The sequence below is a fragment of the Heterocephalus glaber genome, unplaced genomic scaffold, assembly GCF_053883595.1.
Source record: "Heterocephalus glaber isolate CG9 unplaced genomic scaffold, H.glaber_assembly_v1.0 deba00001447, whole genome shotgun sequence".
Taxonomy (NCBI): domain Eukaryota; kingdom Metazoa; phylum Chordata; class Mammalia; order Rodentia; family Bathyergidae; genus Heterocephalus; species Heterocephalus glaber.
Window position 1 is genome coordinate 12,243,326 of NW_028258299.1, and position 143,196 is coordinate 12,386,521.

Below are 143,196 nucleotides of genomic sequence, written 5' to 3' on the forward strand. Positions count from 1 at the left end.
ACTCAGGGAAACAGAGGCACGGCTGCATTCAAACCCCGGGGACCTGGCTCTCGGGTCCCACAGTCCTGTTCGCCTCAGTTCTTCTGAATCTAGTACACCACCCGTGAGGAGCACTTAGATCTTAAAATAACTAACGGGTATCCCTTAAAACTTGCATTTTTAGAATAGTCCAACTCAAATCAAATAAAGATTCGTAAGCTCCAAATTTGTAAATGAGGAGAAAAAGCACGGTCGTACAGCTCTAAACTTCTGCCTGACCCAAGGCAGGCCAGAAAATGTTTCTTGTATTTAAATACATAATTTTTCCTTTCGGGACAATTTGGTCTTTCTGAACGCTAGGGGCTCCCGGATTCTCTGGTTCGAGAATAACTTTTCCTTTTAGGAGTTTTTTTTTTTTTTTTTTTTTTGGAAGGGGGTGGGGGAAATGTGACCTTAATTATCCTACGTTTTAGGCAGCTTAAGAAAGGGGCTGTACTTTCGGAATCTCATTCGAGCCAAGGAAGGAGGCCCTCTCTCTCTCTCCTTCGCTCTTTTTAAAGGAGCTCGTGAAATAAAAGTGCAGAAAACAAACCGAACGATCGCAGCGGCAGCAGGAGGAGGAGGCGGAGGTGGAGGCGTAGCTGGAGTCCGGCCGGCGCTGCGGGGCTGCGGAGCTCTGCGCTGCTCCCATTCATTAAGCGACCAGAGGCGGAGGAAGGTGGCCGGGAGCGCGCGTCGCCCACTCGCTCTCGCGCACAGACGCCTGCCAGCCCCCCGCGTCCCGGGCAGCAGCGCGCTGCAAAAGTTTCTGCTGGGGTCCGGCGCTCTTCCCCTTGGACTTTCGAAGGATCTGGGGTTGCGAGAGGAGAGAAGGCGCCCACAGGGAGCAAAGTCAGCGCCGGCTGCAGCTGTACGCGGGCGGCCGAGTGTGAGGCTGCTGTCTCGGCGGGAGGCACGGGCCGCAGCCAGCGCCATGCAAAACTACAAGTACGACAAGGCGATCGTGCCCGAGAGTAAGAACGGCGGCGGCCCGGCGCTCAGTAGCAGCCCGCGGAAGAGCTGCAGCAAGCGCGTGCTGCTCATCTGCCTCGACCTCTTCTGCCTGTTCATGGGTGAGCCGCCCCTGCCCGGCCCCGCAGCCCCTGCCCGGCCCCGCTCGCGCCCGGGGCCCGGCGCTCCGCCCCTGGGGAGCCGGGCAGGGCGCGCGGAAGCGCCGGGGTAGATCTTCAGCGGAGGCGAAGGGGCTGAGCCGCGATCGCAGCCGACGCGTAGCTCGTAGCCTGCACCCGAGTCCCGGGCGCTCTGGGGGCCTCGCCTGGCTGTGTGTAAACAGCAGCCCTTCCGCCGCCGCAGCCCTTCTCTCTCGCGCCCCGCGCGCCCCTGCAGTGCTCAGTCCCGGTCCCGGCTCGGTGCTCGGTGCCGGTCCGCAACCCCCCGAGTGCCTACTGTGCGCCAGGTGGTGGGCGGTTTCGCGGAATGTTTTAATTAGCTCTCTGCCCGAGTCGGTGCCAGAGGGGTTAGGTGACCCATTTCACCAAATACCCCGAGGAGAACCAAGCCAAGGTCTTGCTCAGAGACCCTGATTGGATTGCGCTCCTGGAAAGTTGAGGCGCCGCGTGTGATGTTTTCCAAAGTAGCTGGAAGCTCCAGCTAGCAGGGTGGTGGGAGTGAAGGAGGGGGAGGGGAGGAGAATTTATGGACTCAGTGGGGGCTGGGAGAGGCGACTGCCGCATCCTCGAGAGTTCCAAGGTTGAAGTCAGCGTAGGGTTTTTTGTTTGGGTTTTTTGGTGTTGTTACTGTTGTTTTTAAGCGAATCATGGTGTAATGGAAAGCGCCCGGGACTTGTCAGGGAACGCTGCCACTCTGCCACTCGCTGAGTGTACCACCGACCGGTCTCCAGGCCTCAGTTTCCTCCGCAGTTGGTTGGGTGGGTTGAAGTAGATGCTCTCCAAGGCTCCTCCCTGCATTAAGAACTCGGATTGGGTCCAGGAGCTGTTCTGCCAACTCTGCTAACTGAAGAAACATCAGTGTTCCCAGTTCAGTTCCCTTAAAATAGAAGTCCTGCGCGGAGACGTGAGTCCCTTTGAAATAGGCTTGTCCGCGCGGATTGGGCCAACCTGGGACGCCTGGGGCCGTGGTGAGCTTCCTTGGTGTTCAGGATTCTTTGTGTAGTCCTGATCTTAGTGTCCAGTACCCTCTTGCCCTTGGCCTGACTGAACCATGGGAAGGTGAAAGCCGAAGGAAGATGGGATTCATAGAGTCTTAACAGCAGAGTGGCCCCCTCTGATAAGGAGAGACCGCTGGAGAACAGTTGTGTTGTGCGGGAGGAAGAGAGGTCGCCGCAATTCAGGTGGCATGTCCCATTCCCAGCTCTCTTAAAATCAGTTCAATTTTAGGATGCTATGTGAAGGAATTGTCACTGGAGGGCCCACCTTCCTGGTGGCAGCTGGCTTATTGTCATGCAGAGTGGGACAGATTAGTACTTCAGGTCTCGTGACCGAGCTGTAGAACTTTTAAAAGACCCTCCCAGGGCCTGGGGGCACTACAGGGAAACTCTGAAGGCACGGACACTGCGGTAAACTTGCCTGCCACTTCCCAGTGTTGAGTGCTGTGTTTTGTTGTGGGTAGGCAAGTTTTTCTAGGCTGGCTGTGAGAGGTACCCTCTGGCCTCTTGCTTGTGTGATAAAGAATTGTACAATTTCATTGTTCTCCTCCTTCTTTGCACTCCTGATTTCAGAAGGCAGACCTAAGAGATGATGCATTCTTATTAAAGGAAAGAAACGTGAAGGAATTTGCAAAATGATGACGTTCCTGACAGCTGTGGTAGTTTAGCTAGAAAGGGGTGTGTGTGCTTTCACTCTGTAAGTAAGGTGCGCCGACTATACCTACGTCCTCTTCCCCAGCCGCAGCTGTTACTGTAAACCTTTCTGCTTACTATGCTTATTCAGTTGGTGTTATGTTCCAGCAAACGGCTGTAGTTCCAAAAGCAACCTGATGTCAGGACCATGCATTTTATTATGAGAGGCATCTGCTGGCCTTTTTAAAGGTCTGTGTGTCTTGCCATTAAAACCATGACAACACTAACATTTTGAGTCATTTGTTGATCGGTGCCTTCCCTAAGCACAGATCAGGTTCCAGTGGCGCCAATTAAGTCCCCCTCTAACATCTTTAATGGGAAAAACTGTCAGATAAACATTGTGAGATACTCCTGCAAGAGAACTCTGTATGTGGCTTCCAAAAGAAAAATTAATACACAGCATATGACTTTAATATTCCACACACTGCACACCTAAAAAAATTGTTTCTACTTAGTTCACTCTCTGCCTAAACTGTCAGTGTGATTTAATTTTTGTAGTTTATTGATCATATGGCCTGGATTATAAGGTACTAATATATTAAGAAGAGAGACTGTTTTCTGTTTATTCTCCCACAGGAATATATACCAAGCCTCAGCTCCTAATATCTGGAAAAAATAAAAGTTAATGTGCTCTGTAAGTGTTATGTAAGTGGAAATATGCAAGTAGTTTAACTTGCTTCACATACCTTTTTGGAATGTTTTATTCTGGATGAAAAAACAAAAGGCAGAAAGAACTTAGTGTCAGAGAACCGCAATGGGAGCTATCTTTGAATAGCTGTCTTTGCCAACTGGTTCTTTCTAAATATGATTATGAGTCTTCTCGTGGTAGTTCTTAGGAAGTTCATTGTATTTTTGTTTCCATTAAGTAACCTTTATCACCTGTTTTTTGCACATTGATTCTGGTGTCTGGGGTTCTATGAGAGCAGAGAGAAGATTCCCAGGCAGAAATAGAGTTCCACCTACTTGTCTCTCTAAGTGCTATTAGCCTCTTTTTAAAAATATAAGTTAATTATATACTTGTCCCTGGAAGACATGTCCATCTTTGAGACCAGAAAACCAAGTCTCAAGGAAGAGAAGGACAGATTCTCGCACTGAAGTCAGTTTGAATTCCTTCTGACTACTCAGGTTAGCAAGGGCAGCCCTCATGTGGAAAATGCTGAAGCTCAGTTTGTAGCAAGTCCTTCTGTTCCACATTTCCCAGTTACACATGGGCTCCAAAACTGGCCCCAAAGAGGGCCAACTGTTCTGCCAGTGATACAGAATTCAGGTGATCAGCACCATTTTAATTAATTTGGTTGTTTCAGAATGTTTTCGGATATTTTGCAATTAATTGGTTGAGGTAAAATTTTAGACCTGGTTCCATATATAGGATACATGGAATCATCATGTATTACTCTATTTAAATTTATTGTACTGTTTAAATATTACACTGTTTAATAGTGAGAAGAGGAAGGCTTGGTGTAAGAAGGAATGGGAGTCTTGGAGGAAGAAGCTTCAGATTCCAGGCTGTCTCATGGCCCCAGTCTGGTTCTGTGGTTGTGGACAGGAAGGTTTTCTCTGGGTTTTAATTTTTTCCATCAGCAAAATGACTGGTTGATTGGGCTTATGTCTGATGTTAGACATGCTGGGACCAATGTCCAGCAGAGCAGAAGGACACATTTGCTGAATGTCTTCCTTACCTGTACATTCTGCTGAGCTTGTCACTGTCCAGTGTCTTGTATTGCCATTATGTTGCTATGTGATTTGGGAAAAATTCACTTGACCATTCTTGCTTTGATTTCTTTATCACTGCAGCGAAGGACAGAGACTAGACCATTGCTCAGACTCCTTCTAACTATCCCCTTTAAATCTATCCTAGTAGATACTCATTGCTCCTCGAAGACTATAACTTCAATCAAATTGTGCTATGTTTGGCCAAAGAATCAGTGTTGGAAGATTAGCCTAAATGGGTGTTGATTCTGGAGAGAAAGTAAGCATTGCTTTTATGAGAGTTAATCCACTATGCTAAAGAACTGGCTAGATTTTTTTTTTCTTTGCCCATTGTGCCCCTTTACCTGCTCCTTGAAATTTATAGCAATCACAGGCTAACAAATAAGCACAACATGTGGCTTTCCCCATCTTTTTGCTCAGTACATTCACTACCTGTTTCCGATTACGAATAGGCTTTTTTTTTTTATTAAATTCTTTTATTGGTACATTGTAGGTATACAACACAATTACATTTCTCATTGGGAATTGTACCTTTACATAATGCATCTTGGTTCTTATTTTTTCCCCATTCCTAGCCCTCCCTTCACCCCCTCCACCCTTCCCTATTTACAAAGACTTTATTTCCATTTTTTCCATTGATCATCATTTTTCCTTTCCCTTCTTTCCTTTCCCGTGCCCCTCCCACTACCCCTACCCCTTTGGACCTTTTCTTCCTATTTTGCCTTATCAATTAACGAATAGGCTTTGATAAATTAATCTATCATTGAGTCACAGAATATAGAAACAAATTTTCACCAACCAGCTGTTGCACTGTCTAGCAAAACATTCTACATGGATTGAAAAAAAAAAAACCAAGAAGGGAACTCAATTCAGTAGATCTACGTTGTAGATCAATTTAGTAGATCTGTTGAGTTTTCTAGGACGGTGGAAAACCTCTGTTGCCTTCTTGTCCAAAACTACTAGTTATTTTTTCTCTCCTAGCTGCTTTCTTCCATAACATTTTCTTATTTTAAGAGATATACCATGAGGATAGCTGCCTTTGTGGGAGACTTTGGTGGCCTTTTCCATTTTTAGCCCTTTTGATTGCCTGTCAATTTTAGATTCTTCCTTTACCCCTTCCTGTGCAGTTGTTTGGGCTGGCAGACCCAGTTGGTCACAGCATGCCGCTAATGAGACCTCAGTGAAGGCTTCTTCACCATGTGGGCAGTGGTATTTAGGGAGAATCCTACTTTATGCATCAGCTCATCTTAGTACAAATTATTTAAGGAGTAATGAGTAATTGGGGGTGGGTATTATATAGCTCATAAACTCACCTAATAAGAGAACCAGCTGGGATAAAATATAGGTGCTGAGCCTGTCCCAGGCCCCGGATTCTGTATTTTATAAAATCCTTGGCTAATTCTTATCAGGCCGATTTTAAAGTCAGTATATAACCACGATTGTCTTAAGGGCAACTGAATTAGGTTGTGGGCTTTTTGTTCCTACCCTGAATGTGCTAGCACTTTCTGCACTGATAGGTTGTTTCTTTGTGGGCGGTAGATCTGTCTTTTTCAGGTAAGACAATCACACTTGTTAGAATTCTTTCTGAAAAGAAACTCTACCTCTGGGTACAGGGCTGAAGGTGCCCAGTGACTTTTAGTTCAAGGTCTTGGTGTTCTTGCTAACTGCTGAAAGGCTAGAATCTTTATTTTCTGGCTTTAAGCTGAGTCGTATATAGTTCATGTAACCAGTCAATTGACTACACTCAGGATAAAAGAGACATTTTTTCAGATATTGAAGTTCGGATGTGAGGGAAAGGTGAAAGAGGAAAAAATTTGATGATTCTTAAATACAGCCTTTAAAAGATCAAAGTTAGCTTGGCAAAGTATTGTAAAAACAACACAGCCTTCGGGCCGGGGATTTAGCTCAGTGGTTCCGCCACCTGCCTGGCAAGCACAAGGTCCCGAGTTGGATCCCTGGTACCAAAAACAAACAAACAACACACCCTTTGAATTTACCTTGCTCTGGATTTGAATTCTGACATAAAGGTAATACCCACAGGTGTGATTAGGCAAAAATAATTTGAGTTCTCCAGGAAGAGTTCTTTCTTAAATCCTTGTTTATTTTTGGCAGCACAGTTTCCTAAAATATATTAAGGGGAAAACTTATGAGGAGAACCCTATGAAAAAAACCAGGCAGAGTGGACACAAATGTTTTCCATTAGCTGAAGGAAACAGGCCCAGGTTTTCTGACCCTGTCTGAGGAGGTCAGGGTGCGGGAACCTTGGTCACCTTTGGTGGCTGCATTCCTCCCCTTTGAAAGGAAGGTGGCCAGATATTCTTGAGAGGAAGACAGAGCTCTTAGGAAGAGGCCAGGGGTGGACCTGTCTAAAGAGAACAGAGAACAGCACCAATTGGAAAGGATCTAAAAGCTTTGTTATCCTGGCCCTCTGTGTATTTGTTAAGGCAGAACGATACTGTGTTATTTATATGTGAAATAGATAGCAGATGCCTTTTATGAAGGAAGAAGGTACAGCTCAGAGAAGTCAAGTAACTTGGACAAGGGTACCCAGCCAGGAAGTAGGCACCACATTTTCCATAGCTTTGTCAGTTTATTCTGCTACTTGCTTTCCTACCCAATGAATACAATGGAGGCTGGTCCTTTCTAGTTCATTCCATTTCACTTACTTAGTTTTATTGAGTCTAAATATTGAGTGCCGTACATTCTACAGGGCCCAACATACCAGACACAGCTAGAAGTCTTAACTCAGGGGCTGTGTTGGCAGTGGAGTAGACAGAGTTATATAAAAAAATTGTCAAATAATTTAAAGCATGATGAATAATTCTCCTTGTGGACATCACAAAGAAAATGCCATTGGAGCAATTTGCATTGTGCAGATTCATGGAATCTTTAGAATTTCATTATCAACAATACCAACGTTATCTTTTATGTCAGAAGAGCAGGCCTCTTTGAGGGAGTGGCGAAGGTGGGAGTACTCTGACGGACTGGCCTTGTGCTCACAATCACCAGCTGTGAAAGCTTAGTCATGTCACCTGATCCCTCCAGGCTCAGTGTTCTCATTTATAAAATGGGGTACTGTGAACTTGGTGATGCTGTGAGGGTGAGCTTGGTACCATGCCTGGCACCAAGGTGCTTCCTGCTGCCATTGTCCTGCGTCCTGGCATCCTGGCCTGTGCCCTGGTGCACACGTGGAGACTGAGGTCTGGACTGGCTAGAAATTGTCAACGCAGAATGAAAGAACAGGACCTGGAGCCAAATGAGATCTCGCCTGAAGGCCGTTTTGCTGTTTCGATGTCAACTTGTTGGTTTGAAATTAGATATATCTCTTCAGAGAGCCGCCTTCTGTTCTTTCTCTTGCTTTTGTCTATGAAGAGAGAAGCAAGACAAACAGGTTTTGCTTCAGTCCAAATCAGTGAGATATCAGTTAAGGGAGGCCAGAGATGCATGGGGCAGATTTGAAGGACTGGGCGGTTTTTGATCTATTCTTTTTCTTCAGACTACTTCCTACCTGTTCCAGAAAATGCTTATTACTAAGATCATTGCTGATTGGTTGGCGCTTCCGCGGGCACCACCTTCTTAGGGTGCATCCCTGGAGGGAAGAAAGAGCACCCGTGTTGTCAAAGTTTTCGCTTTGCAAGAGTGTCCCAACAACTCTAGAAATGACTCTCCTTGGCTGAGAATGAAGCCGACTCTCTGATGAAATAATTTTCCCCAAGCCATGCATTAGTTGGCAGTGCTTACAATCAAAGAAGGCAAGGCCAGCTCGTGTGCATTCCTGTGAAACAGTTCTTCCTTCAGGTCCAGATGAAGTTAAAAATTAGGATCTGCGCTCTGGGGATTTAGCTCAGTGGCACCACGCCTGCCTCATATGCGCAAGGTCCTGGGTTCGATCCCCAGTACCACAAAAAAAAAAAAAAATTAGGATCTGCATTAAAACAAACCCCTCAGTTTAAAACCAAACCAGACTACACATATCAGATTCAATTGGAAACTTTTGAAAGGAACTTGTTGATTTCTGTGTGCTTTGAAAGTATATATTGCAATCAGGGTATTGGTGGTAAGTATGTTTCTGAGGTTTGTCACAAATTAACAAAATTACATGTCTAGAGAGTTTTGCAGAGAAATGCAAATCAGGGGAAGTGCCTTGTCATAATAAGCAGTATACTTTGTTCCTGTTTATGTACCTCTAAAGCACGTAATACACATGATTACATTGACACGAAGGAAGCCCTTCTCCTTGATGTTTTTCTTTATATCTGGCCCCCAAATTAGTTTGTTGTATCAATCGGTATAATTTCTAGAGTCTATTTAATTAAATTTGTGTTTGTACCTGTCTTTCAAGTGTAAGCCTTAGTCTTCTGCAGATGTTCTGGGGCACCTACTATGTGCTAGACCCCCAAGTTTGCCTGTAAGGAATTCTGTGTCTCTCTCCCCTCTCTCTCCAGGGTCTCCCTATGTAGTTCAGGCTGGCCTTGAACTCACTAGTAGCCCAAGCTGATGTCCAACTTGTGGCGATTCTCCTGCGTCAGTCTCCCAAGTGCTGGGATTACCGGGGTGAACCACCACCCTGTCTCCCATCTCAGGGTAGTGAAAGGGGAGCAGACTTTTGCTAGTGAGCCTTCAAGGAGGGTCCATAGCTGCACAGAGAGGAGTGATGGTGGGAGGACAGGATCTTGCAAGATAAATAATAGCTCTGAAGCCAGGAGAGGGACAAGGTATGGCAGGGGAGGGAGCCACCTGAGCTGAGAGAAGGAAACAGGGACATGTGTGGGGAAGGTGAGTGGCTGAGACTGGAGTGAAAATATGGAGCATTTGTGTTGTGTCTGGGAGAAGAGAGGGTGTAAGAGATGAGTTGGAGACGTAGGTTGGCTCTGGGCTGTGAAAGGGGGCTGACAATGCTAGGAAATTGAGCTCTGTTCTGGAGGATAGACAGAGCAAATGGAATTTTATCTTTCATTTGTCTTCTTTATTATGAGAAATTTCGTATGGAGAGAAACCACAGTATATGCATAAGAGTGGAATTGCTGGGCCTATGGTAACTCCACGTTTACTGTTTTGAGGAATTGCTACACTTTTTATTGTGGCGACTTCAGTATCCTAAAACTATGGGTAAGTTTTGTTAAAATTTATAAGGAAAAATTACAAGAATTCTACAGATTTTGGAATTAACACATTTTAAAGAAGTTTTGAAGGGGGCATTGATCTAATCTGATGTAGGTTTGGAGGAGATCACTGGATTTGAGGGCAGGGAAGGTGGAGAAAGGCAGGTGAGGAGGAATCTAGGGCCCTGGGGCCAGAGAGGACAGGATGTGTGGGAAAGACACCAAAGGTACTTCCTGGTCCTGGTGGGGGCCTGGGAATAGTGAGGTCACCCCTCTACAAACACTGTAATGGGGTGTTTATAGAGGATTTAGGAAACCCGGGAGATAAGATTTGCACATGCTTCTTTATGGGTCTCCCCTTATTGTAATGATGAGGCTATTCATTATCTCCGTTTTGCTCTGGAATTTTTAAATTTTCCAAATGCCCTGTAAAATAAGTGGGCTAGAATCCCTCTTGGTCTAGAGAGAGGGTTTGGGGGAAAGTTGTAATGGTATTTATTATTGAGATATAAGTCAGATGTCTAACAATCCATTTATTTAAAGTATACAGTTCACTGCTTTTTAGTGTATCCTCAGAATTGGGTAACTATTGCCACAATCAATTTTAGAATATTTTTATCACTACACTCATTAGCAATCATTCCCCTTCCCCTCTACTGCCTCCCATCCCATGGCAGCCACTAATCGCCTTTCCCTGTAGATTTGTCTGTCCTGGGCATTTCATACACAGGTAATCATGATCTGTGCTCTTCGGTGATTGCTTCTCCGACTTGCCATAATGGATTTAAGGTTCATCCATATTGTATCATGTATAAGTACTTCATTTCTTTTTATTGCCAAGTAATATTCCATTTGGATGTTTATAATCATACATTTATCACTTAATGGGCATTTGGTTATTTCCAATATTGGGGTATTATAAGTAGTTCTGCTGTGAACATTCATGTATATATGTTTGCAGTTCTCTTGGTCCTATGTATTTAGAGGTGGAGTTGCTGGGTGAGAAGATAATTCTATGCTTAACTTTTTGAGGAACTGTCAAACTTCCATAGTGGCTGTACCATTTTAGAAATATCTTCAGATTAATTAAAATATGTAAGAAACAAATACTAAAATTTTACCAAAGATCTTAGGAATTAATATATTCATGAAACCACTACTACGGTGTCACTTTGTCCTTAAAGACATTTTCCACAAAGAAACAACATTTTTAATGAATTTAGTAGTGTCCCTGGGCTTAAGATAAGGGTGCAAGAAACAATAAGTTGTCTGAGCTGGGTGGTCAGCTGGCCCTTCTCACCCACCAAGTTTCACGTCTACAGAGCCACGGGCGACAGGCAGACTCTTGTCTCAGCAAAAAGAACAAACGGTACCTCAAAGCACCTTGGACACTAGCAAGTGCAAATATTAAATCTTTTATATTCCTAAGGTCTGCCATAGGAGAATTTAAGCGCCAATAGAAGAAATCTGTCTATTCAGTTCTTGCCACATGATTATCATCTCAGAAGTTCAGATTTGTTGAGTATCTTTTAAACTCTTGTGCTGGATGCCAGGAGTATAAAAACATAGCACAAAGCTTTAGGAACTGAAGCATCAAGCTAGAAGTATGTGAAATATTAAACCACAAATGTTCCAAGACCGTGAGGAAAGGTGTTCACCTTTATTGTCAGACGCTTTATGTGATATCTCACTCAACTTTTCCACTAGCAGAGTAAGGAAAATTGTAGTAATTTGCTTTTGCTGTTCAGAGAAGGTAAATGACTAGCCCAAGTTCTCACAGCTGACATGAATGGGGGCTGGGACTCAGACCCAGGCCAGGCTAAATAATGACAGCTGCTTTCATTCACTGAATGCTAGCCATGTACCTCTCACCAGGTTGAGCACTGTACGAGCATTCTCTTGTCCAGTCCTCCAAAGAGCCCATGACTTGTGAATGGACTACTGATAATCTCCATTTTACAGAGCTGAGGTTCAGAGAGGTCACACAGGCTGCCGCAGTTAAGTTGGAGAACGGGGCTCAGGCGCCTGGCTTCTGCTTGTGCTGTCTGTTTCTGAAGCCCGGGCTTTCCCTCGAACCTCCCATCAGCAGTATGGGAAAAGTTCCTCCAAGTGTGTTAGATTTGGGACTCCTAACCTGGGTCCTCCAGGCCCTTGAAGCTCAATCTGCCAGGGCAGTCTTGGGACACCCTATACGATTTTCAGTACTTCAGAAATATCTCATGTCCACCATATTTTACTAATGATGAAAGACTAAAGTTAGTTTGGAAGACTAACTCAAAGCATTGGGCTCTACCCGGACTGGTCAAAGTGACAGCATTCTGTGTTTTCCAGTGGAATGGTACTTGGCCATTCTCTCTGGGCTTGCTCCTTACTTCTGGCTGACCGGAAGATGCAATTGATACTTTCTATGCTTTAATCAACAGGAGAGGAGAAATGATTTAAAGTAGAGTTTACCTTGCAAGTAGAGGTGCTTTCCAGGTGTCCCAGAGAGGCAAGAAGGGACAGCGGGGGCTCTTCCCCTAGGATGGAGCTGAAGCTCTGTGAATTGATAGCACAGGAAGCCCACTGGGTCCGGGAGTCCCTGGGGAAGGCTTCCTAAGGGGAGGAGGCCCTTGAAGGAGGACTTTTGTTACTTCCACCAGGCAGCAGAGCGATGGGTCACTCTCAGCGACCCTTTCTGTACGCTAGTGTGTGGTTTGGGGTAAACCCTGGGTCACATTGGGAAGCTTTGCCCTTCTCTGGTTAGTGGCTGTGGATGCAGCTCATTTATTAAAATGCACTAAATAGAACTTGCACCGGTAGGCTCTTCCCCACAAACGACCCGCATTGTTGTAGAGTTTGCAACCACTGGCAGGAAGTGGCAGAAATGCTTCTTAGCCACATAGCAGATTTCATTAGATACTTGCCCAGAGTAGCTCTCTGGGTCATTTGGCCGCCATAGGTTTCTAGGGAGCAGCGGCCTCGTACATCAGTTCTCCTCTCTGCATTTGCTGTCACTTTGGCACCGATGGCTGTTTTGATGAAACCCATGGCCCCTTTTGAAACAGGGGCACATACTGTGCTCTGAAGGAGGAACTTGCAGAGAACTGGGATGGTTAGCATATTTCCAAAGGTGTCTTTTGTTTAGCAGGCTTCTCATTGAAGTCTGTTTAGAGCACGTGCCACTGGCACGGCAGGAGGCAGGGTGGTTCCCCTCACCTTTTGTGGGATCGCTTTGAGAGGTCTGTGCTCCAGGCATTGTAGCAACACAGGGCTCCCTGGAACTGGCTGGGAAATTAAAATATACTTCCTGAGTCAAAGCATTCAAAGTACAGGGCTTTTAATCTCAGGGGAAAGTAAGCTGTTGTGATTTTTAGGTTTAATTTTCCTGAGGCCACTGATGGAGTTGAGGAACCTTCAATTATGATCTTGCCTAAAACTGGATGTTTGCAGCTGTGCCTGACCCAGCTGTGCAATCTAAGAAGTTATTACTATTAATAATCTCTCTCCCTGAACAGCTCTACCACATGATAATGTGCGCATCTGAGAATTTGAATTTGAATATTCTTTCTTGCTTCAATTGATTTTTCTCACTGTAGCTCTCCTCAGTCCCAAAAGCAAACAAAACACTGAAACCACCGCAACCAGCTGGAAATCAACTGGAAAAAGGCTTGGAAGTGAACAGTTTTGAACACTGAACACACTGTAGTCAGGCACACTCAGGAGTCTTCAACTCTTACAACCCTGGGCCCTTAGGAGGCTGCAGCAGGAGGATAGAAGCAAGTTCAAGGCTAGGCTGGGCTACAGAGTGAGTTCAAGGTCAGCCTGGATGAATATGTAACTAGATCCTGCCTCAGAAAACCAACCCCACTCGCAACCGTGAAGAGGTTATATTCCTCAAACTGGTGTTACAGATGACAGCAGTGGCTGCAGTCGCTGTTCAAAGAGGGCGATGGCCTCAGGATGGAAAATGGTGGCTCTCTTGAATAGGAACCAACCAACCTCTGTGTACTTTCCTCCAAGAGTTATGATTGGGTTTGAATTTTTCACTGAAACCAGCAAGCCGGAATGTTCTAAAATGAAGTTATCAGGCCTCGCAAAGTATTTAAGCTTGATGAAGTTTAAAGCCTTTTTGTCCATTTCAGTATTTCCTGTCTCTTCATAAATTCTCAGAGGATAGGGGTTAGCCCTTTGGGTTGAAAGGGAAGGGCAGACTTCACTGAATATTAATTATATGGCAGGGAGAGAGCTAAGGCATTTCATGCATTATTAACTTACTTGAATTTCACAACAACCTGTGAAAGAGAAGGTTGGAGTTCATTTCACTTGTCTCTGGAGCTGGTCAGCAATGCCAATCTCAACTCTCACTGGTGGGTGGTGACACATGGCATTAATAATTCAACGAGTTAATTTCTTGCAGAGACCCTTTACTAAGGTTCCAGGGAAAGTGCTTTTCTAGAAAATGCTTTGAGCTGCCTACGAATCCTGCGTCCACTTTATTGCACATGGGTCAGCTGGAGCCTTACAAGCAAAGGTCGGGAGCACATGTTGCCTGCTCATCCAGAAACAGGATTTTTCTTTCTGCACAGAAATAGCAACTTCAGATTGTACTGCTAATTTTCATCAGTCTTCTCCCAAGGAGTTAAAAAGCCAGGGGAATGAAACAGTTCCGAGTGAGGGAGCTGGCACTTTGGAAAAGCCCTGTGTGTTTCCCAGGCCATTGTGGGGCTCCTATTCAGCTGGGGTTTCAATGGTGGTGTGATTAGCGTGAGGCCGAGTGCATAAAGTAGGCCTTTTTCCTCTCTCTTAAAAGAAGTTTTGTGGCATTTCTTTTTCTGACAGAGTTGGCATGAAGCTTTGACAAACACAGACCCATGGAAAAGTTAAATAGGACTTAGAGCGGGCCGCTTTGTACAGACCCTTTCCACTTAGAATGCAGAGCCGCGAAGCTGCTGGTGAAGGGGACTGTAGGGATCCTAGCTAGGCTCTTCCTGGATGAATAGGAAATGCTCCCCAGGACACTGGGAAAGGGGATCCCCAGCCGCCGACCTTTCTCTGTTGTCCGAAAGCCCCAGAGAACATCCCTGAGAGTCTGCTGTCTATCTTATCTCTCCTTCAGTGTGATTGAGATAAATTCAAAATGCTGCAGAGATGTAAAGGAGGGAGGTGGATTGTGCCCTCCAGAAGCAAGCAGGAAGATGGTAGGATAGACACACAGATGCTGGCTGGGAAGGAAACACAGCCAGGTGTCTTGAGACAACAGTCAAATGAAATGACAAATACATCCTCTAAGAGGCTGCTTGCTGTGGATTTGGGTGGAGGCCCCAGCTCTGCTGCATTAGCTGGGTGTCTCTGGACAACTTGCTGCACTTCATGGGCGATAAAAGGGGTGGTGATTTCCCTGCCTGCAGCCCAGAGCTGAGGAGGCCAGAGGGTTTGCTCTCATCCATGATAGGAAGATATTTGCAACTGTAAACTGCATTTATACAATGCATGTTTTTATTTATTTATTATTTGTTTATTTTTGTCTTTGGAATTTGCTCTCTGATTCACCCTCCCTTATTTCTTCTCCAGTGTGCCCATGCAGTTCTTCACCCATACCTGTGCATTTCTTTACAGATTAACTAGAGTGATAATCTCTCTTCCCCTATACAGAGTAAATCCCGTCTGCAGTAAATAGGCATTTTGTAAAACTGCAGTTCTGAGCCCGTAAGCCCTTCTCTTCAGAACAGAACTTTTATGACCCCTCGTTCACTACACAGTTCATTTCCGGTTGGATTTGAGACCCTTCAGAATCTGCCGCCAGCCCACCTTTGTATCCTCTACCCTTTTGGCTCCCCCTTCCTTCCATCCTGTTCCACCCCAATTCCACACCCTTGCCTGGTGGCCATTCCCATCTTGTCATTCTTCCCGTGCTTGGTATGTGCTGCTCAATGTGTTTTCTTCCTTCTGTGCTGGGGCCTGAGCCCAGGACCTCATTCCTGGCTGGCAGGTGCTCTACCGCTGAACCACATACATCCCCAGCCCCTGTGTTGCCCCACTTCTGCCAGTTGCTGTAAGTGCCACCTGCCCTCTTTCCCATTTCCCCAGGGCTAAATTAGTTCTGCCATGTGCTCTATACCCCATTGTACTGACTTTTGTCATGGAACCATTTGGGTTTTGTATTACAGTTGGTACAGTTCTTTTTGCTAGTAGTTGCCCAAAAATTTTAATTGAAAAAAATATGTAAATAAGAAGGTGTTTTGGAGAGAATAGATGAAAAGCAAGGACTAAAATAAAATATTTATTGCTTGTAATCCCACAATTTTGAGTAGCCATTGGTGCAAGATTTCTTCTTTCTATAAATAACTGAATTATTATTAAGCATAATTATAAGGCTAAATAGTGGTTGCTTAGTGTCCACTTCCTGTAAATCAGTATGATGAAATGGAAAAAACCTTCTCTAGCGAGAGTTTGTAACAGCCCATAATAAAGTATTAATGAACCTGAGAAAATTGGGTGTATGCAACTAACTTGAGAGCAGCTAGATATTTTAAATTCAGTTGTGCATTTGTATGGTGTTTTGAACTTGGTAACAAACTGAATCTGTGCTAATCACAATGGCTTCTATTTTTAAAAAGTTTGACCTGCCCTCAAAGTTAGGGCTGGTTTTTCGCATCTTAGTCTTGCCTTGGAAACCAGGAGAAGAAACTACGAGTGGACTCACACGTGCCAGACAGGCACTCTACCACTGAGCTAAAGCCCCAGACCAGGAAAACTCCCAATAGAGGGAAGATAGTCAAGCTGGGGGACATGGCATCTGGGTTTCCACCCTAACTATTGGTAATTTACTGGGCCCCGCGGGTCAGGTAACTTTCCCTGGCTAGGAAATGTGACAGTCACATCTTCCTGCATGAGAATTGTCTTGCCTAGCTGGGTGATCCTTCCGTGATCTGTCCCTTAAAATACTGTGAGGTTCATAGTAGCAGGAGGGAGGCGATTCTGTCCTCAGCCTTTTCTGTTGGAGTACATTGTCACACTCTACATGTTCTCATTTGTAGCGCCTCAGAAGTGTTTGGTTTATTGTTTTACCCTGTTGGAAAGCCCTTTAATAATGATGCTGTGGTATGGTCCTTTATTATGTTTGCCTTTTTAGATATTTATTTGGATCAAACTTGCCCCACACAGTTCTGAGACTAGAACACCAAAGTGTCTGACTCAGAAGAGAATAAGACCAAAAACTGTGAGCATCAACTGTGTTCCCAAGGGCCATGTGTTTTATTTAATCTTCACGATACCCTCGTGGAATGGGTACATCACTCCAGATCTACAAGAGGTAACATTGAGGCATAAGATCTTAAGTGTTAGAAATTAATCTCAGACCTGTGTTTCTTGAATGGAAACTAAGGTGTCACGAACCTTTAACCACCTCCGCCCCATTCAAGGGCACAACCCCTCCAAACCATCTTTTTCTAGCTAATATAAAAACTCTGCTTAATGCTTCCAGCGAGAGTGAGTTTATTCCTTGCAGGCAGATCTAGTTGTTCAAAAGGCATGGATGTAAAATCAGCCTTTCTATAATTTTATCCCAGCATCATTTGTTTGGCTATAGTGTTAGTGAATAATTATTAGTGATAATATTATTAATCAATTTATAATTAAAAGTACCTGAGCCAGGCATGGTGGCACACCTGTCTGTAATCCTAGCACTCTGAGGCTGAGACTGGAGAATCGAAAGTTCAAACCCAGCCTGGGCAACTTAGTGACTTAACAAGACCTTGTCTCAAAATTAAGAGCAAAATAAAGGTCTGGGGATGTAAGTCAATGTGAAGACCCAGGGTTCAGTCCCAAGTACTGTAGGAAAATGAAGTACCAGAACAAGTGAGTAAGTGGTAGTGAGCCATTTCGACGTCCATGAACTGAGTACCTTTGATGTTCTGACAACTGTGCTGGGGGTTGAGACCAACAAGGAGTGGAATGTGGTCCTTGCCCTGAGTCTCCTGGAGTAAGATGTAGGGCAGTTGTAGAAATACAAGGTGTACCCTGTACGGAAGTAGCAGAGTTGAGGGCGGGATTAACCCTATGCCAGGTGGGGCGATGGAGGAAAGCTTCAAAGGCAGTAGCATCAACATCACCTGAACAGGTAAATTAGGAGCTTGCCCTTGTCACGAAGGGGGCCTCACCGATGAAAAGGCTTGAGTGGAGTGGTCCCTCTGCCCCTGATTGTCCTTTAGAATAATCTGAGAATGCAGGAGGCGGAGGGTCCAAGCACCAAGAATTCTTCCCTCTCTACCCTTATTTTATAGGTGGGAAAACCAGGCTCAATGAAACTAATTGTCTTAAAACATGGGTGGGATCCAAAGGAAATGAACCCTTGTATTGTACAGATTCAACTTCAAATCCAGAAAAAACAGTTTAAAGCATCCACTTACACTACAGAGTTGGTTATTCTGTAAGTCAGATGTTGGCCCCATGTGTCAGGAGTCTTCAGAGCTTTTTAAACCTTAACATTCCTTGCCAAGCATAGTAATATATTATTGTAAGAAAACATTGCCCAAATAAGATTATTTGAAGAGGGAGTGATCCTAGCTCTCCATCCCTTTGCATTCCGCTCTCCAGACACATCTACTCCTACGAGTCAGCAGCTCTCGCCAGCCTCCTTTGGGTGCATGGGTGTCCTCATGGACGCCCACCTTCTGCACTGGTCTCATTGCTTCCTGGAAACAACATAGAAATCTGCATTCTGGCTTTTGTTGTTTGGCCATCTCTGTCTATAGGAAGAAAATCCATACTGAAAGTTGGTTCTGTTCTTCCTACCCACGCACTCCTCCAACACAGTGCCTTCACCTCCTGATCGCAAGCTATTCGAGTTCTGGTGCTCCTTAGTGACTTGAACTCTGTTGGTCTAGATTTCCACACCTGAATAAGGGGCAGCTGAATTGCACATCTTTAAGACCTGCCTTGGGGGAAGTCTTGACTGTGTTGAATTGCTGAATGCTGTCAGCGCCACCCAGAAGAACCCATGGGATTCCCCACCATAAATCCCCTCCACATCATCCACTTGGGAAGTTTTAAACTCTAAGAGGCAGTGTACCACAAAGGAGAAAAGTGTCTTAGAGTCAGATGGTTCTGGGTTCAAATCTTCACCCTATGATTTGGTATTTTACAGTCTGAGGCCAGTCAAGTGTTGTGACTTTTTGGAATTTGTTTGTGCATCTGTACTTTCTGCTTTACAGGTGGCTGCAGAATGAAAGGGGCCAAGCAGACAGTAGTCTCTTTGACATGATTGCAGCCTCACCCCTAAGGGTTTGGAAACCATTATGTGGCATAAGTAGTCGGCGAGCTTTGGACACATAAGTACATAAAAGAGTGCTACCCAGACGTAAGCATGTGCAGTGTACAAAGTATGTATTAGACACGGTTTATCGGATCTTGGAAAAGTGACTCTGGAGTCCTTCCAGAAAATTGTGTGGCAGCTGCACGGATGTAGCTACCTTTCCATCTGGACTTGCTGAAGGTGCTTTCCGATCGGGAGGGAACATGTTGGAAATTTGTCTTTAATGCATTCCAGTGTTCTGAGGCAAAACCTGCCAGGGAGACTGAGCAGACCATATTAACTAATATCATTTAAAGTTGATTAAAACTATCATCTTAATTAAATACAAGAGAACAAGAAATGCTTAGTCTGCTGGTAGCAATTAAAGACTAAAGATTCAATCTGAAGTTGTTTTTGCAATTCTTAAAATAATACTCTCTGCCTTCCCTCCCATGAAGAGTTTCTTAGCTATAGACATGCCCTCACATTGAGGCTTGGGAAAGCTGTTAAGGACCACAAACCTGCTGGCAAAGTCTTCTGCTGCCAAGGCACTGGAGTTCTCAAAAGCGAGGGGTTCAAGCTCAGGATATGCTGATTGGGAAAGAGGACCCAAACAAAGGGCCTTTTGAGGCAGGAAACCGGCTTTGGCTTCAGCACAGAGCAATGTGGGATTGGAAAAGCGCCCTGGGACTTGCCAAGGAGAAGAGGGGTTTGTACGATTGATGGAGGAAGTATAAAGTTTCCCTGTACATTTGAGGGGTTATGTGTCGAAACCCTCAAGTTGGTTTCTGAAGCTCTTATCTTTCCTCTGTCAGCCTCATCAGGCTGCCTATAGAATATGGGCTTGACAACGTTGTATGTCTTTGTGCAGAAAAGGGAAATGATCCAGGAAGATAGGTAGACATTACCTTTCTAGGAAGGATGTCTGACTTGAAGACCAGTGGTTTGGTTTGGTTTTGGTTTGTTTTGTTTTTGAAACAAGGTCTTGCTCTGTAGTTCAGGCTGCCCTTGAACTCACTATGTAGCCCGGGCTGGCCTCAAACTCATGGCGATCTTCCTGCCTCAGTCTCCCCAGTGTGGATTACAGGTCTGTAACACCACACTTGGCACCAGTGGTTTTCTTACAAGATCCAAAGCAGCTACAGTAATCAAATGTATCCATCTACCCTCTTCATCCTGCAACAAGTACTGATCACCTGGTGGGTGCTAAATTGCTGTAGCTACTGTAGAGTCAAAAGATAAATTTCCTACCAAGGAGCTCCAAGTCCAGGTGACCGAAAGCTGGGAACTGGAAGTGCAGGAGCTGGCTTATCTGGATCAGCACTTCCCAGGCATCCACACACATGACCCGCCTCCCTCCATTGCTCCTACTGGTTCATCACCCTCATGGCCATCATGCAGTCATCTTCACAGGTGGTCTGAACAGCAGCAAACTGACAGAAGGGTCCAGCAGGAACAGCAAGCTAAGGGCAGTCATCCTGGAGGAAGACTCAAATTATATAACTCAAGGGAGAGAAAACAATTTAAATTCTGAGGGATTCCACTCTTTGTTTTTTCTGCTCTTCATTTTTTATATACCTAAACTTGACTAATTAAGCAAAGTCTTCCATGACCAGAAAAGACCCACTTCTTGTGAATTGCTTGGTAGGGTGAGAGGGAGACAAACCATAGAGAAGATGGAAAAGGGCGTATGTAGCAGAACCACTGACAGCAAACAGGACTTTGGGAGCTTCTGTGTCAACTCATACTGTCACCAAAGAGGAGCAGTAGAGGCTTTGGGCCTTGAAAACTGATGCCTTTGAACAGATGGGGCTCAGAGATGTAAAGCAAGAAGGAACAACTTTTCCTAAATGAGTGATCTCATACATTATTAGCTCTACGCCCCAGTGTGCACCACCCAGTGACCAGCAAATTAAATCACCTGAATTCAGAGGCACCGGGACCTTGATTCTGTAGACCCATGGCCTGACATGAGTCGGATGTCATGAGATGTAGGGATAGCTCTGTCTCCTGTTTGGACAACTGTACCTCATCAGGGAAGCTACAATGGCTAATTGGTTATCGAACAACATTTATTAAAAAAACCTTCTGGTGTGTTTATAGGCTATACATACAACCTTTCTCTCTCTTTTTGAATTAAAGTATTTGTGTGGTAAAGTTTGGAGAAAGTGCTATAGTTCTATGCCTTTTTGGAGAGGCACACATGATAAGTACAGGTTTATAGAGGAGCTTGACATTGAAATCTGAGGCAGGGACCTCATCCTTTTCCTGTATTTCTGGCACTAGCACAAGGCCACATACATAGAAGTTATTCAATGAAGTCTGAAAAACCCAAGTCAGTTTTGATACTACCATATATTTTTTAGCCCTTTTTTATGAAAGACAAATTTGTTTTTCATTCCCAGGATTTAGGAAAGATGGGGGAAATCCCCATAATCTACCACTTAATGTGAATACTGTTCCATGTTGGCATATTTCCTTTTAGTCATTTTTATTTTATTTCCTTTAAAATATGTATGTATGCTTTTTAAAAAGTTGCTAATAGCCTCCATTATTAAAATTCCCCTTACCTGACCAGATAACCCTTTAACATCACTTAGAATTGGGCATTGCCTTCCATCATACACACATCTCTTTTTCACTGCATGTTGCTTTCCCTCCCTGAACTCTCCCATACCCAGGCTCTGGAGTAGATCCTGTTGCCCTCTGGGTTCCATAGCTAGGGCTGCTGAAGCACAGGGCAAATGAGGCTGCCCATGTGGCAGAAAGGTGTCTTCTCACAGCCCAGAGGGTAGACATTCCAAGCCAAGCCAAGTGACTCCCTCTGAAGGCTGGGAGGGAGGGAACTTTTTGTTCCAGGCTTCTGGCCTGGGCTTGTGGGTGCTGTGTCCATGTCCATGTGAGGTCCTCCCCCTGCACCCCCTTATGTATGCTTGTGCCCGTGTCCACCCTTCCCATTTATGCAGACACCAGTCATAATCAAGTAGGACTCACCCTAATGATGTCAGTTTAACCCAATTGTCTCCGTAAGACCCCATCTCCAAATAAGTGCATACTCTGAGCTATGGGAGTCAGGACTTCAACATATGAATTAGGGGTCCTGAGATGCAATTCAACCCATAACTCCCCTACCCCATTTATATGTGGGAAAATTGAGGCTCACAACCAGTAGCTTGAGATTCAGTTAGTTTGGGACAATGGTTGGTGGTCATTAACTGCTCAATTTAACTGACTTTAACCACTTGAACTCTACATATATCATTATTATGTAGATTTATTTAAAAACCAGATTAAAAAAATAAAAACCAGATTAAGTATGGCATACTAGGCTTACCTGAAACTTTCTATTTCTGTAAAGCATTTTTTCAGTCTGTTGGTACAGATTGTTCTCTTCTTATTTTAATGTTCCGGGAATACAGGCCATTTTATTCCAACAATTCCCAGGTAATAGATCACACTCCATAGTGAAATTACTCAATATTAGATATTGGTCATTAATTTTTCAATCTCTCCATCTTTTTGAGGGGGAGAGTATTTCTTCTAGTTGTTGGTTTCCTTCCCCTGCCAGTGACTGAGGTGTAGTGTGTATAGGCAACACCCTCTCCTCTACAGCCCCAGGGAAGGATGGAATCAAGGAACTGTAACAGCAAACGTAGCCAGACAGCCCCTGGGCAGCTGCTGGGTAGAAGGTGTTAGACCATCCTGCTTAGCCTGCTCTGTTAGGGAGGAGCACAAGTTTTAGCCCTAGATGAACCAGAAGCCTCTGAGTGGCGCCCCCTGGAGTTGTGCAGTGCATGGCTACCCGTGTGCCTTTTCCATTGAATACCTTTGGGCAAATCACCAATTCTTCTCTTAATTTCCTCACATGAATAAAACATGGAGGGTTTAAACTGTGGTGCATATTCTGATGCATATCCCCCTCATTGCTCTTGAATCAGTGCTTTGTTCCTTGTAGGTGCTTAGTAAACATTTATTGGAAAAAAAATGAATGAAGATAGAATGAACTAATTCATCAAGGGACAGAGATGGAGACTTATCAGTTTGAAGTGAACCAGGGAAGTTCCAAAAGGACATTCCATTCAAACCAGCCTGACCTGCTAAGAAATCCCCATTTTGCTTTGGCTGGGAATAACCGAACACTGAACAGACTTTAGCTCAACAGTTCTGCATATACTGTTGATCCTGACTCTTTTAAGGGTTCTGTATATCTCTCATAGTGGGACAAAGAGAGATCCTACATATCGTTCTCGGTTCTAATACATTTTGTAGCAATGCAACCGTTTCACAAACAACAGCACCAGTTTCCAAGAAGTGTGTGCACTTTATACGTAGTTACTGTTTCTTTATACGTAATACTGTTTCTAACCCTTCAAGACTGGTTGTACTAGCCTTGATCTACAGGTGGCTGGAGGTGAGCAGCTTGCTCAAAGGCCACAGGGCTACAAAGGCAGGTTGAAGCATCAGGCCCTATTTCTGTGCTATTTCTGATACTTCTATTTTCAATCACTCAAGTTTTATTTAAAAAGCCAAAGGCTTGTGGACGTTCATAATACACCCTCAGTATCTATTTGTGAAATAAAGAATGGATTTCTTTGTGGGCTGAGACAGCACTTGTCTCTTTCCTTCTTAGAGGGGGCATAGCATTCCACAGTTACAAAAGTAAGTTTCTGAGCTTTTTCCTGTGCCAGGCATTGTACAAAAACATCTTTATACACTCTTACTCTTCCCGGGCACCAACACCGTGAGAGGTTAAGTGATCATGTAAGGCGGAGACTAGGACCCAGGTGTGTCTGATTCCAAAATCCTCAGGCCCAGAGGTAAACGTGTCACTGTTTGCCTCTGTATCTCAGTTGCCAACAGATGGACTACCACCTCTTCACAGGCTTCTAATCTAGACCTCCAGGTGGTGCACTGGGGAATGGTGCATTACGGTGACCCAGGGAGCCTGTGGCGGGAGACTTTGCAGTCAGCCCAGGCCACTCCTGAAAAGCCGGCGGTGTTTATTTGAGTAGTGCAGTCCAGGACCTGGTGTGGCGTCATGGCTGGGAGAGGCCTTAATGTATCTTATTCAGGGCGAATGGGGACCTGTGTCTGAAGAATGCAGGAGGCTGTTCCTGGGGAATGCGGCTGGTCACACCTCAGTTAGCAGGAGCTGCAGGGCCACCAGAATGTCCTTCCCAAACATAGCCTGCAGGGCCACTCCCTTCTTTGCCATGTTTGTGTTTTGAGTGCCTGCTGAGTATCTAGCAATGTAGGAAGATAAATGTTAATCATTGGCCCTGCCAGCTGGGAAATCAATCTTGTTTGAAAACTGCACATGCAAAAAAAAATTTTAGAACTGATTAAAGATCACTGAAGCCAGCGTTTCTTTTATTCTGGATAACCAGTTCTCTTGGGCTGTCCAACCCCCCGGGTGAAATTCGACAGTGAACTTGGACCAGGGCTTCAGGGTGAGATGTTCGCACTGAACTTGCTGTGGGCTGTGACCGCCTAGTCCAGTCTCCTCTCTTCACCAGATAAAGGGGATCAGTGAAGAGAAAGGGGTGTTTGCAAGTCACTAAAACACCTGACGTTGGGCTCCTAGCCCCAAGGAGGCCCTTCCTGCTGCTCAGTGGCCCCTGGGTTACACGGCCACCTTGTCATGTCTGTAACTCGGGCACTGCTCAGGCACCGGTTTCCTCCTCTTCTGAGAGGCTCTGAAGTCTGGCATCTAAAATCATCCTGTTTCTTTCTTGAGCTGATCTGGCAGAGATTAGAAAGCTTAGTTCACAACTAGGGAGCAGAGAGAGGGTGGGGAGAGCTGCAAGTCAGAGCCCTGGCCAGCCTCCTGCAGGTTTCTCCTGAGGCTGTGGCTCACATCTCCTGGAGTGAGCCCCCCAGGGTGCACTCATCTTAGTATTTTCTGTCCATAGCACACAATAGGTGCTTATTAAACACTTGATATTCAGTGTAGTTTTTAAATTCTATTTATTTAATGGATGAGTATGTCAATTACCTGATATATATGTTATATCAATTTTTAAACTACCCTTTCCGTTCAAGAATGAAGTTTTTGCTTCTCAGAGTAGTGGTTTCCAAATCATCTTAAGGTAGAATCACCTGAATGTCTTCCTAAAAATAATTCTAAGCTGGGCATGGTGGCATGCACCTGCAATCCCAGCACTCTGAAAGGCTGAGACAGGAGGATCACAAGTTTGAATCCAACCAGGGGAACTTAGAAACTTAGTGAGAACCTGTCTCAATATTTCTTTTAAAAAGGTCTGGGAACATAGGTCAGTGCCGAGGCCCTGGGTTCAATCTTCAGTACTGGGGAAAAAAATGAGGGGGGTGGGGCTAGAAGTGTATGTCAGTGGTAGCAGAATACTTTTCTAGCATGTGCAAGGCCCAGAATTTGATTGCACTGAAGAAAAAAATTCTCAGGTCCTCATTCCTGAAAATTCTGATCAGGTGTTTGAGTAGGCCTGAATGGGGCCTGGAAACATTTTTTAAAAGTGCCCTTGAAATGATTGGCTGGATCTGAGAATCACTGACCAGAGAAGCACCTTATTGAGTCCCCTGTTTTACCCTTTTCGGCAGACCTGAAAATAGGCAGTAACATTCAGATCTGAAATCTTAACACAAACAAACACAAAACAGTGTGCACGGGACCCTACCCAGGACAATTGGTCAGTATACCTTGCATCGGGTTGTGGGGGGCGATGGAGAGAAATAATTTGCAAGCCTAATTAGCCCTGCTGCCCAGTTCTCAAACCTACAGGTCCCAGCCTCCTGCTAATTGGCAGTCCCTTAATAGATTAGGACTTGGCATCAGGTTTGCATGTTATTATAAACCACACACAGAAAACCCAGTGGCTGAGGAACTCTTGCCAAACCAGGCCTGGGTTTTTGTGAGGCTTTTGAAGTGTACTGGTCTTTCAGGGTTTTGTATAGCTGGTGTACTGAAAAGCATCAAACCATTCCTTTAGATGGGATTTGTGAAGGGCAAGTTTACTGAATAATTAATTCCCCAAGACCCTTTTTGTCATCTAGATGGATGCACTGCAGCCCACATAGGCAGCCTGCGTTTGGCGGTCCTTGGAGCCTGACAGATTACTTCTCACGGTTACTGGGCTCTTCCTCGGAATCGCTCCCTTTTCCCTTGTGCTGTGAGGGAAAGGGAAGAAGGAAACATTAGCCCACACCTATTGTGTGATAGGATGTTTAACACGTATCCCCAGAAATCCCCACGAGAGCCTCTCAAAACCAGAGGACCTATTTTGCAGATGAAGAACCCAAGGTTCCAAGAATTCAGTAGTCTGTGGTCACACTGCTGTGACTTGGCAGAAGTGGGAGGGGCTTGCCTGCTGATTTCACCCGACCTCAAAACCAAACCAAACCTGGAAAACTATTCTGATTTCTCTGAATGTTCAGTTGATTGATATTGGCTAACATTTTCGGTGAGCCGCATCACACACTGTGCCTGTGGGTATCATGTATATACTATGAGCTCTCCCTCTCCCCCTCACATGACATGGTGCAGTCCCTGTGCTGAGGGTTAGGCATGACAGAATGTGGCATCATGCACAGGGCTTCGAGGAGCTGGAGAACGTGGCTTTGCACATGATTGCAGGGGCCTCAAATTGTCTGTCTTCAAGCAGTCCAGTCTTGCTCTTCCCTCTTGTCCCTCCAGTTAGGTTCTACTTGGGGATCCTCCCCTTGAAGGGAGGAGCTATAGTTGGAGGTTGAGATTTCCATGAAAATCTTCCATTTCTTAGGCACACATACCAGGGAGCTCTCATGGCAATGCCATAGTGAAGGGGAATAATGTTATTTGGCATTTTGCCCTTTAAAAAAAATGTGTGTGTGCCTGCAGGGGAATGTGTTGGAGGGAGGAGAAGGATGGGCAGAGAAAACACTAGGGCTTTGTCACGTACTGCAGTTAGAGGTCAGGTGGGCAGACCATGGGGGGAAGCCGAGGGGAGAAGGCCTGGTACCCCCACACCCACTTCCCCACCCTCTCACCCCCGCCTGATTCATACGCTGTGAGACGTTTGATTTGGAAGAAGGAATCTAGACACACTGTCCCTCTAAGGGAAGCCAGCTCCTCGCTGCTCCATAAGGGCCTGGCTTCCAGAACCGCTGAAGACATATCCCAGGAAATACTCTTTTCTCTCAGCAGCTGAACAAGAGCTTCCTCTGGAACAATAGGCTTCCAATAGCCAGCCGCCTAGGAGCCACTGACTGTGCCAGCTCTCCCCCATGCATCTGAAGGCCTGGCCTGTGTTTTGTTGTCCCTGTCCTGCCTGGAGAAGGGTGGCACTGCCGGGGCTACCAAGGGTGGCACAGGACCTGCGAGGACAGGCACCCTCTCCTCCAGTCCAAGACATCTACAGATGGAGAATGTGGTGGCCCCGTTCTGTGCGAAGTCGGCCTGAGCTGGTGGCATTCCCTGTTCTGCTCTAGGGCTGCGCCCCCACTCTGGCCCTTGTGATGTAGAGCTGGCGCTGCTCACCTGGTTGGAAGAAAGGGGTGCTGCTCTAAGGTGCCTAGAGTAGCATGATGCCTGCTAATTTGGCAGAGCGGGGGCTGCAGACATTCAGCTTTTGTCTGAAAGTCTGCAGAGTTGGGTTGTTTTCTGGAGCTGCTGTGAGCATCTGTGAACTCTGGAGATCTTGGCTCAGTGTCCCCTCACAAACTGAGAAGACAGCTGTGTGTTCTCAGTCACCTCAGCTGGAATTCGGGCAGGTGGTAGAGCCCATCTGTTATAAAGACGTCCTGGGAGCGAAGTCTTCTTGTTTGTAAAATCTTCCACACCCCTTGGATAAAGATGAAAATCCCCCTAGAGAAGTCTGAGAGACACCCGGTCAGACCTCCACCTTGCATTTTGCACATGAAGAAGGGAGTCTGACAGCGGAAGTGAGAGTGGTTCCTTTGACCACATGGGCGGTTGGTTCTCAGCAGAACCGAGACCCACAAGTGTGAGTTATTGTCAGAGACTGTTGAGGACCGCTTGCTTTTTAACATCATGTTGGCAACAGAACTTAACAGACACTCCCAGACTCACTTGTGCGATAATGTGGATGTCAGACATTGCTTCCACTGGAGCAAAATCTCCAGTCCTCCAGAGGACAGGAGAGCCGACCCCCTCAGACCACTGCAGACTCCAGTGCTCAGTAGGCAAAAGGCTCACATCGCACGACTCCACTAGATCCGTTCGGCTGTAATTTATTGCTATTTACTGCAGTCCTGGTGACAATTCCGGTAGAAACCTTTTCACCGGGCATTCTGGATGTAAGAAGGTCTTAGAACTGCCGGTTTGTTACCTTATTAACATGCATCTATGTTTTAGGAACTGACTTCCTTCAAGTTACTTCTCTCTGTTTTTTTTTCAGGAATAAAATTTGAGTAGGAGATTAGAATGAAACAGCAATTTGTTAACTTCCTGGGAAGCATACCTTTCCAGCTGTAGATGGAGATACACATATATATTCTTAAGCACATCACTAGCATGCAGATGGCAAGCAGGAATCTCTGAACTCTGTCTGTTGAGCTTCTCAGGACACAGGCCCTGGAGGTACAGTTCGAGCCTTTGATATCTGGGAAAGGAGCGGGACTTGCACTTGGACCAGGTGTTCTGCAGTGCCATTCACTCCCTGGACACTTTTAACATGGAAACATGACCTGGAAGGACAGCACATAGGGAGGAAATCAACTACAAATTAAAAAGTGATTAGTGAGCATTTAGGCAGAAGGTCAGAGGGATTATTTTGGACTTCAGACTTTTCAGCTTTCAGGGCTTGTATTCAGTTACAAAATTACATCCCTGAATTATTTGTGCAGGTGGCAGCTGTCAGATTTGAAGAAAGTTTCTGTACTTTACAAAAGGAACATTGACCGGCCAGGACTGGGGAGTGTGGTCCCTGGGTGAGGTTGTCTTATCCGCAGTACTCTGGAACATCTCCATTCTTGCTCAATGCAAATGACAGTGTCTGTCTGCATGACAGGGTCCTGTCCAAGTTAGCCCAGCCACCTACTGAGGAAACCAGTTAAGCCGGCTGATTGGCATCTGTAAACAGAGGGTAGCAGATGTACAAGACAGGCAGGGAGGAGAAAGGGCCTTTGTTAATACTGCCATAGGATGTTGCATCTTCGTAGCTCTTCACAGTGAGGATTGGTGTCTTTTCACTGGGGCTCAGAGAAGTTAAGCAACTTGCTGAAAATCACAGTAGATTCTAAGTGGCCAAACTGGTTTTCGAAGCCACATCTGAGTTACTTCCTTGAGGCCTGTGATCCCCCTCTGACTTGCAGCTTTCTTGAGGACAGTGATTCCCAAGAGGATCTTGGCAAAGGGATGAGGTCTCCTTGGTGTCTGAAATCAATGCCTGAGCCTTGCGAGGTTGGGCAGGTTGAGGCTTGGGTGGCAGCCGAGTCACTGCTAAGCTTGCTTCCGAGAGCTCCACAGCCTTCTGATAGTTTCACTACGTGGAAGAGGCTGGGAAGAGTAAGGATCTAAAAGGCTATCTCTCCTCGCTCTCCATCCGAAATGCGAAGCTGGTTAGGTTCCCCGTAAGTAATTCACTGGGGTGACATGTTAGGGGTGGGGAGTTGCATTAGGAAACAGGATTTGGAATGTGAGAATATTAGATTAAAATTCAGAAGGGAAAAAAATTCACAAGACACAGAGTGTGTTTGGTGAGGAGTCAGGTCTTTTGAATTTAGATTTGTTTCCTAAACATTTATTCAGCGTTCATTTTACTCTTGTTTTGAGACAGGGTCTCACTATATTGTTCAGGCTGACCTCGAACTCACTGTGTGTAGCCCAAACTGACCCTCTTGCTTGGCGATCCTCTTGCTTCAGCCTCCTGAGTGCTGGAATTACAGAACCATGCCAGGGTGAATACTCATTTTTTGAGCACCTGCTCACTGCTAGGAATTATTGTGTGTGCTGGAGATGCAAATGAACATATGAACCAACCCTTTTTCTGAAGAGACTCTGAGCTAATACAGAAGACTGATAGGAGAGGAACAATTACAAGCCTACTGAGGTAGGTCTTAGTCTTCTGATCTATTACACGAAGTAATGACAGTTAAGTTCTCTTGCGGGTCCAGCATTTTACCATCACGTTACTGGTATGTGCCTAACTCCATTTTGAGCAAGAATCGTGATACCAACAGATCTCTGATGGACTTGAACTCTTAAGTCCCTTCTCACCTGCTTTTACTCTTTGGGATTAGTGTGCTAGTTAGTCTCTGAAGGAGGATGGTTTTGTTTTTACCTTAGATAACTATTGCCTATAAAAGTAGAACTTTTAACTCCACTGATAACTCCACTTAGTAATGCATAGAGTAGTGTAAGTTGGGTCCACTGTTTTCCCTTTATGTGTGACCATGTAATTTATCAAGACACAGTTTTACCTGGACAGGAAAGCAGGTAGGTGTTCATACAGTAAACTTGCTAAGGGTTTTAGCTTCAGATCCTTGTTCCTTTTAATAACTGTGTGACCTTTGGCAAATCACTTCACTTCCTCTATATCTGAACCTCACTTCCCCTATCTCTAAAATTTAAAATTTAACTTCCTTGCACTAGTGACATGACATAATGCTTCAGTGGGAAACATAGATCAGAGGTTCAAGCTTGGGTCAAGATTAACACAGACAAATAAACACATGTGCACACCTTCCATTAAACATTCATGTCTCATGCAGCCATTACTGAGGAAGAAAGACATTGTTGAATCAAAAGTTATTTCTACAGAGAACTCCTCTAGTCTCTAGTTCAGCGATAGAAAAGACAAGTGTGTACACAGCTAGTTAATAGAAATGACTGAAGTGACTGGATGTAGGGAAATAGACAGAACAAGCTCAGTGAGGATGGTAACCTACACACAGCCTGAGTGTCCAGGAGACATGCAGACCCACAGCCCCCGGAGAACACGTACTCCATCTATGGAAGGTAGCTACACCATCATTGCTGCATTGCCACACACGTGACAGCTGACTTCAGAAGCTGGAAATCTGGATGTTATATGAGACTGCTTGCTATTAAATGTTAACTACTAATTAAAATTTTTTTAGATCTTGGGTGGGCAAACAGAACATCTCTGCAGGCCAGATTTGGCCATGGGCTGCCAGTTGGTGACTATGTCTATAACTGGGGCCGTATGCTGGATGGGATACCATGGAGTGCCCTTGGACTGCCTGCTGGCGTGATTTTGTGCTTACAGAGCCTCAGAGATGCTCCATTGCTTCATTTCTGGCACTGGCTCCAGTCTGGCTTTTGACTATCTCGAACTTTGACCCTCCCAGGTGTCTGATAACCTGCCAGTCCACATGGTGTTTATTCTACTGCCACAGGAGCACTGTGCTCTGCATACACCTGGGCAGCATGGCTTGGGTGTGAGTGCACATGCTGATGAATGCATGTTTAATCATTGGAAAAATAAAAAGAAATGTTTTTTCCTCCACCTTCATTAATAGACATGCCTCCTATGTAGCCTGTGTGATCTTTTGAGAAAGTATGGCAGAATTCCTGCTGTGATATTTCTTCCCTGTGTCAGGGTGGCAAGTCTTGCAAACCACTGTCAAAGGCCTATCTGTTTGCTCAACCCTAAAACGTCCCTGGAATTATAGGATTTTATGAGCATGCCTTTTTTGGGGGATCGGATTGCATTTGGGAAGTGGCCAGTGGGCCCACAGCTAGTTGAATGAACTCTAGAAAGAACTCTGATCACATCTTAACACTGTTTCAAGCTTCAAGTGGCTCCCTATCTCATACTGGAGCAAGAACTAATATATCTTGAGCCAGGCAAGTTCAGGATATTTTATAAACTGTATTTCAACTCCATACATTGAGAAGTGTTGTACAAAATCCTATTGTATGAAGATAAAGAAAAAGTAAAGTTCAGAGAAGCAACGTGACCTTCCCAAGCTCATACAACAAGCATGACAGGTGGGAGAGGTAGAATATGAAATCCATGTGTCTGACTCAAAGTTCATGAATATGCTGGGAAGAAAAGGAGCAACCCATGCTGTCAGAGGCATGGCGTGGCTAAATGAAGCCTTTGCAAAAGTGATTACTTAAGTCACGAAGAATAAATAGGAGTTTGCAAGTGATACTTAACAAGATGCTAAAACATCCTTCACAAAGTTGTTAGGAAGATCAAATGAGATTATGTAAGAGCTGTGAGCCACAGCACACACGTGATTCTTGCAGTGGCCCAGCTCTGGGCAGCCGTGCTGCCATTGGACACTCTTGTGCCCTACAGGAGACTGAGGCAGAGAGAGTAGCTGGATCTGATAACTTCACCTCAACACCCAAAGAACAGCCTTGGTGTCTGTTCTTGTTCAAGATCAGTGATGCTTTCAAGAGCATTATGGCTGACTGTCTAGGTTGTGAATATCTGTGTAGACACTGTTCATGTGCATTAGCAAGAAAGCCGGGCTGTCCGCAAGTCCAAAGGGACTTTAGAGTTGGACGGTTCTGGTACAAATCATGGTTGCTCTTCTTAGCAGCAGAGTGGACCTAGACAAATTATAGCTTCTCCGACCTTCAGCTATGTACTAAGGATTAATTTAGAGGAGAGTTAAATAGCTAATATATACAAAGCTCCCGACCAAGTGAATGGAAATTTATTACCATCCTTGTTTAAAAGAGGAGTTGAAGGAGATGAAAGCGATCTTGGCAGTCATTCATCTTCACCTCAAGTGAAGGTCTAAGTCTTGTTGGTTCTGGGAGTTTTACTGGAAATAAAGTTCTCATTTGTGAAATGTGTAATGGTGACAAAAGAGGCCTGGGGCTCTCAGTGAAAGGCACAAACAAGGCGTTGCTGGTCGGTTTGTTTCATTTCCAGGTTCCAGGTGAATGTGGCAAGCTTTTAAAAATCAAACTGAAAATGGCCAAAACAACCAGAGTTAGAGGTTTGCAGGAGGCTGATATGAGTTACTTTAAAGAATTAAATGTTTTCACTGTAGGCCTTTTCAAGTGAGAAAGGCCATGATTGAACTAAAGACAGGTTTCTTTGCTGGGGAACAGAACTTCCTGAAGGTGAGGAATTCAGAACACTGGGGACTTCCTCGCTTATCTTTATGTCTTCTCTGCCCAACACAAGGGCCGATATTCAGGAACTGTCTGTACATGATTATTGATCTGAAATAGATCTTGGACTTGGTGTGGGAAACCCACACCCCAAGACTGGTTTCTCTGTTTCTCCCATGTAGCTGGTTTTGGTTCTGGCAGTCTTCTTTTGATGAAGATAGGCTTGAACGTTCTAGCACCAAAGAATGAGCGTTTGTCAGGGGAAACCTCTAGCCCCAGAATATTGCGTGTTCTCCCGGCCAACAGTAAGTGTTTTTCATGGCAGCCTCTTCCAAAGGTGAAGAAACGCCTTCATAGTAAACTGAGTTGTGGCCATCTGGATCGTGTCCAGTCTAAAAATCTGGACAAATATCGTAAACCAAAGAAAGTTTGCACACTTCTAAGACCAGTAGCAATTAATTACTTTAAATAGAAATGCTGTCACTTACAAGCAACATAAATATTTGTATTTTGAACCTCTAAGTAGTAGTTGGGTTGACCATTCTGACCTTAAGTGATTTTTTTAAAAAGTCAGTTGGTCATATTTTAACAGGGAGTACATTTATAAAGAAAGGGGAGGGTCAGGTGCGGGGGCAGGAAATCATGCACCAACAGAATGACAGACATGGGTTCAAATCCCAGTCACTCATTTATTCACTGAGGGACCCCGGAAACATTATAAAAGTTCTGTCCTCAGTTTTTTGTTGGTTACAGGTGAAAAGAATGACCCACAACTTCTCATAGCTATTATGGAGATTAAATTAATTCCTAACTAGACTCTAAGGCCCTTGAAAGTAGAACCCTGGTGTCTTCTACTTGTATTTCTGATAACTAGCCCAAATCAGTCCCATTTGCTGGTTCTGCACGTTAGGCGAGCTGCTTGACGTTTCTTGCCTCCATTTTTTTTCATTTGTGAAGTGGACAGAACAGAACCTACTCATAGCTTTTCACTGTAGGTAAGATATAGGAAGTCCCTGCCACAAGTCCTAGTAGCCGCCCACTCTGAGCCATTGTGTTACACCAGATGTCTGCTCCTGCATCCTGGGTAGAATGTGGGTAGGTACAGAGGCATTCTGCAGATGCTAGTGTGATTATTACTCTCGCAGGTCCTAGGGTTTGCTTATTTATTTTAGGGTAAGTACAGACTGGTTAGGTGGAAGACTGGACAGTGCTTGGAAAAGGCCCCTGAGGGACTGGGGGTAAAGCAAAGATGAAATCCTTTCTCACATGGTTGCTCATCCAAAAGGGGCAACCATTTCTCCTTCACCTTCCCACCCCACCCCCACTCTCCAAGGGCTTTCTAAAAAAGCACTTTCAGAGAAGGAGGCTGGGTTTAATTTTGTGCAAATGTGAAGTTGAGGGTGCAGGGAGCGGGGCTTTGGGGCCGGGTCACTCTGGTAACACTTCCCACATGACTTTATCAATGGGTGGGCTACGAAAACTTCTCCTCTGTGTTTTTACACCCCACCCCTAAACCACCCAACCTGCCCAAGTGTTAGTTTTTCAAAGCCAGAGAAGTTTCAAAGGCCTGAACCCAACACAGGGGCCTTTCTTCATGCTTTGATTTTCTGCCCATTAAGTGTTTGTCAGTGAGTTCGTATTTCGCCACCTCTGCAGCCTACACATCCCAAGAAGTCCCCAGAGATATAGAAAGTTAATTGATCCTTGATTAAAAAGAGGGAGAAATGCTTGAGTCTGGCTCTGCAATCATCCTCAGATGATGATGATTATTATTTTTTTGGCTCTGCTTTCTGAAAAGCTTGTAATGCACATTTTATTATCAATAAGTTAAATTCCAGGATATTGGCTTCAGAGTTTTGATTAAATTAGGTATGTGTGTGATAATTAGCACATGTGTGGTACATGGTGAATATTCAATGAACATTAGCTAGTGCTCTTGCCTTGACTCTTCCAAAATTTATTCATTTATTTTGCAACAGTCATGAGAGTTACTGAGCTTCGTTTAATTTATTAATACTCATAGGTGCTTCCTTCTCTGTGTTTTAAATGACTCATTTCAGAAAGCACCTGAGATTTAGAATCAGATCGCTGGAATCCCATCCAGCTTTGTTGCCTACTTGCTGAGTGACTCTGGTAACACTTTAATCTCTCCGAACCTTAAAGTGGCTTGACGTATTAGTTTTATGACTGTTTCTCCTATTAGCCTTTGGGCCACTTGAAGGTTGGGATTTAACTTCTTTCGTGTCCATACCCCAGACAGTTCCTAAAGATGGTAGGTAGCTAGGTTTGTCAGACCGAGTAGTATATGTGGCACATCCTAAGTTTGGGTACATAATAGTTGTTCAGTAAACATTAGCTGTTATTAGTCTTTGTGCTATTTTTCTCTTTCTCCCCTTTATCTACTTGTATTTCTTTTCCAGCTCTGTAGCAAAATTTAAAATTATGTTCTTGTAATTACCAACTGTCTTAGTTACTTTCTCGTTGCTGAGACAAAATACCCAACACCCACAAGTGAAGGGAGGAAACGTTTATTTAGCTCACAGTTTGTAGAGATTTCAGTCCATAATCGGGTGACTCCAAGGCCGGGTGGCTTGGCAGAGGGGAATTGCAGAGGAGAAGTTCATAGCAAGCAGAAGACAGCAAAAGCAAGCAAGCAAGCCAGGGGCCTGACATGCCTTTTTCTGCCCCTTATATTGTATCCAGGCTACTGGGATTAGGGTGATGCCAAACCAATCAGTGGACTGATTTATTAACCACCCATCCTTAATCCTAGCACTGCACCATGAATCAGCCACACGTTCTAGATTCAGCCACATCTGAAAAAGCAGCATCTACAACTGCAGGAGGTTTTGAGGGGACATTTAACAACCATAACACCGATATTTTGTGACTGCCAGTATTGGTATCTCTATAAACTATACTGATTTTTTTTCATGAATGTGCTTCATCTGTGGGTCTTACAAACCTCTCTTACTTGTCGAAGGATCAAGTCAGGCCTTGAGCCCTGTGTGACCCTGGCAGAGTGGTCTTTTGTGCCCTCACTGCAACCTGCACAGACATCAGTGATCGCACTAGAAATACCTTAGTGCATTTGTGTTTGTGACTTTCTTACAACATCAAGTTCTCCAGGAAAATTGCTGTGATAGGTTTACTTTTAGCATCCCACTATCTAGCACTGGGAATTTTCTTGAAGTGAAGTGATGAGGGGGTGTGGGAATCAAGATGGTACCATTGTTGAAAATGGCCACACTGCTTTGGAAAGGCACAGCCTCTTCCCTGTGTCTTGCAGAGGCCAACCATGCTCTGGTGTCTCATGGGGAACCCGCTCCCCAGTTGGGGGTGTTTGTGAATCGCCCATCAACTGAAGGGTGTCTGAGGTTACCCTCGTCCTGGAGCAAAGCCAAGATTTGACGGGCATCACCCCAGTAATGCCACAAGTTTGTAAGAGAGACAGAAAAAGGCTTTGGGTTTCCTAAATGCTATCTCCATGCCTTTCAAGAAAATAAACAATATGTTCAGATCCGGCTTCGTGTCTGTTTGCGGTAATCATTCACATAATCACAACCGGAAACCACCCCCAAGCCATAGGCAAATAAAGAAGAAAAGGGATTTGGATGGAACCCAGTCTAAGAGAGGGCAGAGGAACTGGCCGGAGAGTTCTCTTTCCTAGCCATCTCTGTGGGCCTTTTTTGTCTCTTCCTCACTGTTAGCATTGAGTGTTTATAGTGTGTCTCAGACTTTATGCTGATGTTGCCCGGTGTTGTTGCCTTGAATTTGTCCAATGGAAGTTTCCTGGACTCATTTTTATTCTCTGTGTCTTCTGACCCAACTGTAAGCTCCCCGAAGTCAGGGTCTGGGCCATCTTGTATTATGATTACACATAATAAAAACAAAGTTAAGAGTCAACGAATATTTGTTGAATAAATGAATGAACTCCTAAACACATCGACTTACAGCATCCCAGCCGTCCTTAAGTTGCATTCATTCCTTCCGCTGACCAGATGAGAAAGGGAGTTTTGGAAATGTGAAGTCACTTGCTCGAGTAGCAGGGAACAGAACCAAGGTCATTAACTGAGTTCTAACTCCAAAGCTCTTTTATATGTGTTTTATTGTCCTTAGAAACACAAGTTTTACAGGCCCATCATGGGAACACTATTAAAAATAGAAGCTGGAGGCCTAAGAATATAGCACAAATGCAAGGCCCTCGGAGTCCATTCCCTTCCTGAGTTTATTAGCAACGCCTTGACTTCCAGGCACCTCAGAGGCTGCGGCCAGGCTTGGACTTGCAGCTAAACATTTTTATCACGATGTGTGGAACTTTAAAAGCAGACTATTAATATAATAGTGCTGGGTTCTTGGCTACTTTTCATAGCCAGCTTGGTCACATTTCAAAATGTTTAGGCTGTAGATTGAAGATGGTTCTGATCTAGAAGATATCTTTCCCAGGTCCCCCACCCAAAAGATCAGCTGACTTCTGTCACTTCTAAGCAAAACATTTATCCCGCTGCCTCCCCTTCTCCCCTACTCCAAGGCAGAGACAGAGTTTCAAAAGTTAATGGTTATTGCCTTTCAGGGCCCCTCTGTGTTTACTTTGAGAAGGTCAGGCACAATACTGTGGTGTGTTGCTGCTCTTTCTTTTCAAAGCAGCAGTATGAATTTGATAAAGTAAATTGTTGTTCTAGCAGGAAGCAGTTAGGGGTCACAAAATAAATAACCGTAGAATTCAAATAAATCCCAAAGAATAAAACCAAATAAATCCATGTGCATATGCACAGTGATTCATAAATATACTTTTTAGAAAGTGACCATTTTTATCACTGTCCGTCTGGACCAAAGTAATTGAAAAATTGTGGCATTCATGGTACCTTTTTTTTTTTTGGATGTGGTCTAGGGGTTTGAGCAATGTGACATAAATTTAATTCTTTTTGAAAAACATGAAAATGGAACTTTATCTTTTGAGTAACTGCTTATCTTGGTATTTTTTAGCTAATGAATTTCACATTTGGATGAGAGCAATTTGCAAAGTTAAATTAGAGATTTAGGCATGGAAAGCATAGACTAAGAGGCCATAAATGAACTAAATAGTCCATCTTCATTTGACAATGAGTCATGCTTAAATGATCCTTTGAAATGACCACTCAGGCTTATCAAAAGATTTAATATAGAAACACGGGGCTGGGGATTTAGTTCAGTGGTTCCAGCACCTGCCTCACAAGTGCAAGGTCCCAAGTTCGATTCCTATGTGTGTATATGTGTGTGTGTATATATATACACACACACACACACACACACACACACGTACATACAAATACCTAATATATTGTTTGGGCACAGTCAGTAATGGTTATCATCAAGATTTTTTTTATAGTCTTCCCTAGTCTTGACATTCAGTAAAAGTCTTGGCCCTCTCACTTTGTGAGGTGTCACTGGAGTCTGGTATTGAGCTTGCATAAAGGACAGCAAGAAGTATCTCAGTCCAGGAGAACAGCAGGAGCAAAGCAAGACATAGTCCCTGTGGACTCTTTTCTTGGCGGCAGACAGGGGCGGGCAGTGAAGAGGGGCAACAGAGCAGGAGGCTGGGGAGGAGAGTTCTGGAGTATACACTTTATCTCATCCTGTACAATGGCGACCCATTGCTGATGCTTTAGGGAGGCAGTGCCATGCCCACAGTCAGGGCCTTCAGCACACAAGCGGTAGATACATGCAGGAGACACCAAGGGCCAGGAAACCTGTCAGAAGGCTATGGTAGTGTCTGGATAGGAGTCCTTATGGACATTTGCTTTTCAATTCAGATTTTTGAGAGACTTTTCTGGGCAGATGATGGAATCCCTGACCTTTGAGAGAATGGCACTGATAGCTAGGAGCAGCTGCTACAGCCACCTGGTGCCTGCAGTGCCCTTGAGCGCCTGTCCAGGTCTGCGGGCAGCTGGGCTGAGCTCAATGCTGCTCGACTCCTTGGTGACCCTGAACAGTGAAAGCAAAGGCTTCCACATGGCATTCATTGAGCAGTTCCTACACATTGCTAGAGGTTTTATAGGTGTCAGTCTCCTTTATCATCACTGCAGCTCATTTGACTGTGGGAAACTGAGGCTTACAGAGATGGGGTGAGGTCACAGGACTAGAAAGTGGAGGATCTAGGACTCATTCCAGGTTCTGGCTCCTTGACCTGCACTACTTCATGCAGCATGGCCTTAGGCTGAGCCTCCCAAAGGGGAGCTGGGGGACCCTAGGAAACGAATGCCCTTGGAGGCAAAAATGGGCCGTGATTAACTTTGGGGTTACTTTAGTAGTTGTTACAAATGGGGCTTTAATTTTTAGCAGGGTGTTGTGCAAGGGTGGAAAATCTCTCCCCTGACTCTTCCACGACCTCCCTCTGGGCTCTTGGGCAAGACAAGTGCCCCTTTCCTCACAAGGGAGAAGAAAGGAGGAAGGGAGATGGATGTAGCAAGTGCTCTCTGTGGGCTGTACATGGCTATAAGTGAAAGGAACCAACATCACCATGACTGTGGCTTGGGATGGTCCTTGCTGCAGCCTGCTTGTCTTCAGCTTCCTTGCATTGATGTTCTCTTTTTTCCTTCCCCCCTTTCCATATGTGCATGATTCCAGCCAGCCTGCCCTTCCTCATCATCGAGACAAGCACCATCAAGCCTTACCACCGAGGATTTTACTGCAGTGACGAGAGCATCAAGTACCCACTGAAAACCAGGGAGACCATCAATGACGCTGTGCTCTGCACCGTGGGGATCGTCATTGCCATCCTCGCAGTAAGTGTCCTGCCTCTGCTGACCTCTCCTGCATTGTGATTGCATAGACAGTCCGAGCCAACAGAGATGTAACAAGCCAGCAAAGCCATTATCTTCTACCAAGCAGAATTGCATGTTACTACTAGTTACATCTTGCAGCTAATACTATTACTAAAAGCCAATACTTACTGTACAATAAAGACATACTAAGCACCCTTTAAATTGTTTTCCACATATTATCCTCACAGCAATCCAGTCTAGTCTAGATATTGTTCTTCTATTTCGTGTGCAACTTAAGAAATTAAGGTCCACAGAATAAGGCTAATTTTCCAAAGATCACTGGTTAAGAAGTTGTAGAGCTGAAATTTGAACTTAACTGTCTCCTAACCCACAGTCTGAGCTCTGAGCCCTAGAGAGGAAGGAACACCTTGCTGACTATCCCAGCTATTTCCTGTGTTCCCTGAACACCTTCCTTGCACTGCAGAAATAGTGATGAGCCCACTGACATTCTCTGGTATGTTGTTTGGTTCTCCTGCCCAATGGCTGTGGTGCCAAGGTAAATAGGACTTGGAATCCAGAGATACACGTTCTAGATCTAGCCCTCCAGTATCACAAGCCATACAGCTTTACATCCAAAGGCGGCCAACCTGCTTCACAGTGTCGCAACAAGGAGTAAAGAGATCGTGAATATTACCATACATTCCAAACTTAATTGCTAAACAGGTGATTCCCGTGTGAAGTAAAGTCCAGGCTCCCATGTGCAGGACTTCCCTTAAAGGGGGAAACCCTCATTGCAGAGATGTGCCGTGGGTTTAAACAAGGTCTAGATTCAGTTTGAGCAACGGTGACGTCATGGGCATTGGGTGGGGGAGGGTAATTAAAATCCACTGTTAGAATTTGTGAGTCCTCCATTTTCACACCTGTCCATTTCGCATTCCCTATATTTGCTAAGTTTGTTCTCGGCCCTTGAACCTTTGCCATGTGGGTGAGAGGGATAGGCAACACATCTACTAAGAGCATAACTTCTCTTGCTTGAGCTACCTTTCTGTTGAGCATAGACTGAATACTTATCTTTGGCCTGCATTAAGAAGCCAAGGAGCAATGTCGTTAGTATCAACAACACTAAATGTGAAATAAATATTCTTATCCCCATTATGCAGATGGAAAAACTAAAGCTCATAGGGATTAAATGACATGCTTAAAGTCTATAGCTAGTAACAACCGGAGTTGAAGGCTGTACCTAGCTAGCTTATTTCAAAGTCCCCTTCGCATCTTGCAGACTTAAGTTTCAGGATGCTAGCTATCTAGATGAACTGCTCAAGGGGATAGGCGGTCAGCTTATCTTGCCTGCTCTGGATCAAGTCCGAGCTGCTGATATTACAAGAACCACACACTGCAGGAAGCTTTTCTTTTGACACCCACTCTGGGGGCTGGTTGTAAACTTTGAGACCCCTCTTTGTTTTTTAATAGTGTCGTAAACCAGTCACACAATCAACAGTTTGAATTTGGGGAGGGGGAAAGAGGGGTGGGAGAATTCTTTCCAACCTTTAAAAGAAAAACAGTCCGTTTGGCAAGTGTAGAAGTTTCTTAAAGGTGGACTAAGAATCTTTGTGTTCAAACACTGAAAAGTGAAAAGTCTAGTTTTGCTCCCGGTTGACAGTTGTGGAATTGAGTTCTAGAAGAATGGCTTTTCCTGAAAAAGGCGTTTGTCCTGAAAGCAAAGAACTGCGAAGTACCTTGAGCTAAGGTTTGAGCAGGTGTTTTGACAGCTGGAGCATCAGTTAATGGAATGCTTCACGGGAGCACTTTATAACCCAGGGGCACAGGGAGATGAGGACAGCACCCATGGCTGAGACCTGGATGTCATGTGTTCTGCTCTCCATGTGGTGTTGTTCCCAGCTTGCCTGGTGCAGTGCTCCCCACGGTGCATTGGAAAGGAGAGTTAGGCACCATTCCCAGGTGGATTAGGTGAATCCTTGGTTTTCTTCTGTCAAGTGGGAGTGGTGTTGGCAGTCCTGCAAAGGGACAGCAGTAAGAATCAAAGCTGTGATGCTGGACGCACATCCTGCGCCGTGTGGAGATGGGGTGTGCGGGTACCAGGCACACAGGAGCAGCTCTAGGGCTCTCAGCTGGCCCAGGACAAGCAAAAGCAATGTTAAAGTGGTGCCTTTCAACGCCATGCTTCTCTTCCCAAGCAGAACCCAGGGTCAGCAGCTCTTTGCTGCGTGCTCAGGCCAGCCTTGCCTTCTGGGGATGCCAGTGTGTCTTAAGGAAAAACCTGCTTTGAACAGCTTAGGGGTGGTTGCCCCTTTCCTTGTGTTATGTTGATGTTTTGACTAAAATGGTCTCTGGGTTGCAGGGTTTCCTTGAAACAGTCATATACTATGGGCCTTGGTTATAGGATAAGCAACATGTTGTTTTCCTGTTCCATACAATGCCAGCAACACAGGTTTAGATACGACTTCTGTACAGTTCAGAGAAATACCAGGCAAGAAAACGCCTCAGTGACTGCTGTGTGCTGTGGGAGCACACGGTCGTGATGGCATGTTTGGCTCTTGAAGAATCTCTGAGTGCTAGGTGCTCTGTTGTCCTCAGTGTGATATGGCTAAAAGGCGTCTGCTCTGGTCCAGACTGTGTGGTGTGTGGGAGGTAGTTAGCTTCAGGGGTCCTCATTGGACTCACGTGCACTTAACTAAGCTTTCAACAATGATGAAATGAGCTCTTGGAGGTAGCGTCACTCAGTGCCTGGTACCTACCATCCACACAATAAATGTTTACAGTCTTCATTACAAATGAGTACACAGAAAGCAAAGTGACTTAGCCAAGATAATACATCAGATAAAAATAGTCAGAATGAAAATAGTTCACTTTGGTATGCTCGGTTCTGGATTCTGGAAAAGCCATTTGACTAAGTAACAGCAGCAGCAGCCATACCACCATGCCTCCATGTACCCGCCCCCCCCCCCCCCCCCCCCCCCCGCCAAGAGCGGCTGGCTTAACCCACATCGGCTTCTGATCAAAGGGTCTGGGCAACAGTCATAGCAGGGGGCAGCTGCAGAGCTGGGAATCTCATCGTCCTGCTACTTGCTGCCCTGGGCTTTCTCCTGGCGAACATCAGGTTTGTTGAAGAGAGCAAGAGAGGCCTGGCCTTGTGTGGATGCCCTGGCTCCAGTTTGGATGGTGCCCACAACAAAGGGATGGAGTGGCAGCGGAGGAGACCAGTGTGGTTCAGCAGTGCAAATCCTTAGACGTTATAGGGAAAGCAGACACCTTTCTGTAGCAAGACTTGTGGAAAAACCTAGTCATTTTGACCTCTTTTTCAGATGTATCTCAGATTCTGGAATTATAGCATAATAGGAATTCCTTCCAAATCCACAAAGCAGTGGTTCCTATCCCTGCCTTACAAAGGCTTAATGACTCTAGCAGCAGCGAGATTAAGCGCAGACAGTAAAATACCCTCCCCTAGCCAGCCCCTTCACATGTGGGCCGTGAACTGCAGTGTTCAGTCTTAGAGACGAAGATTTTAATATGGCAAAAATGCTCAGCATTCATTTTAGATAACATGGGCTCAGTGCTTGCCTTGGTCAGGCCCCCTAAAGCAGTCTACATAGATGCTTAATATTGAGGAGCTGTCACACAGGTGAGTCATGTGTGAATCGCCCTCTCCCTGTACCATGGACATGCCCCTTTCCCTCCCAGACCTGGCTTGAACCATTCCCAACTAAAGAAAAGGCTCAGACTCTGGCATCATCTGATTTAGGTTCATGTCTCAACTTTGTGCTTCCTTATCCTTTTACTTGCCCTTTACGAAGCTCAGATGAGCCACCTAACTCCTTTCTTTCTCTGTAAATTATGTGACGGTAGTTTGGTAACTCTGTGATGTCACGTGTGTGATCAGGAAGACCCATCCCTTTCATTTCTGCAGGGTTGCAGTTTACAAAGTAGCCCCTGTATGCCCAACCTCTTCCTTGCACCTGGTAGTCACCCGGGCAGTTGATTGTTGGAGCTGAGACCAGGATTTTCTGTATTCTCCCAGAGCTGGTGGGGCCAGACCAGGGGTCTTGGTTCCAAAGCCAGGGCTTTTTAACTAATGGTGCCACTGCTGTCTCAGGCAGCCTTGCACCTTCCTCGGGGGTTTGGTACCTCTGGTGTTCAGGTGCTGGGGATGAAGCTCTGAGCATCAGCCCAGTGAGACGTAGGTGGCCTGGTGGCACTAACAGCTCCATCTGGGGCAGGGAAGGGGCACCTTTACTGCACATCTCCCTGTGTGGGATTCCCCAGCTCTCATCTCCGCAGCTAGATGACAGGCTCCTGGAAGACTGAGATCTGGTCTCCTCTGTGGCATAGTAGGTGGTAAATAAACCCTGGGCAGACCTCTTCAGGAAGCATTCCTTGGCTCCCTCCTCTCCCACCTTCCAAAGGTCCCAGAGAACCCTGGGCCCACGCCTGTTCTCATGGTCCCTGTGTCAGGCGAGTTTTCTTATCTGTTTACTTTGTTTTCTGCCTGTCCTGTTAGCCGTGCAGGGTAGGGATTGAGCTACTACAGGGCACAGAGCATTTGTAAAAACCCCCAGAGGCCTTGCATTGTGGGGAGAAAGTCTGAAGCTTTAGGCCCCTGATCTCATCTACAGGTCCAGGAAATGCATCCTATTTGCTTCTCTAAAATCTTGAATATGCTCCATGAGGCGCAGGGGAACACACTTTGTACCGTATGCAAATCTCTTGCTGGAGAGACAAGAAGAGCTCAGTACCTCCAGGACTTGTTTATTCAGGATCAGGCTTCAGTTTGCCCGCATCTGGACCTCATTAGTCCCCCTCCCCATCTCCCTTTATCTTCAAGAGCTCTGCCAAGAAAACAAGGTTCCCCAACATAGCCTCCTCATTAAAGGTTAGTCGGGTTTTCAACTCTGAAAAAAGTGAAGTTGTGCTGGCCCAGCAGTGCCTTAGTGGGAGATCGGGTCCCCTAGTTTACAGTGCGCTACATCTGTGCAATTACCAAGACCACCAACAGAGAGGCTACATTAATCCTCAAACTATGTTGTCCCTGGATCAGACAGCCACAGAGCTCTTCTGACACTTTCTTATTCCTGAGGGATGGCCGGAGGGGGTATCTATTTGTGATTAAACAAACACAAGCATCGAAATCATGCTGTTTAGGATTTTGTTTGTTCATTCCCGGTCCCCACCACCTGGATTTATTCTTATTCCTGGAAGAAGTGAGACTGGCAACTGTTTTTCTTTATTTATTGGAAGCCCTTTAATTAGGGCTTTGTGACTGTTGGAAAAATGTATCCGATATGAAGGTGACAGTAGTCTCCATCTTAAGTGACATGGACAGGAAGTACGTTCTGTGTCAGTAGTCAGTGTGTGTGTCAGGAATAGGGGTAGAAAATGGAATAACTTTTATGAGCTATCTACTGGACCAGAAACAAATTTGACTTATCTTAAATCCTCCTCAACAGCTGCATGCGGTAGGTATTATTTACCCCAGCTTACAAATGCAAGAAGACACGGAGCTTAAAGGGTGAGGTGATTAGCCAGGGTTACTCTTCTGAGTGAAAGAGTACAGGAATTAAAACTCAAGCGTTTTAATGGGCATTTATTGCAGGCCCACAGTGTGCTGAATGCTATTCCAAATGCTCTTTATTTAGTTGGCTATAAAAGTTTCTGGATCTGGGGTGTGGAGAGAAATGAATGGAAGAAGAGAAAATATCCAGCCCACCAGGCACATGAGTCCCTAAGACTGCCACACGTGTCGGGGCTAGTATGAGGGGCTTGGTCCGCCTGTGTGCAGTGGGCTCCTGGTGCCCCCCACTCCATAACAAGCTGGCATTGTGGAAGGCGCCTTGGCCTAGGAGCAGAGGTGCAAGGTGCCGATCTTGCCCCTTATGATGAGGCAAAGATGAGGTAAGGCAAGCACAAGACCCTCAAGGAGAGGAAAGGATTTGTCACCAAATAAAGATAAAAGTCAGGGCAGCCTACAGCTGTGGGTCCTAGGGAGGCGAAAGCTTCAAGGACACAACACAGGAAGACTTCCTTTCCCTTGGGACTGAGAAATAAACCACCGAAAAAATGATTTCTCCATTGTCAAATGCTGTAGGTGGTGTGCGGTGTGAGTAGCGTGCTCTGTGAGTTCAGAGGATGCTCACAGGGTGGGGGTCTGTTTTCATCTTCGTCACCATCATCATGTTGTGAGCACTTACACTCTTTAATTATCACAAGGATCCTTAAGCTCTTGGCACTGTCACCATCCTGACTTTTACAGGGAAGGAAACCGAGGCTTAGATTTCTGAATGGGAGAGTCAGACCTCTGGCCCAGGACCCTAGTTGCCACCTGACCTCTGCCTGGAAGGAGGAATGGGCTTTTCATCAGCGATCCCGATATTCTAGGCAGAGAGCATTGTTTCTGCAATAGGAGAGACTGCACAGCAATAGTATTTACAGGAAATGCAGCACTGACCTGTTCGCCTGGAGTCGGAGAGTACAAAGTAGTGACAAAGTTCAGGAGGAAAAGAAAATTGAGATAGGATTGTGGAAGGCTGAGGGATCTTTACTCTAGTGAAATGCTAGACATTAAGGAGAGGATTATTTTAACCCATCCTGGCTAGTCTTGTAAGCCAGGTAAGGAGGCTGAACCTCAGTGGCGACAGTGCAGGGGAACAGAGAAGATGTGGGTGGAGGACCTTGCAAAGACGGGATGAGCAGACTTTGATAACAGTGGAACAAGGTCTTTGCGGTTCCATGTCAGTGGTACCTTGAGCACAAAAGGAAGGAAGAGAAGTGAAGTCGGGGGCAGGAGTGGGAAGGGGTGCGATCTCAGACTTGGTTAGCCTGACATGCTAATGACATCCGTTTCAGATACCTTGGAAACTTAAGCAGAAGATTGCCAGGGTTCATAGAGAAAAGAGGTAGGTTGAAGCTAGAGGGAGAGAGAAGCCCTTTTGTGTGTCTCAGAAGTAACTGAAGCAGTGGAGATCACAGCAGAAAGCCAGGGGTGCCCTCTAGAGAAGACCCACATTTATTGGTTAGAAGCCAGATGTGGAATCCTGGGAAAAGATAAATTAGTTTAGAAATACTAGGAAGAAAGGGATGATGGTACAATATTGCGGAAGCCTAGAAAATTCAACGCTAAGCGGAGTATGAGGTTGGCAGTAGGCAGTGCTGCAGAAAGAGCAGCAAGGAGCTTATTGCGTGGACTGGCAGAGCTGTCATCTAGGGGGCCAGTGGGTGGGAGGCCCTGACTTCTGGGAAAATAATGAGGCTTCATGCTTCATATTGTCTTCTCCATAACGCTCAGGGGCACAAGATGGCCACTACCAACTCCAACCATAAACAGCTTCTCTGGCCTCTTAGCCATCCATATTCCAGATGTTGCAGTCTCGTTATAGCCATAGATCCCGAAAAGCTGCACTTTTGACCTTGGACAGATCTATGTCTTGTCACCTTTCCCAGACAGGGAGGCACTGGTCTCCTGCCAAAAGGTTGAGGATAACCAAGTGAGAGAAGACTCAGAGATTAAACCTCTAATCAACTATTTCTAGTTCCTAAAGATATTGCACTTTATTGCAGTAGATGGAATAAACACAGCTATTCTTCTGTCCCTCTCCTTAGAAGCAGGACCCAGCCACATTGTATTTTTCTTTCCCTTGGGCCTGAGAACTAAACTGAGAAAAACGAATCTCTTCCAGGCAGAAAGAAGTTCATGTGAAAAACAACTTGGCTACTCCGTGGCTATCGAGGACTTAGCTGTACAGATGCCTTGGGGGGTCTCAGGCCCTTACCAGGTGTTCAGTCTCTCTGGAGGCAGAGAAGCGGCTACCTGCTGGGGCATCAAATCCATAGCCAGCTTGGTGCCACTTGGAAGTGCTCAGGAGTCAGAAGAGGCCCAGGCTTCAGTGTGCATGAAACCATGCGGCCTTGCCTCATTTTCCATTGAGGGTAAATCATTAGCCTCTGGCTTTCACTGTTCTCACTTAAAAAGGGTCGGTACTAATTCAGTAACTCACAGGGCATTGTGAGAAACAAACAGCACAGGAGATGCAAAGGTGCTTTGTAAGTTCTAAAGTGCTGCACAAATATTACTGTCAAAGTGCATCAGAATGTAGGCAAGTTTGTCCTTCAAACAGCCTTCTCTGGCTGTAAAAGAAGGATTATTGGGACATTGTGTGCAAAAATATTACTTTGGGGGGGTGATTTATAAGTAGAATGGAATGCTAAAAATAACACACAAGGTTGACCTTTCTGTTTCAGGTTTCTTTGGATTTTCTTCCCTGAAAAAGCCATTCTAGATGAAATGGTTAAAACCAAGGTCAACCATGCACATATTTTCTGCTTCTGCCCCTGCCCCGGAGGGGTAATATTTCCAAACTCTTCAGTTTGGAGTGTTCTTTTCCCAGGAGCTCTTGGAAGTAAAGGAGATAGTCTCCATGAAGTATATGTTCGTTTTTTGCTTTTCTTTTTGTTTTCCCCTTCTCTAGTGGGGCCGGGGGGAGGCCATGAACTTTGGGGGGTGCCTAGATACCAGATGTTATATCACTTCACTGAATCCCGGGCAAGCCCAACAGGTAGATATTATTATCCATATTTTGTTGATGGTGACACCTGAACCCAGACAGGTGAAGTCATTAGACTCAGAGTCATAGATGGGATTCAGCCTGAAATTTTTTCATTAGCTCCTAAGTTGGTGTTTTTTCTTCCTACCTCATTCCCGGTCCTTTCCAAAAGAGTCTGTCTTACTGTTCCTCCAAATTTCCTCGGCAGAATGGTTAAATGTTTGCAAACATGTGGTCAGTTGAGCTCCTTTTCTCCAGAAAAGACAGGAAGAGGTGCTGCCTCCAGTTGGAGACAACTTCCCTGCCAACTGCTGCGGCTCGGAGGCGGGGACTGATCCCCTCTGTCCCCTTGCACCTTAATTGCCATGCTTTCCCACTTTATGAGTTCCCAGACGCCATGCCGAGCACTTTTAAAGGCAGGTAGGAGAGAAGGCTCTGCTTGCCTGGCAGCCAGCCATCACCCCGAGAATCCGAATCCGTAGATCTGTTGCTTGCTCTTTCAAAAAGGACCGACCTCAGAGGCCTTTTACTCAGCAGTGAGATTTACATATCAGAACCTTGCTGACTGTGGCAGAAAGGAGGGCTCTGGGGGGTGGGGACAGAGCCTTTGGATAGGGTAGGGGAGGGAAGAGCTCATTTTATTACCCAGGAATGAAAACATTGTGAGTAATGAATAAAGTCCGAAAGCAGTAAATCTGGGACTCCAGAGTTTGGTGTGGAACACGCCGGAGAATAAGCCTTCACCTCTCCTGTAGAGGCACGGGGTTGGGGCTGCCTCTCACTGCCCAAATTTCATTAAATGGGCTTTTAAAGGTTAGGATTACAAGAAGCCAAGTCCGGCTGGTTCATAATGATGATTTATGGCTCTGTTGTCAACTCCCCAACCTTTCTGTACAAGGGGATAAAGAAAATACATAATATGTTGCTCATTAACTCCAAAATCTGTCAGGGCTGCCCCAGAAGCCATGTGGTCCTGGAGTCATGTGTCTGCTAAATGGCTTCAGCCTGTCCCTGGCCTCGAAACTATAACTGCCATTCTACCATGGAAAATGGTTTTAGTAACAGCAGATACAATAACCTTATCTTCACGTAGACTGCTGTGGGTCTTTGGGCCTGAGAGATAGAGTATCTGCACTCGATTCTGAATCCTGTAACTTCGGATCACCAGTGCTACCTGGGCCTTGGTTGCTCCTTGCCTGTGGTATTATTCATAAGTAACTTCCCGCTGCTATTTCGTGCTTCCTTTGCTTGGTTGGAAAGCTTGTGGTAAAGGAGCCTTGGAATCACCATCTGTGGAATGGGTATGCCTTCTTCTCAGTATTGCAGATTAAATGGAACTAAAGTATGGAGGAAATGTGAGAGATGACTGTTATTATGAAGATACCTAGGAACTCGAGAATGCCATAAAGTGTTTTCTTCCTCTTTGTCTTCCTACATTTCACAGTGTACTATTTGAAAACTGTGGCACTGACAGTGGGAGTTTTAGAATGATGAGGGGCAGGCTCAGAATTGTAGAGTCCTTATAGTGTAATCAAATCCCTTTCCCTAAAGTGACTGAGGCACAGGGGTGACTCACCTGAGAGTGATGGGTAAGTCATGTAAGAGATGCTGATTTGCCGTAGAAACCCTGGTTCTTTCTCAGGATCAAACAGGAAAGCATGTTGTTTATGCTCCAGCCAAGCCTGCTTAGAAGCAGTTCCTGCATCTCAAGCAGGGCCATGGTTCCCGGAACTCTGGAGCAATCCAGGGGCAGGGCTTCTTCTTGGAGCCTCAATTCTGCTTTTTACCTGTGGTGCTTTTCATAAGGAACTTTCCTCCACTATTGCATATTACCTTGACTTGGTTGGGAAGCTAGTGGTGGAGGTAGCACCAGAGAGTTGAGAATAAATGTCATTGCAATTATGAGGTAATAAATCATGAAATCTAGTGCCATGACTTTGCAAATGGAGAATCTGACTTATCTCAGATTTGCTCAATAAGTGAGGACTCCAGTGCTGACCACTTGACTCCTAGTTCATTGTTCTTCCCCCGAATATAAAGACATGTGAATATGATTTATAAATAAAGAAGAATAAGAAAGAGTACAAGAACATGAGTTATGGCATTGAACATCTGGAACTTGTTAGCCTGTAAGGTTACATAGGGTAAAAGTATAAACAGGTTCAAAAGGGGAATGAGATCCCAAATGGTAGGAAAGAATGCTGGGTGGGGAGTCAGTACACCTGGGTCTAATCTTTGGATGTGAGTTCATTTGGACCTAGCTTCTTCTGTATATAATGGCCCTTTCATTTCCAACTTGCCACGCTTCTTAGATTTTAATCTCTGCAATGTGTTATCACAGGGCCCTTGGTAATGTTTAGGGGATATTTCCAATTTTGCAATGCGGCAACTCTGAGCACTCCTCTCCTGCTCCCCTCCCTTCCCTTCCTCCTTCAGTGACAGGCTTGGGGCACCTGTGCAGGCTTAGACATTAGTTCTGCTCGCTCGGGAAGTGGCTAGGCCAGGACACTGGCTGCACTGGCTTTGATGATGGCCCTGCATGCACAGTCACACTGGATGTGACCTGGAAAAACACAGTGTGGTATTTCCACATACAAAGCATTTATCAACATGGAGTGCCCGCGTCAGCCTCAGCAGTGGCAAGAGCTATTCTCACTCGTGCCTGTTGGTCACGGGGCCCAGCTGCTGTTCCATCCTACCCACTGTCCTTCTCCAGACTTTGGGGCCCTGCATGACCTGGGTCAGACTCATGCTTTGACACCTTACCCCTAGGAGCCTTTGCAAAGGATGTGCATATCTATTGCTTCCTTTGTGGTCGCAAATATGCTCTCTGCTCCCTGAAAAGGCGAGTGTGGCTCATCATCCTGCCCTTTGAGGAAGTATGAAAGGGACTTGCGGTGAGGGATAAGTGGACCGTTGCTGTCCTGTGCTGTGGTTTCAACCAGGAAGTGGCCATCGCTGTGCTGTGTGTTAAGACAAGGGGAGCAGGCAGCATGGGTGTGCATCACCAAAGCGAAGCTGATCTTCTGCTGTGCAGACGTCCTCAAAGTTTACCTGACATAGTGGCAGCTGGTCCCATGCTTAACATAAACCAGGCAGGCTCAGGCCAGTGATAGTCACAGTGGGATGGAGAAAGGGTATGAGGACCAGGGACTAGAGCACGTTCACGAACATCCAAGGGCAGTGTGGTAAAAGTCTCTGCTTTTAGACATGTGTTCTTTCCACAACAGCATTCTTCTAAAAAGTAAAATCAGAGCATTCCTTTCTGTGACCCCACACATTCCCACCCAAATTGTCCAATGTACACCAACTCTGCAACGGTGAGCAGCCTCCTTTATCGGGGAAAAACGCCGAGACCTGGGGAGGTTGGGTTATTGCTGAAGGACACCAGGCAAGCCCCTGAGCCCGGATTCAGACTCAGGACCTGACTGGGGTGTGTGAGCTACTCCCCGACCCCAGGCTTCATGTCAGCGCAAAGGCTGATGAAGTGTCAGACCACTGTTGATGATTCTTCACCCCAAATCTCACAGTCCCAGGATTTTCTCCAGTGCTCTGATGTTCTGGATTCCTTATCTACTTTCCCCCTGTATATAAGGGTTTTTTTTCTTCAATTTTAAAAATTAGTCCATGTTTGCAGTATATAATGATCACATTTCTCCTGGGGAATTGGGGCATGTACATAACACATCTCAATTCTTTTTTTTTATCCCCATCCCCTCCTGTACGTAAGTTCTTATTACACACACATGCGCACACACACACACACATTTTTTCTTATTATAAAGCTATTATATGGCCATGTAGGACTTTAAAAGAGGAAATGATGCCCATGTTGATCCCATTCATATTTGTATCTGCACCCTTCCTAAATAAAAATCAAATTTTATAGATTGTAACCTGTAGTTAAATACTGAACATTCTCTATCATTAAATGTCTTTTGCAGCATCAGTTGTGACAATGGGTCTTGATACTCCTAATTCCCTTATCGGTTTCCTTCTAGATCATCACAGGAGAATTCTACCGGATCTACTACCTGAAGGAGACGTCTCGGTCCACGATTCAGAATCCCTATGTGGCGGCCCTCTATAAGCAAGTGGGTTGCTTCCTCTTTGGCTGTGCCATCAGCCAGTCCTTCACCGACATAGCAAAAGTGTCCATAGGGCGCCTGCGTCCCTACTTCCTCAGCATCTGCGACCCTGATATCAGCCAGATCAACTGCTCCCAGGGCTACATTCAGAACTACCAATGCAGAGGCCCTGACAACAAAGTTCAGGAAGCCAGGTGAGCCACCGCCTTCCCATGGCTTCAGGGGGACCCCTCCAATACAGGGGAGTTCAGTGAGTACTGACTGAGCCAGGTCCCAGGCTGTGCTCTGGTTTAGATGAGTGAATAAGACATATTCCCTATTCTGGAGGAACTCATGGCCAAATGACTGCAAAACAATGTAAATACACCATTTTGATGTAGCATTGGTATATCCATTCATTCGTTCATTCTTTATTCATCCTGCCTGTGTCCAAAGCACCACCTAGGATGCAAAAATGAGCAAGACACAAAGCCTGCTTTTAAGGTCACGGTCTAGCAAGGGAATACAGACAGACAAGTGAATATGAGGGATGTAACTATGTCCTTTCATGGCCCTCTCTTGCTTTTGCAGGAAGTCCTTTTTCTCTGGCCACGCCTCCTTCTCCATGTACACCATGCTGTATCTGGTGGTAAGTACCTGCCTTCTATTTGAACACAGTCTAGTTCCAGCCTGAGTCTCTCAGAATAACTAGGAACCAATCTCACTGTAAAATCCCTGAGAAAGAGTTTAGTGAGGACAGTTAGGTTTCGTTCTGAGCTCATTCTGCCACAGCAGAAGTTGTTCTATGATCCAAGTTTTTTCCATTTTTCAGATAAAAGTAGTGTTTCCTATGTTGCTTGATAAGGATTGTGTGCCCATTTTGAAATTATGCGCTGCTCATGACATTTGTATAATATTTTATGGTACAAGCACTGCTTTCTAATAACCCATTTAAGTCGTTGAATCCTTAGAACAACGTGTGTTATAAAAAATATTCTCTGTATTGTGGGAAAAGGTTACCAAGTAAGGCTTGGAAACTCCAAGCGAATTGCCTGCACTTTCATAAACACCAGAACTGTCACTCAAGTCCCAGCCCTCAGTTCCACTTCCTTGTAGTATTCACCCCCTCAGTTTTCCTCCTTACTCTGCTGATGGAAAAGCTTGACTGACCCTCAGTGCCTGACTTCTGAGAGTGATTTGGAGTCTCCTAAAATACTTCTGCATCCATGAGCACACATGAGTGGCCTCAGAACTCCACTGGGTCTGCATTTCTTGGATCCAGAGACTCTGGTCCTGAGAGATTAAGGAGCATGTTTCAGTTCCTTCAACCAGTGGTGACCTGGTATATGCATCTCCACATTGCCTCTGCCTGGCTGTGTCTGCTTGGGTTTCCTGGAGGTGCTGGGATAGTACAGGTGCCCAGCCCCCACCCCATGCCTGCCCCAGCTGCACGACGACAGGAGCCGCTCTGTTTTTCTTTGTTGGTGGAATATGGTCATCCCTGCCTTCCCCTCCGCAAATGAGGTCTGTGTGCCAGGACCCTTCCTGCTTTCGGCTGCTTTGGTACAGTTCAGAGCAACAGGGTGCTGAGAGGTCAGACGTAGCTCAGAAGGGCATAAGCTGTTTGGAAAAAGACTGTTTTGATTTTGGTTTATTCTGAAAACATGATTAGGAATTGTAGAAAAACAACAGAGATCATTTGTTTTGCTTCTTCCCCACGTCTTTTCAAGTTTGGGGGCCCCTGAGTTCTTGCTGCCTAAGACAGAGCTAAAAGGTGGCCCAACACTTTAAAAACTTTAAACTAGAACTTATGTATTCATGAATAACACTTCCCTCCATTCTTCATTTTTTTTGTTTTGTTTTGCTCTGAGAAAAGATAACTTAGCAAAGATATTTAGGTTCTTCCTCCATGTGTATATTTTAGTCAGGGCTGGAAGCAATTTTATAAATGTAATTTCAGTGTTTTGTGAAAGGCTTAGAGGAGTTGGGGATGTGCTCATTTCTTTCATGCCCCTTTATTTTGTTCCAAAAGAAAAGTACTGGATTATTTTAAAGCCAACACTGGGCAGGAATCCTTCACAGCCACCCAAAAGGTGAGGATGGGGCTGTGTTTGGGGTACATCTTTTGAGGACCTTCTTTGTACCAAGCACTGTATCCAGCTTGCATGTAGGATTGTTTCTTTCAGTATCCTGATGAGAAGTGTTTTAATTATCTTGTTTCTGGAAATAAACTTGAATGTAAGAAATTAAATAACGTAAGTTCCACAGCCAGTGCAGGCAGAAAAGATGCTAGAGGGCTGGTCTTTATGACCCTAGCATTGCTACACGTTCTTTTTATTGTACAACACTATAAGAGGCAAAGCAAACAAAAACCTCTTCAGAACAAACTTAGGAAAGAAAAGCTCTGGAGCCTAATTTTAATGTCACCTGGAGGACACGTACCTTTCTCCAGATCTGCTTTAATGGGGAGAGCCCCCAACTCCCCCTTTGCCCCCTTACCAGCTTTAGCTGTAGCAAGGAATCTCTGTGGGAATGATGAGGAGGAGGTATGTATTTTGATTATAGGTGTATTTGCACTTCTCCAAGGGAGGAGGAAAATTGTGGTGCCTTTGCATTGCTGGAAGGAGTTGAGGGGATGGAGAGAGAAAAGGAAGAGAGAGGGAGAAGGAGAAGAGGCCCTCTAATCCTTCCTCTCCTAAATGTGTTATCAGAGCCCCCCTTCTGGTCATGTGCACCCCACACGCTTGCAAATATACATGCATTCACCATTCACAACCCACGGGCACTCCACACGCGCACCCCCCCCCCCACACACATCTCTGACTTTACCTTTAAAAGTATTTCTCTGCAACCACCTCTGAGGCCAAGGGCCAAAAATGAACATGGTGCTCTTTACCAGGGCTGGTTTTTATGTGATTTTTACCCAGAAATCTTAGCCCTTACAATGTCTGTTGTCTGATTTGCAAAGCTTTCTGAAAGAAGTTTGAAGGACCCTGGGGCTGCCTGCCAGAGGAGGTGAGAACCCTGCATCAGTCAGAGAAGCCTTGGACCCTCCCCAGAGCTTTTACCTACGTGCTCCCAGAGGTGCCAGAGTGGGGCAATCAGAGCCCAGCACCCCACCCCCCACCCTGGGGAGGGCACCCTGTGCTTTTGCTAATTTGCCAGTGATTCATAGCTTCCCTGGAGTTCCACATCGGAGCCAGTTGGTGTAGTATTGACAGCTTTCGCCTTTACAGTCAAGACAGATGTGGACCCACACTGGCCATGCAGTGACTGGCATGGAACCCTGAGGGGTACTCGGCATGAACGCCTCAGTGTATTGACCTGCAAAGTGGACACAGTTGTGCTTGTTTTGCAGAGTTGTCTCCACTTCCCTCTCTGGCCCCCACTTGTCCCATCTGTCAAAGTAAAGAGTGGGCTTAGATGAGGTCTACTCATCGCTCGATTTCTGTGCTTCTATTTGAAAGAAGTTTAAACTCCTCTCTACGCTGAAAAGAAAGATGGGAAGCCATCAGGGACAAACTTATTCTCATGTTGCTGTTAAGTTCAAAGACAGCAGCCGACCAGAAGCATCTGCCATCCCTACTGCCTGCCTGTCAGTAGCGGCCACCATCCAGAGCCTCAACGGCTTTGAAGGGCTCTCCGTATTAGGTTTTGATTTGCAAAATGGATAGCTTGGAAAAACCATGCCCCGAACACCAAATTATCTCTGGGCACAGAAGCGTAAGGATGAGGTTAAGGCTTTTTAGAGATGAATTCAGATTCTAATAAGAAAAACCCCACAGCCTATATAGGCATAAACTATGCTTCCTACTTCCGAGCCCACTCTGTACCCCAGAGGACCACATGTGTCGGCCTTGCTTGTCCCTGGGCGGGGACTGAGGACCATGTGGTCGTCTGCATAAAATGCCAACACCAGGGCAGACACCAATCCACGCGGCACACCTGGCATCTCCTCCATGGTGTCAGGCTCTTTGCTAGCTTCTGGGGCTGCAGAGATGTGTCAGACCCGGGCCCTGCCCTTGAACTCACTTGTGCGTTCAGCACTCAGCATTCGGTGGGTATGTAGTGCAGCATTTGAATTGGGGCACCCAAGCTCACCTGGAGTAGAGGGTGGCCAAAGCCAGGGAGGCTTCGAGCAGGGTTAGTCCTGTGAAGATACGAGAGATTAGAACTACCTGTGTGCAGAAGGAAAGGCGATGGTAATGCGGGGGTTGGCAGGCATTCGATTCGGTACAGCTTTGATGGCTGGAAGGAAGCAGAAAGTAGAGAGCACATTTGAGGATTTGTCACTGTCCTTTGGGATCATCAGTCCTAACTCCTCATTTTTCAGCTCAGGTTTGCTCCAAGGCCTTTCCCTACTGGATGTGCTCTTTTGCAGGAAGTGTGCACGTGGTGTCCCCTGCCTTCAGGTCACCTTTTTCAGAGAAGCCTTCCCAGAACACTCCATTTAAAATGACAGTCCCATCCTCCAGTACTGATCCTTCCTGTCTCTCTTTGCAGCCTGACTTTCCCTCTGTTTCTAATGTTCATTCACTGGTTAGTTCATTTGTCTTTCCAACTAAATTACAAGTTCTGTGAGGGAGAGATTTTTTTTTTTTGGGTGATGGTTGTTCAAGGAGGTTGGACACAAGGCCTCGTGCACTGGATGCTGGGCAAAAACACACTACCTCTGAGCTACATCTCCAGTCCTTTTCCTGTAATTTTAGTTTGAGACAGGGCTTTGCTAGGTTTCCCAGGCTGGCCTCTAACTTGTGATCTTCCCACCTTTTCTTTTGCCTTTTCACCACTGACTTGATAGATCACTAAGGTCCCATGTGGTGCAGGAAAGACCTTTGTGGAACCCTGTGTTGCCCCGTGAGAACTGTTTATATGTCGGAGCATTTGTTGAGTTCCAAGGAAACAGGGAAGTGGCTGCCCTCTGACCGCTGTGTTCTCTGGGCTGTGGTTGTTAGTCACTGAGGTTTTTGTTCAACATGGGTGGAATCTAAGCCAGGGGTCTGGTGTGCCCGAGAGCCATACATACCCACAGATCCTGGTGCAGTGTGCCAAACCCTGTGCAGGAGCAAATTCCCCAAAGGGAACAGAACCCTGTACCAGATGTTTTCCCTCCCTACCTCCTTCAGTCATTTATCCATCCATCTGTCCATCCATTTCTGAGAACAAGTTCTTAGAAACTTGGACCTTCAGTGAGCACCTGGAGACATGAAAAGAGCTCACTGTTTTGTGGGGGAAACCAGAAAAGTAAGTAGTTGTGGAGAAATTGGAGAAGTGCTCTGATTCAAGATGGGAGAGGGTGGCACCAAGAGGAAGGGGTTCTCCCTGCACTGTGACCCAGAGCTGGCTCAAGACCAGCCAGGGAGTCTTCTGCTCCAGCTCCCACGGAAGCTGGACACCTGTGTTTCAGGCACGAATATTGATAAAAATATGTGGCAGGTGAACTCAAGGAGCCTGAAGCTCCCAACGTCGCTGGTGGGGGTCCTTTTGTACATGACAGCTGCATGGTCCCCTCATGTCGCTTATTTTCTCTGAAGACCAAAGAGACCGGTATGAAAGACCCACACTGTGCGTGCAAAACAGTAATCCCCCAGGAGAGCAGTATTTGATAGCTAGATCCTGGACTCCGAAAATGCAAACTTTCTCAGTAAGTCATGGCTCTCTGTTATCTTGAGTGAGTGATGTGGCCTCTTTTAGCCTTGGTTTCTCTATAAAGTGGGCACAATGGTGTCCATCTCACAAGATTATCATGACAGTTGCAGGTAAAATAATTTAAAACACCCTGCCCAAGGTCTACAACCACACTCAGCAAAATGGTAGCTTCCTTTCCTTCCCCTGGCAGTGACAGATTTGATTTTCTCTAAAGGGAGGAGAAAAGTCAACTAAAGATTCTTTTATCCTCGGAGCAGTTAAATAACTCCACAGGGGGAAATTTTAATTTTCTTATCATGTCATCAAGCTACCAGGCCCATGAACCAGAGCCAGGTGGGATCCATGGAGGAAAGTTTCTTTCTCTGGATGTCATTGATGTGAACTGGCTTCCTGGAAGGGAAGGACAAAAGCCTCCTTTTCACTCTTAGCCGAATTTTCCCAAGAGCAAGGGAAATGAAAGGAGAAGAGAGTGCAGACCTGTTTCCCCAGTTTGCAAATCATGTAACGAAACACATGACTTAGCAAGAATAAGCCTGTGACTCACTCACACATCTGACTCGGCGGGTTCAGACTGGAGAGCTGGAACTCCGTCTCGGGGGATTTTGTTGGAATTCTGATTCTGCAGGACCTCAGTGGAAGCTAGGATCAGGAGCAAGAAGAGAACTCCATTTATGGAGTGACTTCTGTCTGCTAAGGACTTTCATGTGCAGCCTTTCAGAGGAAGGGAGGCAAATGCATAACTTTTTTTATTGTGATCCCTGTCACTTCCACAGTTCTGTTTTAGCAATGGGAAGTAAAATCTTAGTACAGTACAAAGAGAGGACTGTAGATCTCAGCCATGCTGCAGCATCCCAATGATAATTAGGACGAGGGTTCCAAATACTGGTTCCTCGGCCCAGAGTCCCTCCTTCACACAGTTGAGGAAGTGGCTCCAGGTAGGACAGCGGCAGCCAGGGAGAGGTCAGGGTGCTGGAGGCTCTGTGTGTTTCCAGTTCTGCTCACCCTTTTCCTAAGCAACCCTTATGGGGTGCCTTGGACTTTGTATTCTGATTCTGGGAATATCCCCTTGCTGTATGGGGGCAGGATGGGGGCATCCTTGTGGTCAGCGGGTTTGACTTCCTCTCTTGAGAAAGGTGTGCCTGCCCCCTTGGCTGAGAATGAACAGAACCCGTAGCAACTTGCTGTCCCCAGCCTGCAGGATGCACTCTGAGGTCCTAGAGAGGCTCAGACATCTGGTCTGGAGTGGCTCATGTGAACAAGCCATGATCCAACAAAGTCACACTCACTTAACAGTGAGATTGGTGTGGAGTGGAGGGTTATCGGGCTCTGCGGTCAACTTCAAAGTCTGTTGCCAGCAGCTGACTTCTATCAGATGCAGCCGCTGGGTGGAAGGTCGCTGTGCAATCTCTTTCTTCAGTAATTTACTTGTTCTAGTGAAATCCCCATCACTGAGAAAATCTCATTTATCAGGGCAAAAGGGTGAACTAGATTTCTGAAACTGGAGCCCCAAACTCTGCCCATCAGAGTCTGCTCCATGCTGTCTTCTTTGATCCCAGCAACTCTGAGAGGGAGATACTGTTCCACCTGTTTCACAGAGGAGGAGACTGAGGCTTAGAGAAGTTAAAGGACCACGTACTTAGTAAATGACAAGACCAGGCCTGGACTCAGAGCTGTCTCACCCTGAAACGAACTTGACTCTTGTGCTGCTTTTCCCTGTGGCTGCAGCTATGGGCACCAGGGCCAATCCCTGAGCATTGCTCCCCGAGTGTGCGCCATTACTGCTTTCCCCAGGAAAGCTTTTCCCAGGGCCCCAGCTCCTTTCTCATTCATGAGCACTTCCCTCCTTCCTGGAGCTATTCTGATGCCGGTCTCTTCCTCTCCCTACAAGTTCCTCTCCTGTATTGATTTCTTGTGTGGAGCTCCAGCCTGAAGTTCTCTGAGTCAATGGCTGGGGAGATGTGGTTTTGTCCGGTTGGGAAATCCACCCTTCCTCTGCCCCTCCCTGGATTCCAAGGCCTGTGACCTAAAGTAGACAGGCTGCCAGCAAGGGGAAGGTTGCTAGGATGTTGAACAAGCGTTTTCTGCAGCTTTTTGAGAGAGAGAAATAGGAAAATTTGGGGGTTAGTTGAAGTAGTTAAAGAATAAAATCATCTGTTTATTGAGTAGCACCTTGTGCCCTGTCCTTATCCATGTGACACCTTTACTGGGAGGAAACTGCAGCCCATTGAGGGTCTTCTCCTGAAATCCTGTGCTCCTCCTGCTCTCCACCCTACCCCCGGCCACTGCTGGGAGCAGCAGGAGGAAGGCTCGACCATAGTGCGCACCTGCAGATTCCTTCTTCTGACCTTGCCATTGCTCTCAAGACTTGTGTCTCCACTTGCAAAAGCAAGGGACCTTTTGATCCATAATGGCAGTGTCTCACTGGCAGATCAGTTCAGCAGAAAGGAACGCACACGCCTTTGGCCTGTAGCTGCAGGTTCACTCTGATACTGGCATTGCCTGTGTGGCCCAGCTCTGCCCAGAGTCCTTAAAGAGCACCCAGATTCATTTTTTATGGTACTCAGTGCCTGGCTTAAGTACATTTAGTTGTTCAGCATTTCCGATAGGAATATTTTCCACTTGTGGTTCAGTGGGTTGATGTTCTGTAAAAGTAGTGATTGAAGGCCAATTAAGTCTTTTCTACAGAACTTCTCAAGCCTGTAATAATCTTGTGAGTACTTTAGATAACAGAAATAAGTACTTAGTATAGAGCTCTCACTCATCTTTTTTTTAAAGACTGTTACTATTCCCTGGGATACAGTTTGGGGAAAATGTTCTACCGAATAAAGGCCACATTCCTTAGTTTGACACCCAGAGCCTTTCATGGACAGGTGCCTACATGTCTCTGCAGCCTTTCTCTCCTCGTGCCCCACGCACTCTTCTCTAGCTGTGCTGAACTGTTTGAAGTGCCTGGGCTGTGGAAGGCAGGTTCTCAGCCCTCCACACTCCTCTCTGTCTCCCTGACCCAGAGCAGATGCCAGCCCATTCAGGTTCAAGCCAGCTATCCTTTCCCCTTAGTAACTGACCCTGCTCCAACTTCTCTCCTGGATCCCTGTGAAACACGATAGTATACTTATCCATATTCCCTGCGTGCTCCATAGCATAGGAATTAGACCTCCTTTCTGTGTCCTTCGCACCCATCGTAAATCTTGTCTCTCTCTCTCTCTCTCTCTCTCTCTCGTTAATGGGTAGTTACTTAATCTTCTTTGGTATTATGATGATGATTTTATCACTGCTTTTAGATTTTTAATGGGCTATTATTTATATATGAGGAAAACTTTGATTTTTATCATTTATTTCGTAGCCAACAGCGTCCATGCAGCCTCCTGGTAGTTGTTTGTTACTCTCAGATTCTCCAGTGTACGCTTATAAAATTTTTTGCTGTTTTCCTCTTTCTTTTTCTTTTCTTTTCCCTTCTTCTTGGCTGCATTAGGGATCATCCCGAGGCTTTGTGCATGCTAGGCAGGCACCACATGGAGCCACACCACAGCCACCTGCTGTTCCTACACCTGGCTCTTTGGAGGACTCTTGTGCTGCTCCTGCATGGCTCAGGCTGGCCCAGGCCCAGCCCCTCTGCCCTCTGGCCCCTCTGGTGCTCTGTCCTGACCTCCAGAGGAAGGTGGCACTGACTCAGGAAGGGCAGGTCTCTCTGGAGACCAGCAGTCCTCCCTCTGCCTTTCCCTTCTCTCCGGCCTCTCCCAGTGCTTTGATTTGCAGTCGGAAGTTCCCCTTGTCCCCTTGCCTCTTCCTCTTCATTTCCCCAGTTCCCACAGGAACCTGGGAAGTAGGTTGTGCCCAGAGGTTAGAACGGAAACTGTAGCAAGATAACTTCAAGGGGACAATACCCAGTTGACGTCATTTCAGCTTCTTTCCTTCAGCCAGAGGTGGGTTTTTTTTCTTCCATTTTCTCCAGGTTATTCTTCCACTCCACCCAGCCCAGTGTCTGTTGATTTCCACTTGAAAGTTCCCTGGCATTGTGTGCCCAGTTTATGTGTTTCCTTATATGCTAATTGAAAATCCAGAGCTCTTAGTGGTGACTTAGAAATTTGCCTTCAGATGGAATGGCTGTTTTTTTGAAGTAGATCATATGCTGTGAATATCGTGATGACTTTCCCTCAGCATCATGGATTTTATTTCCATGGCAGTGTTGAGAAGCAGGTGATGCAATCTCTCTAATTGCCAGCAAAATACACAAATGTGTTGAAAGTCAGTGTCCATTGTAAAACAAAGCGTTTTCTGACCCTGGTTACTATTCTCTAATTAGTCTCAATCCAGAAGTTAAACGGAAACCACGTTTATTAAGGTGCCTATGGTGTGCCAGGCAGCATGCAAAAACCATTTACATATATTATCTTTCCTTTTTTTTCCTTATTTTTTGTTAGGAGCATGAAGGCTGGGCCTTACGTAACTGGCTGGAGGTCGGGTCCAAACGAAACACTCTGTGGCAATGCACCGCCAGAATGGATGCATCCTCATAGCAGAAATAGAGTGCATGTCGAGCTGGAGTTCTCGTGCCCATGTGTGGAGAGTAATGTGGAGTCTGTTCTTTTTGTCTCCTTCCTCCAGCTATACCTGCAGGCCCGCTTCACCTGGAGAGGTGCCCGGCTGCTCCGGCCCCTCCTGCAGTTCACCTTGATCATGATGGCCTTCTACACAGGACTGTCCCGCATATCTGACCACAAGCACCACCCCAGCGATGTCCTGGCAGGGTTTGCCCAAGGAGCTCTGGTGGCTGGCTGCATAGTAAGTAGCCTCTGACGCTCAGCCTGCAAGCAGAGCCAGGACTATGGCTTGTTAAATGTTTCCAGCTCAGTGACGCAGGCGGGGAGCCCTCATTCCCACTGTCCTCTTGGTGTCCATCCCAAGGAGCCATCGGCTAATGAGTCGTTTCTGTGTCTGTCCTGCCCGTGCGTTTTGATTGTGAAGGGTCTGTAAAGCCTCTTTCTCCATAAACTCAGAAGGTCTGGGTTCACAGAATGCTGCCATTAGAAGTGACTTGAGACATTGTCCAGCCTATGCACTGTATGCATGAGGTCTCTGAGGCCAGAAACTTGCCCAGGATCACTCGTCAAGGGAGCAGCAGAGTTGAAGTCTCTGGACTCACACACTGCTTTGGTGAACACGGGGTCTTCAGTACAACTTTTCTGCTTCTTGGAAAACGCCTCCCCTTCCCATGGAGACCTTTGGGGCCCTCAGCCTGTGTTGGCTGGAGGGGAGGTTTTTTCTGGAGGCTGAGCCCCGCTGGTCCAGGATGTGTGCATCAAGTCACCAGTTGGGCCCCGTGTTGGCTCGCCCATACGAATGGGCCAGCTCCTTTTAACCCCCCTGAGTGTGGGATAAGGCGCCCCACCTCTCTGAGCCTGCACCAGTGAGCTCTGCTTTTCATGCACACTGGGAGTTTGGAAGAGCTCATTGAGCAGCCCTGACCTAGCACGAGGGGCCCACTCCAGGCTGGCAAGAACTCCAGGCTTGGTAAAAGCTGGGTGTTTAAGCATGCATGGAGGTTGCACCGTTGTTAGTATTAACCTTGCTCATTCACAGTAAGAATTATGAACAAGAGAGAAATCTAGACTTCCTACTTCTCTGGTCCTGGTTTCTAAGCTCGGCTGCAGCCCATCTTCCTAAAGTAGCCATTCTGCTCTGTAACCGCATGTAGCCTGTGATTGATTTGATGATGTGTCTCCCTGCAGATAGGCAGGAACCATATATAAATATATATCACTCTCTGTCTTACCAAAGGCTCTCAGGGATCCTAGCTCAGGCAAAGTCAGTGTGCACTTAGTAAACCATAGGCTCAAGCCAGTGAGTTGATTAACCTTTCCTGAAATCACTGTGGGGAAGAGGCGCTTGGAAGCATAGGGATGGATGAGACTCAGCCCTTGCTCCCCAGGAAACCTCGTTCTAGCTGTGTGTACAGCTGGGTCAAGCTGCAGAGCTGGAGAACAGGCAGGGCTGCAGCAGACATAGAGACAGGTGGCTGAGGGCTGGTGAGGAGAAGGAGTTGGCCGGTCAGAGCGGACACCACAACCAAAGTAGGATCTGAAGCGCCTGCCCGCCCGCCTGCCTGCCTTGGCGTGGGAGTCCTGGCCTAAGGGACGGACTGGCTGTCTCTGTGGCCGTCTTCATTGCTTTCTGTTCCTTTTTATTTTTTGTTTTGTTTTTAATTGTAACTTTACTGGTACACGTGAAGGCCAGAAGGGAGAGAATTGGGGGAGCAAAGCATTAAGGAGAGCAGCTGTCACCAGCCAGCCTGTGCCGGGTGCCTGGCCCTTTCATGTGGAGTGACAGCGGGGGTGGGTGTTTGCAGGAAGGGTGCCCTTGCTGCCCGTGTCCCTCTCTGTGGCCCTGCTCAGCAGGAGTCCAGCCCTTGGGGCCCGCTGCTCTGTTTCCTTCTCGCCGGCGCCACAGCCCTAATTGGAGTCTCCTGCACCCCCAATTAAAAAAATTAAAAGGTGTGGGGATCATTCCAGCCTTCCTCTCTTTTATACCCCAGAGCACCAGCCACGAGCAATTAGACAGACTGTTCAGGGGGACCAGGGTTTATTTTCTAGAAGGGAAAGGAAGGGCCTGTTTTTTATCCTCTTTGGCTCTGGCCGATCATAGCTAGGGGTAGGAATCTGGTCCTGGCTTATGTAAAGCACCTTCTGTTGGCTGGCACCTTTCTAGAACTTTACCCACTGTCTCCTTTGAGCCACATGGGGTCATTTCCAGGTGAGGTCACTGGGGCTGGGAGTGATGACTAAGTCATCCAAGATCAAAGAGCTAGGAGACAGTTGCTTGCTTCCAAGGTTCGAATTCATTCACAGCTGTGCCTTCTGCGCTGGGCAAGGAGGGGAGGGGGCTGAGACTGGAGGCCACATGGAGCTAACCCGAAGCAGAAGCTGCATAGACAGCTCCTTAACGCGTGTCATTTTAGGGTGTCGGGGTCCTTCTGAAGCCTAGGGTTTGTCTAGTGGTTGCTTTGCCATTTAAAATCTGGCTTACCATAAAGAGACAGCTTGGAAAGGGATCAAAAATCTCCTTACCTGTCTTTTGCCTGTTTAGCTGTGAACACACGAGGGCAGGGACTTGATCTTATTTATCACTTTTCTCCAAATACCTGAGCCTCAGCCCAGTGCACAGCAGGACCTCTCGGTCCGGTCCCAACTGACTCGGAGTCACAGCACTGAGGGTTCTGCTTTTGTCATCTGAGAAGCATGGGCAGGGAGGGCTGGGAGCCAGGAAGGCAGAAGGTATGCCGTTTCCTGGGTGAGTGCCAGGATGCTGCTGTCCTGGTTTTGACTGTGAGGAGGACAGAAGCAGGACCCTGGACTGAGTCAAAGATGGTGTCCACCTGGAAGCAGGGTGGGGGGCACCGTCTGATGAGGACCGCCGCTGCCCAGGGGGCGGGTCTGCCTCACAGGTTCTGCAGTTGTGTGAATGCCCACTATGTCGTGCTCCGTGGCTCTCACCTCTGGGCAGGAGTCTCTGGCCTCTGCTGTTCGAGTTCGTGCTTGTGGCAGGACTTTCCCCCAGGACCAGGGCTGACCGTGCCAGTGAATCTCAGGAAAAGCCTAGTGCTCGGCTCAGTGAGACTGGAGCTGAACCCAGAGTTCTTCAAACAGAGACATCGAGGGAGCTCGAGAAGGAGTGCACAGAATGGTGCCAAGGTCACTTCGCAGGGTGTGGAGGCGCGAGTCCTTGAGAGCTCCCCAAGCAGAGGTGCGCTGTTCGCTGGCTCCACTCTGTTAGGCACTGTCATCTTCAGTACCCCCAGATCCTAAAGGTCCTGTCGTTAGCCTCAGTTAAAATGAGAAAAAAACAGTCGAGCAGGATTACGTCACACAGAGAGAAGGTCGAGAAGCCAGAGCTGAGCCCTAGCAGTCTCCACACAGTGCCCGTGCTCCAAGACCCAGGCCTCACCCTGCATCACCAGGCATGCTGAGCTTCTCCCCGCTTTCCCGCACCCGAGCTCTTAGACGGGACCGCTCTCTCCCTCTGATGGAGCACAGTTCCACCTTCACCTCACTGTTGATGAAGCTTTCTGTATTAGCTGCCTGTGGCTGCTGTCAAATCACCACAATTTTAAGTGGCTTAAAACAACACAGATGTGTTTTCTTATAGGTCTAGAAGCCAGAAATTAGAAACAGGTCCCTCTGGGCTAAAATCGGGATGTCGGCAGGGCTGTGTCCCATCCAGAGGCTCTGGGGAGCTGCCTCTGACAGCTCTGGAGCTACCTGTGTTCCTTGCCTCATGGTGTCCTCCTCCCTTTTTAGAGCCAGCAGCATGGAGTCTTTGGGCTTTGCTCATCCTCTGTGGCCTCCTCCTGTCCTGTGTGCCACATCACCTTCTGAGATTCTCAGGCTCCTGCTTAAAAACCTATGATTTCACTAATAACTCAGGATCGGCTCTCCATTTTTCAAGATCCTGAATTTAATTTCATCTGTAAAGTCTGCTCTGCTGTAGAGCAGAGTAGTGTCCTTACAGGTTCTGGAGAGTAGACCGTGGACATCTTTGAGGGCACCATCGTTCAGCTCACCATGCCTTCTCTGTTCCCCGAGAACAGAATAGTCATAGCCACCAGCACTTTCTTCCTGCCATGGCTTTTGGCCTGTTCTGTCACTAACCAGCTCCTTTGTTCCCCTCAACTACATTGTGGGTGCCTTTAGAGCAGAATCCAGGGCTTAACGTGGGCAATGCCTAGGATGGTGGCTGCATGTAAAAGAGGCTCCGTAAGCATTGGGTAATCATGAAGGATGAGTTGGCTTGTGGCCTCAGCAAGATACTTCCCCTTGGAGCTCAGTGTCCCCATCTGTGAATGGAATCCAGAGGCCCTGAAGGCTCCGTGACTGAGGCACAGGGGATCTACAGCACAGCTGCCTGTGTAACTGAGCTGGACTTGCTTCCGCAGGTGGACCCGTCCCTTCAAAGGCTGTAAGGGGGCCCTGTACTGGGGGATCGCAGCCTGTCCTGTAGCCCTCCGTGACACTGTGTGTTACCCTGGGAGATCAGTTCAGCCACTGAGCCCCTTGGGCAATAGGCTATGACAGCCAGCCACTTCTGCTGAGTCTACTGAGGCTGGTCTTGTCACAGCAAGCAGGCTTGTCTAGACAGAAGTCACATGCCAGATGAGAGTGGGTTCAGTGCCTTTCCTGATTGCTCACTAGCTGAGTGATTTCCAAAAGAGATGACCGTATAACCTGATGCAGATGAAAAGGACCTGGTGTCCTGTGTTCAGCATGAAGATGCAAGCATGTGGGGCCAGTCAGGCCCGCACACCAGCCACCCCTTCAGAGATGTGGCCAGAGAGGCACAGGGCAGGGTGAAGGACCACAGCCCCAACAGCAGAGCACGTGGACAGATCTACAGGTTCCCAGACACATGGACCTCCGTTCCAGGTCTCTTGCCAGAGTGCAGAGCCGTAGACTCGTAGGACATCTCCCAGCCTCCTCCCACCTGCACCCATAGTCACCCCTGCCAGACGCCAACAGCACAGCTCGGTTCACCGAGATCAGATGGAGGGACCGACATCAGTTCATTTCCTGTCTGGTGACAACTTGCATAGCTGGTCACCCCTGTGCTGACCCTCTAACAGATGGCAAATTAGGGGGCCCTGGGAGGGGTCAGGCAGGGCCAAGCCGCCATTGCTGTGGGTTCAGCAGAGGAAGCAGCTGCTGGCGAGTTTCATAAACACGCAGCGGTCTTTCCTGGTTTTCCTCTTCCCTGGGGTGTGGCCCAGCAAGCAGCCGCTCTTTTGTGTGAGGCTGTCTTCCTCCAGGATGCAGGGAAGGGCGAGGGCATTCTTTGTCTCTGCCCCAGCATGGTGACCTTGGGGAGAGTCCAGCGAGAGAGCCAGTGTGAGGGAGTTCAGCAGTGATGACCTAGCGAGAGGAAACGCATGGCACAGGGAGGTCGGCACACACGGAGGCGGAGACGGAACCGATCCCGAGCCACTTGAATCCTTCTCAGTGGCTAGAACTGCAGCAGCTCCAGGCATGCAGGGCAAATGCTAGGGATTTGTGAGCTGCCTTCTCCAACAGGAGATGCCCTTTGTGTCTATCCCAGCGCTGCCTGGGTACCGTGACCTCCCAAGTCTTTTCTGGCCCTGCAGAAGCCAGCTCTGCAACACACTGCAGTTTGCCAAGTAGCTCTGAAATCTCCTTTCTAGCTCCCCTGCTGAGATGCATCATGTGGGTGAGGAGGCAGAGACCCAGAAAGGGAGTTCTGTCACTTGAGAGTTGGCCTAGGGGACAAGTCACTTCACCTGTCAGTGGGCTTCCTTTTCTGTCGCAGAGATGACAGTGTCTTACTCGATTTTTGGATAGCGGATTCAGTAACTAAGAGTTGCAAAATGCCTAGCACGGACCACGTGCTGTGTGAATGTGTATTATGTGTTATGTACTATGCTTGTCCTAAAGATTCAGAACTAAAAGGAGTTGGTCTTTCAAGAGCTTACAGTGCAGAGACACCACTTGACCATGATTTATAGTAAGAAAAAACCCTTTTCATCCTAACCTGACAGAGGCATCTCCATACAAAGAAGACTTTCCTGAGATATTTTAATATTTTGTCTCAACTTTTAAACCTGCTGATGGCGGCCACCCAGTAATTAGATATGGTAACTTCCTGATGGTTCTCGCCTATCTGGTGGGAACACACACGTGAGCAAGCACGCACACACAAGAGGAGGACACCGCTGTGGCTCCTGAGGACACTGGGTCACAAGATCCAGGATAATTAACTCTCCCTGAGGGTGTGTGCAGGCCAGGACAGTCTTAGAGGAGGTGATTCTTGAAGATGAGTGGATATTTCCTATACAATACAGAAGGCAAGGCAGGAAGTCCCTGCAGAAGGACTGGCGTGGACGTGGAGGTGGAGGAGAAAGAACACGCCACGTTTCCCAACCCCAGCAAGGCAGAGCAGTGGGACTTTGGGGGCAGTGAGGACCATGTTCTCCTTCAGAAGGGCCCATGGCACTCTCGCTTCTGCCTCTCCAAACCCTTTTTTCTTTTACTGTGAATAACTTCATTTACATTCCTCAGCAGCAGTGATGAGCCTCTCAGATGGTAACTGAGGTGGGATTTGAATAGTCCTTTACAGAAATACCAGGTGTTTTCATATACATTACTCTGTTATAGCCTTATAGTAACTATGGGAAGGCAGGGTTTATAATTAGTACTAATTACTAACATTTGCACAGAAACACAGGGCAGATAGGTCACCTGAAGTCAACCTCTTCATTTTGCATCAGTTTAAGACTGCACAAGAATGTGACTTAGCTTGGGTCACCCAGAAATAGCAGCTTTGCCACATGACTCCTATGTGACACCTTCTGTACCCCATCATGTTCCTCTCAGATGCACCGGGAAATCCCAGCACAGATAACTGGCATGTTCTCAGCCCTTTATTGAGGTCAAAAGGTAAAGACCGCAGTTGAGTAACTCCATCTAGTCAAAGACAAGACTGGAAGGATGCCTTTTCTTTAGATGACATTCACGACACTTTTGGGTGTGAGTGTGACTCTGTTCCCAGGGCTTTCTCCCCCTAAGAAAGCTCCTTCCTCAGTCTGCACGATCACTCAGTGCAGTACACCAGAAAGCCCCATGGCCACTGCACACTGGAGCGAATGCAGGAGCAGCACCCACAGGCTCTGTTGCCACATGGGGTCAGGGGAGGGCCTTGAGGACAGAGATGACTCAACACAATCTGTGCTCTCGAGTGGCTCACAGTCTAGAAGGAGGAACGTGACATGGCATGTAAAGCACCACACATCAAGTGTGGTCTGATGCTGGAATGGAAGGTGATTGAAAGTCCACTATAGAAACCAAAGAGAGAAGGAAAGAGCAGCCCATGGTGCCCAAGTAGAGATAAAGGAGCCATTCCCAAACGATCGCACCTAAGAGGGGAGGCCATCTTTCCCCCTCCATAGATTGTCGACTAATGTCTCTCAGCTTGCATCTGTACAACAAGCATCTGCAGTGTTTGCTAAAATGCAAATTCCAGGCCACATGCTCAGTAGGACTGCACTGCACGTAGGACTCTGCTTTTACAAGAAGCACTCTGGTGACTCTGAAAAGAATGATGTGAGATCTGTACCTTGAGAAATACCCAAAGAGACAGCTCTGTTTTCTTCTGCTTTTAAGAGTCTTTTGTTTTCAAAGTTACTTGCCCTGCGCTGGTATCCAAGCTCAATGGAGCACCTATGAATCTCTGTGTAAAGGTGTGATTCCTGTCTTCAGGTTCCCTTGCACACTGCCAGGAGTCGAAACACTCAAGGGCTCCAGAAACACTTAAAGACAATTTTGTTGCCATAGTTTGCCCTTAATAAAATGACCCCAGAGATTGCTGACTCAGCCACCCACCGCCGTGGAAGTGGACATGTGCCTACTGACCAGGCCTCTTTCTTCCGGTCCGCTTGGTTCTTGGAGAGCTCTCACCAGGCAGCACCCAGCAGGAGTGAGCTGGGTGTTCTCTAAGGGAGAGTAGGTGAATGCTGACAGCCTCATCAGAAGCATCTTCCTTTTTCAGGGTGCTGATTCGCTCCCCAAAATAACCCCAGACACGTAGGTCTTGAAAAGCAGATCTTACCTACTGGCAAGGTCTCCACATCTAGCTTCTACACATTCATTCATATTCTCCATCATTCCTACTTTCTCTCTCTCCTTTTCTTTTTCCTAGTTCTTTTTTTTCCTTCTCTGTACCTAAGGGTCAGAGAAAAAGAAATGATTTTGTATAATCTGGCACTGAACACACAGGCCAGTCTGCCAGACTTCTGCCCATTGTGACTTAACCTTTGGAGTGGACCCCCTGACATACATAGATATCCCTCATGTAGGTATTTGGCTGACAGTGGCAAAACTTGGATTTGACGCCACTGTGCTCTACTTTAAAGAGCAAAAGAAATTGTGCTGGTGCTGTTTTGTTAGATGGGGAGTAGAGGAGGGCAGTGCAGAGGGTGAGACAGCGACAGACACCCTTTGCCACAAGCCTCTCCCTGAATGGCTCTTATCTCCTGGTCATGTGATCGAGCTTCCTCCAGCCCCCAGCTGCCTTGTTTGTGCCTCCGCTTGCTCTCCAAGGAGGAGCTACATTGTCAAGCGTTTGGATAGATCAGATCATCTTCTGCCCTTGGATCTGATCACGTTCTGACTCAGCAGGTCAGACTCACTTCCCCAAGCCAAAATATAGCAGGCAGAAGTAAGCAGAGCTATCATTTCCCCCCTCAGTGTAATCGTCCCCATTTTAATAATATTTATGGAAACTAGTGTGTGGAATTTTAGAGTAGAAAGCAATCAGAAAGAAAAGCATCGCTTCCCTCTCAACACCTCCCCACCCGTGCACACGCACGCCCTCTCTGTCAGCTGCAGCCCTTGGCTCAACCTTTCAAAACCCATCTCTTCCTCTTTGCCTTCCTCATGTGGTTAGAGTTCAGGCCTCACCCTCTTCTAGACTCTTCAGCCCTGGCTTTCAAGCTCACCGCACCCTCTCTGAGCCTTCTGCATTTCAGATGCTAACACGACCCAAGTGTGAGCCTTGCCAATGGGCTGCTTCCCTGCTGAAGCCTTGATAATGATTCCCAGGGCCCAAAGGCTGAGGCCTCAACTGCTTACCTTGTCCGAGGAGGCTTCTCAAGATCGAGCCAGCTGCTCCCCTGGCCCCGGGGATGCTCTGCCCCAGCTTTCCTGAGCTTCCTGCAGCTCCTCAGTGCTGCCCTTTCCCTCTGGAGCTGTGCACAAGCTGCGCCCTCTGCCTGGAACAACATTCCTGCCTTCACCACCTGGCTGGCTGCTCCGTGGTCTTTAAAGCAGAGCTCAGATATCTGTTCTTGGAAGATGGCTTGTGAGGCCCACTCCCACCGACAGTGTATGGCAGATGCCATCTTCTCTGCACTCTGTGACACCGTGCTTCCCTCTGTCATGGTTCTTCAAACATGGCACTGTCGGTGGCTTTTTACCTCTTCTCCTTCACTGGCCTGTCAACTTCTGGAGGGCAAAGAACTCTGCCTTTATATTCCTGGGACTTACACACAGCAGGAGTTAATACGTGTTTATGAATCACATTCGTTCTGTTTTCAAACAAATGTATAAAGTTCAGAGGATCAGAAAAATTAAACTGAAAGCAAATGTGCTGGGCTGTGTCACCATGACCTCCTCTCGGTCTGGTTTTCTCGTTCCCTGAGACCTAGTATGTTCTTCAGTGCAGCCAGGGAGAGCTGAGGCGTGGGCTGTGGGCTGGGAGTGGGTTTGCCCCACAGACTGGGATAGCCATGAATCTGTGCAAGGCTTTCCCAGCCTGGGCCTCTGGTTTGCTTTCTGGGTGGAGATCGTCTTCTGTAGGAAGTGAGAGTGCTCCAGGCCGAAACACTTTCACTTTTACTAGTCCTTTGTGTGTAGTGCTGTTCAGGCGTTAGGAGGACTGGGCCCTGTTTGAGTCTTGCAGGATGGTGTTTCATGATCCCCCAAAAGTGTTGGTGGAACCTCAAGCCTCGCTGAGATCGGAGTCCAGCTGGAGGCGGGATTCTGCGAGACCAACACAGGCCTTCATCTCATGACTTAGCAGCGGGGTGTGGTGTCTCAGTATGCATGTTCCCTGAAACTCACGAAGGGCCCGGAGTGCTTGCCGCCCGGACAGTAGAGAGAACTTTAGAAATTAAACGACAAATATTGATTGAGTGTCTTGGATGTGCAAGGCCCTGTCCAAGTGCTGTGGGTGATACTGGGGCTCAGCCTCCCATCTGGGAAGCGTAGCCCATAAGCACGACTTCGGAGATGTGGGAGAGTGGGACTGGTCAAGGCCCAGGACGGACTCTGGTGTCTAGCGCCTTGTCCTGAACTATGTAACAGACATGGCTTTAGGTCTTCTTGGCTCATTGTGAGCTTTACCCTTTGTATTATTCCTGTCTTGAAGTTAGGAAATGAAAACCGTCTTGCGTAGTGGCTCTGAGATCAAACAGATTGGGAGATGGGCCGATAGATTGAAGGACAGATGGTTCCAGTTCCTGGGGGGGGGGTGTGTTTGGGACGGGCCAGTTGTTTCCTGCTGTATTTGCCTGCAGCAGGGGGGATGGCCTGGGGGGAGGGGCATGGAGGAAGGGAGAAAGAAAGAGAAGAAGGAAAAGTAGAGGGAGAAGAGGAAGAGAAAGGAGAAGAGAGAGAAAAAGAAAAAGAAAAGGGGAGAGAGGAGGAGGAGGAGAAAGAGGAGCAGGAAGAAGAAATCAGGGCTGTGAGAATCCTTACTTCACGAATCCAGGGGAAGTGAGAACCAGTGATGGAGGGATTGATTGAACCCACATCCTGGAAGATAAAGTAAAGGATGTAAGAGAGGACAGTTTTCCAGGTAGAGAAGAAGACACTGTCCAGAGGTGAGGCTGCTGGAGAGAAAAGGAGACACATGGGAGAGGAGCTGAAAGTCGGACTGTCGAGCACCTTCACCTCAGCCATGTGTGTTAGCATTTCCCTCCTCTGAGCACTTGAAGACCCCTTCCTGGCCACTTGTGAGGGACTCCCTGGTCTGGGAGGCCTGGAGCTTCCTGGTACGTGGTCCACAGGTCTGTTCTTCCCTGGTCTCAGGTTTGATGCTGGCTAGCAGACACCTTTCTGTACCAAAGTCGTCCCTGCTCTAACTTCCTTAGAAAAGAAAGGGAGAAAAGGCTTAGTTTTTTTCCCCTTTGCAAATGGTATTTTCAGTGGACTCAGGCTATGAGTGAATTGATTGTTACAGGTGTTCGCTAATATTTCATTTTCTTATAGTAGCACAGAAATGGCCTAGCTTTCGTTTTTTTTTTTTAACAAAAATATTCAGTGATTGAGTAGGCATTATATATAACAGGTACAAAATTAAAAAGCACAAAGGGTATTACAGTGACCAGTAAGCCTCCTTTCTACTCATTTTCTAGCCACCCCCTTCCTCTCTCCCTTGGTAACCAGCACCTCCAGTTTCTTGCTTTGGTTTTTATGGCACTTTATTGATCTCTGTGTTGCTACAGAAGGGATGTTGTAGAAATCAGTTCACTAGATAGCCCAAGGCCTTCCTGGGACCAGGCCCTGGCTCTAGAGCCTTAATGTTGGTGACGTCTTATTAGGAACTCTATTTCCATGCCCATCAGTGGCTAGCAAGGAGTGGCAATGCCATCATCATTAGGTGAACCTGTCACCATCGGCAGGTGATGCCAGGGCAGTTTGGCTCAGCAAGCTGCAGGATGTAGGAACTTGGGAAGAATTGTATTCTCTAGCTCAAACCCAACCTTGTAGCTCCCTTTAAATCACATGACTGGCAGTCCCCATTTAGGGTTACTAATAAGACTCTTGCGGCTATGGCTCAGCTGAATGTCTGTATATTTGCTTGGCCATCTAGTACCAAGTGTATGTTCTTCTTGGGGTACATTTTTCCTCCCGAGCTCACAGAGATGGCAAGCCCCTCTGAGCTGTCCTTATACTGTGCAGATGGGTGTCAGTGAATGTTTCCTAATGATCCCAAGGCAGAGAACAGCTTTGAGGATAGGAGATTGTCATCAACCCTTTCCCCCACTTAGTTGCTGACCTGCAGGCAACAAGGCCCTGGCTTCTTGACCCCATCAAATGGTTGACATCATAGGCTTTTCAGGGCAAAGTGGTCACCGCTGCATCCTTACTCCACCACCAGCTGATAGGAATTCATACTGGCTCTTTCTCAGTTCCACCCTGGATTCTGTATTGAGGAAAGGGAAAGTAGTGTGGTTTGATTAATGACTAATTGTGACTTGCTTCCCTTGTTTAGGAATTTATCTTCCATTGTTCATCTGCCTTGAGAATTAAGGAAGTAAGGGTTGTAGATACAGAGCACTGGACTAAGAATCCATAAAACTAGATTTTACACCCGTTCAACCTGGGGCATATCACTCCCCTTCCCTGGGTCTCAGTGTCCCCATCTGAACAATCAGATTAAACAGTGTGATCTCTAGGGTCTTTCCCTCTGATTTGGGGCCGCCTTTGCCTATAGTCTGTGTCCCTCCCCTCTTCCCCTTGCCCCTGCTGCCTGCCCCAGACCCTGGATGTTGACGACTTACTTGGATCTCTGCTTTGTGCTCCTAGGTATTCTTTGTGTCGGACCTCTTCAAGACCAAGACGACACTCACCCTGCCTCCCACTGCGATCAGGAAGGAGATTCTCTCCCCTGTGGACATTATTGACAGGAACAATCACCACAACATGGTGTAGGTGCTGCCCGCCTCCCGTGCGGGTTCTGTAAAGTGACTGCTGACAGCAAGTTCTTGCTGCTCTCTCCAGTCTCATCAGACAGTAGAATGTAGGGAAAAACTTTTCGCCCAGTTGATTTTTAAAAAGGAAAAAAAAAAGTCTTACTTTGTGGCCTTCCAAAATAGGTAGTGTTCACCTATGTGGAAACGACAGCAGACTAACACCGAGTGCCAGAGTCGCGGATGTGCAATGGGGCTAAGTGTTCATGTTCTAGTGAACACAGGCTTGTTCAGGAGCAAACAGTAGCACAATGTGAGCAGAGGCTGCTGGGCTCCTTTGTGATCTGGGACCCCCCGAGGCCTGTGAGAAAAGCGCAAATTCACATGGCAGCACACGGAGCCCGATCACAGTGAGGGCCGTGGAACTCCCCTCTCCCAGCCCTCTGGCCATCGCACTCGACTCCCAGCTGTGGACTTTGGTGCAGGAAGTTTTGTTTTGGGTTTTAAACACAAGGAATGAGCAAGTTTGCTTGGTCCAGGGATCAGACCCCAAATCCAAATCCCCAGTCCTGAGACTGTCATCACCTCCCCAGGCCACAGTCCCTCACATTAGAGATTAGGAGACTCTTTGTGGAAGAGTGAACTTCACAAATAGCGCAGTGTCAGAAGAGATGGAGGGTGTGGGCCCTCGTGTGTCTTCTTTGACTCGGCATCCTGTGATGTGAAAATGTCCCACTCAGGATGCCACTGTGTGAATGCGCAAATCACCAGGCACTTGCATACTTAGGAATGGCCAGACTTTGGTTCCTGTGTCTCCCTTGAAATCACTGCTGTGTGCCTGCCGAGACTTCCTGTGAGGGTCCAGAGATGAGCAAAGGCATAGTCTGGTTTCTGTGCAAGAGACAGGGGAGCGGGGTGGGACAGAGTGAAAAGCGAACCACGCTCTTTGGCTACTGGAAGCCAGAAGGGGCCAGAATAGCAGATGGTCTCAGGCCTGAGAGGCTGCCCGTCAGCGTAAAGGAGTGGAGAGTGTCTTGGTGGGAGATGCTCTTGCTAAGCTGTGTAAAGCACTATTGTCTTGGGGTTGACCCCTAGGGCAGTTCTTGGTAGGTTCTGCTGGGCAGAACACATGGGTTAAGTCTTCGTGGGGAGAGCTTTCCTCATCCTCTATCCACAAGTGTCCTTCCAAGAGAGGTCCCACTCCAGGCAGTAGGCAGGGACCCCTTCTACTGAACCTCTGAGGAAAGAAGAAAGGAAGAAATGCTTTTCAGCCTTGGATGCAAACCTTTCAAAGGGCTACACATAACCATATGAGTCAACCACATGCACATCCTTACTACAGAGTCCGTCCTTTCATTTCAACGTATAGCGAGCTATGATTTTTATATATAAATATTATATAAATAATGTATAAAACATTAAAAGTTAACTATGTAAAATATTATTTCTGAAACAATTTTAGCTTTATCCACTATGATTATAAACTGTGTCTCGACCTGTGTTATTTACTTTAGCTGCTTAAAAAAGCATTGAGTTAATTTTTTTAATCTCAACTAAAATATTGTAGCTCTGTGGTAGCCATTGTTTTACAATGAGAGAAATAACTGCAACTAGAGAAAATTGTATAAAAAACATTAAATTGTCAGTATTTTTGTAAGATTCCATTTTGTAAAGAGAATAATATTCAAAGACTTTTGTAGCATACAAAGTGAAAACTTGTATCTGCGAAACTATACTTGTATTAAATGTGCTTTTTAAATAAAAGCTCATAACACAACTAAGTAAATCATGGGAAGCCTGGCCATGTGACAGAGGTTTTTCTCAGGCGGACCTGTGGGTAGGAGGATGGCAAATCACAGGCCAAGGCTTTGACAGAGCCTCTTTTTGGGCCCTGGTTCCCTTGATGGGAAACATGGCGGCTGTAGAAGAGATTCAGAAGACTCAGCTGCTCTTTGATCTCTGGAAGCCTTTTGCAGAATGAAGCTCTGGCTCTGTTCTCATCTCAGGCCCTTCTAAAGAACTTTGTCTTCTCAAAAGGGTTTTCGCCAAGGAGGTGGGAGCTGTGGGTCCCCCAAAGGCAGATAAGGAGCCATGCTCTAGATAAGAAGGCCTTGGGGAGCTTCCTGGGGTGGGGGTCCTCACAGTCCACATCTAAGGAATAACATGCATTGAGAGAATGGCATCTGGCTCTTGTTTTTCTTCCTAGCACTTCCCCAACTTGGAAGCAAAGGGGAAGCTGGGAATTCACATTTATCACTCACTAGTGTGCCGGGCTGTTAAGGCTATTTGCTCTTCACTCTCCCACAGCAGTTTATTTTGAGAAATAAGGACTGCTAAGACATGCAAAGATACAATGGCTTGTCTATGATCCACAAGCAATAAATTGTAGGACAGGTGTTATGTTAGCTCCCCTACTGCAAACATGGTGGCTTTAAACAAGACACCCAGATTATCCTACACTTCAGGAGGCTGCAGGGGAGAAGGTTTTTCCTTGCCTTTTTCAGCTTCTGGAGGGCCCTCCTCCATCTTCAAAGCACTGAGAATGGGCCAGAGCCTTCCCACTCCCCCATTTCTGGTTCTCCCCTTTTTCCTCCCCTTCCACAGTTAGGTGCTTCTGTGATTTCATGGATGGACCCACTCAGATAATCAGGATAATCTACCTATGTTAAAGTCAGCTGATTAGCAAACTCAATTTTGTCTGCTACTTTATTTCCCCTTTGACATGTAGTACAACATTCAGATTCAGGGGATCAGTGCATGGACATCTTTGGAGACCATTATTCTGACTATACAGTTCACCCTTGGACCCCCAAAGATTTATATCCATCCCACATGCAAGATAGATTCACCTTATCCCAATATTCTCTAGTCTCAAAACGTTAGAGCATCAACTCCAAATTTTAAAAAAACTCAACTAAATCCAAATTTCAGCATCCCAACTCTCATGATCTAAACTAAACCATCTACATTAGGTAAGAATAAGACTTAAACCATCCTGAGATATAACTGCTTGCATCTGTGAACCTATAGCCCTCAAGTAACAAGTCACTGCTTCCAGTGATGGGACAGGCATAGGATGACAGATATTCCTATCTCAAAAGGGATAACATGGGAGGGGGAATAAAGGAGTTATCAACCTGAGGTCATTTCCAAGTCCAGCCAGACAAGCTCCATTTGGTTTTGAGGCTTGGAAATGAACCACATGGCTCAGGCCTTGCTGCCTGCCACCAAGATCAGTGTGCTGTTTGCAGTTGGAAAAAGTAGCCCTACGCAGGTTCAGCAGCTTGTCAACACTATTCTGTAAGTGGCCTTTTCCCGTTGGATCCCAGGAAGTAGCTAGTGAGATCCTTAAAGCCAGAGTCCAAATTTTCACTTCAAATCTGAGTAACAAATCCAGAGAGACAACAATAACTTGGTGGTGGGTGAGGGCACACAGACAGTGGGGGAACTGCTGGTTGTAGAACCCAGATTTCTGATACTAGTCCCACATCATTCCTTAAACCTCTCCAAAAGTATTGCACACTATCCTCAAGAAGAAATCAGAGCATTCCATGTGGACTTATGGGAAAGATGGAGCCACACTCACATCTGTGCCACTGTAAGGAGCAGCCTAAGATAGCAGGAGGATACAAGAACTTGGGACTTTAGACCCAGGGTGCAGTCTCAGCTCCACCACTTCCTGGCTATGAGATAAGCCTTTGGACACATTTCTGAACCCCTCTGAGCCTTGGACTTTTAGTAAAGCTGAGATTTATAATACCTGTTCTCACACCTCTTTGCTCATGCTATATCTTTCCAGCCTAGACCCTTGATTTGCAAACAGAGGTGCGCAGACTAACATCTGTTCCCTGGGTACCTTGGTAGATGCATGGAGGTGGAAGCGCCTCCCCACCTAGACCTGCAGAATCTGCATATCTTTAGGAAAAAGATCCCCAAGTAACTTCTGTCCAGAATCCGGTCAGGTGTGCGCTGCCCTTAGTCACACCCCTGCTAGAGGTGGCTCAGTTTGTGCTGGGCAGACATCAGTAACCTCTTAGCTTTAGGTACCAAAGTTATACATAGAAAGGTCTGTATCAAGGTTGTAAGATTCTCAGGGACAAAGGCCTGTCTTACCCTCTCTTCCAACTCCTGCCTTCCTGCCTGGCACTGAACAGTAATAGTTCCTGGTGATTGTTGAACCAGTTAACCAGCATCCAGGTCAGAAAGTCACTTGACTCTTGGTGACTACTCAATTACATAGGCTGCAGGCATCTGGAGGACTGTGAAAATTGGTCTCTCTATGAATTAGTGAGAATATATATTTTTTCCAAGGTAGAAATGAAACACTTTTTCCAAGTCCCAAGTATATATAAGATTTCTGTTAATTACAGTGAATTCATATATTCATTAGCTTATTCCAAAACATTCCAAAGCACTGTGATGTTCAAAAGACTACTTCACATGGTTTGCTTCATTTAAATCCTTTAAAAAGTGCTGAGGGGGAAACAGGTTCAGTTAAGAATCTTGTTCTAGTTCCCACATCTAACAAGGGAAGCCCTGGAATTCAGATCCAAACTATTTCAACTATTCATTGACTAGTATTACTAATTACTTCCTGTGTAACAAGCATTGACTGGCATTGACTGGCATCATTAATTACTTCTTGTGTACCAAGCACTGGAAGGGCAGTGCTGAAACAGATGGGATCCTAATTTCAAGAAGCTTAAAATCTGGAGGGGAATTCACACAGTCATCTTGGAAACATGTAATTAAGAAGTATGATGAGCTTTAGGAAGAGAGTCTCCTGGAAGCTATGGGAGCTGTCAGGAGGACCCGTCTCACTGACATCCACCCAGGCCAAAGCCTGTTTACTTCACTTTTCTGCCCCAATAAAAGTGAATGAAAGAGTCTTGCCCAATGCAGGTCTAGGGGAAGAAACAAGTGAGTAAATAAATAACTATTGTAGCATGATAGGGAGCAGCATTTTATGAGTTGCCACAGAGCATGAATTAATCAGAAAGCCATTGATCTCTGTTGTAGACCTTCTTACTCTCTGTGACCCTCCCTTCTAGAGCATCCAATTCTAAAACACTATCAGTTTTGTTGTATAAACCCTTCCAATTATGATATGTATGCGGAGTTCTCAAAACACTGAAGTGCACACAATTGTATTGGGTTCCTCTGTACCTCTTTCTAAAAGATGGTGGTGAAAAAAAGGCCCTGGAGCTAGAGAGAGGAATGGAAATATGAGGGAGGCTTTGGTTGCTTTCCTTTGATTCCAAAACTGTAAATAACAAAAAATGGAGATAACAATCTGTGTTTAAAGATTTGTGGTGAGACTTCCAGGAGGATGGCAGAGTGGTGAACAGCAGAGAAACAGCCTCTCCAAGATTTGGTGACAGATGCTGGAATACAGCAATGTGAGGAAGAGGAGAAGAAGGAAAATGGGTCCCTGGGACCCAGAAAGAATCTTAAATGAGAACTGAAACCTATGGGGAGAGCAAAGAGAAAGACCTCAACACAGAAGAAGGAGGTGGCAAGCAGCACTCTCTCCCTGAACCCTAACTCCCTGTGTCTGAAAGATGGCTTGAACCTGCAGACACACAGTGACTACTGGTGACCTCAGAGGCCTCCATGGAGAAACGCACTAGTGGAATGTAGCAGTGGACACAGCAGACTGCAGTGGCTGGTGAGTTATTGGGGTTCAGACATGCCTCAGGAGCAGGCAATTGGCTAGTACCCATCTTGGAGAGATGTTAACTGAGCTCAGAACTCAGAGCAGCTGTGGGCTAGTTCCATCTAGCAGCTCCCAGTGTCATGATGAGGTGGAGCTGAGTTCAAGTCTGCAGGAGGCCAAGGAGCCAAGTTCAAGCTGACAAGGAGCACAGTTCAAGCCAGCAAGAGGCACATAGAGTGTTGCAGGCTGAACAAATCAGGTTCCAGCCTCACAGCCAGAAGCCAACCTGAACTTCAGTGGAACTAAAGGTGCAGGCTTGCTGGGATTATCCAGTACCCTGCCGTAAATCTGCATCTGGCTTACTGGGATTAAACAACATGGATATGGGCTCTGTCTGCTCACTCTGTCTACCAGTGACAGCAGAACATGCCCTGAAGTGGACTTTTTTTTCTTCTGTTTATTTGTTTGTTTGTGTTCCTTTTTCTTGATTGCTCTTGTTTTTATATAAGTGTGAACATAGCTTCTAGTTTTGTTGTTGTTGTTTTTCTGGATTGTTCTTGTTTTTATTTCTTCCTTCTCTCTTTCCCTCCTGCATTCTTCACCAGTTTCCCAAAGTTTCCATAATCTTTCTTTGTCCTCCAGCCTTGCTTCTAGTATTTTCCTCTTCTTGTATTTCTCTATTTTTTCTCCCTAACCTCTTTTAAATTTTCTCTCCTGAGGGTAGAACTGCTATATTGAGGGCATGTTTATTATACACAATTTTCTGGTTGTTTTAGATTTTGTTATATAATCACAAATACAGCTCATATGGTTAAAGGTGGCAAATTAATAGTTACTACAGTTTGTCATTTTCTAGGCTGTGTTTGATGGTATTGTTATTGCTGATTGTACTACTTTAGCCAATGTGATGTAATTGTTCTGATCAGTTGTTCTTCCTGGTATGCCAAGACTGAGATTGGTTAAGGGTCATAAATAATTCTATAGGCCAGTACCAAAGAATCAGGGGGTAGCCCAAATAGGCAGCAACTTCTCATCCCCAATAAAGTGAAAAGGTAGGCTCTTGCAACAGACTCAAAACCCAAAAGCCAGCTACACCTGGAAGACATCTTTGAGAAGGAGTCATTTCCTAAGGGCTCTAAATACTAGCAATAAAGCTACCTGCCATAAGCAATTTACAAACATCAACCCAGAATTAAACTTAAAAAAATAGAAAATGAGAAGACACTTAAGCAAGATGCAACCCCAAACTTCCAGCTCACAAAAAGCAAACCCAGAGGGCAGTGAGGTGGAATAATTTGAAAGAGACTTACCTGGACTCTCTGAAGTGGTAACAGCAGAAGTAACAAAGCAGATGAATGAAGCTTGAGAAAAAAAATCAAATCAGAGATAATCTCTCAGATAATTACAGAGTTGCTGACCATAATGAAAGACATGGTTGGTGACTCTACAGCAGATACAGATGAAAAAATACAGGAGCTTAGGAAAATGATGGAAACCATGAACACCCAACATAGGAAAGGAATGGGGTCCATGAAACAGATTCGAACAGATGTCCAGGAGATTAAAATTTTCATTGAAATATACAAAGCAGAAAGAGCAAATGTGAGGACAGAATATCAGATATACTAGACAGGATTGTGGTTAGAAATAATGAAAGGAAAGATTTCTTAAAAATGGCAAGGGATCACAAAAACTCAATCCAACAGCTGCTAGATGATGCAAAGAAGAATAGCATAAGATTGACTGGAGTCCATGAAAAAGCAGTAGAAACAAAAACAACATAAAAAACCTGTTCACAGAAGTAATGGCAAAAAATTTTCAAAGCACAGGAAAAGAATTTGACATATAGATAAGTGAGGCATATAGAATTCCAATTAGCTGTGATTAAAAAATCTACACCAAGGTATATAATAGTCAGGATTCCAGAAATTCAACACAAGAATGGAATATTAAAAGCTGTTTGAGGAAAGAAACAAATCACCTATAAAGGAAAACCCATAAGAATCACAGCAGACTTCTCAACATGAACCTTCAAGTCAAGGAGAGCTTGGAGTGACGTACTTTGAACCCTTAAAGAAAACAACCTACAACCCAGATTGATGTACCCCGCAAAACTATCATTCAAAATTGAAGAAGGAAAAGAGAATAGAAGGAAAAAAGTGGAAATGAAGCTTTTGTAAAGAAAGAAGGAACGAGGTGTTGAAGGGGGAATAAAAAAGAAGAAGCAAGATATATTATGTACAGGTACACATTCCCTATGATGAATGTTATCATTATGTATATCTAAAATATACCAGTTTAAAAAAAAAGCTTTATGACTCAGGATATACAAGTGAGGGATAGACATGTAAGAGCATGAGCATGAGCATTTTTTAGTCCTGGGGCCATACAAATTAAAATCACAATGCGATATCACTATGTACCTGTGATATTCTTATCTAAATTAAAAATACAAAAAGTATCTGTATCCAACATGGATACATATATGAAACAATTGCAACCTTCCTTCATTGCTTGTGGTGATAGAAGTTGGCATAATCACTTTGGAAAACATTGTCAGTGTCTACTAAAGCTGATAATAGAGGGAACTAAAGCCTACCCTTCAGAAATTCTACTCCTAAAATATATACCTAGCAGGAGGGTGTACACAGGACATGTACAAGAATGCTCACAGCAGCACTATCCACAACCGGAAGCAACCAAATCCCCATCAACACTTGAGTGGACCATTAAATAGTGGAATTAAATATTCACACAAGGAACACCATTTAGCAATAAAAATGAACAAAAATCTGTATGTACAACCAGATGAGTGAATTACACAATAAAAATATTGAAAGCAGGCACGAAAAGAATACATGAGTATATTTTCCTAGTCCAAACAGGCAAAACCAATCTCTAGTGATAGAATTCAGACCTAGGACTACTTTTGTGGATATATATTAACTGGGAGGAGAGAATCTGTGTAGTAGTCATTGTGTGAAAATGAGTTATATACTTGTCATTCATGTTGGCCTATTTCTTATTTTTTATACCTCAACTGAAAAGAAGGAAGTCTGCTAAAAAAAAAAAAAAAAAGCATTTTTAATACCAAAGGAAAAAGGCTGAAATTGGCCATTTTACCTCCCACACAGCTTTCATACCTTATGCCAGCATCATTAACATTTAGCCTGTTACAACAGCTTCTTTATTGGTGTCTCTTCTCCATCTGTTCTCTTCTGAGCCATCCTTGATGCAAGGGAAGGACTCTTTAAAGCATGAATCTAACCATGCTATTCACTTCTAAGGAGTAAAATTCTTAGCATGGTATTTATCCTTTTTGAAATTTTGATTTATTTTGAAATATACTATAATACAGAGAATGAGACCCATATGCCTAACATTTGCTATGATAAGTTAGTATTTTCCCCTGTTTATTCCAGATCAAATATTGTTGTTAAGAAACAAACTGTTTAGGTACCATAAGCCAGTGATTCCATTCCACACAGTCTCTCCTCCAGTAACAACCATCCTGCATTCTACCGTGTCACTTTAATTCAGGTTTTCTTACTTGACCCAACATACACATGTGTGAGGAATATATAAAGCAGTTTTAAGAGTTTTCAATGTATATGTATGTAAATTTAATCAAAGTAGCATGTATTTTTATAATTTACTCTAACCATTCAATGTCACATTTTCACAATTTATAGGTGATGGCACACAGATCTACAGTGTCTTGTAACTACGCCATGTCATCATTGTATACGGGTAAACCATAATTTAATATTGATGAGCAATTTTTCATTATAATAAACAATCAAGTAATGGACACTGTATGTATTTCTCCTTGTTCAAGTGAAGTAAGAATTTTAATCTTAATATACTTAGAATTATGGGGTGGTAGAGTATATGCATTGCAACTTTAATAGATATTGCCAAAGTATTCTCCAAAAGAATTGGATCCCATATATACTTAGTACCAGTATATGAGACTGCCTGTTGACTTCCATCCTCCACAACTGGCATTGTTAGAGTATTAAATTTTAACCATCAGATGAGTATGAATAAATAAAATACCTTTGAGTTTTGATCAACATTTTTCGAGCTAAATGTCTTAAGCTTGTTTGGGTTATAATTTCCGTTGTGAGCTTAACTACCTCAGGGCTGGGGTTTGCTGTGGGAGTCCTTGTGCCCTAGTCTCTAGCAAGCAGTTTGCATTTGCTCCTCACAGAAAGGAATCCCAGGAGTTTCACTCTCCCTGGGCCAGGCGAATCTAATCATGCATTTCTCTTTTAAAACTCTCTGGAGAAGACTTTCAGAAAATACTTCAGGCTTCTTGTGGCACTGGGGATCAAACCCAGAGCCTTGTGCACGCCAGGTAAGTGTGCTACTCACATCTCCAACCCTAGTTCAGACTTTTTAGATATACAAGATTTCAAGGTTTGGCCTCTATTTGCTTCTCAACTTCACCTTCAGTCTGAAAGCATTATCTTGGTTTTATATCCCCTTTTCTTTCCGATGGATGGGACCCCTTTTGATGTAATCCATGTGTTAATGGGAGGGACTATTCAGTGCAGGGAGCAGTTGTACATTGGCAGTATTTCTAATTTTTTCTATTCACTTCTAGAGGAGATAGTTCTGCTTTAGCTAAGTGTACTATGTTACTGGCTTTGGATTTTCAGCATGGGATTGTTTTATGATTTCAGCCTTACTCATCTCTCTGCTGCTATTTGTTTCACTACACCTAACCTTTCTCCTTGTCTCCTAAAACCAAGCCATGTGAGTGACTTGCAATTTTCCCCAACTCATACCACATGGCTTTTGCATATACAGTTACTTCCGTGTCATCTTCAAGGATAGGAGCAGCCTGCTCTTGCACTAGGAACACTGAGCCCTGGTAAAGTTGGTGACTTTACCGGGCTTCGGTTTTCCTCCTGTTCTATGATTTGTAGGTCTGTGTCTCTCTTCTGGTGGCTGTGAAGTCCTGGAGGGTAATGACAATGTCTTACCCTTCATCATCTCCTTGGAATGTAGCATAGCAGCCAGCACAGAGTAGGTGCTTGCTTGATCGACACTGTTTGATTAAATAGATGACTGAAGTATCCCTCCTTTAGTTGATATGTGAAAGTGTGTATGCCTAATTATGTGACTATATATATATATATGCATTTTCAAATATATAATTGTGTATATTGCAAGTGTGTGTGTTTGTGCGTTTGTGTCCCCAAATACTTGTGTGTAGTGTATGTGCATGTTTGCTCTGCTTTTTCTGTGGGTGACACAAACCGTTTGGTGGCATTTATGGAGATACTGCAATGTTGGGGATGAGAATGGAGAGCAGAAGTGGAAGATAATTGCCACTTCAGTGACCAAACTCTGGAATACGCAGTCCGAGCAGCCTTCAGGTAGAAAGTTGGCCAAGAGGGGCCCTGTTATCGAGGGCAGAATCTGTTGTACCCAACACCATGCTGCTTTTGGACTCCAGGTGTTGGGAGTTCAGGGGAGAATGAGCTCTGGCACCAAGGGAACAGGCTCCATGGACAGCAGCTCCCCTGCACCTGCTCTCCTAGCGTTTGACTATAGCATGTGGTATATGGTGAGTTTTCCCTTTTCTTTTTAAGCCTTTGAGGCTGGTTCCTGCCACACACATGGGCCTTTCCCTGTGTCATTAAGCCTCCGCCTTCCCTGTCCCAGTTTCCTGTCCTCTCATTTCCTGCATGTGTGGGCAATCAGAAACTCTCCTGGCACGCTCACTCGGGCTTTGTCTTCTGCTTGCTTTGTGGCATGCTGTCTGGGGTCCACCTTTACTGACTGGGGTGTTCCAGGATCATGGTGTCACCTGTGCTCAGTTGGAAGACCCCAACACAAATCCAGACATCAGAGGAAATGAGTGGTGATCCCCAAGGAGACAAGTCCATGACATCATCACCAGTGACAGTAAAGGAAGTGAAGGGAAACTGAGGTCAGAGTTGACAGCATGTAACCAGTGTTGGTTTATTCATTCATCATGCATTCAACAAATACTCAAAGTCTAATGTGGGGAATTAGACACAGTTCCTGCTCCCAAGGAGTCACAGTTAAATGAGGGAGGCTGATACATGGATTAACAGAAGCACAAAGAAGCTCAGGATGCTACGAAAAACACACAGAAGAGAAATCCAAAAGATGGAAAGATTGGAGAGAAGGCAATTCACACTGTAAGAGACATGGGGTTCAAGGCAGATAAACTTGATTTTAAATCTCCACTCTGCCACTTACTCACCAATTGACTGTTCACCTCCTCAGCTGCAATTGGACATAATTCACTTATGACAAAACTTTTCTAGCACGGAGTCCAACTCTGGGCAAGCACTTTGTATGAAATATTTCAGATAATGATTAATGCTAAGGTTGGAAGCAACAAGTAGGAGTTGGTTGGTAAAGATAAGGAAGGAAGCACGGGGTTCTAGGTAAAGGACACAGCCATGCCCACGGCGCTGACACATCCCATGATCTCTCCTGTCCTGCATGGGGCTCAGAGGAGGCGCTTCTGTGTGGAGGCCTCAGAAGCCGAAATCAGAGAGACAAGTAGAGGCTGAATCGGGCAGTGTGCCTGCCTGCGAAGTCTGGAGTGTTTCAAAATCCATACTTAGAGGTTTGAAAAAGAAAAACATGATTTGATTTGCATTTTCTAAGTGCAAGTTGGCAAAATTTTGAGACAACTTGGCCAAAGTATGAAGAAGCTGATATATTCAGCCAGGCACGGTGGTGCATGCCTGAAATCTCATCACTCCGGAGGCTGAGGCAGAAGGACCACTACAAGTTCAAGGCCAGACTGAACCATATACCAAGACTCTATCCCAAAAACCATATATCAATAAATAAAAATGATAAAAATAAAGAATCTGATATAATTTGAGCTCACAATTTTACTTCCAGGAATTTATCATAAGATCATTAGAGGTGAACACAAAAATTATGTATAAGAATGTACACTGAGGCCTGTTCATAAGGAAATGGGAAATGAACTAAACACTAACTGGAAAATCATTAGATAAATTATGATGTATTCAATTGATGTCATATTGTAAAGTGAATGTATTCAACAATATCCAAAGGTGTAGGCAAGCTCTCATGATAAAATGTCAACCACGAAAGAATTAAAAGCTTAAATACAGTGATTCAGTTTAAAGAAAGGAAATAGAAACATGTATACACAGTCAAATTATTGAGAGTAATTAGACCTAACCCCCCAACTATAGCTAATTCTGCATAATCAGGTTATTAGTGATTTGTCTTCTTTTCAAATTTACCACATTTTCCATACACTCTTAATGAATACATAGCTTTTACAACTTAAAAATACTATAAAAATGATCACTCTAGCTAGCACTGTACAGAATAAACTGAAATGAGGTTTATGTAGGAGAGAAAGAAATGAGGCAATTAGATGACTCCCCAGGGAGAAGTGACAGGTTTCCCATCAAGGTGGTGTGAAAGGGTTTGAAGGACAGAGGAATGGAGTTGAAGTCCATTTTGGGTCTGTTGACTTGGGGTATTCCTGGGACACTAAGGTAGACAAGACCAGTGAATAGATGGATAGACAGGCTTGCAATTCACACATTCCATACACACCGAGCATGTAACCTACGTCAGACAATGTTTGGGTGTGGGGCATCCCACAATGCACAAATGCAGAAGAGCTTCCAATCTAGTGAGAGGCTGAAACCTCTCGCTCAGATTAGAACCTGTCCCGGAGATGGATATTTGGAGCCAACAACTTGGAGATAGAAGGCAGAAAAAGCCAGATAGCTGGGTCAGTGGGGCACAGAGAGAGAGAGGAGGGACTATCTGGGTCAGGTTCAGTCAAGCTCAGGGACTGAACTATTTTGACAAGTATCTGCTAACTCCTTGACTCTGATCACTATTTTCTGATTATTCTTTCCCACCCAACTGACCATTTTGGGAAATATGGGCCACGTCTCTAAAATGGGAATTATACCGCTTGGGCTTGCTCCAGTGCACCTCCCCTGCTGCGTTGGGACCCTGTACACACTGCTCCTTCCTTCTAGGATGTTCTTCCTTGTGGCCTTGCCCTCCTCTCTCTTCATTCAGGTCTCCACTTCACCATCATTCTGAAGGGAGGACTTCCTCAATGATCCTCTTGTGTAAACCATTGCGGGATATTATGTGACGCATTTTGATTTTTGTTTACAATTCCTGGCTCTAACTCTCTCCCCCAAGGCAGGCCTGGGAAAGTAAAATCCTCCTCCCTAAGGCAGGTCACAGAAACTCTAATCTTCCCCACCCTTCCGCCTTGGCGCATGTGAGGGTGGAGTTTGGGTGGGTGGGTTGGTGGGACAGGGCTTGACGAAGTTCCGGACTGATTGCATCTATTTCCTCAATAAAATAGGAGCACCATTAGCAGCTGTGAGTAAACAAGGGGGAACGGGATGGTGGTGGTGGGGCTGAGCAGGGAGAAAATGTAAAATAGTCATTTGCAAGAGCAAGAGAGCTGGCACAGTGGTGCACACCGGTAGTCCCAACATTCTGGAAGGCTGAGGCAGGAGGGTCACAGTGATCTGGGGGAAATAGTAATTCCCAACCTGCTAGATGTCAGATACGCAGAGTTCGTGCTCCCCAAAATCGAAGAATGAATTCTAAGGAACAGCGGAGGTTAAGACTAGGAAAACTTTACTGAGAGAGATAGCTCCTGAGAGCCCCAGAAGTAAGTTGCCAACTAGCCTACTTCTCAAAACCAGTTTTATAGAGCAGAATGACGAGGTGGGTACAATGTGGGTCAAAACTATGATCAACCAATAAGATTATAAGGATAGTCGCTTAGGTAATACTGTTCCAATGGGGAGAAAGGTCAGGTAGCTAGTGTGCATGGAAAGATCCAGGAGCTTTTCAGGAAGAGATGAATGAGGAGGTCCTGGTCACCCACACAAGTAGCTGATGTCTATCTAGACCTTTTTGGAGCAGGTGATACCACTTATCCCCTGGGGTATGTAGGCCTGGTCATTCTATCTTTATCTTGAGGCCTGGCCTTCAACAGAAGATGCGCCTCCAGCCACATGTGTAATGTGTTTTCGTCCTCTGCCCTGACTCCCTCGAGGGACTGCCCCAGATCTGCCTAGAATATTTCTACCCAACTTAGCTGTCTATAATAATAAGCTCGAGCCCAGCCTGAGCAGTTTAGCGAGTCCCTAAAAAATAAAAAGCACTGGGGATGTAGCTCAGTGGGAAGGGCCTGGGTTCAACCACCAGTACTTAAGGGAGAAAAACGCCCGGGCGAATGTACCGAGGAGGTGCTGTGGGAAGGTTAGGCAGCCTTTCTTGGGCCCTGAGAGTGGAGCTGCACACGGAGGCCCAGGAGAAGGTGGGCAGAGGAGCTGGGGCACCACGGGATGGGGTGGTCATCCTATGGAGGGGTCACTGTGTCCCGGACAGACAGCTGCCGCGACGCCCTGACTATGCATTCCTTTTTCTGTTTTATTTTGGGTTTTTTTTGAGACAGGATCTTATTAGGTAGCCCAGGCTGGCCTCGAACTCACCATAACCTTCCTGCCTCAGCCTCCTGAGTGCTGGGATTGCAGGTGTGGAGCACCACTCTGGCGACTTTCATTTTGTAGACTGTAGTTTCTCCCCTCTCTGCACCCCGCGGCCCCCAGCGTTTCGGGCGCTGCTCTTCCCTGAATAGCCATAGCCTCGTGTCTATCCGCGTAAGGAACCTCTTCTTACTGCTCCGAGGACCCCCGCGCGGGGTGTGTCCCCCTCAGCCCGGGGCCTCCGCCTGGACGCTGTTCTGTGGTTCGGTTCGCTTGGGTGATGTTAGATTGCGCTCTGGGCTTCCCCGCTGCAGGCCTCCTGGTTGCTCGGCCTTTCGAACGCAAAGGCAGGAGTCAGGGTGCGACCCTAGCCCAGGGTTTCGTTTGGCTCCGTCTCCGCTCTGCAGCGAGCAGAGCCAGCCAGGAAGAGTCCCGTCCTTCCCGGGGGAGGGCGGGGGGAGCGGCCTGGTTCTCTTGGGCGAGGCCCCGGGTGGCAGAGGCCAGACGCTTCCCTGGCCATCACCCAGCTCTACTTCCTTTGTGCCCAACCGCAGATGCGGTTCCGGTTCCGGTTCCGGTTCCGGAGAGAAAAGCAGCTTTCAGCCGGATCCAGGCCGCGGATGTCCCGCAGCGCCTCAGCCTGGCGGCCCTGTGGTCCGGATAGGACGGGCTCCAGGCTCAGAGGAGGCAACTGACACACAGACTTGCAGCCTTTTTTCCAGCGACACCCACATAGTAAGGGCTGAGTTCCCTGTGGCCCCTGACCTGCTCCAGTGTCCCCAGAGCGCCATGGCTTTCTATTAATTCTCCAAGCCACGTGCTCTGTCCTGTCCGGTGCCCGGTGTGTGGGTGCGGAGGTAGCAAAAGAACCCAACCAGAGGTCAAAATAGGAAGTGCTGTGTCAAGGTGAATGTTAAGAGCAGAGGAAAGAAAGCGGCGGGGGAGGGGGGGGGGCGTGTTTATGTGTGCTTCAGATCAGTGTCCCCGGGGAAGTTAAATTTAACCTAGCTAGAGAGGGTGAGGCCGAGCGGAGCTCAGACTCACGGAGCAGCAGATGCACAGGTGCTGGACCCACAGAAAGTTAGAACCAGAGGCCTTCAGGGAGCGCCCAGCCCTTCTGTTTCCTGCAGAAGTGGAGACCCAGGGAGGGCAGTTAACCACTTGGAGTGAGGAGTCTGGGACTGGAACTCAGGCGCCCTGGCCTTTAATCTGTGCTGGGTCCTTCTTAATAACTTAATAGTCAGGAGTATAAGAGCTTCTCACTTTTTAAAGCACTTAAGAATGAGCCAACTACCCTGTAAACTTATCTCACTGGGTCCTTGTAACAGTTCCTTGAGGTAGACCATATTTACAAAGGAGACAGGCAACGAAACCACTGAGCTAAATCCCCGGCCCCGTATTTACAAAGGAGAAGATGGAGACACAGGGCCGTGACTTTCCTGAGATCGCACTGCAAGGGGACCTCGGAGCTCAGGCTCTTTCCTACTCTGCTGTTAGTGCTAGGTCAGTAAGGGAGAAGGGAGGGCCGACGGCAAAGCAAGGGAGGGATGGACCCCACTCAGCAGGGAAATTTGTATTGCCTCATTTGTTTTAGCAGCGCCGGGCATTGAACCCAGTGCCTCTTGCATGGTAGGCAGGAGCTCGCCCACTGAGCTACATGCCCATCCCCTGTGTTCCCTTATGGAGATGCGGAAAGCCAAGCCGGGATGTCTGGAGGCTCACCGAGGTCACTCAGAGTGTAGGAGTTATGGGGCTGGCATCGCACACCGTGCCTGGGTGCTCTGCCTAGCTTGGTCCCCACCCACCTTGGCTGGATATGCGGCCACAGCTCTCCTCTTGACCGTCTTTCCATCTTTCAGACAGCTGCCTGGGGAGCACTGACTTCCCTAGAGAACTAACTATAGCGTTGGTCAAATCTCCCTGCTTCCTCAGGAAGGAATCACCCGCCCCTATGCCTTGCTGTGGGAGTGGTGGGCCCAGGACCACCACCTGGGTCTCCCTGCTGCTGGACTGGTGATTTTCTGCCCCCTCCTCTTCAGTTTCTTCTGTGCAGTATGTCAGCGGGGAATCTGGATAGTGTTATCCCAAAAGACCAAAATGTGAGTTGCGTTTGACTCTGAGGCCCTTGAGAGAAGCGACTTGGTGAAGCAACTTTAGGTTTACAAGATAAGAGCCAAAGGGCAACTCTGGGGCAAGATAGCCGGCCTCAGAGGCACGGGGCCTGCTTGAACTTCGTTGGCACCTCTTAAATCTGGGTGAAGAGTGACGAGCAGACAGAATTATGAATCGGGGGTAGAAAAATGAGTCTCCCCAAATACTTCTGTATGCCAGTAACCCTCACTGACCGGGTCAGTGAGATGCATGAGGGAGCTCAAAATTAATGAAGTTCATCTGGCTTGTTTTCACCACTAACTGAGGTGTCTCTGAGGGCTTGGCTTCCAGGAGTATTTGCAGGAGGGGTTTCACTGGGGAAGGAAGCCCCAGATTGCAATGGAAGAGGTCTGGCCTCCAGTCACCTCTGCTGCATACTGGCTATGTGACTCTGCAGTGGTCACCTCACTAGGCATCCTCCATCGATCACAGATTCACTCTGCACTCAACATCTCTTGAACCCCTTCCATGGGCCTGCCATGGTACTGATGAACGAGAGGCTTCTCACTACGCAGTCCCTGCTGTGGAAGAACTCAGAGCCTAAGGGGCAGGTAGACAAGCCCCGAGATGGGGAGCAGCCACTACACTGCTCTGGAAAGGCACAATAGGGCCCGAGGAATGTATGTCCACTGGACCGCAGTTAGTCCTCATGGTGCTATGGTGAGCATTTTAAAAAGATGCTCCTTTTTCTGGGCAACTGCAGCCCAGGATGCTCAGTTTGCTAAAATGGACAGTGTTTTCATGCCCTAGATTTCTCTCCCAGGGATGCTCACTCTTGTCTGGTCAACAGGCTACAACCCTGAATGTAAGCAGAGAGACAGAAAGGGCCAGCAGAGAGCCAAAGTGGAAGAGTCCAAGAGCAAAGGGTGCAGGTTGGGTAGGAGCTGCCCACACGTGGTTCAGTAGTCTAGAAGGCAGAGCGAGTAGCATATTAAGGACTTGAGAGGAGCTCTTGCTGTGGTTGAGTATCCCGAGTACCCCTCATGGTCATGGTTGGAAACCTAATCCTCAGATTCTTGTCAATGGCATTTGGATGGGGAGTGAGAGGTAATTAGGATGAGATGGGTCCTGAGGCTGAGGGCCCATGCTGGTCTTAGTGGCTTTCTAGGAAGAGGGGAGAGACCTGACACAGCACGCTGGCTGTCTTGCCCAGTGATGCCCTTCCTCCATCATGTTAAGGTGCCTGATGCCAAGCAGCTGGAGCACCATGCTCTTAGGCTTCCCGGCCTCCAGAGTTGTGAGCAGAGTGGACTTTTATTCTTCAGAAAATACAAGCAACAGAAATAGGCTAAGGTGAGGTTAGGTAAATTGGTAGAGGCCACTTACCACTCACTCATTAAACAAGGATTTATCGAGCATCATTCAAAGTTGAGCGCTACAAGCAGCTGGGAAATAGAAATGAGCACAGTTGACAAAGTCCCCTGCCCTTGAGGGTGTTATTCAGTGAGATCCCACTGAGCCTCCTCCCGTGCATGCTAATCTATCACAAGGGTGTCTGGGTTTCAGTCCCACCATCTAACATACCATAGTACAATCCCCAGAAGAGATAATGCTTACGGAAGCCCTTTGAGACCCGAGCGTGTCTGTGTCATTTTGATTAGTAATCCTCTTAATCTAAATCTGGGAGATCAGCACTAGTGCCCAGGAATTTGGGGGCGCTGTTCCTGTCCCCTGGCAACTCCCTGACCTTTCTTTTTAGGGAGGAGAGCAGGCAGTCCTGATGCTTCCGGTGCTGGTGCGGTCAGCTGCAAAGTCTGGATGGCCTGTGGCCTCCTGGGGCGTTTAGCAGCTCACTCACAGGCTCTGTACCTATTGGCATCAAAAACTCTTTCTTCTCTGGATGAGATCTGGAGAGATACCAGAGTCATCCGATAGTCACGGACAAAAGCTCTGCTTGTGGGTAGACACTGCTGAGGGCTGCAGGAGGCCTTCTCAGGGGCCGGCAGGCTGGAAGCTGGGTCCGACCTGCTCAGTGGCCTGATTTAGTGGCAGAGGACGTTTCCGAGGCTTGGGGAACTTGCCTCCTGGGCTCTGTGTGAATTTGGATGCCAGAGCCTTCCTCTGTTAACCAGGAGGGAGACTGTTCAGACTTGAACAGCAGACCCTTTGAACTCCTTCTGAAAGCTTAGCCTATAGACCAGATAAAAGTGAGTGCTGTGGTCAAGGCCAGGGCGGGTGACCTGGGCTTCTGCTTATTCACACTCCACCTCGTCCTGTCTCATCCTCTCTGCACTTCTGCCATTACTAGAAAAAGCCCTTGTAGGTATGGAGGAATTTGGTTTGAAATGATCGAATTTGATTTTTTTCTTTAATTCGGCTCTTCTGGCCCCAAGGCTCAGGGTAGGCAGAAAGCAATTTAAATGTTCTATGATAATTTCAGTTTTGCATTTACATTGAAATGACTTTCCAACTGCCTTCCCATTCAGTGTTAATTATTTAGGTGCCCCACCCACCATGTCCATGATGAGATTTTAGTGGCCCCATTGGACCTGTATTCAGGACTGCGGTATCCTGACAACATCCAGAGTGTTAGCACTGAATTTTCCATGCAGTGTGTTTTCCAAATTGGAAAGTCTGGATTTTTTTCCCCCTTAAAACAGATGTATTTGTTAGAAGACAGTAGCATAAACAAGATAAGAAATTATCTCTCAAATACAAAATCCAGGCAGATGGTCCAGGGCTTGACTGCCACCTACATGTATATCAAGATCTCTGCTCTTTCTGTCATGTTGCTATGTAGTCCTCAATGCTTGACATCTGTTTTGTGGTCTGTATTAATCAGGTTTTCTGTTTCTGGGACCAGATACCTGCCACTGACAACATAAAGGAGGAAAGGTTTTCTAGGCTCACAGTTTCAGAGGATTCAGTCCCTTCAGTTGGTGCCAAGGTAGAAACATCATGGCGGACAGGTGCAGCAGAGCAAAGCAACCCAATTCTTGGCAGCAGGGAAGCAGAGCAGAGGAACATTGCAGAGAGGAAAGGGGACAAGGACTAAGTCATGCCTTCGTGACCCACCCCCGAAGTGCGCTTTACTCATCTGTTTGGCATTTCTTAATCTAATCAAGTTGACATATCACCATGAATGGTCACATGATCCCACATGGCAGCTCCAGCTCCTGCCATCAAGCTTGTGTTTCATCCAGCAGGAAGGCGGGAGGGAGTTTATCATTTCCTTTTAGTGACAAGTTTTACGCATCATTTGTTTTTCACATCCACAATTTAGTCATCTGGCCATACCTAGTTTCAAGGGACACCAAAACTAAAAATCTCTTTAGTTGGAAAGTCCTGTGACCAACTACAGATTCTCATTTGAAGAGGAAAAGGAGGCAAGTGGGAATACCAACATGAAGGGGCAGCCATTTCGCAAGTCTGAAAAATGCTTTTTCCTACAGCGCTTTCCAGGTATGAAATTCCATGATACAAGCAGAATCCAAGGACCTCGACCTGGGTGGAAGCTCACAAGTTTAGCTAATCTGTCTCCTCACCATATGATGAAGATATTGTGATCCCATTTTGCAGATATGACAGCTGGGGTCCCAGAGAGGATACGCAGTGTTGTGTATGTACCTGGGCTGAGAGCTTGGGCTGTAGAAGGGCTCTCCTTTCTGCCCTTTGTATTTGAATTCCCACGATGTCCCAGTTGCTGCTCTTCAGGCTGTATTTTACCCTTTTGCCATCCTTTGGGAGGGATAAAGCAGTATCTTCTCTGGTGATCAGAGGGCATGAACTTTGTAGGCAGACAGGGCTGGCCTTAATCCTGTTTCTGCTTCTTGTTGCTGTATGGCCTTCTGCAAGACGCTTCATCACCTGGGTAATTATCCCAGGTTTTAAAAGAAGACACTGTCCACCTCCCAGGTGTCACCTTTTATTCCCCCCCTTCCCTCCCTGCCCGTCTCCCCTCCATTTCTTTGCCTTCCGCTTTTGTCTCCCTTCCCCCCTCTCCCCTTCCCCTCCTTTTCCCTACCTCTTTCATTCCTGCGGTGTCAGCAAGGACCTAGGATGCAAATTAGGACACGCACCTGTGAGCCAGAGGTAGTTTCTTTCCCTGCTTGCTTTTTCTTTCCTTCTTTCCCTTCTTTTTCTTTCTTTTCAGACTTTTGTATTAGTATAGTAAATGCATTCATCGTGGGGGAACTGGTACTTACACGTATCACATCTTGATCTTTTTCACTTCCCCTTCCCTTCTTCTCCTGTATATTACTTTTTTAGCCTCAATTTCATTAATTTCAGCTGTGATCTTTATAGTTTCTTTCCTTCTGTTAGTTTCATATTGGATTGTTCTTGTCTTTCCGGGACCTTGAGATGCATCTTTAGGTTATTTACTTGGGATCACTGCAATATGACATTGTATTTTTTCTCCCCGCCAAGTTTAATAATTATAAGACCTAGAAAACAGTAAATTTATTAGTTGGTATGCACTAGTGTCTCCCTCTCTCTCTCTGCCTCTCTCTCTGTCTCTCTGTCTCTCTCTCTCTGTCTCTCTGTCTCTCTCTCTCTCTCTCTCTCTCTCTCTCTCTCGATGGAACCCAGGGTCTCAGATGCTAGGCAAGCACTCCACCTCTGAGCTACATCCCCAGCCCTTGCATTAGATTCTCTTCAGAAAATTTGATGCCCGAAAATAGTTTGCCCTGACCGGTGGACTTCTACTTCTTTTTCACAGTGCTGCTTAATTTTCAATCAGACAAGAACTGCAGTCCTTCTTGGGTTCCCCAGCTGTCTCATCACTGGTCCCTAACACAGCTTTCCCTTCTTCCTCTAGGTGACTGCTGAGCTCTCGAAGGCATTTGTATGAACTCACGCTGACCATGGGTGTTTTCCCTGTGCCTTCAGCTCCGGAGCTGTGTGGACAGGGCATGTACTGCTGTGGCTCAAGCAGTGTGACCCAGAGGACGTGCCGGGTAATCTGCAGATAAACATCTGTTACATCAGAGAAGTTTGCGAGGGAGGATGGAGCTAGAGAAATCACTACTTCTGCCTTCCTATTTTACAGAGGGAAGACTGAGGCCCAGTTGAAGATCAACTTCTGGGTTTTTTGTTTGTTTGTTTTGGGTTTTTCTGAGAGGACAGGGTCTTGCTGTGTAGTTCAAACTGGCCTTGAACTCACTGTGCAGCCCAGGCTGGCCTCAAACTCACAGCAATCCTCCTGCCTCAGCCTCCCGAGTGTAGTGTTGGACATCTTTGAGCAAGGATCCTTTATGTTTGTCGCAGTACCTATTAAGAACACAGGGTCCGGGGCCGGGGTTTTAGCTCAGTGATTCCACCGCCTGCCCTGCAAGCACAAGGACCCAAGTTTGATTCGTGGTACCAAAAAAAAAAAAAAAGAACACAGGGTCCAGGAAGAAGGGAGAAAGGAGGAAGGTGGTGAGAAAGGAGTATTCACTAAGCATCGGCAGCACCAGCATTCAGTCAGGCTCTCCCTTCACCATGGCAACATGTGGAGCAGGCGGTTTCTCGTTCAGGAAGGATGGACCTGAGGTCAGATGGGAGATCACGTGTCCAGAGGCACACAGCGTGGGTAAAGCAGAGTCCGAAACAAAGCGAGGCGAGGAAGCTGAGGCTATGTTCCTCTTGCACCACAGTGAGTCTCGGGTGTGCCAAGGAGAAGCACGGGGCAGAAAGCTGGACCAGTCCACCACGGCGTTGCTTCCAACACCAGTAACGATGCTGTGTGACCCCAAGAAAGTCCCTCAGTGTCTCCAAGCCTCAGGTTCCCCTTTGATCCTGAAGGGTGGATGCTGAGTGCTAAGGTCCCCTCCGCTTGGCAGGGCTGGGCTGCAGCTGACTCTCCCTGCGTTCCTTGGCCACCGAGTGAGCCACTTAAAGATGACTGATGCTGCCAGGAGGATCGGTGTCTCTTTAATGAGATCTGTCAAGGTCAGGCCCAGCAAGCTTATTGGGGGTTTTCTGATGGAGCCTCTCTTAATTGCTTGGGGTGAAGAGTTCAGAGTTAAGTTGCAGGGTTAGCCTTTCCGTCTCAGGGCGCTGGGCCTTAAACAGCTGACTGAGGGGCCTTCACTCAGCCCAGTGGCCCTCGCCTCCCTGGGGTAGAAGAGGGGGCTGCTGAGCAATGGAGAAATATGCTGTGTTGGTCACCGAGAAGCAATGTCAAATTTCTGGGGCTTTCCTATGTTTTGGTCTATGTACTGCCAGGAAGACTTCCACAAACAGCGTTGCTTTCGTGTGTGCTTGTGTGAGTGTGTCTTTTTCTAAAGATATTTTATTATTCTATACTTGAAAACATTTAGGACAGTAAGACATTTTGAACTACTGTGCTCTGCAGAGTCTAGCTAGCAGTTGCTTTTCTTCTGATGTGTGTATTTTCTTTCTCTAATTTAATTAAGATTTATTAATAATAGCAACAGTGACAATCTGAAGAACTCACCTGTCAATGGATACCCCACCCTCTTCTTTCAGACACTAGGAGGTATTACATTCCTTCTACCAACAAATCACTGAGTCTCCGGTCACTTCTAGGCATTGTCCTGAACACCAGGGAGTTATCAGAACCAAGGTGAAGTGTCCTTCTTCAAGGGGCACACAGACAGCAAGCAAATGTTGATATATTTTCAGGTTATCTGATTCCAGCTTCAAAACATCCTTAGCCCAGCAGGTATTATAAGGTCATTTTTACATGTGCAGAAATACAGAAGTCCAGATAATGAAGTCCAAAGCATGATAAGCAATCTGACTGAAACTCAGACCATAGACATTGAGACTTTTTCCTGTATTACATCTTCACTGTGCCTGTAACCATGGAAGGTTCAGTTTCATCACTATCCAATGAAGCCAGTAACCAGAGCGACAGAGTGATGGGAGAAGAAAGCTTTATCGGCATTCAGCTGGCAGGTGGGAGATGGAGGAGGCTCCCACCCAGGGCCCAGCTCGCCAGGAGTCACAGGTGCAAACACTTCCATGGGGTTTCTGGGAAATCTAATTTTAGCCCCAGCCAGGTGGGCACTGGAATGATCATTAATTCTTTCCTAGTCCACTCTCTTGTGATTTCTGCGCTGTCCTCAAGGCGCTAGGCTTTCCTGCAAGCATAAGGAAAGATTGCTGACTAGGAGGTCACAAGACTAGTGTTGCTCTTTGATGTTTTCCCTTATTCTTCTTTGCAAGAATTACAGGTTAATTATTCCCCGAGTGAGACCTTGGGAGTGAAACAAAACAATAATGAGAAGCTGCCTCCCCAGCATTGTGAGTTAACCCATTCTTTGGCTTCAAGCCCAGAAGCAGGTAAATTAGGAAGCTTGGAAACACTCCATGGGCCCTTGCTTCTTAATTTCCCTCACACTCGCTTCCATCCATTTCCAATCGAGGCCCCGCTGCATTTTGTAAACCTGGGGTTTCATGAGATCTAGACCAGCCCTCACCAAACTTTGGGTTCAGAGACTTTCTCAGTTTCTCCGGAAACCAGCGGAAGAGATGAACATGAAAACAGTCCTCAGACATAGTTAGGAGGTGTAATGGAGCTGTGACACCTTCAGTATTGTGCCTATCTCCACTCTAATTCACAAGTTGAAGTCTTAGCCCACAGTGCAACTGGATTTAGAGATAGAGGTTTTAGGGAGGTAAAGTTAAGTGAGGTTTTATGGATAGGCCCTAATCTGATAGGACAGGACTGGTATCCTTAAAAGAAAAGGAAGAGGCACTGGAGACACAGTCCCAGAGAAGAAAGAACATGTAAGGACACAGGGAGAAGTCAACGGTCTGCAAGCCAGGAAGAGAGCTCTCCCCAGAAACCAAATCTACTAGCACCATGGTCATAGATGTCTAGTCTTCCGGACCATGAGAAATAAATTTCTATTTTCTAAGTCATCCCCAGACTGCAGTAGCTTGTTATGGCAGCCCACATAGGCCAATAATAAAAGCATAGACAGGGCAAATGAATTTGAGGATGGAGGAGAAAGTAGCCCCAGCAAATGGGACTCAAGAGTACAGTATATGTATGGAACCATACATAATAATAGTCCATTCTTGGTAACATGACAGCAGAAGGGGAATGGTGGGCAAATGAGCCGTGACAAGTAGGTGGAGGATAGTCACAAGGGGTGTGGTAAACCAGGTTGAAGAATTGGGTTTTTATCTGATAGATGTGGGGTGCCTATCAGGAGAGGGTCCAAGTCAGAACAAAGAAGAATGGGGGAGGAGGAGAGCGGTCAGATGACTAATGCAGTAGCCCAGGTGAGAAAGGTGTGGCTCTCAACTAGGCCAGTAGGGCAGGAGACAGGGAGAGAGAGAGGGGTGAGGGGAGAGACGCTGTTTTAGGGCAGAGGAAATTGAGTCACATGGGGCTGTATGCTGCTTGGAATATTTTGATTATATGTAAAATGACTTGACTATAGCCATGGATTTAATCTACTTAGGAGGAAAAGTGTTTGGAATTCTAGTATTTCAAAGAAGTAGCAGTAGAGGTTTGCTAAGGTCCCAGATCTGCAGCCTGGTCTGTAGTTTGGTCTGTTTGGAAGCCAGCAGGATGCAAACAGGATGGCCGGAGGCATGGGGCAGGATCTGCCTCAGGCTTCGGTAGCAACATCACATTTCTTAGCAGAATGCTGGCTTTGCCTCCTACTTTTTTTTTTTTTTTTTTTAGCTGAAACTGGAACAGGGAGATTACAATGCCTTACTTAGTGGTGGTCAAACTTGGTAACTATTTTGCTTGGAGCAAAAAGCACTTTGCCCAGTCCAACCCAACCTTGATGTATCTTTGGGTGAATCATACTCTCTCTGCCCTATAATTTCTCAAAAGTGAACCACTTGAGTTAAATAGTCTTTTTTTGTGCTAATATTCTGTGCATCAATATTTAACAACTTGTGTAAAAATATATAGAAATCGAGAGTTGGGGGAAGATGAAGGTCTTATGTCCAAGGATAATGTCTAAGTCGGTCTTGAAGTGACAAGCTTTAAATCCAAATCATTTTGCCTGAGCCTGGACTCATGGATTCATGAGTGACTCTATAGGGAAGAGAATATTCACAAAACATCCAGTCCAGCTTCTTTATTCTACGTGTGAAGAGACTGAGAAATGTGAAGGGAGTAATCTGGTCTCATACAGTGTGTTAGTAGGAGAGTCAGAAACCAAACCCAGGGCTCCTGACCTAATCAGGAACCAAACCCAGGGCCACAAGAGGCACTCGGCAAAACACCACAGGCACCTTGTGGGTGATGCCCCTGGAGTTGTTCAAGGTGGGGCCCTGCTGCTGGCTCTCACCTTAGCAGCCCTCTCACGATATGTGTCTAACTGTAGGACAGTTGTCACCTCTCTGATAGCCTACTCTTGCCTATTTGAGTGCTTCTATGGCTAGGTATACTCAGTGCATCACAAAGGGGTGTGTTTCTTGCTTTTCTCTTCACGGGCGACCCAGTACAAATGAGAGCCATGTCGTACTGGTGTCTCTACCTCTAACATGTAGCACAGGTGGCTCATTTAATGGACACAGAGTGAATGAATATAATGGATGCACAACAGAGCGAATATAAACTGAGAAAGGTCCTGGAGAATAGAGAAAGAGAAGAGGCTTAGGAACCTGCATTCCAAGAGGTGTAAATAAGACTAGGGTTCCCTCTCAGCTGGTGATTTCTTGGATTTATAGGTCATCACCCTCATTATGGACAGCTCCTCTAAGCCCTCAGCAGGAAATGCCTCCGTATCAGGCTCGATGGCCCATATTGAAGACATAATCCCTCGGCCCATGACTCACCAATGGATTCCAGAAGGCACAGTGTGGGTGGCCTTCCTCTATCAATCAATGGTGGGACATCCTGGCTTGTGATTGGAGCTCCAACTTGCCACCCAAGCTTATAGGTTTCTCGAATGAGGCCTGTATGGAGACCTCTGGCCATGAGGCTGGCTCAGTTTCTAACCACCCACCAGGAGACTCAGGAAGCCTCCATAAAAACTGGCTTTTATGACCACTGACACCCTTGAGTGTGGTCATTATGATTATTTAGCATCTGTGAGACACTCTTCATGCAGTGGGGGCCAGGGAAAGGCAGTTTGGCAGCTTCGACACAAATGGATGTTTCTGTCAATCCCCAAAATGTTCTTCCTCCCACTGAGATGAATTCTGCACAACTGCATTCAGGAGCTCATATAGGCCAGGGTGGAGGTAACTTTATGTGTCCTGTATGGACCCAGGTATTTCTAAGGGAGCTTCTTTAATCAAAACCCAACAGAGGGGAACCTTCAGTGAACCAGGTTTGGACTTAGGCACTGGCATTGATTTGTTCTCTGAGTGACGTTGATGTACAAAGTCCTTCATTCATTCGCTGTCACTCAGTTCCATATGTAGACTTCTTCTTTATGTCAGACCCTGTGTCTGGACTTGACCTATGTGATAAATAAGACAACCAGACAACTCAAATATGTGGAGAAGATAGGCATGCAAGCAAAATATTAATATTACAGATGACGTGTAAGAGCCGAGCTCACAGTAGAGTGGGGGCCTTGAGAAAGGAGCAGCCAACTCCACTGAGCAGGGCCATGCCGGGAGGGCTTTGCAGGAGAACAAGTTCCAGGTGGCCCTTGATGAATGATGACAGTTTTGGCATATGTGAGTGAAGACCTTCCAGGCAGGGGAATGCCTGCTGCCTTTGGAACAGCAGTCACGCTTCTTGGGGTGCACTTCCTTGTGGACACACTTGGAGCAGCTCCCCGCTCTCTGATCCCCATCCCTCCCGCCACTTCCATGAGATTCCCTACTGCCCACCCTTCAATGCCAGTGTTCCCCAGCATCCCTCCATGGCTTTCTCACCCTATACCCCTCTCAGAGGAACTTTCTTACTGTGGTGATCCCCCAAATGATATCCCACCCTGATGAGCTTCTTCCTGAACTCCACTCTGCACCTGGCCCCGATGCTCATGGATGCCCTTACCTGATGGAGATGACTGTCTGCTCCGGAAACCTTTGTTCATTCCACATTTAGCATCCACATCCAGCCACTTACTGTATCCTCAAGCTGCAAGTTACCCTAGGTTCCTCACTTGCCTGGGTAAGTCACAGCAAGCCCATCATTCATCCATATGTTAGACTGCTTTTTTTTTTTTTTTCCAGTTCTTTCATTGCCAGGACTCCGGCCCGCAGTAGGTGAAGGAGAGATAAAGGAAATAGGGTCCTGGCCACTGTGGAGCCGATAGTCACATTAGAAGAAGGATACAGGAACCGGTGGGTCTCACCGTGGGTGCAGAGCTCAGCAACAGAGGGGTGTAGAGGACAGTGGCGGCCCATATGCCAGTTGGGTCCCTGGGGCGAGGCTAAGCTTCCTCAGGAAGGCGGTGCCTGTGCTGAGCCTCACAGACTGAGCCGGAGCTGTGTAGAGGAGATGAGGAGGGAAGGAGACCTTCTAAGGACAGGGAATTACATGAGGAAATGGACAGGGCCACAAATGATGGTACCATTGGCTTTTAACATCTGTTTCCCTGAAAAACAAAACCTGGCTGGAAAATAGCCTTGAAAACTAGAGATCACAAATCTCCAGGAAGTGGGGGAAACATTTCTCAAGTGGGGCTGGCTGCCTTTGTCCCTATTTTCATAGGGGATGACATGGACATAGGGTGAAGATAATGGCTCTTTTTTAACAGAATGACTGAGAACCTGAGGTGGCAGGAGGCTTAGGAGCATGAGGAAGCACCTTCAGTGTTGAGACATAATATCCCCAAATGCTTTGGAAGCTAGAAAGATTTTCTTTTTCCCCACACAGGGGCTGGGGCTGTAGCTCCTGGGTTTGACCTTGACCTCTCTGGGTTGAATCCACAGAGGCCCAGCACAGAGTAGTGCACTGTTGAGCAATGCGGACTGCTGGGAGTGCAGCAGCAGCAGACAACAGAGCCTGGCTTCTCCTCATGGGGGCCTTGGTTACCTTGCTGACCCACTGACTGCCAGCCACAGTGGGACCTCTGCTCTCCACCACCTCCCGCTAGGAATGCCGGGATGTTTGAAACATCCACACCAGAAGGCGAGCAGGGGACTTGAACTCTGCCCACCCCCAGCTTCATTCCCCTCAGCCTCCACGTGTTTCTCATTACAGGGCTGATGGAAGGGTCTGCTGTGGTTGGCTGATTTGTCATCATGTCCTCCTCCAACTCAGGCCTCCAGAAAGGCTGTATTCTTATAGGGAAAGGGGGTTTGAAGAAGAAAGCACAGTTCTTTTTTTTGCAGGGGAGAGATGGATTTTAGAACAAGTCTACATATTGATTTTCTTTCTTTTTCTTTTTGTGTGTTTATTTGCTTTAAAGGGCAGGGGTTTTCTGTTGCCTACGGGCAGAGCAACATCTCAGGCAGTTCTTTGGAGCAGGTGAAATGGAGCTGGCCTGGAAATGAGGGTGATGACTATGGAGTCGCCAGCCCTGAGCACCACCTCCTTGTCTGTAGGAGATTGGTAGCTGCTGTGGTTTTAATTTTTACTCTTTATGGATGCACATCTATCTCTGTGGCCTTTCGCCTTTGCTCTGAGTAGATTCTGCTCACAGCACGCAGAGCTGACCCATCAGCAGTTTGCATGGCACCATCCTGTTACCTCGGGCCATATGGACTGCTGGCTCAGGTCCTTGAGGCCCAGGTCTTGTAGGAGGTCGGTGAACATGGTCATTTTTCTCGTTTATACTCCAACAATAGGCTGCCGCCTGCCCTCTGATAAACAGCCTATCATCGTTCATGACTGAAATCAGGGCCAGGTTGGTGGAAGTTCCGGAATGTTCTGGAACATTTCCTTTAGGGTCATAACCATAATTTCTGACTTATCAAACCTTGTGATATAGAATGAGCAAGGTAACAGAATATAAATAGCAAAGGAAACCAAGATGAATGTGGAAATGTGCCAGAGATATCAGGAGAGGAAACGGTGAAGGAGCCAAAGAGACTCTTTAGAGAATGAGCTGGAAGTGAGGGGGAGATAACCTAACAGTGGATGAAAAGGGACTCTGGTATTGACTGCCTGAAGTGAACCCAGCCTCTGTCACCTATTAGCTGTGGGAGCTGAGGTGAGTCACCGTCCCACTGTGAATCTCAGGTTTCCCAGCTCAAAGGTGGATAATATGACCCAGGTCACTGTGAGCATGAGGGACAATGCACGAGAGCTTAACACAGCCTAGCATCTAAAAGAGCCCCATGGTAGCCATAGAAACTGCATGTTTACAGTGCACCAGGCATTATATTAAGTAATTTAACTTACTAGGCTAGTTTGATCTTAAAAGTCACTGTACAGTTGAGGAAACAGGTTTGGGGGGTTTAAGTAAATGCCCAAAGTTATGTAGCTGCGAAATGTGAGAGCTGAGATTCAAACTTAAGTGATAGTCTGTCCTAGAAGCTAATAGCTTCATAATTGACGGTAACAGTCCTTTATCTAGAATTTGGGAGTGAGAATTTGGGGGTGAGAATTGGGGGCCATTTTCAACCAAGAATATTAGAAGAACAATAAATGACAGAAGTCATTTAAAAATTCCCAAGAGCCAGGTGACAAAACATTTGCACTAAGGTTATTTATTTAACCTTCATGTTTGGCCTGGAAAAGCTATATTATCATCTGTATCTTAGAAACAAGGAAAGAAAAGGCTCAGAGGTATTGCACAGTTAAAATGAAATGGAAGTCCATCTGGGCCTTGAAGTCAGGCTCTCCCCGTCACCCTGCCACCTCCAGGAAATCCATTCAGGGCCTCATAGTAGGGGCTGCGTGACATCTCCTGGGGTGGCCCGGGGAGGCTTATCCTGACTTGCGTCAGAGCTGACAGGGAAGGACGAGAACCATGAATAAGTTCCCAAGACACTGGGTCTGAAATCAGACTCCCAAGGGTAGTGAAGAGGGCAATTGGAAAGTTACTGCTTGTGGTCGGAGGAAAGTTCGGAAGGAACATCAGAGGGCAGGAAGATGGATAGGAGGGTCTGTATTTAACACTGGCCCAAGGTGAGGAAGGAAGCGATCAGCTTAATTTTAGAAAGGCTCAGACTCTAAGGCTCCTAAGGTATGAGGCATGGGAACTTGGGTGAGGACGATGTGCCATTTGTCATCCACTGGTCTCCAGAGGAGTGGCTGGGGCTGAGCTTGAGATGAACTCCCAGCTGCATAGAGAAAGGGGGCACTTTGCACAGCTAGTCCAGAGTTAGGTGGAATCGATCAAGTGACTTATTTTCTCACACTGAGCCCAGTGGGATAATAATACATTAATACATGCATGTATTAATTTTCATTAAGAATCACATGAGACAACAGTGCAAGAATCTAGGGAACTGCTTGGCCCACAAATTCATATAGTTAATATTCTCTGAAGGAATCTTCATGGGGAGATGAAATGTTTCTGAAAGGGTGTCTTCAGGGGATCATGATAAAAGTATTTTCATCTCGCTCTGATTTCTTTTTTTTTTTCCCGCTCTGATTTCTTTAGGTTCAAAAGGCGTTTCTCCTATCTGCTGTGTTTGGGCTTTACTGAATCTCTACTGCACTCTGAAGATTTGAAGGCTTATTGATAACTGTGTGATTTCCACAATTCTGTACTCAAATGTTGGCATCAAGTATTGTAGGTAATTACATGGTACACTCTGAAGTTTATAGGATTTTAACACCATTGTCCCCTTTTCCTTCAGAATTAAAATCTGATTCTAAGCATAAGTTTGTTGAGAATAATTTTACTAATTCACTGTAATACGAAGTACGAACTGAAAGAATACCCTCAGAATTGACTTCCTAGACATAACCATTTTTATGTGTTCGTGCTTCTAGACTTTATTCATCTAAACATTTATGCTACATTCTTTAGGGAGAATTAAAAATATATTGTGAGATATTTCAAGGCAAAAGGAATAGCATCAGAATTATGTAAATACCCATTGTCCTGTTTAGGAGCAACATTTCCAAGGCTCTGCGGTGTATCTCCTTCCCATGTGATGTCCTAGCTCCTCCCCTGGAGGCTAGTGTTCCTTTTACTCTCTCAACACCCCTGTGGCAATTGAGATTCTTCCACCAGCAAGTGACAGTCTCGGAGCTGCTCCCCACAGAATGTATTTGTTTGTACAGTTTCCACACCCTGGGGTAGGACTGGATGAGGAGGGAGCTCAAACACGTCACTTCCCTCTCTCAGGACCCTTCTCTCCACTCTGTCTTTGTTCCCAGTTTCCACCCAGGAGCAAGATGGCAGCCAGCAGCTGCAGGCCTGCATTCTCTGTTCATATCCAGTAGAAAAAAAAATAGTACCTCTACCCAGTAGCTCCCACAGAAGACCTGGGATTTACTTTGATTAGATTAACCACAGTGTCATGTTGATCCTGAATGTACTTACTCCCAGTACTGACTCCCACTTTGAATTTGTCATCTGGAATCAATCAAAACCCTCTGACGCTCATCTGTGTATGTTTTCTGACTGTATCAGGATACCAGACCCAGGAGTTAACTACCTTTTTGGTACTGTAGTCGGTGGCAGGGGGCAGTACAAAGATAATGTCCCTAACGTGTACTGAGTGCTAGGATGTACTGCTGCCTTACCTCATTCACGCTTCCTCCTAGGGTGCTCATTTTATACATGGAAAAGACAGAAACTGATAGAAGACAAACAGCTCTGAGCTCACACAGCTCGTGTATGTTAGAGCAGGATGCAGCTCTAGGTTTACTTCACTGTAATAAAGTAAACAGCATTATCTAGTCCGCAGCAAAACAGCCAGGCCATTTTATCTCTTTTGCAATCAGTTTGTTGCAAAGCATAGCAGGAAACCCTCTGCCAACTGAAGCACTTCATAAACACAGGTTCACTGAACTCATCGATCTGGCCTGAATGCACCTCTGTCAACCCCTCAAAGGGAGAGGGAAGGGACAGGCTTGGGACTTGGCCCAGTCGCTCCGAAGTAAACAGATTAAGTAAGGGAAGAAGGGGACAGTTCATTCCCTGAACTATTATTTTCCTCCTTATCCCTACAAATGTGTTTTGGAAAGGACCTCGAAAATTGTTCAGGATTTAAGAATAATACAAATCACTTTTTAAAAATATTGACTCAGGGTAAAAAGTGCTTGTAGGCCCTGAAAAGGATACTGGAAAGAACCTGAATTGGGGGTGGGCAGGTTGGGTTTCCAGTCTGGCCCTGGTCATTGCTGGAACTTAACCCTGTGACTTGGAGCATGGCTCCATCTCTTTGTAGGCCTCAGTTTCCTCTTTGACTCAGCAACAGATTGGAGTAAAGCCATTTCCCCTCCCAAAGTTTTTCATCTATAGAAAAAATTGTAGTGGATCTGGTTCAGTGATGACGGTAACCTCAGACAAACCAGTTGTCAGCCATGTGTGTCTCAGGCAGCAAACAAAATACCTTTGCCTAGCTTCACAGCAACCTTCTTGTGGGCTGAAGAGGAGCTGAGGAATGAGACCCTAGGGGTTTTCTTGCCTCTGCAAAGGCTGGCTTTGGTTTTTCCCCAGCCAAAAGCTTCCTGTCTGCTGTACGGAGTCGCTTGCAGTGCGAGGCCAAGCTCCAGCTTGGATGTGAGGAAAACAGGGCATTAGCAAGACACTTTCATGTCCTGCAGTCTGGCTTCCTGGTGGGGTGGGAGTGGGGCTCACTCCCACCTGGTGGAGCCTTAGCAACCAGTGGCAGGCAGAATATGGATTTGGGGAGGCAGCCTGCAGACATGCAGCTTAAGAGGTAGGATGAGCCCCGGGTTAAGGGTTGAGGGGTGTGTGTGTGTGTGTGTGTGTGTGTGTGTGTGTGTGTGTGGTAGCCTAGGTTGTGTCACTGACCCAGGTAGTCCCTCCTCCCTGGACCCGATCTTCTTGGTTTTCAAAGGGAGGGCAGTACCGGATGTGCTTGGGATTGTCCATCCCAGACAGAAAGCACTGGGGAGGTTAAGCTGCAGGGCCCGGCTGCCTCCCCACCATGCTGCTCATTGTCTTTGTACTCTTCAGTAATTCCTCTAGAGTTTTGTGCCTCCATTCTCTCTCTGTAAAATGGGAAGACTGATAGTATGCACTACTAGGGTTTTGTGACACTTAAATAAATATAACACACTTAAAACAGCGTCCCATATAAAGTACCTATCCTACAAGTACAGTCATGGTGGTGATTATATAGTGGCAGCACATTTTGGTCTTTTTCTTTTTATCTTTGAGGGGCTTGAAGTGACAGCACATTATGAAGGCCCCCATCCCATAAAACACAATGCCTTCTCTGCGGGAAGGTGGAGGGCAATGAGGCTCCCCAATGTACCTGGCTTTCTGCAGCAATAGGAAGATGCTTTATGCCCAACTCAGTCTCCTGAGAACCTACAGGAGATGCCTCTCACAGAGGAAACCTCCCTGGGTTAAAGTCTAAGACTCAGAAGTCTCAGGGAAGAGAAATAGGAAGGTAAAAGAAAGAAAGGAATGAGGAGGTGGACGTCTACGCACACCAGAGCTAGCAGCGGTGCAGTCCTGGGTGCTATGGCCAGGTATGGCTGCAGTGTTTCCCTAAGGGTTCTCGTGCTGCAAGTGAGGTCCTCAAGGTGGAAGCAGTGAGAAATGGAGCCCAACACAAGGTAATTGGGACATTTGGGGTATTTTCCTCTGAAGAGATTAAGGTAGCTCTGGAGGGGCCTTGGTTAGTTCTCCAGGGAGAGTTGTTATTAAGAGGGATCGTGGTTCCTCCCGAGTCCCTAGATTCCTGTCTCACCATGTGGTCACTCCCTTTTGCATGTATTCCCTCTGTGATGCCATCTACCAAGATGTGATGGAGGCAGGGTGTCTCCACCACCCTTGGACTTCCAGCTTCCAAAACCTTGAGCTGTAAACCTCTTTTCTGTATCAGCCTCATGCATTTGTTAGAGTAGCAGAAGATGGACTGGCTTACTTGCTAGGGAGCCTAGGTCGAGTGACGGAGTTGGTAAGATGCAAACGTGTGCCCAGGCCATGGATCTGTGAAGAGTATGAATGAAATAACACAGTGAGGGCATTCGGCACAGTGCCAGCCTCCAGGAGGGTGCTCAGCAGATGGAGGCTGAATCAGAGTCAGAGGAAAGGAGAATGGAGCCTGTGACGAGCCCTAGAGCAAGCCCAAGGGGGAGAGATTGTTGCTGCTGTTGGTGGTGGTGGTCGTGTGTGTGTGTGTGTGTAAGGGTGTGTTACAGTGCAGGCAAGGAAGAGAAAGAGGACAATGCTGAGGACTGAACTCCTGGCCTTGAGCATGCCAGGAGTGCTCCACCCCCAGGCCTGCTTTCTGCCTGTTGCAATTTTGGTTTGGGAAGCCTTTACCTAGTGACCTGTATCTCTTTAACCTAAGTGCCATTCCATGGTTCAGGGCTGCATCCCCTGTCACCTGGACACCTACGGCAGCCTATTCACAGGTCTCCCCATCCCCAGCCAGCCTTACTTTCCTTCCCTTTTCTCTACATCATGACCAGAGTCACCCTTCTACAATAGAGAGTCACCGTGTCACTCCAGCAGCTCCCCCACCCCGCTGCCTCAGGATAAACGATAAATCTCTGAACAAGAATGTCTTCTGATCAACCTGTGATGCCACCATGCTCCCTTCTTCCCAGGCTCTGTGCCTCAAGACCCTGACCCTCACCCATGGGTCCACGGGCCATGAGTATCGAGGGACCCCAGCCAAGGAAGCCCAGCACCAGGGAGGAAGGAGAGGGCGGCCACCTTTGTCTCCCCAGTCCCAGGTGGTGGTGGTCACTTTTGTCAGGCTTTTGAGTGATCGGTAAGTAGGAAATGAATGGATCCTTCTGTGTAGGTAATCATTGCACAACACTGTACTTTCCCATTTAGTGATTACAGCAGCTTTGGGAGGGAGCGAGCCAGGGTAGAAATTCTATCCACATCTTCACGGATGAGGACCTGGGGCTTGGAGGGACTTACCCAGAGACCCACAGCTAACAACACAGAGCTGAGGACAAGTGACACCTAGGTCCTGAGAGCCCTGGCTGGGCACCCTCCCCTGGAGATGGGCAGCCTGTCCCTCCACTGTCCCTGTGATTCTGTGCTGGCCCTTTTTCTTTCTCTTTCTCTGGGACCTGGTGGAGGCTGCAGGGTGTAGAATCCACAAGCTCCAGTAGCTGCAGCTTTGGTCACTTTCCCTGAAAATCTCTGAGTCACCTTTGGGATTTTCCAGGCCATGAGCTTCTGGAGGGTTAAAAAAAAAATCCAATGTGTTGCAAGTTCTGAATCCAATGGTCCACACAAGTTCCATGGGGCCACTGGAGGGACATCTCCCGGAGGTGCTACTCAGGAGGGAAATGAGGCTGTCATGCTTCAATAAATAGGGTTGTCATAACTTATGGAAGCTTTGTAATGGTGGGCGGCATTTACCCACACTTCCAGGTGTGCGCAGATGACACGCAATGGGCCTCGTTTTGATGAAGTGCGTCTGTTCCCGGTGTTAGTGGCGGTGGTAGTGTGCACATGTAGGGGTGTGTTACAGTGAAGGCATCTTGTGGAGAGTCTCATTCAGCGGCCAAACCCCAGAACCCAGCTCATACCCTGATACCCCAAGGAGCCCCATGCCTGGTTGTGGAGGTAGCGTCTTGAAGGAGCTAGTGTGTTCTTTGTTCTCTACAGGGTTCCATTCTACAGAAAGGGGAAGCAAGGCTGCCAGAGGCTGGATGCCTTGAACAAGGGGGTGTGGATCCACTTCCTGCAGGAAGCTGCCCAGTTTAAAGGTCTGGAGCCATCTAATCTGCCTGCTAGCAGCCACCTGATGTCCTGTAAGTCACCCATCCTCTCTGAGCCTCAGGGGGTGGTATTGGTGAACCCCAGCCAGTAGAGTAAGAGTAAATATTTTATCCAGGTGTAAGAATTAACATAATAAAGGCAAAGGGACTGGCCCACTGGCACCAAGAGAAAGCTGCTTTCACTCTTATTATTCTACATCTCTTTTTCTTACTATTATGTACAAAAGCATGCCAGGGAGTTTCATTGCTGAAGAGATCCCTGACAAATCCCTTTCTTCCTTCCTGGGAGTTGCTAAGTGGTGGCCCCAGGGTGAATTTCTGCAAGGGGTTCATGAAACCCTAACTTGAGAAAGGATGCAGAAAGTAGGGGTGGCCTGGGAGGAGGGCGGACCCCATTGCAGGCACAGGGGAAGCGTCACCATGCCTCTAGGGAAGCCTAGTGTCTCATCACGCTGGTCTCCAGGTGCCGCACTGTCACCATCACCGCTGTGCTCAGAGAGGGGCTGTGAAGGTGGTCATGGACGGGCTTCTCCCTCCCAACTTTCCTTAGTGAATGGTGGCCGCTCTTTTAGTATCTGTGAGCCAAGTTCCTTCTGCGAGTCCACTCCAGGGCCAGCAACTTGACATCTGTTTACGATCCGTCTGGAGGCAAGGTGTGGCTCCGACATGGAGGCAGGGTTGTGGGACCCCTGTTGGGTCACGTCTGTCAGCTTGGGAGACACTTGAGATACAGAGAGGAAACTGGAAGCACAGGGAGGCAATTGATTTGCCCCAAATCACACACTGCCTATTGGCAGAGTTAGCAAAAGACCCAGACCTTGGGATTTAGTGTCAAAGGGGCAGTGTGAAGTGGGAGGTACAAACCAGATCGTTCTGCTGTTTGTTACCCGGGTGATGTTGGCACACACTGCAATACTCAGGGCCTTAGTTTTGTTACCTGTGAAATGGGCATAAGGACACCTTCCTCAGAGGAGCAGTAGGAGGAATAAAGAATACACCACGGGAGAGGAAGGATCCCAGCAAAGTGCTGGGTAGAAACAAAGTCTTCCCATCTGCCTCATCCTTTGGAATCGGCTTGCCTGGGTTCAAATTCCGGGTGAACTTGGGAGAAGCATTCATTTTTCAGTGTCTTCGTTTTCTCCTTTTTACAATGGTGACAAGAATGACCACACTGAAGGTCTCAGAGGAGCTCAGAGAGTGACCCAGGACACTCTCCTGGACAATGCTGCCCTCCCCTGGATCCCCCAGTGGCCCAGGACCGTGGGGGACCTGAGTCTGCATGTTCCGCTTCCCCCTCTGGGATTCCAGCAAGTAGCCGCTCATGGTTCAGTCCTTGAGCTGAGGGCTCTGGAGACAGGGGCCACCGGGAGGCCACGGTAGCAGATTCCCAAGGGAGCTGGAGGCCCAGCCGCACAGGCCACCCTTGGGGCAGCCCTTGGACCTCCTTCCTGGTCAGGAGTCAGCTGACGTTATTCTGAGAGACTCGGGTTGCAAACCACTTCGTGTTTAGTCAGCAGTCACGCTCCCTTCCAAAAGCACTTCCAGGAAAAACATCAGTTTAGTTTCTGACAAGAAACAAAGCTTTCTGGAATCTCATGCCCTCAGCCCATGGCTCGAGGGACAGGCAGTGACTCCTGACTGAGGACACTGTGGTGAAATGACCTCCAAGTGTCCAATGTTCGCTGCCTGAGGAGCAGTGGCAAGTCATTCCGGAACTGGGGCAGGTGGTGGGGTGTGGGTCAGACAGGCCTGCCTGTCCCCAGCAGTGTGGGCTGCAGGCAAGTAGTGTAATCCCTCAGAGCCTCAGCCTCTGTGCTGTGGACCAGGAAGTCCACAGTGGATCTGGCTGAGGCCAATGAAATCGCCATTTTTGAAGGTCAAAAATTTGTGAAGGTCGTGCTGGGGATTTAACTCAGTGGTTTGGCCGCCTGCTATGCAAGCGCAAGGACCGGAGTTCAATCCCCGGTACCAAAAAAAAATCTGTGAAGGTCAAAAATAGTAGAGCTTGGGGATTTCATATGCTTCTTTATACTGTGTCAGGTACTTGGTATATTCGAATGGTACTCAACTGTGCTATGCATTTACACAGTGAGCTCTGAAATTTAATAAGCATAGAAAGGGGATGGGGCAGTGAGAATTGTGTGAAAAAGATTGGATTTAGATCAAACAAAGAGCCTAGAATTCTGCATTTTTATTGTGTTGTTGTCATGGTCATTCCATTTTTTTTTTTCTGGCCCTACTGAGGATTGAAGCCAGGGCCCTGTACATGCTACCAGTAGTAAGGTGCTCTTTCGCCATGCCACACCCCCAGCCCTTTTTATATTTTATTTTGAGACAGGGTCTTGCTAAGTTTCTTGGGCTGACCTCCAAATTGTGATCCTCCTGCCTCAGTATCCCTAATAGACTAGATTACAGAGGTGTCCACTCTGCCTGCTACTCCAGGTGTTTTGGTGATATTTAGTGCTCAGTTGAACCAGCTTCAAACCAAGAGATGCCTTGGGGTGAGGCAGTGGATAGAATGGAACATGCAAATCCCTTCCCAATTTTTCTTTTCTTGTCTAGATGATAGCAGGATTGGTTTGATTGATTGATTGATTGTGTGAGTGTGTGAGTGAGTGTGTGTGTGTGTGTGGGGGGTCACATCCCTTCTGCAACCTTCCTAGTATCCGAAGCCTCTCTGTTGCTTTTCCTGTCTTGGGCCATTCTGCTGGAGGCATCAACTGGCTTGTGTTGTACCCGAAGTAGCTGCCTCCACTACTCTAATACTTGGGATACAGTTTCAGCTATTTCAAAATGTCTTATGATTTTGGAGCAGGAGGAATTAGCAGTAGAGAAATGTGAACGTCAGATTAGGCAGCATGTCGTGTGCTCTTTGGTCCCACCTCTGCACGTGTCAGGTGAGGAAGACACCACTTGGGAAGGGCAGGCATCCCCAGCACCACACAATATGGGTTGGCCAGAGGTGGAACTTGAACTCAAGTCCTTGTGGTCAAAACGTTTGCTGTCCTGGATGCTCATAACTGCTGTTCTAACTTAGCAAACCCTGGCCAGCTGGTCCGAGTTTCATCAGTGGGAACCCAGCTTTTCCCCACTGGCTCCCTCCCTCCCACTACAGGTCATAAGCACATACACTGCTCCCATGAGTGTGAGTAGGAGTAGGAGCCCTCCTCATACTTTGCTCACTCCATAAATCTCAAACAGCTACACTGAGGACACAGCGATAGGTGCAAAGACAGATTCTTATCCTGATAAAGCATCGATGTCCCAGTATGCGTAATGCTAAGGGCTCTGAGGCAAACATTTTTGGGGAATGCATAACAGGGAGACCAGCTCTAGTTGAAGCTAGGCAGAAGTTTCCTGCTCCTTACTTTAGGATCATGTTAGTCCCGTTTTTCATTACCACAGTGGAATACCTGAGGCAGGCTAACTTTATACAGAAGAGAGGTTTACTTACCTCACAGTTCTGGAGGTTCAGGGTCCAAGTTTGGATGGCCAGATGCCATGGCTTTGGCCCCTGGGGAGGGCCTACCAGCAGATGATGTCACCACCGTGTGTGGGAGGGAGAGGTCACATTGCCAGCTTGAGCTAAAGAGAGACTGGGGTCCCATAGACTCTCTGAGGAGGTGTCCCTAGGGACCTCCCACGACACCCCACCTTAGAAAGGTCCACACTGTTTCTTAACATTGTCACAGTGAGGACCAAGCCAGCAGCATGCAGGGTAGTGGACTCAACCGTATCTGAGCCGTAGCACATGGGCACCTGTAATGACTCCAGACTCAGAAAAGTTGGCAAATTTTCATGGAATCCATAGTAGTTCTAGGCATCATGCTCTCCTCTATAGCTCAGCTATAAAGCTAAAGAAAGGGTGATGAGGGCAGAACTCATACCAACACTCAAGCTGAGTTCATGTGGTGAGGTGGGCAAAATTGCCTTGTACCTCACAGTGTGTGGCAGAGTCCCATACTTCCGGTGGGGAGATGTTCTTAGGTTCCCCCACTGACACACTAGAAGTGAGTGCAGAGACCCTGCCAGTCTGCTTGGCCTGGAGCTCTGTCCTCCCTCTGTCAAGTGGAGACAAAAAGCTTCCCTCAGAGAGGTTGTTGTGAGAATTCACTGCTATAACCTGCAGAAGTGCCCTGTGCCATGTTTTCTTGTGAAGTGCCTGAGTAACAGTCATTCCTTCTAGAAAATTTGCTTGGACGTTCACAGCATGGACCAGGCTTGAGCCAGAGTACGTGACTCATTTCTGAAGCCCAGGCTCCGATTTCAACAAGAGCTCTTCTCAGGATAAATTGTGGAAAATTCTGGAAGTCCTTTGAAAGTCATGTGACATAGTTGTTTTTAGGTGACAGGTGACCAGGGAGCACATGGTGGTTGGGGAGGGAATGAAAACTAGAGGCCATTTTATTCTAATTATTCTGTGAATTCAGTTTTAGAGGAAAACTCAACTCCTAACTCTGGGCAGACAGTGGTTGGGAAGATGGCATCATGTTTACCTCCCTGACAAAAGCACGGGTTTGAGTTGGTTCTGATTTCATTTGTGGGCTTCTCAACAGCTCCACTGTACCTTCCTCAGTCTGCTTCTGCAGTGTTGGCTGGAAATGATTTTTTTCCACCCTTTGAAGAGGGCAGTGGGTTCAGGCGCTGAGTGCAGGTCGCTGCCACGCAGAGTTAGGAGGCCATCCCAATGATATCAGAAATAGTCATAGATGCTTGTCATGCTAGCTAACCTCCAGTTATTACCTCTCATCCCCTCAGCCTTCCTGAAAAATGCATGTTATTATTTGTATTTTACAGGCAGGGTGAGCTCTGAGCTCTTACATCACTAAACGACATGCTAAGGAAATACAGCTTACTAAGTGAGTGTAGAGCCTGAACCCGGTGCATTCTGAGTGTGAAACTTCTTCCTTCCTTCTCAGCCATCCTTTGCAGATCCTCTCCTAGGCAGATGAGGATACGGAGGCTCAGAAAAACAGAGAGAATTGGCCAAGATCATGCAGCAGTATAACAGCTAAATGATATCACTGGAACTGAACACTCACTATGTCTTAAGCGTGGCTAATGGCCTAACAAGCACTGGCTGTATGTCACATAGTAACTGCCAGAGTAGGTCTACCTGGATTTAGAGCGTGCAGCTGCCCAATTCTGCTTTCAGGAGACTGAATTTGAAATTTTTCATGCAGGAAAGGTAGTATTGCCTGAGGACCAGGCTAATCAGAATTTATGGGGTGAAGCTGCTATGCCCCTACTGCAGTTTCTGCCTGTTCTTTACTGATGGATGGAAGTCCATGCAGTGAGGAATAGGAATGTCTGGCCTCACATAAGGGGTAGGAATAGGAAGGAACAGGAACGTCTGGGCTTCCGGGTGCAGGGCCTCATTCAGTTATTGTGATCAATGAAGAGATAAACACAGGGATGGCCGAGGTCAGATGGAGGAGAGAAGATTGCCTCTCTAGGACCTTTCTTTCCCAAGGACGTTGATGGAAGATGAGTCAGGCCCAGCTCTGCACTGAGGGTCCGTGGTCTGAAACCAGAAAGTGCCCTATTCCTAGGGGTGAGTGGGCTGGGGGGACAGGTCTTCTCAGGCCCTGGCCCAGGCACCAGCTGCTCTGTAAACACCATAGGCATTCCTGGGAGACAGAAGATAGTTCTGCAGGCAGCACGCTCAGCCCCTGCAAAATTCGAGCGTTCCCCAGCTACCCTGGTACTTTCAGCACCACCAGAAACTGCAATGACTGCTGGGTAGGGAGGCTGGATGGCAGCAGTTTTTTCGGCAGCTGGACTTCGTTTATACATGTAACTCCAGCAGAATCAACTCATCATTGAGTTGGACTGATAATCATTAAGTGAACGGACACTGGCAGAACATTGTGCAGTTACTCTGAGTGCTTGTCTTTGCCAATCTTTTCTTTCCCTTCCAATGGCCCAGTGAAGGATGCTTTGTTATTGTCTTCCTTTTACAAAGTAGGTGATTGAGGCCCATAAGGACAACTCATTTGTCCTTCTAGGATCATTTCTCCAGGACCTCTAGCTCATCTCCCTTTCACCTGTAATGTGACAGATCACCTCTGTCTGCCTCCCCCACATACCAGACAGGTGAATATCCCACTTCTGTTTGACCATTCAATGCAGCCAGGGTTGGACAGTTATAATCTAGCGTTCAAAATAATAGCAACCACTTCTGGAGCCCTCCTGACACACCAACCCATATACTAAATGTGTCTTGTCTCAGATCAAACTTACATAATGTGAATTAAAAGGATTTAGTATTATAGAGCAAAAATGACCTGCCGAAGGTCACACGACTGTAAGAAGCGGAGTAGGGATTCAAACTGAAGTCCGTCTTCGTCAGATCCCCTCTGAGGGGGTGGCATCACACTTCCTCTTTATATTGAATGAAAATTTCTGTTCATTTCCATATCACAGATGTCACAGTTCTGGTCTCTGTGGCCACAAAGGACAAACCTGCTTTTTTTCGTAAGCCTCTTGGCCTGGCAGATGTCAAGAGACATCTTTGCCTTCTAAATCTTCCCTGCTAAGGGTGCAGACGGCCTGATCCCTCCAGCTCTTCACGATGGAACCTGGTGCCCCATGCTTTCTCCTCTCCAACTCCTGACACAAAGCATAGGAGGGCGGGAAGGGCAAGGGGTGTGAGGCCAGAAGAGGTGGCCTCCATTTTATTTCTGGATTTGCTAGCTATGTTTCATCCCTCGGCTCCTGTGATTTTCACGTGGCTCCTTAGTTCTCAGTTTTGTCTTAAGAAATGCCTACAAAATTAAGGATATTTCCCTAGAAAAAAAGAGAGTGAAGTAAATGGATGCCCAAAGTACCATTATTTTATAACAGCCCTGAAATAAAAACTATTCACAATAAAAGAGAAAATAAAAGCAACCTGAACATTCACTGTAGGAGAAAAGATACTGTAACAGCATTACATCGGTTTAATGGAATCTTATGCAGGTTTTTAAGTTTTTCTTGAAAAACTGCTTATGATATAATGCTAATTAAAACAGCACTGAAAATATAAAACTTTAATAGGACCTCAACTTCGCAAGGAGTAAGTTTGAAGTAAGACATCCCCACATAGATGACAGTCATCTTCAAATGACAGGCTTGTGGGTACTGTGTCTGTATGTATATGTATACATATGTTAGGCATCTTTGCATTTTTCTGTTTTTCCAGGTTTTCTCCAATGAGCATAGATCATTTTGAAAATCAGTGCAAAATATGGGGCTCATAATGGGGCAGAAAGAATTCCTCTCCAATAAACCTTCAATGGCCTAAAGATTGGTTAGCACCTTTCCAAAACTCACCCGCTATTTTTTCCCTGTTTTTGCAGGGCCAAAGTGCTATGTCAGTACCTCTCTTCTGCTCACTCATCTCTTTCGGCATCACTATCTTGATCTGGCTGGGGTCAAAGAGGAAGCAGATACAATTGAGCAAAGCCAGTCTTTAGGAACTGCCTAGGCCCTGGCTGCCAATAGGATGTCCTGATATGATCTTTAAACAAAATAATACAACCCACAACCTCTTTAACATCTCATTGAGCAGACAGCACAATGAGAGCCTTACCTTGGAGAAGGTGATGCTCTGGCCTCATCTCCTGCTCCTGGAGGGTCAGCTGTCCCAGGCAAGCCAGGGCAGGGCAGGTGGCCAGGGGAAGTAACCTGGCCTAAAACACCGGAGGGTGTTCTGGGGACAAATGGGTCACATCCACAACGCTCCTTCAGTTATGTCTTCTGTGCCTTAGGGTACAATTGAGGGCCTCACAGTTTGGAGGGCAGCGGGGAAAGGGGAGGAGAGGGCCAGGAAGCCTTCTGGAATTGCTTCACTCACATGGTGAGAAGCCACCCAAGAAGCTGAACACTTCGTAAACAAGTTATTCTGAAAAGAACACACCTCTTGCTCCCTTCTCTGCCTGTTCCTGGTGTGGCAGATTTTGGGGACTTACATTATAAGAGCTCTGTGAGCGAGCAAGGATCCAGATATCATGGGGTTGGGGTTGCCTCCTCTTTGCTGTCCCGGAGGAGAAGGCTCCTGTGTCCTTTGTGATCACCAGGCAGCAGCGGGGGACTGGGAGTCGGGCACCATGCTCCTGCTCCCTCCCGGCCCCATTGTCCATCAGGGTAGAGGGAAAGATGGTTGTTCATCTAACCGACCCCTCCACGTGAGGCCTGGCATCCAGCCAGTGCCTGCAGCGCACCAGGCCCCATGGGGCATTTATACACATTGTTCCCTCTGTTACGGCCTGAGCAGTGTTCCCTCCAGTTCAGTTCATACGTTGAAATTCTAACTCCCAGTGTTTGGAAAAGTGACTGTATGTGGAGGGAGGGCCTTTAAGGAGGAATTGGGTTAAAAGAGGGCTCTGGATGGCCCAGTGCAGTGTGGTGACTGCTGTCCCATGAGAAGAGGAGATGGAGCACAGAGGGAGGAGCATGCAAAGATGGAGGGGAAGACCGCTGGCCAGGGCAGCGGCCTCAGAAGAAACCAGTGCTGGGGCTGAGAGTTCAGTGTGGCTAGAACTGGGAGGAGAAGCGGGAGCCCAGTTCTGCCGCCACTGTACGCAGTAATATGTGATCTATCCAGGTATCAGACAGCCCAGAGACACGGAGAGGCAAAAACGCTGAATGGCGAGTAGGTGTACTTAAGGCAAAAGGAGAGAAAAGGCAGGTCAGGCCGAGGAAACCCTGCAGTGAAGGCCTGGGATGTGAAAGGACACAGGGCCCAGGGGGAGAACCGTCAGCTAGGTCCAGACGCTCTGCTGTGTGTTGGGGGGGCTTGGATCTGATGCTGGCAAGGTCGGGTGGGCCTCCAAGGGGTCATCTGTGAAAGGAGGGGACAGCAGGTTGTCATTCTTATCAAGCTGGACTCAGCTTTTGTCCCCAGCCTGGCCTAGCTCCTTTGATCCCTAGCAAGGCCATTGTTCTGCCAGCAGTAGCTGCTTCGCAGGGGAAAATGTGGGCTTTGTTCTCCTGAGACTTTTCATCCAAGTCTAGCCCTGCTGGGGACAGGGTGGGAGGGACCCCATGGAGGATCTAGTCCCGCGCTTGAGGGACAAGGCGGGGGCTCTGTCTCTTGGCCTCTGCCTTGCATGGGCTGCACAGAGCTCTCAGAGTCCTCTTGTGCAGTACAAACCAGGCTGCACTGAGGGTGGACAGGGAATTATGGGTAAACAGTTTCAGCTTTGTCATTTCAGAAAAATTGCCTTTGTCATTGTTTCCAGGCTGACCAGAACATGAATCAAATGTAGCGAGGCCCAGTGCAAACCTGGATTGGAATCTTAGTTCAGCCACTAACTGTGTGACTAGGGGAAGACATTTCATCTTTTAGAGTCTTATCCAAAGTGACACAACCCATAGGAGCTGCTTTGTCTGCGAAATCCGGAAGTGGTGGTATTTATCCCACAGCATTGCTATGAGGCTGAATCCTGAGTGTATGCATTCACCTGGCAATCATCTATTAAGCACCTGCTGTGTGTCAGGTACTCTGATAGACGGGAGAGGAACATCAGAGATAGACACCCCCAGGATGCTTGCCGGGGAAGAAGTACTTAGACGTTAAATACCCACTTGGGGCTGGGGATGTGGCTCATGGTTAGAGCACTGGCCTACTATGGGCAGGGCTCTGGGTTGGATCCCCAGCACCAACGAGAAAAAGAATCACACTTGCATTTATAAGCACTGCAAGAAGAAATGCAGATTGCATGCAAACAGATCCTGGTGCTGGTGGAGGCTGAGGAAGGGGCCCAGGTGCATGGTCCTGAGCTGACATTTGAAGGAGGTGTCTAGAAGGAGCTGGTCCCCGAGAGATGAACAGCAAATGGTAGTGCCCCGTCTGCCTTGACCATGTTCCTCACTCATGCCTGCTGGGTTGCAGGGGATTAAGAGGTTCCCATCTCTCCTCCAGGGACCTTAGATCTTAGCAGGAAAGAAGTGAGTGCTGGGAACCACTTCCAGGGGCCTGGAAATTAATGAAGACACATCGAAGGGAGTGAACGTGGGGGTCAGCTACGACATTTTCTGTGTGCTGGGCTGGGCTCTCTGGTGTTGAGCCCAGAGGAGAAGGGGACATGCTGGCTCGCTGGCTTGCAGATTCAGTGCTTTGGGAAGGGGAGGACAAATGGGTCTGTAACCCCATGGAGCCAATAGGGAGTGGATCTGGTGGGTTGGGGGTGGGAGTGGGAACTGCCAGAGCTGTGAGCATGAAGAACAGAGTCCAGAGAAGGAGAGGGCATCCACAGGAGAGCAGACTCCAATGTCCCACACCCAGACAGGTGGATAGTGCTGATCTGAACACCCTTGGGCTGCTCTGCTCACTTATGCTGAGCACTTTCTATAGGCCAAGGACATTTAGAGAGGGCATTGGAGTTAGTTCTTGCAGTACATCTATCTGGCTGGCATTCTATGTGTGATGCTGGGGACTGAACAAGTGTTCCACCCCTAATCTACCCCCTCAGCCTATCCCCCTTTTGCAGATGAGAAAGGTAAGGCTCGGAGAAGTGAGATAACTTACCTGAGACCACACAGCCAGTGAGTGGTGAAGGTAGAATCCACACCCATCCTCTATTCCTTTCAATGCATACCCTTCCCACTATATCATGCAAGCAGATGATTTTTCGGCAATATTTCCCTCTGCGTTTCCACATATAATAACACTAAGAATCTGTTCGATGTAATGTGTTTTACAGAGCCGTGTCAGGTGGCATTTCAGGGATTAGAGTTATTCTTGGGATAGAGGTGAGAAAACAGAAACGGGAGAAGCAGATGGACCCTCTAATGCCACACAGCACACATGGAAGACTGGAAGTGGGAGAGATGGTGCACTTTCTGCCATTTTCTGGGAACCCAGGGGTGCTTCTTGAGTATCTGCGGATCCTTGGAAGGTCTCCCAATCCTTAAAATGAAAAGGCCAAGCACAGTTAGTTTTTCTAACAAGCACAGAGCCTTTGCTTTGTCTCTGACCTTTGATAAAGCCAGCAGCTGAAGTCCTCTTTCCCGAGGCCCTTCCCTCTGAAACGGGATGGTTGGCCACGGGTGTTTTTCACTGAGGACCCCACAAAGAATGCTGCATATAATATGAAACACATGTGGTCTTTTCTGTGTTCCCCAACTCCCCCACTCTTTCCTCTACAGCTGGGAGCTCCTTCTGTAGGACCCCTGGGCAGGGAGCTAGACCAATGCACACCTAGGAGGCTCTGCTGGTTGCCACCTCCTGCAGGCAGAACTGAGGACGGAGCTCTGTCCTCTCTTACTTTGCCATTGGAGTCCTTGCTTCTACTCTGGCAACAGTGAGGGAGTCTGTGCTCAAACTGAGGGGGTGTCTAAGGTCAAGAATCTACACGGTATGTCCTCCATATGCTTCTGAGCAAAAGATGAAAGGGAGCCTAAGGGAAGACCCATCCTGCCTCCTGTCTACACAGTAGGTATGCTCTAATGTTTGTTGGAGAAGTGTAAGTATCCCATGATGGGGCACCTTCACTCTAGATGTGTTTCCACAGAATTCTGGAGCTAAAGCAAGCATATGGGTGCAGGGGTCACCCCTCCACTGGAGCACGCACTGGCATCACCTGGAGGTCTCAACCATGTGGAGATTGCCTGCCCCACCCCAGGGTTTCTCATTCCAGCAGGTCAGAAGTGAGCTGCAGAGTTTGCACTTTCAACAGCTTCTGGTTCAGGCCCCACTTTGGGAACTACTGGTCCGTAAGGAGTAGGATGGAAGGCGAGTGAGATGAGAGTCTGCAGAGTCATCTTTCTAACACTTGATCTTGGAGACCTGATCTACATGCTCAAGTGTCTGCACGGCTTCCCCTCACGACAGGGTCAGGCCCTCACCTGGCAGGCTGGGCCCTTCCTCTTCACCTCTACCTTTATGCCTTCATCTGAAGCCCTGTGGTCTCCTCCCCTCCTGGACTTTCTACCCTCATTAGACAGCTTCCCATCCTTCCCCCGGTATGGTGGCCCTTTTTCTTCTTCCCTATCTATGAACGCTACTTCCTCTACTTTGGCTGCCCCAGTCCTCTTTCTTCAACCTGAAAAGCGTCTCCCTTTTCTGAAAGGACCTATCAGCATCTGCCACTTACTCTGAGAAGCCCTCCTTGACACTCCCAGGCAAAGTCTTCGGCTCCTTCCTTCCTCATTTCAGCAGCGGGTTGTATTTCTGCTGATGGCTGCATCCTGCCATGTGGTGACGTTTCCTGCCTCCTCCAGCCTGGCACTTTCTTGATAGGAGCAGTTTTGGTCTCATTCATCATTGGAGCCCAGGGGATAGCTTGCCGCGTGACCCACAGTAGCACTGGACAAGTGGTGTGCACTGAACAAAGTGACTGTTTGTGGCTGTGCTTCTGATAGGAGTCAGTGCAGAGTGAAGTGGTGAGGGGTGGGGTCATCCCTGGTAGATCCTTCATGCCCCTGCCCCAGGGAGACATTGTGCTTGCCACTGGGGACATAACTCTGAAGATGGGAGAGAAACTCTGGTTTTTGTACAGTCTGTTGTGAGGGGGAGAGAAAGGTAAAACTGGGTTCATTTCAACAAAGTTGAGAGCTGTGATGGGGAAACACAGGTCCAAAAGGAACTCATAGCCTCGACACCTGATCTAAGGGGGTTGGAGGCGAGGGTCAAGGAGGTGGTGTCTAAAGCGAGGCCTGAAGGATAAAGACAGGGTGAGCTGGAGCGTGGCGATTTTGGGGAACTGAAATTGTCACAGCAGAGCACACAGTTTGGGTGGCCTTGACTGGAGCATCAAAGTGAGGCTGGGTTTGAAACAGTTGGTGGAGGGGGCAGAGGGACAGCCCTCCGAGAGATGATCAGCGGAAGTGGGAGGCCAGGTGTCCTTGCTGAGTGAGGTGGGAAAGTGACCCAACGTGAAAAAGTAGAAGGAGAGAAACTGGCTTGTGGTGGGGCTGGGTCGGAGGACCTCCGAGGTTGTGAGATCAGTGTAGAAGAGTGTCCTCCTCCGAAGGGCTTTGTGGAGACACAGTTGTCAAGGACTGGGGCGGGGGGGGGGGGTTGGAAGGGGAAAGGAATGAAGGGAGGCTGGGGGTCAAGGAGGACCCAAGGGAAGGCACAAGGAGCCCACTGCCCCAGGGTGAGGGCCATCCTGGCAGAGCTGCATGAAGGGGCTCTGTCCTCACACTGGCCTGCATTTCCTCCTCGCCAAACGCTAGCAAGCCCAAGCCTACAGCCCAGCAGCCCTGCAGGCTGGGATCACCTCCCATTTTCCAGGGGAGGAAGCGAGCACCGCAGTCATGGGATTTTGAAGAGAGAGGTCACAGGGCCACATGGTGTGGCAGTTTGTTTTCCGTGAGGAGTGACCTTTGCCTGTGCTGTGAGCTCTGGGCCAGCTGCTCTTCAGGATGAGCAGTGTGGTCTCCTTGGCAGGCACCATAGTTTCTCTCTCCTGATTCTTAATAGCATTCTGTGCTCCTTAGGAGGCCACTTGCCTGTGGCTGTCTCCTCTCCCTGGCTCCCTGAAATGGACTAGGCTGTTTTGGGAGCATGGGGAGAGGGGGAGCCCCAAAGTCCTAAGCGAAGTCCCGGGCGAGGACCTTGCCAGGCAGGTTTATACACGGTATCTCATTCCAATGGCAGAGGGCACTGATGCGGAGGACACTGAAGCCCTGCTCTGAATTCGCATCGTTATATTACGGAGCTGGGATCCTATCCAAGATCCATCCCATCTCAAATAGGCAGAGTGAACAATACCAGGCAGCAGAAAATGCTTAGGAACAAGAGCCGCTGTGGGAGGGATGGTCAGTGTTTTGGGGGAACTACTTCCGGAACATGATACACTCTTTCACATGTGGCTCTCCTCCTGTACCTTTGCACCTGCACCTCCCCGGAGCCCCATCTGTGAAGCGTTCCCATGACTCTGCGGAGGACCTCTATGCTGTGAGGTGCTCTGCTCCCAACTGGCCATTTATTTGTTCCTGCCCTTAAAATGGAATTCGGCACACCTTCTCTTAGTGGATGTCTTCTCAGTCATCACAGGAGATGCTTCAGTAGATTCCTGTTGAGTTCATGAACGAAGGATTGTGAGAACAAACCTTGTCCAGGGCCAGGGATTTAGCTCAGTGGTTTTGCTGCCTGCTGCACAAGCACAAGGACCCAAGTTTGATCCCAGGTACCAAAAAAAAAAAAAAACCCCTTGTCCCCAGAGTCAGGTCACTAAGGTTGGTCTGGTAGTCTCCCCTCCAGGTTAGCCCTGAGAGGACTTGGGGAGGTGAGGCAGCACAGCCGACGTCCTGTGTGTAGGAAGAAGCCAAAACAGACAAAAGAGGGAGAACAACACAGCAACGAATGCCCCGACCCACAATGCCTCACAGTTGCCAACTGCCTGGATCTTCACTGCAGGACTCATGTTGCTTTCTGTAGATCAGCTCAGAAATTGTAGCTGAGCTTGCCAGCTGCCTGCTGGGGTGCAGTCTTCTTCTTAAGTAATTTAAATGAATCAGGAGTTGTAATATGTCCATTAAAAATATATATATTTCTCAGCCTTTTAAGCTGCAAGACGTAGCTTGCAGAACTGTGATGAGGCTTGAGACAAAGAGGGAAGGGAGGAAGATGAGAGATGGAGGTTCAAATTCTCTTTTTGTGCTTTCTTCTTCCCTTTTTTCTTCCTCCCTCCCTTCTTCCCTGCCACACCCTCTTCTCTCTTTTTTCCTCTTCCTTTAAAATATGGAATGTGACACAAGGCTAGAGCTGCAGAAACAGTTTGGACTACGGGATGATCTTGAGGGTGGGCATGTGCTGAGGTTGCAGGAACAGAAAGACCCAGGAAGTTGGGTTCCCAAAGACCTTAGTGCCCTAGATTGCTCCTTTCTAGAATTTTTACACAAGAAGAAAAGAAAAAAAGGTTCATCTCTTAAGTTACTCTTACTGTATTTGGCTTGTTTATCTGAAGATACAGGAAAGGAAGGGATCTTGAGTTTGGGACCTGGTGTGTGTGGCTGCTTTTAGAGGTCTGATCCAGGAAGCTGCCAGAGGTGCAGCCTGGCCGAGGGCCGTGTCCGGCAGATCAGAAAATGACTCTCAGCTGTGCAGTTCTCAGCCCGTCCATCTGGGCCCTCAAGCCACCCGTTAGCTGTAGCAGGAGCCAGATAGGCCTCGGAGACTGAGAGCACGGACAGTGTGTCCAGTTGGGAACATGAGACACACCGATGAACACCCTCATGATCACAAGGGTTACAGAGCGTGTTTAGTTCCACATACTGCTACAATGCGCTCCATTGATCTGGGAATTGAGACCCAGAGAAGTGAAGTAACTTCTACAAGGCCACAAAGCTGGTAGAGCTTGGGACAAACTCAACTTGTTGTTGTCCCATTTCTTTTCAGGGGAGCCTCTACCTGCAAATAACTTGAAGGACAAGAGTGACAACTGCCGTGTGCTGTGCACCATCTACTTTCAGCTGGAAGTGTCCATCCCGTTTCATCTCTTCATTCCTGTGGACGATCCTTGGGCACAGGGTTAATCCAGGAGGAGGATTTAGTAACAAGGTTGCCTGGCCTCTGGGCCTGGGCGGGAGAGCTGTTGTTCCAGCCCTGTCCCTCAGCCACACTGATCAGAGTGGGGCTCCGAGCTTCATTTGGGAGACAGAGCAGCAGTCACCCTGAATCTCACCCTGCAGACTCTGGGGGTTCAGAGGTTGGGAGGGCAGAGCTGCAGGCCCAGGCAGCAAGAGTAGGTGGAGACTTCGCAGCAGCTGCAGCAAAAGGGAAGGACTGGCCGAGAGTGCTGCACTCTGTGCTCCCAGACATCTGGAGGAAACTTTGGGCATGCGCGGGACCTCAAGCCTGGCAGCCAGCTCTGAAGGCCGGTGCCCATGAGACACTCAGCTCATGTCATTTCTCCCATCCGACAGGGGAGTCCACCTGCCCAGCCCCACCTGGAGTCCTTTCACTTCGCCTTGCAGCAGGAAAGTGCCCAGAGATGTTAGCCAAGGCCACAGTTGGCCATTGCTGCCCTAGAGGCTTATACGTGGGTCTTGGACTCCAGGGACACCGGTGAGGTCACTGGGCCTCAGAGGCTGGAGTTGGGGGCACCAGTGTGCCCCATGGTGATGTCTGAAGAACGCATCCCATCCCATGAGTCCTTTCGCAGGGCAGGCGCTGGGCTCTGAAAGCTGCCCTCACAAAGATGCCTGCAGCTCCCACTCTTTCCAGAGGAGCCATCAGCCCTCGGCTAGGAGGGCAAAGGTCACTGTGCTGAGAGAATGACCTCTTTCTCTCAGAAAGCTGCTGCTTTCAGAGCTGTGGCCACCCCAGCCTGGCCATCACGCAGGCCTGCACCAAGAAATAAAAGGTTCTCACAGCCGGGTAGGCGCTGTGACACAGTTTAATTTGCTGTAATTATAAGTTCTCTCAGTGTGTTTTATTGTGTGCATTGTTGTTTCAGCAAAAATTGTTTGGGTACAGAAAGCTTTTTTATCATTTAAAAATGGTAATTCTTTCAGGTTCCTTATCGTCACCCTCAGGCTGGTTCCTTCTCTCTTTCCTGCACCTCAGAGACAAGCATGGCTTGGGTGGCTTTTTCTTTTGGGTAGTTTATGATTTGGAGGAAGAGGGAAGCCTAAATTATAGGGTGCGAGGCAGGAGGCTGTGAAGCCCTGGGAAGCCGGGTCAGCAGGGCTGGAGGGCCGCTCGGCTCCTTGAACTAGGCTGATGTCAGCCTCGAGTGGGCTGTGTCTGGCCCAGGGCCCAGGGCACCCTGGTCCTTGAGGGCTTCCTGTGAGCGAGGCTTTGGAATTGCTCACTGGGGACTGAAACCCTGGGTCTGGTGCCCGCTTCAGCAGCACATACATTAAACTTGGAACCATACAGACAAGATTAGCATGGCCCCTATGCAAGGATGACACACAAATCTGTGAAGTGAAATCCTGGGTCTGCCACTTGGGAGCTATGTGACCCTGGACCAGGCAGTTGACCTTGCCCATCGCTGTAGGCCTGTTTGCTTCGAGACTGACATACCGAGGTTTCTGGGAGGAAATGTCATTGTGCCAGGGATCCTAAGTCACCCCATCAATAAACATGGCACTGGGTACTAATGCACCAGCTTTATCAAAATGATGGTGGTAGTGATTGTGTGTGTGAGCCTGTGAATGTGTACGCCAGCAAAAATAACATAATATTATGTTAAAATAAGTACAACTGTACAGTAAAAGAGTTAGCCAGTCCTCACAGGTATTAAGGTTGAACAAGAAATTTCAGTCATTTGGTATTTGCCTTTGCCTGCTTTTGTGTATTTATCCTCTTTCATCCATAGGCTTTTTCACCGGGCTAAAGGTGCTTCAGAGAACAAGGTGACAGATACCCCCGGTGAAGTAGAGCACAGTGATCTGATAAGTATATAAGAGAATAAGTTTGAAATCTTATAAAAGTGTTTGGTGAGGAGTTATTAGATGCAAAACCAAAGGTAAGACCCAAGAAAGAATAAATTGGTAACTGGAACTTCATTTAAACAAACAAAAACCCTGTGAAAGACAATATTAAGATGGTCAAAAGACTAGCCACAGAGGATGAGAAACTATTTGCGAGAAAAGTATCCGATAAAAGACTTATATCTCAAATAGGGAAAGAATGCATAACACAGACAATAAGAAAACAGTGAAATTTAAAAAGGAGGAAATGGCACTGGGGAGGCTGAGGTAGGAGGATTGCTGTGGGTTCAAGGCCAGCCTGGACTACATAGTGAGCCTCTGTCTCAAAAAACAACGAACAAAGAAAGACGAAGTGATCTAAAGCATATGCCTTACCACAAGAGATGTACCAAAGGCAAATGAGGTATGCAAAGATGATCAGCACGGTCTCTCATTAGGGAACTGCAAATTGAAACACCAGTGTGATGTCCCTCCAAGCAATTAGAATGCCCCAAATCTCAAACACCAACAACATCAAATGCTGATCAGAGTGTGGAGCAACATGAACTCTCATTCATTGCTCTGGGAATGAAAACTAGTAGAGCTATGTTAGAAGACAGTGCGGCTGTGTCTGACAAAAATAAATCCATTCTCACCAGATAATGCAGTTTTACTGCTAGTATTTTTCCAACTGATTTAAAAACTAAGGTCCCAAATAACCCTTACACAATAATGTTGGCAGCAGCTTTATTTTCATAGTTGTTAAGACTTATGAACTCCCCATGTTTTTCAGTAAGTGAATGTATAATCAAATTGTGGTGTGTATACACAATGGTATATTACTTCATGATTTAAAAAATAGCGAGCTATTTAGCTAGACAAAGATATGGATGAATCTTAGATGCATATCATCACTAAGAAAAGGAAGGGTCTCAAAAGGGTATAGACTGTATGATCTCAACTATGTGCTGCTCTAGAAAAGATAAAACTGCAGTGACAATGAAAAGATCAGCCTTTGCCCAGGACTTGGGAAGATTGAATAGGGGAAGTTTGGGGGATTTTTTTTGAGCAATGAAACAATTCTGTATGAGACTGTAATTGTGGGTACATAGTAGGCACAGGTAGAACTGGGTGGTACAGGGTGAACTTTAATGTATTCAAGTTGAAAAATCATTTAGGAGGTCAAGGGATTCCCAGATTGCATGCAATAACTTGACAAAACAATTCAATTGTATTAAAATGTATGAAGCAACCACACTGAAGAGGAAAATGTTGAGAACCTAAGTAGCTTTGGAGATAAATAGTCTATCAAATCAAAGGAAAAAAGAAACTGTATGTAAGTATTATACTCTAAGTAAGAGGTCATTTCCCATGAAGGTGTGGGCTGTAGATATTTCATAAAATGTCTCTTAGTTAGTCCTGGTCAGATGTTTTTCATGCGATTGGGGAGACTTAGGCTTGAAGCTTTTGTGCAAATAAGCTCCCCACGAAGAGAGCACACAGAGAAATGTCCTCATGAGGTCTGTTCCTATAGAAGCTGAAAGTCCACAGTGGGAATACCGGTGGGTAGCAAGACTGCAGAGAAGGAGAGCCATTATTTCATTAGAGCCAAGGAGAGCTGTCTGTCTCCTTCTGAAAGGGAGGAAGAAGCAGAGTAAAATCGTCATGAACTGATTATTGAGTATGAAACTATGAAAAATGCTTTCTCTGTGTTGAGTGCTTTATCTCATTGAGTCTTCCAACAACCCTGAAGGGATACACACCACTCCTCCTACAGCCAGAGGGAAAACAGAGATCAGAGAAATTAAATGACCCACCCAACAAAGTAGAGCTAGTCGGGAGTGTAAGGGTATAAGGTGGGATTTGGCCCCAAGGAGGTTGGTTCCAGAACCTCCGTGTGTCTACTTCCTGGCCAACTCTATGGTGCTCTGTGGCCATTCAATGCTTGTCCATGTTTCTCCCAGAATGTGTGTTGTGAGTATATTTTCTTGTAGAAACCAAGAAAGGGACTGAGTTTTTTGTTGTTGTTGGCTGGGGGAGGTCAGGGATAATGTGATCCAGAATAAAGATGGCAGATGTAGGAGGCAGAGTCTTTGAGAATCAGAAGAGACATGGGGTAGCAAAATACAGTTACAGAGGAGAAATAAGTTCTAGTGCTTTACAGGGCAGTAAGGTGAGTATAACAACTTGTTAAGTATTTTGTAAAGAACTAGAAGAGAGGAGTTTGTAGGCTCTAAACACAAGAAATGACAAACCTGTAAGAAGACAGAAATGCTAATTACTCTGACTTGATGATTACTCATTGTATACATGTATCAAATTATCCCATTGTACCCCATAAATAGGTACACAATTAGAATGTGTCAATTAAAAAACAGAAAGTGGCTATGGGAGGACTTTGGACTACAGAGGCTGGAAGAGTTTGTCAAGTTTACTTAGGTCACAGGGAGTGGGGACAAAGGGGTGGGTGGGGCGCTCTTCTTAGTGGACACTTGATAACTTTACTACTGCTGCTTGGCAGCCCCTTCCTGCCCCTCGGCCACCTCACTCCCCACTCAAATACCCTGCTGGATGCTTCAATCTGGGCCACTTCCTCAGGGGAAGCAGGATGTCTTCTCCATGCTCAAGCCAGGTCTCTGGGGGCTTGGGGAGGGAAGAGGCTGTCTAATGGGTGAACATTGAGGTAGGCACCAGAGAGGAAGCAGCACTTCCGGGAGTTGAGGAAACTGCCATTTCCTCCTCCAGCAGGAAGCAGCCTTGGCTATTCTCAGCACCCATAGCTGCAGCCCTGGGGAGCAATGGAAGTCACAGCTTGGCAGAGACTCTGACTTGCCTCCTGCAGTTTAACAATCTCTCAGTCAAAATAAACTCGCTCTTTCTTCAGGTCTCCAGGGCACGGTTAAGGTGAGAGAGAGAGAGAGAGAGAGAGAGACAGAGAGAGAGAGAGAGAGAGACAGAGAGACAGAGAGAGACAGAGAGACAGAGAGGGACAGAGACCAGAGTCCTCGCTGTGGCACAAAGGCACTGAGAAACTTTTAAAATGCCAGGCTGGTGTAAGCTGCTGGTGCCTCATGACAGTGGGATAATTGAACCATTGTGAAGACAAACAAACCGGGGGACTCAGTGAGGTCTTCTTAAATAGCCAGCCAGTCACTACCTTGCAAGAATTTGGACAGATGGGGAAGAGTGTTGATTCTCTGAGAATATGTACAGAAGTTTTTAACAGAAAGCCACTTGCTTCAGTAGAAAGGGAACTAGAAAAGGAGTCGGAGGGACCCAAGGTCAAACATGGACCTCACCAGAAGGCTGCTTTGAAGAGGTTCCCAATGCTGTAAACCTCCTTTCCTCATCTTTCATGGTTCCGTTTATCTCCCAGAGTCACTCTAAGCCAACTTTGTTTCTTCTCCAATTGTTTTCCCTTGTCTTCCCCTGTCTCCTAGTTGTGGAGGCTGAAGACTCATTTCTTCCCTTCCTGTTTCTTCATCCCATCCACAAACTATCCAGAATGATCACCCTAGGGTATCGACAAGGAACAGAATAGTTTAGATTCAGAAAACAAACAAGTAAACACAAATATGTGATAGGATTTTGTATTATGATAGGGCAGTGAAGGAAATAACCATCTTCCAGGGCAGGAAGTGCTGAAGGGTGGAGGCAGGACTCTAGATTCCTCCTGCTGAGGGGGTCATGTTGGGCAGGTGCCTTGTGAGAGAGCCTTTAGGGACAATTAAGATAGCAGCCTCTGAGCCTGTGTGTCAGGGGGGTTGATATGAGAAATGTGATAAATGAAAGAGCCAAAATCCCTACTATCGTGGATCTTATATTTTGAAGCAGGAGTCAGAGAAAAATAAACAAAGAAATAATATCAATAATGAGCATTCTGCAGAGAATTAGGACAGGGGTTGGTCATCGGGTAGAGTCACCGTGTGACCAGGTAGAGGAAAGGGCAGTGCACGAGGCTAAGGCAGGAAGTAGAGTGTGGGTTAGATAAATGTGAGGAAGAAGATATAGCAAGCTTTTCCCACTGCTCAATTTCCCTCCAGTCACATTTATCAAGGCCTAAAGTCACTGTGTCCTCCTGGTCCTTCCTGTTTAGGTGGAGAGAATCCCAGCCTGCTCCAGGGGGGCTCACACAGCCTTGGGCATCACTGGCCATTGCCCCTCTTGGGAGCCTGGAGTTTGGGTTCACTCAGGCCTGCCTGCCCTCCCCTAGGGTGGTCTCATGAGGACACTGATGGGGAAGCTGGAAACTGGGTCTGTGCAGAAGTGGCTCCAGCAGAAGGGGCCGCAGGACCCCGGGGGCTCCTGCCTTTGAGAGGCAGATAACACACTAGAGAAAGGCTGAGGGTTGCTATGGAAAGAATGCCCGCTGTGTGCCAGACTTGGCTGGCAGGGGCCAGCAGGACCGGGCCTAATGAACACTGGGACTTTGCTCACACCCCTCTCTGATTTTGAAGTTTAGTGGCCTTTAACACAAGCACAGGGAGCACAGGGCACCCGCATACAATCTCAAGTGCTCAGGCAAGCATCTGAGTCCCCCAGGAGACCTCTGTGGCAAGTTATAGCAAACCTAACCCTTGTGGCTTGAGCAGTAAAGAAGGTTGACTGGTGAGAGGTTGGAAGGTGTGCAGGAAGCCTCAGATGTGACGCAGTCGGGGATCCCTCTTGAGCCTCGGTGACTCCCCTGGCTCCATCTTCATGGTGGTTTCCCTGCTGGTCACAAGATGGCTGCCAGTGCCCAGAGCTTGTGCTTTGCAACTCATCCCTAGGGTGAGAGAGAGCAAGTCATCACCACCCTCTGCAGCCTCAGAATTAAGGGCTGAGTGCTCAGCTGATGGCCTCTCATCACACCTGGCCAGCCTCAGTGGCTGAGACCAATTCCAGCAGCAGATTGGATCTGCATGCTTTAGGAGCTCTCTGGTTGGAGAGCAGAGTGGAGGGTGTAGGAGGAAGAGGAAGCTACCTGGGAGACAGCGGTGGCCTGGCCCAGGGCAACAGCACAGAAGGGATAATACAAATCCTGGCTCCGACCTCAGCCCATGTTGGACAAGTTTCATAACCTCCTTGGATATCATTGTCCACATCTGCCCTGAGTTTGCACTGATTCAAACATGAGCACTGCAATATAGGTCATCAGTAAAATACATTTTTATTACCCAAACTGCTTAGAGTGACCGTTGGTGACTTGGGTCCATATTGTTCTCCGAGGCAGGTGTGTGGTCAGCGGATGGAACGCTCTGCCCATCTCAGGCCGAACCTTCTAGAACAAACAATTATTCTAGAACCGGTTATGAAACTTCTTTATTTGTTCTCAGGAAATTTTGTCCCTCATCCCGTCGTTCAAAGTCTACACTTTGAGCAGCACAGGGGACTGTTTGCCATGTTTCCAGTCCATAAATATTGACAAAGGAACAGTGGTTGGCTTGGTGCACTTTAACGAGTAAGAAGCAAACCTACTTGCTCAACTTCCCAGGAATTCTCTTGGGCTGAGGTGCAGTGTGGCTCTTGCCCCTCCTCCTCTCCAGTCCTGAGCCCAGGAAAGCCCCCTGCTTATTACTGCCACTCCAAAACCAAGTAAGCCCAAATCAGGGAGCCGAGTATAAAAATTTGTATACAGTGCAAAGGGCACCTCAGCCTCCAAGGGAGATGGAATTTCCAGCAGAAAGTGGGTCTGTATCAAATGGAGGGGCCGTAGCTCACACAGGGTGGGGATGGGCCTGGGGTGGGTTTGTACTACTTCAGTTTTTAGTTAGATGTCAACCAGGATTGTGGGAATCTGAGCTTGGGGGTTAGCTTAACCTGGGTTTTAATCTCCTCTCTGCTATTCTTTAGCTGGAAACTTGTTCATTCAAAATAGGGCAGACATGGCATAAAAAGTATAAGATCTATTCCTAAAAAGTTACCACATCTAGGGATGGATACAGAGAAGTAGATTACTTCCGGGTGATATATGGCGAAGAAACGGAAGTGGGGTAATGAGAACACAGAGGAGGGGCACTTGCGTGGGATGGGGATGGAAAGGAATTATGGGCTGCTTCTTGGAAGTGGCATGGAAGCCCAGAGCTTCCTTCAGGAAGCATTGAGAGAGAAAAGCATTATCCTGAAGGAGGGGGCAGTGTGGCAAGGATGTGATGATCCGGATGAAAACAAGCGTCTGCTAACCCCTGGAGGTGAAGGTGGAGTAAGATGGGCAGCTAGGGGAAGATCGGGTTGGAACCAAGTGAGGGCTGGAGGATGAAGGCCCAGAAAGCGACTTCAAAATCTGACCTTATCTGAGGACAAGGAGGAGCTGTGCAAGGCTTTGAAGCAGGGAATGCGCTGGGAACTGGGGTTTCACAGCATTTTCGGTTGCTGTATGGAGTCTGGACTAAAGGGGACCGAGTCAGGGAGCCGGGACAAATGTCTACCCTGTGCAGTAGGTGAGAGAGCTCTGCAGCCCGGAGAAGGGCTGTGGGGTTGGAAAGAGAGACAGACACATGTAGGAAATAGAGGGATACCAGCTGTATATTACTGTATCTCAGAGAAAGAAGAGAATAGTGCAGGAGAGATGCTCTAATGGGTTCCTTTTTCATAGCATCCCTAGTAGGGCTTGTGGATCCGAGATAATGATACAGTTTGCTTTGACAGAATGTGCGAGCAGGGATAAGTCCCAATTGATGTCTATTATCTCACTTTGCTTCTGTCTATTTGACTATCTGCCTGCCTAGCTATCTATCATTGTTAGTGCTGGGGATTGAACCTAAGGCCTCATGCATGCTAGCTAGATACATCCTCTTCCTCTGAGCCACACATATAGTCTCCACTTGGCCCTTTATACCGAGTGTTTCCCCCTCCTGTCCTGTGAAATCATCAAGCCTTTGGTGTGCTGGCGTGTGTCTCCTCTTTGCCCCATGGGCCAAGGCTGGGAGGCAGGTCCCTTGCGGGGTAGTCAATGGTGCTCTCCCTCAGCCACTGTTCTCTGGGCTCTTTGGCACAAATTACATGTTTGTCCTAGACTGGCTTTAATCATCACAACCTGGAGTCCTCATCAAGCTGCCTTATCTCAAACCAGTGCTTAGAGGACGCTCTTTCCCTCGGAAGAAATGGTATAATTTTCATAAACATGGGTCATTTGCCCTTGCAGAAATGTCAAATACTAAACCACTACTTAACAAGATGTACCAGAAACACAGAATGTCTGAACAAAGCCTGTTGACAATACTAGATTTTTTTCCTTTTTTTTTTTTTTTTTTTTGTAGTTCTGTGAAATTACTCTCCCAAAATATTCCTAGTGCTTTATTTACTTCAGGTTGGGGTTTATTTTGGGAAGAACTTTCCTGAAGCTGAGTCTTCGGATGTGATTCTTATCCTGGTCACATCCTGGGCAGTTGTTTTGTGACTTGTGTGAATGGGCTGCAGCTCTTCCAGGGAGGAGGATGTGGATGGACTCCCTCGTGCCTGGGAGACAGAGATGATCAAAACGCAGCTATGGTGGAAGTGAAATGTCCCCAGAGCAAAGCCTGGCCTCCGGCACCAGACAGCGAACCCATTCAGACCTTATCAATTAGCTTCTGTGGACTGATGTGTCTCATAGTTTCCAACGGCTAAATGATTTGTACCTAATAGGAATTCAGACGGTGGATGATTAAAATCTCCAATGCTGGGAATTTTCTCATTTCAGGAAATTTTGACTGTGAGGCATGCTGTGTAACCTCCACAGCCGCCGGACATGAGAGGGAGGAAGTCAGGGGGCAGGAGAGGGCTGAGGGAACTCAGCCAAAGGCCGCTCCAGAAGTTAGCACTCCCATCAGACTGTGCTGTGTTGGAATTCTGCCTCCTGGACCTCCGTTTTGTCATCAGCAAAGTGGAGATGATGAGAACTGACTTAGTGCCATGCCTCACACCCAGCCTGGGCTCCAGATGTGATTTCCACTCCCTTCCCTTTTCTGGTGTGGCCAGAATTCCAACCAGTGTCTGTGGGGTGAGGTGAATTGAGGTTCTGTCCAGCCTCATCTGGGTCTGAGCAGGAGACAGGTGGTTGTCAGTGATCTAACTAAGCTAGGTCTGTAGTTCAAGGACCTTGTACAGAAGAGGAGAGGGGCCAGACACTGTCAGGCAGCTCATCCAGGTGCCACAGGTTCTGGACTCTGGGCTGGGCTTTAGTTTGAACTTTGGTTGGTGAGGAGACTCCCAGAGCCCTGGGCCTATCCCAAACAGTATCCTATAGACCAGTGTCTCTCATAATGTGGGTGAAGCATGCCAGAAAAACCGGAAATGCTTTCAAGGGTCCATGAGATCAGAGTTAGTTGCTAAGATGTTATTTTACCATTTCATTGGGCTGATGTTGGAACTGATGGTGTGAGAGCAACAGTGGGTAAAATCTTTGGTTTTTTTTTCAATTAAACTAAGATTGTACTTTTTGTCACCATGTATTATTCACCACCATGTGGGCATAGTTAAAAAAAAAAAGCTAGTTTCACTTAAGAATATCCTTAAGAATATTGGTAGGAAATGGGGAAGAGACTTTTTGGAAATGATGAAGGGGATCAGGAGAAGGGGAAAGGGTGATGAAGGGGAGGAGAAAGAGAAAGAAGGGAGGGTAAAGGGGTTGAAAATGATCAAGATAATATATATAATATACGTAACAATTTCCCCCAAACTAATACTACTCTTGTGTATCACAGACTATTAAAAATAATATCCTTAATAAAGCATTAGAAATAGCCCAGACCATTACATTTCAACCTTGAGTACCTGTCTTCAAAATGATTCTCATGATGACATGGGAAATAGTGTAAAACATCTCTGTTGTCTGTTCAAGTACCACGGCAAAAGTGGCAGAGCCATGCGGTTGTTTGAGTTGGGAGTTGAACTAAGCATTTTTTCATGGAACATGATTTTCCCTTGAAAGAGTGATAAAAAGATACACTGTAGTCATTCAGCTTTGGGAGTTGATGATTGGTGGGGAGGCAGAGAGAGAGAGAGAGAGAGAGAGAGAGAGAGAGAGACGGAGGGAGAGAGGAAATTAGAGCTGTCATGTCCAGGAAGAACAAATGGCAAGAAGGTCTGGCATGAGTGAAGATCTGGAAAAGAGTGAGTGGTCGGGTCAGAATATATTGCATGTCATGACCACCAGAGCATCACAGAAAGAGGAGCTGCAGACATAGCAGGTGCAGGAACTGTCATGGAGGAAAGGGCACAGAGATCAAGGAAGCCCCTCCGGAGATGAGCAGAAGACCAGGCGCTTGACCACTTCCGCTCTCCCTTCCCCGCTCCAATATAATTGAAGATGTGTCAACATAAGACAGAGACAAAAGACTCGGGCTAATCATACCCAGAGGAGCACAACTGAAACTAACCAGAGCTCTACCTGCAGAGGGAAAGTGAAGCAAGATCAGTGGCTTTCCCACATCCTCCAAGCCCCTTCACTCACTGATAGATGAGAGAACAAGTCATTGGAGGGAACCAGCTCAAGCGTCAGTTTCCTGGCCACAACCAGAGTCCTGGAGTTCAGCTTCTCACAGCTCCTACAAGATAAATGTCTCTCCATTTTTTTTTAAACTGAGGAACAGCACATTTGGTTGAGTCCACACTGTGTTTTTGTGGGTGAACTAGAGAATAAAAATTAATTAGTGCTTTAGCTTAGATGGTACCTTTCATGGTCATGTCAGGTTAACCTTCACCAAAAACTGGAGCTTTCAATTACCATATTAATTTGTTCTGACCTTCATACAGCTTGCTCTAATCTCCAATTACATTTCTCCTTCTCATGTTCCTTTTCTCTGCTCCTAAAATAACCTCTTAATCCTTTCACCCCTTCCCTCCATTCTCGACATAAAAGCAATAGCACCAAAGCCCTATCTCTCTTCTTTCTTTCATTTGAATTCATTTGTTCATTTCATTGTTCTTTTTTCTTCTTCTTCTGTTCTTCCAGAAGTATTTTCTTTTCTTTCTTTTTCTTTCTTTGTTTCTTTGTTTCTTTCTTTCTTTGTTTCTTTCTTTCTTTCTTTCTTTCTTTCTTTCTTCTTTCCTTCTTCCTTCATCCTCCACATCCTAGCCTACCTGTCTTCAATACTATTTCATTGTCTTCCTGGGCTATTGAAAAAAGTATGAAAATATTACAACAGGTTTTAAATTATATGATTCATATACAGTTGGTTCTGTAGACACTGATGTAACAGGTAGTTGTTCTCTCCTTGAAATGCAGTGACCCAGACTCTTCATATTAAGTTGAATGTTGATCAGTTGCATGATCACATAAACATAATCAAAAGCCCAGGTCACATCACAGGAAGACACATGCCAATTAATGAAATTTCCATAGTAACCAGAGAGTTTTTCTACCCTAACTGATCTTCAACCAAATAGAAACATGAGAAAACAAAGCAGCAATATGCCTTCAAAAACACCTAACTCCCTAATCCAAAAGCTGACCTCATAGGCTCTGAAGTGGAGAAAGCTTGAAGTAAAGAACTAAAAAGCCAAATGGTTACAATATTTGAAGACATCAAAGAAGAAACTAATAAGCCAATCCATAAGGTGTTCAGTGAGTTTAAAGAGGATATAAATAAACAGATCACATTAATAAAATGTTTAAAGAGCTTAAAAGAGACACAAACAGAAATTTGATTAAAGGTGACAAAGCAAGATATGGTAACCACTTTTGTAAAGGACTAGAAAATACGAAAAGGAATCAAGCAGAAATCTTGGTATGAAAAGTTAGATAGACAGTAAGGGCAACAGAAATGTCCAATCTGAGAGGAAACTCTCAAAACTTGAAGACAAGTTTGAGGTAGTAGAACAGGTACTCCATGACATTCTGAAAGCAACAAGACACCATGGAAGCTGGATCCAGTGGCTGGCTACTAGATGATTTGAAGAAAGAAAAACTCCCTAAGAATTACTGGTGTTATGGAAAGGTTAGAAGATGACACCAAAGATATATAAAAAAATCCACTCACCAAAATCATACTAGAAAAATTTCCAAATCTAGGGAAAATATTCAGTATCCAGGCAAAAGATACATACAGAATTCCAAATAGCCACAAACAGAAAAAAAACCTTTCCATGACACAACATAGCCAAAATCTAAGAAAGAATACTGAAAGCTATTAGAGAGAAAAATCAAGTAACCTATTGTTATGGTTTATATCTAGATGTACCCCAAGAACCTCATGCTCTCATAGACAAGGCTTTTGGAAGAGGATTGCACCATGGGGTGCTATAGCTGACTTGCTATTCCAAGATGGGGCCTGGCCAAGGGGGGCAGGTGGCTGGAGATGTGACCTGGAAGGGTGCATCTTCCTGCCCAGCTCTCTCTCTGTTTCCTGACTGCTATCATGTGGGTAATTTTCTTGCCCAGGCCCTTCTACCATGCTGCCAAATATGCAAGGATTGAGACTTCTGAAAATCTAAGCCAAAATAGATCTCTTCTCCTTTTAGTTGTAAGTATATGGTATTTTGTCCCAGTGAAAAGGAAGTGACTAAGGCACCTGTAAAGGTGAGCTTATCAGAATAAGAGCAGATTTTTAAATACAAACTTTAAAGGCCAGGAGAGTTTAGAGTGAAGTTTTTCAAGCCCTAAAAGAAAACAGTTGCAAACTAAGATGACTATAACCTGCAAAATTATCCTTCAAAATTGATGGAGAAATAAATATTTTTTCTAGGACAAAGAAAACTGAAAGAAACTCATGATCACCAAACCAGGATTCAGAAAGTGTATAAAGAAATTCTAGACAGAGACAGAAAGACCAAAATCACCAAAAAGCCCAAAGGAAAAAATATATGTAACTGGGAGAGTAGTTAAAGAAAAATAAAAAATAAAGGAATCAACCCTGGGAAAATAATGCAACGACGGAACTCAGTGAATAACTTTCAGTAATAAGGCTCAGTGACAGTGGTCTTAGCTCCCCAGTCAAAAGACAGACTGGAAGATAGGACCAAGAAACAAAAATCAACCATATGTTTCCTACAAGAGACACATTTTATCCATGAAGAAATATACAGACTAAACATGAAAGAACAGAAAACAACACATCATACAATGCAACAGGAGCCCAAAAGCAAGTAGGAGAGGCTATCCTATTTTTGGATTTCAAGCCAAAACTGATCAAAAGAGACAAAAAAGGTTACTACAGACTTATAAAGACAGCAATTCAGCTAGAAGAGAAAGCAAGTTAACTATCCATGTGCACTGAATGCATATAGATAAAATCTACTGGACATGAAAGAACAGATAGATACCAATACAATCGTAGTGGGGGACTTCAACACTTCACTCTCACAAATAGATCAATGAAACAAATAATCAACAAAGAAATATCAGAGTTGAATCACACCATTCAACAAATGGACTTGTTATCTACAGAATATATCATCCAATAACAGCAGAATATACATTTTTCTCAGGAGTACATGGAATTTTCTTCAAAATAGGCCATGTCTTAGGTCATAAAGCATGCTTATATAAATACAAAGGAGTTGAATTAATATCTTGCATCCTATCAGATCATAATGGAATGAAACTAGTAATTGACAGCAAAAGAAACCACCCAAACTATGCAAACACATGGTGATTAAATAATACCCTTTTGAATAATCAGTGGATCACCGAAGAAATGAGGGGAGAAGTTAGAAAGTCATAAATCAAATTATAGTGGAAGCACAACATGCAAAAATCTGTGTGACACAATGAAAGTAGTTCTAAGAGAAAAGTCTATGCAAACATTAAAAAAAAAGATCAATCCCAAATAAGCTAATGATGTACATCAATGCCTTGGAAAAACAAGAGCAATTAAAACCCAAAACTTGTAGAAAGAAAGAAATAATAAAGAACAGAATGGTAATTAATGAAATTGAGACTAAGATATACAAAATATCAATGAATCAAAGAGTTATTTCTTTGAAAGGACAAACAAGATTGATAAACCCTTAGCTGAACTTAACAAAAAAAGGAAAAGACTCATCCATGCAATTAGAAACGCAAAAGACAAAATCCCAACAGACATTGCCAAAATCAAGAGTATTGTAAGAAATGATTTCAAAACCTAGGAGAAACAGAGAAATTTCTAGACACACATGAGTTATCAAAACTGAACCAAAATGATATAAAACCCGGAACAAACCAAAAACAGGAAAGGAAATAGAGGCAGCTAAAAAAAGCCAAGTAAGAAAAGCCCAGGGCTTGATGTGTTTACTGCTGAATTTTATCAGAACTTCAGAGAAAAACTAACACCAATACTTTTCAAACTTTTCCCTGAAATCGAAAGGTAAAGAATCCTGCCAAACTAATTCCTTGAAGCCAGCACTATCTTGATATCACAACCAGACAAGTACTCAAAACAAAATAAAACTACAGGTCAGTTTTTTAAATGAACACAAATGCAAAAATCCTCAGCCAGATACTTGCAACTAGAATACAACAAATCATTAAAAAGATCATATGTCATTATCAAGTTGTCTTTATTCCACAGATACAAGAATGGTTCAACATATGTAAATCAGTAAATGCAATACACCACCTACATGGAAGTAAGGATAAAAGTCACCCGATAATCTCAATAGATGTATAAAAAGCATTTAACAAAATCATTTTTTGATTAAAAAAACCCTGGTGAAAATAATTATAAAAGGATCTTACTTCAAACTGATAAAAGTCATTTCTGACAAGTCCAATGTCGACATCACAATGAATGAGGGAAAAATGGAAAGCATTCCTTCTAAAATCAGGAACAAGATAAGGGTATCTACTATAACCATTCCTTTTCAATGTCATACTCAAAATTTTAGTCAGT

The 143,196-nt window shown here is 46.5% G+C and overlaps 1 protein-coding gene, 2 long non-coding RNA genes and 1 other non-coding gene across 5 annotated transcripts; 3 read left to right on the forward strand and 1 right to left on the reverse strand.

Annotated features, from left to right (window-relative positions):
• Positions 1–464: 464 nt before the first annotated feature.
• Positions 465–76,938, forward strand: Plpp3 (phospholipid phosphatase 3). Of its 2 annotated transcripts, XM_004869632.4 has the most exons (6): positions 469–1,091; positions 39,543–39,700; positions 52,233–52,513; positions 52,890–52,947; positions 62,553–62,729; positions 75,035–76,938. In XM_004869632.4, the coding sequence occupies exons 1-6, from the start codon at positions 953–955 to the stop codon at positions 75,158–75,160; spliced, it is 939 nt and encodes a 312-aa protein (XP_004869689.2). In that variant the 5' UTR covers positions 469–952; the 3' UTR covers positions 75,161–76,938. The 2 variants fall into 2 exon arrangements, with proteins under 2 accessions (XP_004869690.2, XP_004869689.2); XM_004869633.4 differs by lacking the exon at positions 62,553–62,729 and having other exon boundaries at positions 465–1,091.
• Positions 52,508–75,183, reverse strand: LOC106008133 (uncharacterized). Its single transcript, XR_015452495.1, has 3 exons — positions 75,010–75,183; positions 74,505–74,651; positions 52,508–56,546 (listed from the first exon to the last, which is right to left on the reverse strand). It is a non-coding gene; the product is annotated as an uncharacterized LOC106008133 (long non-coding RNA).
• Positions 76,939–94,225: 17,287 nt separating the features above from the next.
• On the forward strand, positions 94,226–128,417 carry LOC110346684 (uncharacterized). The gene is made up of 4 exons (XR_002390875.2): positions 94,226–96,016; positions 97,217–106,968; positions 111,960–112,105; positions 127,404–128,417. It is a non-coding gene; the product is annotated as an uncharacterized LOC110346684 (long non-coding RNA).
• A 427-nt stretch (positions 128,418–128,844) lies between these two features.
• Positions 128,845–128,951, forward strand: LOC147827405 (U6 spliceosomal RNA). The gene has a single exon (XR_015452591.1). It is a non-coding gene; the product is annotated as a U6 spliceosomal RNA (small nuclear RNA).
• Positions 128,952–143,196: the final 14,245 nt, after the last annotated feature.

Coding starts and splice junctions, on each gene's coding strand:
- Plpp3 (XM_004869632.4), top strand. CDS start 953: ATGCAAAACTACAAGTACGACAAGGCGATCGTGCCCGAGAGTAAGAAC. Junction 1,092..39,542: donor CCTCTTCTGCCTGTTCATGG/GTGAGCCGCCCC, acceptor GCATGATTCCAG/CCAGCCTGCCCTTCCTCATC. Junction 52,948..62,552: donor ACACCATGCTGTATCTGGTG/GTAAGTACCTGC, acceptor TCCTTCCTCCAG/CTATACCTGCAGGCCCGCTT.